General features: G+C 43.5%; 5 protein-coding genes across 10 annotated transcripts; 2 read left to right on the forward strand and 3 right to left on the reverse strand.

Annotated features, from left to right (window-relative positions):
• Nucleotides 1-20176: 20176 nt before the first annotated feature.
• LOC124011387 (CD40 ligand-like) lies at nucleotides 20177-23764 on the forward strand. Its single transcript, XM_046324708.1, has 5 exons — nucleotides 20177-20655; nucleotides 21379-21513; nucleotides 21634-21655; nucleotides 22575-22661; nucleotides 23060-23764. The coding sequence occupies exons 1-5, from the start codon at nucleotides 20473-20475 to the stop codon at nucleotides 23425-23427; spliced, it is 795 nt and encodes a 264-aa protein (XP_046180664.1). The 5' UTR covers nucleotides 20177-20472; the 3' UTR covers nucleotides 23428-23764.
• Nucleotides 23765-24982: 1218 nt separating this feature from the next.
• On the reverse strand, nucleotides 24983-59744 carry LOC124010533 (rho guanine nucleotide exchange factor 6-like). 2 transcript variants are annotated; one of them, XM_046323055.1, is made up of 22 exons: nucleotides 59455-59744; nucleotides 56060-56143; nucleotides 50557-50641; nucleotides 44669-44787; nucleotides 44190-44394; nucleotides 44003-44055; nucleotides 43762-43856; nucleotides 43470-43565; nucleotides 40283-40405; nucleotides 38463-38601; nucleotides 37990-38049; nucleotides 36840-36986; nucleotides 35629-35715; nucleotides 35452-35533; nucleotides 34568-34683; nucleotides 34137-34301; nucleotides 33178-33198; nucleotides 31264-31357; nucleotides 29381-29467; nucleotides 28834-28933; nucleotides 27722-27776; nucleotides 24983-27557 (listed from the first exon to the last, which is right to left on the reverse strand). In XM_046323055.1, exons 1-22 carry the CDS (start codon nucleotides 59617-59619, stop codon nucleotides 27435-27437), a joined length of 2301 nt encoding a protein of 766 aa, XP_046179011.1. In that variant the 5' UTR covers nucleotides 59620-59744; the 3' UTR covers nucleotides 24983-27434. The 2 variants fall into 2 exon arrangements, with proteins under 2 accessions (XP_046179011.1, XP_046179012.1); XM_046323056.1 differs by lacking the exon at nucleotides 33178-33198.
• Nucleotides 59745-60176: 432 nt separating this feature from the next.
• LOC124010435 (RNA-binding motif protein, X chromosome-like) lies at nucleotides 60177-70660 on the reverse strand. 4 transcript variants are annotated; one of them, XM_046322855.1, is made up of 10 exons: nucleotides 70365-70660; nucleotides 64257-64382; nucleotides 63843-63949; nucleotides 63597-63750; nucleotides 63262-63402; nucleotides 63038-63152; nucleotides 62795-62911; nucleotides 62625-62716; nucleotides 60394-62085; nucleotides 60177-60306 (listed from the first exon to the last, which is right to left on the reverse strand). In XM_046322855.1, exons 2-9 carry the CDS (start codon nucleotides 64363-64365, stop codon nucleotides 61769-61771), a joined length of 1152 nt encoding a protein of 383 aa, XP_046178811.1. In that variant the 5' UTR covers nucleotides 64366-64382; nucleotides 70365-70660; the 3' UTR covers nucleotides 60177-60306; nucleotides 60394-61768. The 4 variants fall into 4 exon arrangements, with proteins under 4 accessions (XP_046178811.1, XP_046178812.1, XP_046178813.1 ...); XM_046322856.1 differs by lacking the exon at nucleotides 70365-70660 and adding an exon at nucleotides 65096-65189 and having other exon boundaries at nucleotides 63262-63375; XM_046322857.1 differs by lacking the exon at nucleotides 70365-70660 and adding an exon at nucleotides 65096-65189 and having other exon boundaries at nucleotides 60394-60481.
• On the forward strand, nucleotides 69522-87658 carry LOC124010434 (transmembrane 9 superfamily member 2-like). Of its 2 annotated transcripts, XM_046322851.1 has the most exons (18): nucleotides 69522-69809; nucleotides 71795-71862; nucleotides 72923-73016; nucleotides 73252-73379; nucleotides 73649-73778; nucleotides 74066-74193; nucleotides 74564-74669; nucleotides 74800-74879; nucleotides 75598-75703; nucleotides 76107-76154; nucleotides 76548-76680; nucleotides 77508-77627; nucleotides 77871-77928; nucleotides 78042-78201; nucleotides 78413-78564; nucleotides 78746-78857; nucleotides 79061-79232; nucleotides 87059-87658. In XM_046322851.1, the coding sequence occupies exons 1-18, from the start codon at nucleotides 69675-69677 to the stop codon at nucleotides 87124-87126; spliced, it is 1998 nt and encodes a 665-aa protein (XP_046178807.1). In that variant the 5' UTR covers nucleotides 69522-69674; the 3' UTR covers nucleotides 87127-87658. The 2 variants fall into 2 exon arrangements, with proteins under 2 accessions (XP_046178807.1, XP_046178808.1); XM_046322852.1 differs by lacking the exon at nucleotides 76107-76154.
• Nucleotides 87659-92637: 4979 nt separating this feature from the next.
• On the reverse strand, nucleotides 92638-94062 carry LOC124010662 (probable G-protein coupled receptor 101). The gene has a single exon (XM_046323328.1). It carries the CDS (start codon nucleotides 93973-93975, stop codon nucleotides 92638-92640), a length of 1338 nt encoding a protein of 445 aa, XP_046179284.1. The 5' UTR covers nucleotides 93976-94062.
• Between the last annotated feature and the right edge of the window lie 50117 nt (nucleotides 94063-144179).

Here is a 144179-nt window from a genome sequence, read left to right on the forward strand (position 1 = left end):
GGTCTTTCCACGGCACACGGTCTCTTCTACTGTTGCTCTCCTCTGCCGTCACCTGGAATCCAGTGACCCGTTGTGTAGTCCTGAACAGAACTAGAGCTCACTCTGCTTCCACTTGCTCTGGAAGAAATCATTATTTGAAGATAGGCTAGCCAGCTGTGCTGAGAGTAGCATACTACAGTGATTTGAGAAGAGTAGTAGAATGGTCCCACTTAAATTAGCTTTTCTACATACTTTACTTAGGACCGCTAATCAGCTGTACTAGTGATTGTCCAGGAGATGAGTTTATCGCTTCTACCTCGTGTTGATAGTCAGAGTTCAAACCACTTTGGACGTGAGCTGCAGCTACATGCCTCTCTGGTCTAAATGTCAATTTATTTACAAATCTTTTTATACACTCTGGTCCAAAGCGACGGTTCTGTCAGGCTATTTACTGTGCAACGTTTATAGAAAGCAAATTCTCTGGCTCCAAAAATATTTTAACAAATACTTTCATAATTGTTCATATTTCATGCACAATGTAGAGGGAGATTTTGTACATGTAGTGTTTATACTTTAAGTTACAGTATTTCCTTTATAACATTTTTAATGGCATCACAAAATAACCCATATGACATTCTTTAGATCACCTCTGACCATTCCCCACGTTCTATGTTAGAAATATTGTCCCAGTATTGGCTTTAGAACATGTTAGAGTTTCTGCGGGAAACTGTTGGTGGAGACAAAGGAACATTCCTGTGTGAATTTGGAGAGGGATGTTCTCTTTTTCCTTGATTTACAACAGGGTGTGAAATGTCAACATCTATTCATTGCAAATTTGACCTGACCCATTTGGATCCTCACAAGACAGTCATGGCAGATCCCAATATCTATGGCCACAGATGACATTAAAGAAAATATGATGGGAGGCAGAGTGATTGAGGCCAAAGGTTTCATCAGTAGGAAAGCAGGTCAAAGAAGTGAAAGCTTATCAGTGATGCTGAGGTAGGAGAAAGCCTTGCTGGGCAAAGTACAGATTGCAACTAAGGAATTCTATGTTAGAATTTGTCCCATATCCACTGAAATGTTTTAAATGTCAAAGCATGGGACGTACTGTAGTTGCTCAGTGTAAAGAAAAGATGTGGGAACATGATTATGGTGAATGTAGAAGCGATGTGAAGGTTAAGTGCTGTACATGTGGGGGAGAACACAGTGCAGCATTTGGTGGATGCCAGGTACAGAGAGAGGCTAGAGAAGCTCAGAGATATAGGATCAGTCATGATGTGTCATATGAAGAGGCAGTGAAACAGATTGCTAGAACTACAGTGGGGACTGATGGAGATTACATGGATGTACCTGTAGTAAGTGGACCTACTGTCAGGGCTGATGGAGATTACATGGAGGTACCTGTAGTAAGTGGACCTACTGTCAGGGCTGATGGAGATTACATGGAGGTACCTGTAGTAAGTGGACCTACTGTCAGGGCTGATGCTTCTCATGTTGTGCTCATCAATGTGTAGCATCAAAGGACACTTTAATAATGAATAAAGTTGACTTCATAACTTTTATTGGTAAGGTTATCAATATCAAAATGCCAGGTTGAAGGTTATTGTGGAGACGGCAAAAGACATATTGGGGGTAACAGATGTTATTGTTGAAATGGTTGTTGACATGCTGAACAATCCTAAGGGTGGAGTGTTTCAGCATGATATAGAGAAAGTTTAATTGGGAGGGGGTTTTGGGGGAGGGTGTGGTAGAAGTTAGGGATTTATTTGGTTTAGAATTTTATTTTCATGGTAGTACAGAATCATGACTTTATCTTACTTTAAAGTATGTGGCGTCGTGTACATAAACGATTGTTTGCGGACCGCCATAATATTTTTGCTCTACAGCCAATTCTGTCGAATCAAAATAATTTGCAAAAAACAATCGGATTTCAACAAACGATATGGAAATACATTTAAAGGAAAGGGGGGGTACAAAAATGGTTAAAAAGAAGTGTTCTTGCTACTTCATATTCAAAGTGCTCTGAACAAATGAAACAAATACTATAGCTCAAGGGGCATACCACCAGAGAGAAGGGGAAGCCCTGGTCTGTTACTGATCACCATACTAAATATAAATGTGTATTTCCCTTATGCCTATAATGTAGAATTTAGTGCTATGGCAGTTGTGTATTGATGAACTTTGTCTAGACAGCTTGCCAGTCACGTTAATATGCTGCTGTGTTAGTTGCTATATTGTTGCAATGTATGTCATTGTTCATATTTTAGATGCAAGGAAACTAAACTGATGCCAAAACATTTTTGTAGTAAAAAAAACAAAACTGTCATGCCTTGGTCATAGTATTTTGTGTTTTCATTATATATTTGGTCAGGCCAGGGTGTGACATGGGTTTATTTTGTTGTATTTCGTATTGGGGTTTTTGTAGTTATTGGGATTGCGGCTGAGTAGGGGTATAGCATAGGTTTGGCTGCCTGAGGCGGTTCTCAATCAGAGTCAGGTGATTCTCGTTGTCTCTGATTGGGAACCATATTTAGGTGGCCGGGGTTTCACTATGTATTTCGTGGGTGATTGTTCCTGTCTCTGTGTATTTCACCAGATAGGCTGTATATAGGTTTCACGTTCCGTTTGTTGTTTTTGTATATATACAGTTATTTCATGTATCGTTGTTTTTTCATTAAAGATCATGAGTAACTACCACGCCGCATTTTGGTCCGACTCTCTTTCGACAAACGAACGCCGTTACAGAATCACCCACCACACCCGGACCGAGCGGCGTGGTAACAGGCAGCGACAGCAGGAGCAGCGAAAGGAGGATGAATTGTTCGGAGAAGGACCCTGGGATCAGCCGGGAGAATATCGTCGCCCCAAAGAAGAACTGGAGGCGGTGAGAGCTGAGAGACGCTGGTATGAGGAGAAACAACAGCGGCAGCAGGAGCTACAATATCGGGACTACACTACTTGGGAGGAAATAGACAGGTGGGCGGTCGACCCAGGGAGAGTACCGGAGCCCGCCTGGGATTCGCTGGAGCAGTGCGAAGAGGGTTATAGGAGAATGGAGTTGGAAAGACAATCACGACGGCGCAGAAGACAGCCCGTGAGTCAGCCCCAAAACTTTATTGGGGGGGAGTTCAGAGGGAGAGTGGCAGAGTCAGGAGATAGACCTGAGCCAACTCTCCTTGTTAATCGTGAGGAGCCAAGGAGGAGACAAGAACCAGAGCCGGTGTTAGAGGTGAGCGAAGCAGAGACTGTGAAGGAGTTAATGGGGAAAGTGGAGTGGAGAGTAATGAGGGAGTTGCTAGCTTGGTGCTTTAGGTACAAGATTTGTCCGAAGGAGCGTGTCGGGGATTTGATGGCACTTGGGTCAGCGCTCCATACTCGTCCTGAGGTGCGTGTTAGTCGGCTGGTGAAAAATGTGCCATCCTCACGCACTAGGCCTCCTGTGTACCTACCTAGCCTTGCACGTCCTGTGCCAGTCCTGCTCTCAGGCTCTCCAGTACACCTTCACGGTCCAGTCCATCCTGTGCCACCTTCACACACCAGTCCTCCCATGGCAGCTCCTCGCACCAGGCTTCTTGTGCGTGTCCTCGATCCAGTACCACCAGTTCCAGCACCACGCACCAGGCCTTCAGTGCGCCTCGCCTGTTCAGCACAGTCAGAGCCTTCCTTCCCTCCTGCGCTGTCGGAGTCTCCCGCCTGTTCAGCGCTTCCAGAGCCTTCCTCCTCTACAGCGCTGCCGGAGCCTCCTGCCTGTTCAGAGCAGCCTGAACTGCCAGACTGCATGGAGCAGCCAGAGCTGTCAGTCTGCATGGAGCAGCCTGAGCTGTCAGTCTGCATGGAGCAGCCAGAGCTGTCAGTCTGCATGGAGCAGCCAGAGCTGGCAGTCTGCATGGAGCAGCCAGAGCTGCCAGACTGCATGGAGCAGCCAGAGCTGTCAGTCTGCATGGAGCAGCCAGAGCTGTCAGTCTGCATGGAGCAGCCAGAGGTGTCAGTCTGCATGGAGCAGCCTGAGCTGTTAGTCTGCATGGAGCAGCCAGAGCTGTCAGTCTGCATGGAGCAGCCAGAGCTGCCAGACTGCATGGAGCAGCCAGAGCTGTCAGCCTGCATGGAGCAGCCAGAGCTGTCAGTCTGCATGGAGCAGCCTGAGCTGTCAGTCTGCATGGAGCAGCCAGAGCAGCTAGATCCGCCAGTCAGCCATGATCTTCCAGATTTGCCAGTCAACCAGAATCTTCCAGATCCGCCAGCCAGCCAGGATCTACCGGAGCCAACTACCTGCCTGAGCTTCATCTCAGTACTGGGCTTCCTCTCAGTACTGGGCTTCTCCTCAGTACTGGGCTTCTCCTCAGTCCCGGGCTTCCCCTCAGTCACGAGCTGCCCCTCAGTCACGAGCTGCCCCTCAGTTCAGTGGGGTTCTGGGTGAGGACTATTAGGCCATGGTCGGCGGCGAGGGTGGATTATCCCAGGACGCGAAGGGGAGGAACTATGACATTAATGGAGTGGGGTCCACGTCCCAAGCCGGAGCCGCCACCATGGACAGACGCCCACCCGGACCGTCCCTATGGTTTTGAGGTGCGTCCGGGAGTCCGCACCATAGGGGGGGGGGGGTTCTGTCACGCCTTGGTCATAGTATTTTGTGTTTTCGTTATATATTTGGTCAGGCCAGGGTGTGACATGGGTTTATTTTGTTGTATTTCGTATTGGGGTTTTTGTAGTTATTGGGATTGCGGCTGAGTAGGGGTGTAGCATAGGTTTGGCTGCCTGAGGCGGTTCTCAATCAGAGTCAGGTGATTCTCGTTGTCTCTGATTGGGAACCATATTTAGGTAGCCGGGGTTTCACTGTGTATTTCGTGGGTGATTGTTCCTGTCTCTGTGTATTTCACCAGATAGGCTGTATATAGGGTTTCACGTTCCGTTTGTTGTTTTTGTATATATACAGTTATTTCATGTATCGTTGTTTTTTCATTAAAGAACATGAGTAACTACTATGCCGCATTTTGGTCCGACTCTCTTTCGACAAACGAACCCCGTTACAAAAACAAACTGTTGCCAAGGCTGCATTTAATAATGGAACACTTCAAACTGTGTCATTTCTCTGTTCAGCAATATGCATTATGAAAATGAAAGTTTCAGGGTTTTTTTTCCCCCTCGTTTGTCTTAAGTTCTCTTTTACTGCTAGTGCAGAGTGTTAACCCAAGACATTTAGTGGTAGTCTACGTCCGAAATGGCATCCTATTGTCTTTATAGTGCACTACCTTTGAACATGGCTCTTGTAATGCACTATAATGCGGCTAGGGTGCCATTTCGGAAGTGACTACCACTCCAAATGAGTCTGATGAAATGCTATGGAAACTGCTTGACTCAATAGGATTAAATTAGAATCTTTCCATTTCCTGAGAAATCCTGATTTGACCATAATCTTCTCTTGAGTTCCCTTGAGTTCCACCTTGTGATTCCTCTACAGTGTGTGTGTGTACCTCTGCTCACACGTTGCATGCGTCAATCAGTGGTCGCTTGCCACTTCATCGACTGTGCCTTCGGGCACCAGATTTACAGGGCTGTGCAATTCTGATCCAGGAGGGCTGAAGCACTTCTGTTTTTTTCTTTCTACCTTGTGGTTAATTGCACTCACCTGGTGTCCCAGGTCTGAGTAGAAGGAGAGAATGAAAACAATAAGTATTTTGGCTCTCTAGGACTGCCCTGCAACATGTGGTTAGCTGATATGAAAAATACTTATGCAGGCTTGTAAGATCTAGCATCAAGTTATTGATCACCGCCTTTCATCACCTGCATAGTGGGAGCCTCTCTTGTCCCCTAATCGTTAGGGTGTTTGTTTGGTTTTGATGCAAATGTGACGAGACTGATGCGGGAACCAACTTTGCCGAGATTCATACAGTGGCTACACATTTCTGTGATATTTGAGGCTGATTTTACCATGTTCACACAGGATTTCAGTTGGTGGGTGTGTGTGATGAAGGATTTTTTACATCAAAGAATCTTCTAAACAATGGCAACACTGCCATGTTACTCTGAGCCTTGTTGGATAAACAGATTAGTGTCTGACGTTTGGCTGTTGCAGAGGCACCTCTTTGACTTTCGTTTACAGTCGGTTAGTGTAGCCTTACCACTCAAATGCGCTCACATACAGAAACTTCTCCTTTGCATCCAGGGGTAAAAATTAGGGGAGAACTAGTTAGAAAGTGCTTTTAACTTTGGTTCCATGGGGGAGGTCAGATCCTGACCCAGTTGTTAGCATCCAACTTGTATTGGCTATTAGAGAAGGAAATTCGGATTTGAGGGTGCTTCAAGTACCTTTTATGGTGCCTAGAGTGCAAGCAAAGTCATTTTCTCTAGTGCAACTGGGCTAAACAAATGGCTGATTTAACTCCAGGATTTAACCCCCCCCCCCAATTGAATTTCATTTGAATTAGCACAAATGGCAAAAAATAAACTCAAAGGCTGGTGTTAAAATACTCATTCAATTTTAAAAGCAGATGAATGATATTAGTTCCGCATAGACGGAGCGTACAAGATTCATACAGTAAAAGGGAAGTGTGTAAGTGAAAGAATGGCGATACGAGCGAGTATTTGTATCATTAAATGTTTTTTGTTAGAAAGCTTCACAACTGCAGTCCCAACCTCTTGGTGTTAGGGGGCAGTATTTTCATTTTTGGATAAAAAACGTTCCCATTTTAAACGGGATATTTTGTCAGGAAAAGATGCTAGAATGTGCATATAATTGACAGCTTTGGACAGAAAACACTCTAACGTTTCCAAAACTGTAAAGATATTGTCTGTGAGTATAACAGAACTGATGTTGCAGGCGAAAGCCTGAGAAAAATCCAATCTGGAAGTGCCCCAGGTTTTGAAAGCGCTGCGTTCCAATGACTCCCTATTCAGCTGTGAATGTACCATCAACGAGCTTACGCTTTCTACGTATTCCCCAAGGTGTCTACAGCATTGTGACGTAGTTTTACACATTTCTGTTGAAGAATAGCCGTAGGCGGCCACATTGCGTAAGTGGTCACATGGTGGCTCTGAGAGAGATTCTCGCAAAATACAGAGGTAGCCATTACTCCAATCGGTCCTAGTAAAAAACTAATTGTCCCGACGGATATATTATCGAATAGATATTAGAAAACACCTTGCGGATGGATTCTAAACAACATTTGCTATGTTTCTGTTGATATTATGGAGCTAATTTGGAATATTTTTCGGTGTTGTGGTGACCGCAATTTCCGGGCGATTTCTCAGCCAAACGTGAAGAACAAACAGAGCTATTTCACCTACAAAAATAATATTTTGGGAAAAAATGAACTTTGGCTGTCTACCTGGGAGTCTCGTGAGTGAAAACATCCGAAGTTCATCAAAGGTAAACAATTTAATTTGATTGCTTTTCTGATTTCCGTGACAAGGTTGCCTGCTGCTAGCAAGGCATAATGCCATGCTAGGCTATGGTAAACTTACACAAATGCTTGTCTAGCGTTGGCTGTAAAGCATATTTTGAAAATCCGAGATGACAGGGTGATTAACAAAAGGCTAAGCGGTGTTCCAATATATTTCACTTGTGATTTTCATGAATAGGAACATTTTCTAGGAAGATTTATGTCTGTTGCGTTAGGCTAATTAGTGTCAGATGATGACAACGGTCCCGTTCACGGGATGGGGTGTCACTACAGGTTAAAGCGGCAATAACTAACTTTTTGGGAGCGACCTGACCAAATGCGCCTAGAAATGTGAGTTATAGATCTGTCACTCATTGAAAACAAGTCTAAGAAGCGGGAGATCTGTTCTGTGTGCTATTTCTATGCTTCCTGTTCTCAAATTTTGTTTTTGCATCTTTTATTTTCGGTTTTGTACACCAGCTGAAAATACTCTTTGTTATGGAAAATATATTAAACAGCGGTTTAGATGGTGCAATGATACTCTACACTATTTGCTTGTTTTGTCACAACCTGAAATTAGGGAAATTGTTAACATTTTAGCAACCAGGAAATGGCAGAGTGATTTCTGCATAGTGCACCTTCAAGCTAAAAGGTTACATCAACCCTGGGGTCTGTTTTGAGGCAAGCCACAGGGGATTACTTTTTGCCCACAAACCACCTGGGAAATTTTGCATGCGAATGTGGAACACTGTTCCACTTTCAGTAAAACCATACATATATTAACATGCCTTCAAGCTAGCAGTCTTTCCATTCTTGCTCGTCCTGTGGTCCAACTCAAATGCTTCACTATGAGAGGAGGCTGGGGGTGGCTCTTGCAGCAATTTACAGAATTCTGATGAAAACCAACCATCCCCGCTGTTGATTTGTGGGATAACATTGGCCTCTCAAGCGTTGGTGTGGTTGACAATGACTAATTCTTTCTGTAACCAGTGTGAGTTTTTGGGCACCTATACTTGAAAGAGGGGCGGATTTCCAAAAATGTCTTCCCACTGGGTACAAGCTGGTTGAATCAACATTGTTTCAATGTAGTTTGTCAACGTATTGTTACGTGAGAAATACATTGGATTAGAAAAAAATCATTTTGAAGGAGCAATTTCAACCACAGGATTGTGTCATGGTAACTGAATTTCAACAGACAAACCTTGTTTAAAATAACTTATATGACCAAAAGTACGTGGACACCTGCTCGACAAACATCTCATTCCAAAATCATGGGTATTAATATGGAGTTGGGCTATTAGGCCTGTTCCCCATGGGGTTGAGGTCAGGGCTCTGTGCAGGCCAGTCAAGTTCTTCCACATTGATCTCGACAAACCATTTCTGTATGGACCTCGCTTTGTGCATGGGGGCACTGTCATGCTGAGACCGGAAAAGGCTTTCCCCAAAGTTGGATGCACAGAATAGTCTAGAATGTCGTTGTATGCTGTAGGGTTAAGATTTCCCTTCACTGGAACTCCCGAGTGGCACAGGGGTCAAAGGAGACGTCACTATAGACCAGGGTTCATTCCCAGGCTCTGTCACAGCCAGCCGTGACCAGGAAACCCATGAGGTGGCTCACAATTGGCCCAGCGTCATCCGGGTTAGGGGAGGGTTTGGCCAGCTGGGATTTCCTTGTCCAATTGCGCTGTAGCTGCTCCTTGTGGCGGGACGGAGCCTGCAAGCTGACTTAGGTCACCAGTTGAACTTTATTTCCTCTGACACATTGGGGCGGCACATTGGTGTGTCAAGAAGCAGTGCGGCTTGGCAGGGTCATGTTTCAGAGGCTCTTGACCTCTCATGGCTCTTGACCTCTCATGGCTCTTGACCTTCGCCTCTCCGTAGGGGAGTTGCAGTGATGGGGCAAGATAACTAAATGGTTCTTTATTGCTTTTGCCCAAACCATGAAAAACAGCTCCAGACCATTATTCCTCCTTACAGTTGGCACTATGCATTGGGGCAGCTAGCATTCTCCTGGCATCCACCAAACCCAGATTTGTCTGGACTACCAGATGGTGAAGCAGGAGTCATAATTCCAGAGAACGCATTTCCACTGCTCCAGAGTCCAATGGCGGCAAGCTTTACACCACTCCAGCAGAGACTTGGCATAGCACATTGTGATCTTAGGCTTGGTCATGGAAACCCATTTCATGAAGCTCTAGTTATTGTGACGTTTAGAACTCGGTAGTGAGTGTTGCAATCAAGGACTGGTGATACATTTTTTACAATAAAAAATAAAAATTAACTTAAAAAAAATAATAAACGTGCTTCAGCACGGGCCAGCACTGTGTCGTTATTTCTCCTCGCAGTTTCCACTTCACAATAACAGCACTTACAGTTGACCTGGACAGCTCTAGAAGGGCATAAATTTGACGAACTGACTTGTTGTAAAGGTGGCATCCTATGACGGTGCCACGTTGAAATATACTGAGCTCTTCAGTAAGGCCATTCTATTGCCAATGTTTGTCTATGGCGATTTGCATGACTGTGCTCAATTTTCTACACTGGTCATTAACGGTTGTGGCTGAAGTAGCCGAATCCACTCATTTGAAGGGGTGTTCACATACTTTTGTACATGTAGTGTATATTGAATTTGTACTTTACAACAAAAAAAACATCAGATCTAGATCCACGATCAGAAAAAAAAACATTAGGCTGTGCGGCACCTCCTACTGGAAAATATATCTACAGCAACCCTTTAGACTCCCAGCCAAGGTTTTAACCAAACCCTGCTTAGCTATGTTATTTGTCACTGACTTACCAATGTGCTATCATGAGAACGATTGAGAGAAACTAAATACTATGAAGCATTTGTCAAGTCATCAACAGCTATTGTTTCAATTCAACTAAGAATAGACAATACAATAGGCCCTGGGCTTCAAGCTCTGGTTGATTTCAAATGGAATGATATTTAGTTATATTCAATTGTGTTTGGTTGTCAACGCAACCAAATATCAATATTTAAAGGCAACGCATCTTCTGCTGGGTTAATTCAATCTGTGCCACTGAATTAGTCTGGCTTTAATTCCAGTTTGTCTACTAATTTATCATTGATATGTTGGATTCGCATCTCCATCTCAACATTCTAAGTAAAACAAAATAGGACTAAATCAAATAACTTTATATAAAGTGCGTTTACATTTATATTTGATCCTGTTCTTTAATTTACATTTTTGGTTGAGATGGAGACATGCATTCAACATTCATTCCAGTTGGTCTACAAATGAATCATTTAAGCCTAAATCAGTCACCCAGATGGAGCTATCCAATGGCTGTAATAATCTGCACAGCCGGTTGAATGGCATTGATCACTTCCACCATTCTATTCTATCTCAACTGTAAGGCAGGTCATTTGTTTCTGTCATTAGATTAAACACAATGGCAACACACTCTGTCTTATAAATAGACAACTCTGACATTGAATTCCCATTTACTATGCTGTGCTTTTAAATAGTTGATAGCGCAGTGATAAACATTTGGCTGACAACTAATCCAAAAATCGGACAATTTTCCATTGGAATTTGGTTGAGCTTTAAGAGGCTGCTGCCTATGTACATATACTTGAAATCACTGGCGGACACTTTAATAAATGGAACAGTAGTCACTGTAATGTTAACATATCTTACATTACTCATCTCAACTCTATATACCGTATTCTACTGTATCTTGGTCTATACTCCTCTGACATTTCTTGTCCATATATTTATATTCTTAATTACATTCCTTTACTTGGATTTGTGTGTATTGGGTGAGTGTTGTGAAATTGTTAGATATTACTGCACTGTCGCAGCTGGAAACACAAGCGTTTCGCTACACCCGCAGTAACATCTGTGTGACCAATCAAATTTGAGGTGGGTGAAAGCATAGTGATAACACACTGGAAATTCAATTAACTATTGGCTGTCTTTTGGAGTGGGTGAATATAGGATGTAATCTCATTGATCAACGTCTCAACCACAGGAGGCTGCTGATGGGAGGAAGGCTCATAATGCATTGACTGGAATGGTATCAAACATATGAAAACCACGTGTTTGTGTTCAATACCATTACATTTATGCCATTACTATGAGCACATCTTCCCCAATGAAGATGCCACCACCCGCCTATGGTCACAGCCAAGTACTATCATGTGGTGTGCCCAGTGGGTTACTAACCTCTTAAATGTAACTAGATATAATCTAAGATGATATCTAGGTAATCCCCAACAGTAATTATGAGTGGACCATAAACAATAACTAGTAATGCTGCATACGGTTCATCTCATCTTTTTGGTAAAAATGATTTAAATAAGTATTCAGACTATTTGCTATGAGATTCAATTGAGCTCAGGTGCATCCTGATTCCATTGATCATCCTTGATGTTTCTACAACTTAATTGGAGTCCACCTGTGGTACATTTTATTGATTGGACATGATTTGGAAAGGCACATACACCTGTCTATATACGGTCCCACAGTTGACAGTGCATGTCAGAGCAAAATCCAAGCCATGAGGTTGAAGGAATTGTCCATAGAGCTCCGAGACAGGATTGTGTCGAGGCACAGATCTGGGGAAGGGTACCAAAAAATGTCAGCAACTTTGAAGGTCCCCAAGAATAGTGGCCTCCATCGTTCTTAAATGGAAGACGTTTGGAACCACCAAGACTCTTCTTTAGAGCTGGCCGTCTGGCCAAACTGAGCAATCGGGGGGAGAAGGGCCTTGGTACGGGAGGTGGTCACTCTGACAGAGCTCCAGAGTTCCTCTGCAGAGATGGTTGTCCTTCTGGAAGATTCTACCATCTCTGCAGCACTTCACCAATCGGGCCTTTACAGTAGAGTGGCCAGACGGAAGCCATTCCCCAGTAAAAGGCAAATGACAGCCCACTTGGAGTTTGCAAAAAGGCAACTAAAGAATCTCAGACCATGAGAAACAAGATTCTCTGGTCTGATGAAACCAAGATTGAAGACTTTGGCCGGAATGCCAAGCATCACGTCTGGAGGAAACCAGGCACCATGGTGGTAGCAGCATCATGCCGTGGGGATGTTTTTCAGTGGCAGGGACTGGGAGACTAGTCAGGATTGAGGTTAAGATGAACAGAGCAAAGTACAGAGAGATCCTTGACGAAAACCTGCTCCAGAACGCTCAGGACCTCAGACTGCGGGAAAAGGTACCTTCCAACAGGAGAACGACCCTAAGCACACAGCCAAGACAATGCAGTGGCTTCAGGACAAGTCTCTGAATGTCCTTGAGAAGCCCAGCCAGAGCCCAGACTTGAACCTGTCAGACTTGACCATCTCTAAAGAGACCTGAAAATAGCTGTGCAGTGACACTCCCCATCCAACCTGATATAGCTTGAGAGGATCTACAGAGAAGAATGGAAGAAACTCCCCAAATACAGGTGTGTCAAGTTTGTAGCGTCATACCCAAGACGACTCAAGGCTGTAATCGCTTCCAAAGGTGCTAAAACAAAGTACTGAGTACTGAATACTTATGTAAATGTGATATTTCCTTTTATTTTTTTTTGTATAAAAAACAGTTTTTGCTTTGTCATTACGGGGTACTGTGTGTAGATTGATGAGGGGGAAAAAACATTTGAATCAATTTTAGATACAAGGCTGTAACATGGTCAAATGTGGAAAATGTCAATGGTCTGAATACTTTCTGAATGCACTGTATTTAGTCTTAGAGAAAATGTGCATATTTTCTAAAGATCTTTCTTGATCTTAACATCAGCCTCCATCACTGTGGACATCTCACAGAAGTCTAGCTTGGCTTCCTGAACTTGTTAGGAACCTGCCTTTCATCTAATATTAATCTTGTCCATCTATGACAAAGTGAACGTTGTTTCTGTTTTAAAATCTATGAATTATTTTTGGCTATAAATTGAACGCAATGTGCTACAGCGACGAAAACACTTTCCTGTTGAGTTACGATGTAAGGAGTCCAAGCATATGCATTGTTAGCAGATGTGACATAGGGCTCAGACAGGAGTTGATGGACAGTCCGAAGACCAAACAAAATGGTCGGTGAGACATCCCAGCTACAAGTGGTGTCAGATTTCAGAGACATACTCCTGACTGTGAGAATCAGGGCTGCCGCTCAATGCAAGCCGTTTCAATCTTCGGTGTCCACAGATCTATTTATAAACAAATGGCGTACAGTACCAGAGCCATGCAGGTCCCCTAAACAGTGGACTTATCAGTGGTTTTAAAACTAATTTGATGACACAGCTAAAATGTGTATTTTATTCGATGCCGGAGAAGATGGCTGACGTTTTACGTGCTCCTAACCATTTGTGCGTTTTTGTTTATATTTTTGCGTTTACTTATTTTGTACATAATGTTGCTGCTACCGTCTCTAATGACTGAAAATAACTTTTGGACATCAGAACAGTGATTACTCACCATGAATTGGCAGAAGCTTTTTTTTATATACTTTAACGAGCCTGATGTGAAGGACATACTGCTTTCCCGGGAACAGGCCCAAATCCCTGTCATTTACGTGAAGAGACGGCGGAGAAAAAGAGGACGGAGGTCAGGCTGCATTCTGAGAATTCGTTGGTGATCGAACAACCCCCCCTGCCTTCAGTTCTACTAGCTAAAGTGCAATCATTGGAAAATTTAAATCGACGACCTACGAGGAAGATCAAACTACTAACGGGACATTTAAAAACTGTAATATCTTATGCTTCAGAGTAGTGGCAGAAGGACGACATTATCAATATACGGCTGGTTATACGCTGTATCGGCGGGATAGAACAGTGGTGTCTGGTAAGACAAGGGGGGCGGACTATGCATATTTGTAAACAACAGCTGGTGCACAATATCTAAGGAAGTCTTGAGGTTTTGCTCGCCTGAGGTATCTCATGATAAGCTGTAGACCACACTATCTACCAAGAGAGATTATCTGTATTTTTCGTAACTGTCTACATACCACCACAGATCGATGCTGGCACTAAGACTACACTCAATGACCTGTATTCCCGCCATAAGAAAACAGGAAAACTCATTGAGAGGTGGCACTCCTAGTGGACTATAATACAGGGAAACTTTAATCAGTTTGACCGAATTTCTATCGGCATGTTAAGTGTGCAACCAGAGGAAAAAAAACAACTCTGTACCACCTATACTCCACACACAGAGACGCGTACATCGGATTCTTCTGATGACATTGAGGAGTACACCACATCAGTCATTGGCTTCATTACTAAGTGCATCGATGACGTCGTCCCCACAGTGACCATACGTACATCCCCCAACCAGAAGCCATGGATTACAGGCAACATCCACACTGAGCTAAAGGCTCGAACTTCCGCTTTCAAGGAGCGGGACTCTAATCTGGAAGCCTATAAGAAATCCCGCTATGACCTCAGATGAACCATCAAACAGGCAAAGTGTCAATACAGGAATAAGATCGAATCGTACTACACCGGCACCGATGCTCGTCGTATGTGGCAGGGCTTGCAAACCATTACAGACTACAAAGGGAAGCACGGCCGAGAGCTGCTTAGTGACACAAGCCTACCAGATGAGCTAAACCACTTCTATGCTCGCTTTGAGACAAAACACTGAAACATATAAGAGCACCAGCTGTTCTGGATGACTGTGTGATCACGCTCTCCGTAGCCGATGTGTGAGTAAGACCTTTTAAACAGGTCAACATACACAAGGCCGCAGGGCCAGACGGATTACTAGGACGTGTACTGCGAGCATGCGCTGACCAACTGGCAAATGCCTTCTCTGACATTTTCAACCTCTCCCTGTCTGAGGTCTGTAATACTAATATGTTTTAAGCAGACTACCATAGTCCCTGTGCCCAAGAACACTAACCTGCCTAAATGACTACCGACTCGTAGAACTCACGTCTGTAGCCATGAAGTGCTTTAAATTGATCACATTACCATTATCCCAGAAACCCTAGACCCACTCTGATTCGCATACTGCCCTAACAGATCCACAGATGAGGCAATCTCTATTGCACTCCACACTACCCTTTCCCACCTGGACAAAAGGAACACCTGTGTGAGAATGCTATTCATTGATTACAACTCAGCGTTCAACACCATAGTGCCTTCAAAGCTCATCACTAAGCTAAGGACCCTGGGACTTAACACCTCCCTCTGCATCTGGGACTTCCTAACGGGCCGCCCCCAGGTGGTAATGGTAGGTACAAACACATCCACCATGCTGATCCTCAACACAGGGGCCCCTCAGTGGTGCGTGCTCAGTCCCCACCTGTACTCCCAGTTCACTCATGACCTCACGGCCAGGCACGACTCCAACACCATTATTAAGTTTTCCGGTGACACAAGTGGTAGGCCTGATCACCGACAAAGACATAACAGCCTTTAGGGAGGAGGTCAGAGACCTGGCCGTGTGGTGCCAGGACAACAACCTCTCCTTCAACGTAATCAAGACAAAGGAGATGATTGTGTACTACAGGAAAAGGAGGACCGAGCACGCACCCATTCTCATCGACGGGGCTGTAGTGGAGCAGGTTGAGAGCGTCAAGTTCCTTGGTGTCCACATCACCAACAAACTCACATGGTCCAAGCACACCAAGACAGTCGTGAAGACTGAAAAGATTTGGCATGGGTCCTCAGATCCTTAAAAGGTTCTACAACTGCACCATCAAGAGCATCCTGACTGGTTGCATCACTACCTGGTATGGCAACTGCTCGGCCTCCGACCGCAAGGCACTACAGAGGGTAGTGCGTACGGCCCAGTACATCACTGGGACCAAGCTTCCTGCCATCCAGGACCTCTATACCAGGCAGTATCAGAGGAAGGCCCTAAAAAACTGTCAGGCTCCAGCCACCCTAGTCAAAGACTGGTTCTCTATGCGACCGCAAAGTGGTACCGGAGCACCAAGTCTAGGTCCTTGAGGCTTCTAAACAGCTTCTACCCCCAAGCCATAAGACTCCTGAACATCTAATCAAATAACTACACAGACAATTTGCATTGCCCCCCCCCCCTCTTTTACACTGCTGCTACTCGATCTATGCATAGTCACTTTAATAACTCTACCTACATGTACATATTACCTTGACTAACCAGTGCCCCCGCACATTGACTCTGTACCGGTACCCCCTGTATATTGCCTCGCTATTGTTATTTTTCTGCTGCTCTTTAACTACTTGTTACTTTTATTTCTTATTCATATTTTTTAAACTGCATTGTTGGTTAGGGGCTTGTAAGTAAGCATTTCAATTTGATGTATATCCATTGCTTTGCTCTATTCTTTTGGATCAACTCATTCAGTGGAAGTATAGAAAGTAAATGACACATTTGTGAATCATATCCTGTGTGAGACGGTCAGAAAGGTTAGCCACCAGTTTTCACTTCCACTTTCTTTGCAGGGTGTAGTGTGTGATAAACAACCCAGCTAACAATTCTAGGGGGAGAGAACGTTTTAGTAATGTTCTCCTGATGTTTGTGTCCATTTTTCCCTTTAGTTATGGGAACATTCTATGTATGTTAGCAAAAAACCTCCTGAACTTATTTAGCATGTTTTGGCATTAAGACTTAAGTTATGGATCATGCGCATTTTCGCAGCTTTTTGTTAAAAATCGCGCAACATTTCAGTGTCCTGCTACTCATGCCAGGAATATAGTATATGCATATGATTAGTATGTGTGGATAGAAAACACTCTGACGTTTCTAAAACTGGTTAAATCACGGCTGTGACTATAACAGAACGTGCGTTTCATCGAAAGTGCAGGAAAATCTGATCACTGAAAACTGGAAAATATATCAATGTGCCACTTGAATGTATTGTTGAAAAGAAACCACATTAAATGGGGCCGAGTTTGCAATACCTACAGCTTCCACACGATGTCAACAGTCTTGTCATTTGTCTCGGATTTGTTTCTTGGTCAAACGGACACGAGGCAGCGCATTTCTTCCGGTCTCCGACCGGATGTTTTGGTTGAGAAATATTTGGACATGATATCAGGACGTGGAGCTATTGAATATACATCGCCCCGTGATCATTTTGATAGATTATTAACGTTTACTAATACCTAAAGTTGCATTACAAAAGTATTTCGAAGTGTTTTGTGAAAGTTTATCGTCGACTTTTTTAATTTAAAAAAATGACGTTGCGTTATCAAACTCAGTTTTTTCCTTGATTACACAGTCTTCATAGATCGATATCTAGACTATATATATTGAAAGATTTAATCGACAAAAAGACCCAATAGTGATGTTTATGGGACATCTAGGAGTGCCAAGAAAGAAGCTCATCAAAGATAATGAATGTTTTATATTTTATTTCTGCGTTTTGGGTAGCGCCGGCTACCGCAAAATCTGTCGTTTCAGGTGACGTTGCAGTATTTTGGGGGTGCATGCTATCAGATAATAGCTTCTCATGCTTTCGCCGAAAAGCATTTTACAAATCTGACTTGGTGGATAGATTCACAACGAGTGTAGCTTTAATTCATTACCTTGAATGTGTGTTTTAATGAAAGTTTGAGTTTTATCAAAAACTATAGGTTGCGCTCTGAAATTTCCTGCATGGGAACTATATTCTGCGTCATCCTTTCAAGGACAGTCTCGTTAAAAAGAAGCGTTCGCACTACTTCCTATTCAAAGTGCTCTGAACAAATTGTCAAACAGAACATATTATTATTATATTATATATTATATTATATTATTATATATTATATTATTATATTATTATTATATTATTATTATATTAACATGGTTACCATGTTTTCAGAATATACCATATTAATGTTCTAGACACGTGTCATGGGAACGTTGCAAGTACATGCCTGACCAATGACGTTTAAAGCAAACGTGGTGGCATAGCAGGAAGATCAGATCAACCAAGAAGTTGTGAGTCTTAGGTGAGGACTTGTGGAATAATAACTGTATAAATGAACAATGTAATCATGTGTCAAATATGTAAGTTGAAATACATTGTACACTGCTCAAAAAAATAAAGGGAACACTTAAACAACACAATGTAACTCCAAGCAAACTGTCCACTTAGGAAGCTGATTGTCAATCAATTTCACATGCTGTTGTGCAAATGGAATAGACAACAGGTGGAAATTATAGGCAATTAGCAAGACCCCCCCAATAAAGGAGTGGTTCTGCAGGTGATAACCACAGACCACTTCTCAATTCCTATGCTTCCTGGCTGATGTTTTGGTCACTTTTGAATGCTGGCGGTGCTTTCACTCTAGTGGTAGCATAAGACAGAGTCTACAAACCACACAAGTGGCTCAGGTAGTGCAGCTCATCCAAGATGGCACATCAATGCAAGCTGTGGCAAGACGGTTTGCTGTGTCTGTCAGCGTAGTGTCTTGAGCATGGAGGTGCTACCAGGAGACAGGCCAGTACATCAGGAGACGTGGAGGAGGCCATAGGAGAGCAACAACCTAGCAGCAGGGCCGCTAACTCCGCCTTTGTGCAGAGCCCTGCAAAATGACATCCAGCAGGCCACAAATGTGCATGTGTCTGCTCAAACGGTCAGAAACAGACTCCATGAGGGTGGTATGAGGGCCCGACGTCCACAGGTGGGGGTTGTGCTTACAGCCCAACACTGTGCAGGACGTTTGGCATTTGCCAGAGAACACCAAGATTGGCTCTTCACAGATGAAAGCAGGTTCACACTGAGCACATGTGAGAGTCTGGAGAGAACATTCTGCTGCCTGCAACATCCTCCAGCATGACCGGTTTGGTGATGGGTCAGTAATGGTGTGGGGTGGCATTTCTTTGGGGGGGCCGCACAGCCCTCCATGTGCTCGCCAGAGGTAGCCTGACTGCCATTAGGTACCGAGATGAGATCCTCAGACCCCTTGTGAGACCATATTCTGGTGCGGTTGGCCCTGGGTTCCTCCTAATGCAAGACAATGCTAGACCTCATGTGGCTGGAGTGTGTCAGCAGTTCCTGCAAGAGGAAGGCATTGATGCTATGGACTGGCCCGCCCGTTCCCCAGACCTGAATCCAATTGAGCACATCTGGGACATCATGTCTCGCTCCATCCACCAACGCCACGTTGCACCACAGACTGTCCAGGAGTTGGCGGATGCTTTAGTCCAGGTCTGGGAGGAGATCCCTCAGGAGACCATCCCCCACCTCATCAGGAGCAGGCGTTGTAGGGAGGTCATACAGGCACGTGGAGGCCACACACACTACGGAGCCTCATTTGGACTTGTTTTAAGGACATTCCATCAAAGTTGGATCAGCCTGTAGTGTGGTTTTCCACTTTTATTTTGAGTGTGACTCCAAATCCAGACCTCCATGGGTTGATACATTTGATTTCCATTGATCATTTTTGTGTGATTTTGTTGTCAGCACATTCAACTATGTAAAGAAAAAACTATTTAATAAGAATATTTCATTAATTCAGATCTAGGATGTGTTATTTTAGTGTTCCCTTTATTTTTTTGAGCAGTGTATATTAAAAGCACTGTTTATGTGGATGTCTCTAACCTTGACAACAGGCAAAGATCTGTGAATGAATCAGTGGTTCACCAATCAGGGCCTTGATGGGATCTGAAACTGTAAAAATATATATATTTGGCGACGTCCTTTCAACTGTAAACCTATGAAAACGTTTGATTCAATTGAAAAATCTAACATGCCCAACTCTAAACAGAAATATATAGATGCACCTCTAGGTGCTGTAACTCTGGTTGAATCTTTTTCTGTCAGATGGACAAATTTCAGCCACAAAGCCTTGGTCAGCAAATGCATTAATTGTGCAACATTCAAACTATTCTTTAGGTGATTTCCATGAGCATTTCTACTATGCTCTATCATATCACACACCAAACACTTCAAGAAAGGAACTTTTTGGAATCAGTCCCTGGGTAAACGTGGACTGGAGAAGCCAACAGGTAAAAATGGGATTGTTTAGAGAGGTTGATGCATTCAAATCAATCTCAGACACAATGTACACACACACACACACACACACACATAGACACGCACTCAGAGGCACACACCTAAAAGTTGAGAGCTTCCGGGAAGTAGCCTCAGAGGAACACACTTGCTAGTGACAGTCGACTAACAGTAGCTATTCAGAAGTGAATGGTGTGTGTAGGCAGCCAGACCTCCCCAGAGTAAATCTCTCTGCACCACCATGATCAACATGTACCAGACCAACCTGCCTCCACCACCGACCCCCCCCCGGCTAGGCTCTGTCAAGTCAGCACCAGGAACGGGCCACAACAAACCTCTCCTCGGGTTCCTCATTGGTATGATAGTGCTCCAAATGCTGCTACTACTGGGGGGATTCACCTACCTGTACCACAAGGAAAACAAGGTAAGAACTCACCTTTATTAGTTTCTTAGTGTCACGTTCAAAACTATCATAGATCATGGATACAAGTCTATTTCTGGTAACACTTTAATTGGATAAGTCCATCTGTGAATGCTCAACAGACTCTCAGTAGCATTTCAACTAACTGTCTACGAACACTAGTCCTTATCCTAACCTTTATTCTAAACCTAACCTTAGCCAGCAGTTGCTCATCAACAGATAGTTTGTTGAAAGTATGACCACCTGTAGAGCATCTCCAGACGAACTATCCGGACGAACCAAATAAAGTGTGACCCGTTTCATTATTTTATAGCTGAAATCTATCCTGAACGCTACTAGAGAGCGAGATATTGTTTGAATTTGACTGCCGTCGGCTATACGTGACAGAGTATAGTGTATTTTCAAAGAGCAATGTGGTTTACAGAGTAAGGGCGTCTTTTCAACATCTAAAGTATTTCAGTTTCAACCCAGGCCTACTATTCTTCAAGCACAGGAAACAACCTCCGTTATAAAACAATTAAAATGGGTTCATGAGAACATTTTCCATGATCAGAATAAACATTGAACAGAAACATTTAGCAACAGCACATACAAAACAAGTGCTTAGTCCTAACATGCTTCATGCGCTTGTCCTGATGTGAACTTGAAAGACACGTGTGGTCCTCCTTAATCAGTGCTGATATTAAATGTAGGGTTAACATTAATTCCTGCTTTGTTTGGGCTCAGTATGATGAGGACTTTGAGCACAAGTACCTGGATGACATGGTCGTCCTGAGGAGACTTGGGGAGTGCGAGAAAGACAGCCAGTCAGTGCTGGACTGTGAGAAGCTTGTGGAGAAATACAAAAACATAATGGAAAAGGTAGGCTATGGTTTCTGAGACTCAAATGAAGATAGAGGTTTTAAGGAGTACATTTGGAGACGAAGAAATATGCCGTATTAACAGATAATTAAGCAATGCTATGCTCTCTCTCCTATCAAGGTCTCACAAGTTGAAGGAAAAGGTATGTTAAAATATTCATTACATCAGTGAGCTCCAGAAGTATTGGGACAGTGACACATTTGTTGTGGTTTTGGCTCTGTGCTCCAGCACTTTGGATTACAGACTGTCATCTTTAATTTGAGGGTATTTTTTATCCATATCGGGTGAACCGTTTAGAGAGGACAGACCTTTTGTACATAGACCGCCCATTTTAGGGGACCAAGGCTATTGGGACAAATTCTCTTATGTGAATTAAAAAGTAGTACAATTTTAAGTATTTGGTCCCATATTCAGAGCACACAATGACTACATCAAGCTTGTGACTACACATTTGCAGGATGCATTTGCTGTTTGTTTGGGTTGTGTTTCAGATTACGCTGTGCCCAATCAAAATTCCTGGTAAATAATGTATTGTGTTACTTTTATTGAAAATAAGAATAGAATATGTTTCTAAACACTTCTGCATTAATGTGGATGCTACCATGATTACAGATAATCCTGAATTAATCGTGGATAATGATGAGGGAGAAAGTTAGACACATAATTATCATACACCCCCCCCCCAAAAAAAAACTATGCTAACCTTCACTGCCATTGTAATGGTGAGAGGTTAGCATGTCTTGGGGGTACCCTAACCCTAACCCTAGCAAATGCATTCAACAAATGTGTCACAAACTTGATGTACTGAATTCATTCATTTCTCAACCGTTCACCCGATATGTATGAACATACCCTCAAATTAAAGCTGTCCGTCTGCACTTTAACCTCATAGTGAATGTATCTCTTCAAATCCAAAGTGCTGGAGTAAAGAGCCAAAACAACATGTGTCACCGAGCTCTTTGTGTTTCTTTATTTCATCTGCTTTACTTGCCACTCTGTCAGCAGAGGACCTCCTATTCTGAGAGGGTGAAGACTGACTGACTGTCTGTTCTCCGTTTCAGCTATGAAACGCACTGGGGGTGTGCCCTCGTATGGAGCCATGGCACGCATGATAGTCAAGCAACCTGTCGTTGGTGCACTCCCTTCATGTAAGAGTTACTTATCACAAGCATTCTTGGTTTGTCTTTTTCCTATGAAATTGTAGCCTCAATTCAAGAAAAGAGTGTCAGTATGAGGTACTACATAGAGCCATGACTACATGGAACTCTTAACTAATGTAAGCAGTAAAATCTGATTCAAACAAAAAAAACTACACCTTATGGAACAGCGCCGACAGTGAAGACACACACACACACATCGATTTTGTACTGTAGATATGTTGTAGTAGTGGGTAATAATGTGTTGTGAAGTGTAACGTTTGAACTATAGGTACATTTCCTTAGTGTTGCTGGACCCCGGGAAGAGTAGCTGCTGCTGCTTTGGCAGAAGCTAATGGGGATCCATAATAAATGCAAATACTTAAAATATAAATTGTTTGGTTGAACAGCGAAGTATCTGGAGTGGAACATAGGCCACTCAGTGCTGAGGAACGTCCAGTACTTCAAGTCCAGCTGGTTGAAGGTTCTGCAGCCTGGAGACTACGACATTTACTCCCAGGTGGCCTTCTCCAAATGGCACCCCAAAACCCCTCTGGCGAGCCGGGTGAAGCTGAGGAAGGGGGAGACAGGAAAGGAGAAGAACCTGATGACAGCCTACTGCAGCCTGGGGGACCAGAACCGGACAGACGTGTGTACGGCCTTCCAGGGAGGCGTGTTCAGTCTGGAGCCTGAAGACCAGATCTCTGTGTGGGTGACGGACCCCAGCCTGGTCAACTATGAGGAGGGGACGACCACTTTTGGATTATTTAAGCTGTAGACAAGACATTACCTACAGTATGGAGAGGATGGACTGTATTACTTTGGATTATTACTGTATTGGAGTGATGGGTGGAATCAAGGCCCTGCGTGCTGTTGGTTTGGTACAGGACTGAGAACAGATCTGCTCCTGGACTACACCAAGTTGAACATATTTCTAAAAAGGCCTCGGTGAAAGGAATCCCTGGAACTTATTGCTGTTGATTGGATAACCTGCTCTCCCTGCCCCCACAATGTTAGATATTAATAGTAATTTCTAAGAATATGGCAATGACTGTGTATTTATTGTGACGGATGGTGTCTGTATAGTTAATAAATTATTATATTTTAATAAAAAATGTGCTTGATTATTTAAATGAAAAGTAACCATCTCTCTATGGAAGGTTTCCAATTGGTTTATCGCATACAGTATCGTCTCGGTGCTTGGAGCTGACGCAACCCATGAAACCTTTATTTCCACAAGCCCCCCCGCAATTTCGTGGGTTGCTAAGCATAATTATCAAACTAAAATGGTTTGTTGTTTGACTCATCACCACAAACAAATGTCATGTACTTAATACTTATGGTCCCCAACGCAACTTATGAAACCAAGTTGGAAAAAAAACAAGTGTCTCACATAAACCTTCTGCAGCAATGTTGCATCCCTTTACAACAAACGCTGCAGTAACCTCTAGAATTAGCACCAGAGCAAAAAGATCTGTGCAGCAAAACCAGACAGGTCTAATGAAAATCAGTGCGTTTCATGAGGATGCTGTGACAGCAATATGAGGTCTTCACACAGGGCACAGACTGTAAGCCATTTTGTATACCGTAGTAACATCTACTCCAGGGTTATTCAAATCTTACCCTAAGACACCGCTTCCCAAACTCGGTCCTGGGGACCTAAAGGGGTAAACCTTTTCCTTTTGTCTGTAGCATTACACAGACGATTAATTAAAGCTCGATGATGAGTTGATTATTTTAAATCAGATGTGTAGTGCTAACCAAAACGTGCTCCCCTTGGGGACCCCAGGACCCTGTTTGGGAAAAGCTGCCCCACGAGGTCCGGAGTAGTGCTGTCTTTCTGTTCTACCTGATAATTAATTGCACCATTTTGTTCCAGGTCTAAATCAGTCCTGATTTCGAGGGGAAGAATTAAAGAGCAGTGAAACTGGCTTCCAGGTTTCGATTGGGATTTAAGATACATATTCCATTGACTAAATCGGGTTTATAAAAACAGTACGAACGTATGGCAACAAACTCCACACAGCCCTGCCGTCATATAGACCATTCCACTGCAGGGGTAGAGGGAGTCGTTGAGCAGCATGGAAAGAACAAGTCTACAGAGCAGAGGTGCAGCGTACCCTGTCAGGAGATGAAGAGAGGAGAAGTGGCTTTCACAGGATGTCATCTTTACTCAGTCATTCCATCCTGTCATGGGTCTCTCTCAACATACGCTAGTCACTGTAGCATGTTCTATGTACCTGTGCAATAACCCAGAAGTGGAAAACAGGGTGGAACGCAGTTTACCAATGGACTTTTCCAGCATGAAAGAAAAACGGATGAATAACAGCGGATCAAGTTTGATTTTTATTAAAAGAATGGCCATACTGAAAACATGAAAGTGTGCCGCAACTAGAAGAAGAAACAAAATGCCTTTACAATAGAGTTAGAATTTGGCATCAAACCACTTTTTCAAATGATACACGTGGAGCGGTCTGCCGACACAAGTGGTCATGAGCAGGATGGTCAGTCTAAGTGCTCGCTTAGGCTATCAGACATCGAAATGTTTAAGACACTTTATGAGGAAAATAAAATGCATTGATAAAAATATTGATGTTAAAAATAATCTCAGCAATAAAACAAACAAATTATACTGAAGGACATTTGTACAGGTGACAAAACATGTGGAGCTGCCCTGACAGACCGTGGGACCTGAACACAACAGCTTGTAAGAGTATGCTGCTATACATCAGGACTACAGAGAACACAGTGGCCAGGAAACAGGGACAAGGCAATAGGCCCATTTTGGGTTAAGTGGGTGAATGAGTCATCATCACTGTACATTAACAGAGATATGTCTCTTTATACAATCTGGTCTACTGCCCAACTGACTGTCTCAGAGTGACACCCAAGTGAAAACAGTCCTACTGAAGTGGTCACATTGCATTCTCATGAAGTTCCTACGGTCACTCTGCAGTATGAGGTTGACATCAGGTGCTACAGTGCACGCACTGCACGTCATCCTGGGAGCAAGTGCTGTGATTCAACTGAATAATCTTTCCCCGAAGGCTTTGACATAAGCCATCAAAGCCCGGTTCCACATTGAATCGTCACACGACCCTTACCTGTCCCCATCTAAACAGTGCCATCAGTCCCATTCAAATGTGAAACATGACAGAAAACCTGTGCATGTAAATCCCTGCCACTTCCTCTGTACCTCATAACTTAATCCACTGTGATCAGGAGGCCCTTGATCCCACTACTCATACTTTACACTCTCCATCAACACAATCAAAGTGGGGACATATATCTCCATCTGCATTAAGTCACCAGAAAGAAGCATAAGAACAACAGACCAGAGACGAAATTTACAAACCGTCCAAGAAAAGGATCATCTTGGTTCCCTTTTAGACCATAATTAGTTAAGATAAAAATGGACCGGAGGGTCCTGATCCTAGAACAGCAGTCCAGCTCAGACGCTCTGTGAAAACGGGCGGAATGTAACCCTAACTCACATTGTGGGACACAGTTTACGAAGTACAAATAACATTGTTCCTGTGGTACCAAATTCTTAAAATCAAAATGGGTTGTGTTTTGTCTTCCCCAATGGACAATGCCAAATAAATAAAGATCACTTTAAAACATTTTTTCCTTAGGTGATCATTCTGTAGAGATGGTTTTTGCGGTGCGGGTTGGTTTAAGGCAGAAACCCAGAGACCGCCCCAAGTAGGTTCCCAGTACCATATAACCTACATACAATACACACATCTCTACCTACATAATGAAATGTTTTCATGGAAAATAAATAAGCAATATATATTCTTTAACTCCCGAATAAAGCAAAGCTATGTATTATTAGTACATGTATTTAATTGTTATATCGTTTCAGTAAGAAAGTATAGGCCACACAGTTGTCATCTTTACATGTCTATTTTATACGCAATACACCATATACGGGTGTTCTATTTGTTATATATCTATATCCCTGAAAGCTTTGGCCTATATATTGATCGTGACATCTAATGTGTGACAATATCTCAAAAATACTGTACATCCGCGCAGATTGTAAGAAACACAGTCAAGGACATTATTCATTAATGTTAATACCAGCTTGGATATGAGCGGTATTGAAATCCACTTACCATGAGCTAGAGGACTGTTTGATAGTCCACGGATAGGTCTCACCCATCTGAAATGAAAAGCTAAAGCTCTGAGGACTATGAAACAGCTTGGAGACGCAGAGTCTCACGTCTAGAACGTGCAATCTCAAAATGCCAATGATGTTCAATAAAGCTCGATGCAAGCCTCACTCTTTCCCGACAAGGCTGCAAGGGGTGTCCTCAACACCAAAATAAAGAAACAGTGCTGTAACAGACGTAGAGTGGGCCTGATGAGCCCTAGTTATTGTAGAGGGTGTCGCTCTCCTGCAGAAACAAGTACATGCAAGAGAACACCCCATTGAACCGAAAGATGGCTTCTCGTTCCCATTAGATGTTCTATTGAAAATGTAGACCCAATAGTCCACAGTGGCGATGCAGCTGGTGACAATAGAGCAGTAGTTATTTGTCCTTTGTCCAAAATGGCTCCATCAGAGTTGACCAGTGCCAGTAGACGGGAGGCAACCAATCAGAATTTTTGCTTCTGGTTATCCCCCCCCCCCCCAAGCATCAGACCAGAGAGTTGCTCTAACCATTGTCCAGATGCATGAATCCAACCCTTCTGTGTTGTAGGGATTGAAGGCAGTCACACACAGTCGTACACACACACACGGGCTAGGTAGGTAGTTGGGTAGGTATGTGGAGTTATTCAGTGTCCTCCATCCTCCCAAGCACAGTCGTTCTTCTGCTTGGCCAGCTTCCTGACCACTCTCTCCAGCTCCTTACGAGACTTCTGCTCCTCCTCCATACAGTGCTTCATCCACTTATTCTCCTGACAAGACCCATACACGTTAAATATTACACAGCACAGATGTGAGAACACACCTACAAGTATGAACCCACAATTACCGACTACACCAACACGACTTAGCAAAAATGACTTGTCAGCCTTTACCTTTCTCAGAGTGAACATTAGATGAACAATTCTTGTTTTACCTTCTTTAATTCATGGACCTCATCCTTTAAAGCATATACTGCATCAACCAGACTCCTGCCAGTGCAGAAACAAAAGGTTATCAGAAAGTGGGACAGCAGCATATCTTAATGTCACATTATGTTCTTTGACAAAGGCTTTGGAATTTGAGTGCTCCAGGCAGTCGAAGATAATTTCACAAATATTGACGAGGCAATTTCTTGCTTCTCAATGTTCAAGGCAAAACTACCACTTGCTAATACCTTAACGTTATTATGTAAAGAAATACATTTCTTAATTTTAACTGGATGAATAAATACCACAGATTTGAAAAAGCATCGTATTAGATGTGTTGAAACGACCACCTAAACAAAACTAACTGCAGACCCATGTACATACACAGTAGGGCTGAGCGATATGGCCAGGTGATATACATAATACTCTGAGTAAAAGAGAATGTTTTCAGACTTTCACCCTCCATACATTATTTCCTATGAAATGCCTATGTATGTTATGTTGTAAATGAGAACATGAATTATACCCCCATTTCAGTTTACTCGGACGTTTTTCTTGCGCTGTACCTGATGATTTATGAAAACTTGCTTGGCAGCTCGATGTCCTCATTGTGTTTAATACGTTGAACGTACACACCATTTAAAATATTTATGAAATGCACATTGTTATATTTGGTAGCACTTATTGGTTGTCTTGACTCCAACCCCATTCGATGCGTGGAACGGATGTGGGTGGAGCTATGTCTACATAATGGTGCTAAGGCAGTGTGTCCGATACTTAAGCTTATTAAAGAGCGGTGACACCATCAAGAGCGGTGTGCGGGTTTCTTATTTTATTCAACTATTACCAGGCACCTGCAACAAAAACAGCTCAGATGTGCAAGTGCCTTTTGGGCAATCTGGCCAAAATATCATATTTTTCACATTTTTGATGGTATTTTATGTTTTTAATAATAAAAAAGTTATAAAATATACTTTCAGTAGTTCATGATCTTAGGAGGCAACAAATAAGTGATTTCAAATGAGTCTTTCTCCGTTCTGATAGTATACCGCCCCGCCCTAACGCACAGTGTTGTAATGGTTTAATAAACATCTATTCTCCTGAGTGATGGCCATCTTACTTTTCCTCTATGCTTGTCTGACCGTTGTTCTTCATCTCCTCCACCATGATCTTCTCTTCCTCAGGCAGCAGGACCTGAGGGACACACACTTTCCTCACTGCTGCAGAAAGACACAATAACACACATGTAAGTCTGAGTCATTACCATGCCTATCTATGGGCCATTAAAAGGTGTGACACACACACACACCTTGGACCTGTTGAAATAAATGATTTGTCTGTATAAATCAAATCAAATGTATTTCTATAGCCCTTCGTACATCATCTGATATCACAAAGTGCTGTACAGAAACCCACCCTAAAACCCCAAACAGCAAGCAATGCAGGTATAGAAGCACGGTGGCTAGGAAAAACTCCCTAGAAAGGCCAAAACCTAGGAAGAAACCTAAAGCGGAACCAAGCTATGAGGGGTGGCCAGTCCTTATGAGGGGTGGCCAGTGTGTGTATAACATACACACACTTACATTTATGACAGGTTGAAAATAATCCCTCACACACAGATGCATACAAGTGCGCGTGTCCACAGACAGACACTCTCTTCGGCTCACCTGTGCTGGCCTGATGCTGGCTGGCCCCTGTGCAGTAGGCCTCGATCACTTTCAGAATCTGGGCATCCTCCTCCAGAGCAGCTGTACCTGTCAATCAAAGGCACACAAGGGAGACATGAGCCTTCTGAACAAGAAAGAAAGAAAGAAAGAAAGAAAGACACAGACACAGACAGACAGACAGACAGACACAGACAGACAGACAGACAGACAGACAGACAGACAGACAGACAGACAGACAGACAGACAGACAGACAGACAGACAGACAGACAGACAGACAGACAGACAGACAGACAGACAGACAGACAGACAGACAGACAGACAGAACTGATTTAGCTGCTTCATCCAATACATGGTAATTACGTATGTTTAAAAGACGCTGTTCTGTGTTTGAATGGTAAGGGCTACAACAGAACAGTGTGGGTGTATACCATCATTAAAAAGCTGGTTGGCCAGCTCAGCCAACTTGACATCACGTTTAATGAGGAAACAGCAAGCATTTTTAAACAGTCTGTTTGAGTTGAATTTCTTTCCTAAGTGTTTTTATTTTATTTACACTTTGGCCACAAATATGAGTATAGGATGAGTCAACAACATTATTTAGGTATGACTTAACGGACTGTGAACTTTTAAAAGTAAGATTTTACATGGTCTCTCCTATCATTGCTATGCAGACGACACACAATTAATCTTATCCTTTCCCCCTTCTGATGACCAGGTGGCGAATCGCATCTCTGCATGTCTGGCAGACATATCAGTGTGGATGACGGATCACCACCTCAAGCTGAACCTCGGCAAGATGGAGCTGCTCTTCCTCCCGGGGAAGGACTGCCCGTTCCATGATCTCGCCATCACGGTTGACAACTGTGTCCTCCTCCCAGAGCGCTAAGAACCTTGGCGTGATCCTGGACAACACCCTGTCGTTCTCAACTAACATCAAGGCGGTGGCCCGTTCCTGTAGGTTCATGCTCTACAACATCAGCAGAGTACGACCCTGCCTCACACAGGAAGCGGCGCAGGTCCTAATCCAGGCACTTGTCATCTCCCGTCTGGATTACTGCAACTCGCTGTTGGCTGGGCTCCCTGCCTGTGCCATTAAACCCCTACAACTCATCCAGAACGCCGCAGCCCGTCTGGTGTTCAACCTTCCCAAGTTCTCTCACGTCACCCCGCTCCTCCGCTCTCTCCACTGGCTTCCAGTTGAAGCTCGCATCCGCTACTAGACCATGGTGCTTGCCTACGGAGCTGTGAGGGGAACGGCACCTCAGTACCTCCAGGCTCTGATCAGGCCCTACACCCAAACAAGGGCACTGTGTTCATCCACCTCTGGCCTTCAGCCTCCCTACCACTGAGGAAGTACAGTTCCCGCTCAGCCCAGTCAAAACTGTTCGCTGCTCTGGCCCCCCAATGGTGGAACAAACTCCCTCACGACGCCAGGATAGCGGAGTCAATCACCACCTTCCGGAGACACCTGAAACCCCATACCTAGGATAGGATAAAGTAATCCTTCTCACCCCCCCCCCCTAAAAGATTTAGATGCACTATTGTAAAGTGGCTGCTCCACTGGATGTCATAAGGTGAACGCACCAATTTGTAAGTCGCTCTGGATAAGAGCGTCTGCTAAATGACTTAAATGTAATGTAATGTACTGGACAGTTACTAGGAGCTGGATGTCTCAACTAGCGATGAGGTACCATAAATCACGTGAGACATGTGTTTTGAGTAACGTGCAGTGAATTACACTGGAGTGTCGATTCACAGTGAGAGAAATGAGTTCATTGGTTAGGCAGCGACTGTATTTTGCCACGCAGAGTGTGAATCGGTGCTTTCCCTGGTGGCAACACATTTATGGTTTCATTTCCTAGCGTGGAATGATCAAACCTACTTTTCCGTAAGAGGAACTCCTCGTCGGAATGTTTCCTTTCTGCTCTGCGTTTTGGGAAGAAATTCTTAATGGGCCCAGAGCTCTTACTGGAGTCCTGTAGGAGTGACAGAGAACTGTTAGGAGGGTATGATACACAGAGTCATAGCCAACACAGTGACAGAGAACTGTTAGGAGGGTATGGTACACAGAGTCATAGCCAACACAGTGACAGAGAACTGTTAGGAGGGTATGGTACACAGAGTCATAGCCAACACAGTGACAGAGAACTGTTAGGAGGGTATGGTACACAGAGTCATAGCCAACACAGTGACAGAGAACTGTTAGGAGGGTATGGTACACAGAGTCATAGCCAACACAGTGACAGAGAACTGTTAGGAGGGTATGGTACACAGAGTCATAGCCAACACAGTGACAGAGAACTGTTAGGAGGGTATGGTACACAGACAGCCAACACAGTGACAGAGAACTGTTAGGAGGGTATGGTACACAGAGTCATAGCCAACACAGTGACAGAGAACTGTTAGGAGGGTATGGTACACAGAGTCATAGCCAACACAGTGACAGAGAACTGTTAGGAGGGTATGGTACACAGAGTCATAGCCAACACAGTGACAGAGAACTGTTAGGAGGGTATGGTACACAGAGTCATAGCCAACACAGTGACAGAGAACTGTTAGGAGGGTATGGTACACAGAGTCATAGCCAACACAGTGACAGAGAACTGTTAGGAGGGTATGGTACACAGAGTCATAGCCAACACAGTGACAGAGAACTGTTAGGAGGGTATGGTACACAGAGGCATAGCCAACACAGTGACAGAGAACTGTTAGGAGGGTATGGTACACAGAGGCATAGCCAACACAGTGACAGAGAACTGTTAGGAGGGTATGGTACACAGAGTCATAGCCAACACAGTGACAGAGAACAGTTAGGAGGGTATGGTACACAGAGTCATAGCCAACACAGTGACAGAGAACTGTTAGGAGGGTATGGTACACAGAGTCATAGCCAACACAGTGACACACCTTCAAGCCAGGGGAAAAACATCACAGTAAATGCAAGCCTACAGTAACACACACACACACACATTGCCTCCATAGACGAAAACATACACTGTGACAAAGTCTTAGAAGTTCCACAAGCATGGGACAGCAGTAACCAAAGAAACCTGGGTCATGTTCATTAGGGCACGCAACAGGAAAATAAAATTACAATTTAAGTAGCCACTCCTCATTTCAGTCATGTTTCTTCCATTTGGTGCCTAATGAACACAACCCTGGTATTATTTTTAACAGTTTACTTTTAGAAACAAAAATGTTCCCCTCCGAGTCATTAATTAACACATTTAGTTTTTAGCACAGCCATGTCACACACTTGGTGCTAACTGTGTGGCCTATGTCATCACGTCTGCTATAATGAATCCCCTTTACCATTAATGAACCATTGTAAAACCCTCTTATGTAACCCCTCCCATTTTCTAACCTGTAAACTGCCATTCTTTCTTATTTGATCATATACTGGCCAAAGGTGCAACAAGAAGCAGCTTCGTTGAAAATAAAGCACACACACACACACATTTATGCACAATTTGTCCATCTCAATAAAGCTCCCTAACAGACCTATTAAAAAGTGGGATGATTGATTCTTTATAAAAAGTGTGTGTGGGGGGGGGTGAGTGTTTCTGCATCAAATTCTACTTGCATCCGTTACCTAGAAATAGCTTTGTGTTACCTAGAAAACAGAACGTCTGCCAGAGGCTCTTGGTGAGTATGGGGATAAAAGACAGACAAGGCAGCAGAGAACACAGGAAACCAACAGCTTACTGCAGAGGAAGAGGCAAACAGAGCATTGACATGCCACTTCAGCACATGGACGCACACATCCACAGAGGGAGAGTGATAGATCTAGCCTCACCTTCAAGATAGAAGACATCCTCTACAGCAGCCAGTATGGAGAGAGAGAGACAGAGAGAGAGAGGGATAGAGAGATATAGAGATGCATGAGAAGAAAAAAAAGTGGGAGAAATTAGAAGAGGGTGAACGGTGAAAATGTCAGTACCCCCCCCGTCATCCTGCAGTATGAAGCAAACAGAGTGATGATTCCGCAGAGAAAAAGAGAGGGGAAGGTGAGATGCAGCTAATAGCTGCTTTAACCCTGAGGGCATAGAGCATAGTGGATAATGCTGCACTCTGGCTTTAGAATATCGTGAAATCTCACCACAAATGACCTATTTTCAACCTACGTCATTGTCTTTTTGTCAACGTTTTCATGGATCTCAGGAATCTGCAAAACGATAACCATTTTTAAGAGGATTATTCTGGCAAAATAAATGGTCAGTGACCGAGCTCGACCTCACCGCACACTTCCCGACCCTGTGGAGTAGCAGCTGGTGCAGCCCACCACCAGGTCAACCTGACAGCCAGACAAGCGCCATTCAAAAGACAAGTCTGTACTGGAATTAATGTAGTTACTTATCACCAACACAACCCCCTCACCTTGTCTATACACTGTTTTTATATAGAATCTGGGACCCCCGTTTGCCTACTCATCTGGTAAGAGCTCTGCCCACACAAACAGCTATATCTGACAGGGTTTTTCCATGGACCCGTTAAACTCATGTTAACGTAAAATACTTAAAGCAGTGCTCTTTACCCCAGGCTCCGAATAAACTTAGAGTGTGCAGGCTTTTGTCCTATCCCAGCACTATATCCTGATTCAAGTAATCAGCTATTCATCAAGAACCTGAATAACTCCAGACTCTAGAGGGTTAATGCTGGGCTGGAACAAAACCCTGCTCACACTGCAGCTCTCGGGGTATCAAGACTGAAGAACAAAGAGATAGATGGATATTCTGTAGGTCTGGGTTGGCCTACCTCCTTGTAGCCCAGTGCAGCGGAGGGCTTGAGGGGTGGGGCGGGGCGCAGGCAGCTCAGAGACCAGGGCTTGGTGGTCTTGGGGGGCTCCAGGGGTCCACGGTTGGCCTGGCTGGGGGTGCTGAAGCTGGGCAGGTGAGTGGGGGTGCCCACCATACTGACCGGCTTTCAGTCAGAGAGATGATGGATGTGTGAGGTTCAATGCAAGTTGAATGCAAGTGCCAGCCATGTGTGAAGTACAGTGGATGTTGAAATGGTTCAGCGCAATGAGAGTTCTGGATACATGAAGTGGTGTCGATGTTCTCATACTATGATACTAAGTCTAGAGGGAAATACAGCACAGCCATCTTCTTTAGCGAACATTCTCTACGCAACGCCACTTTCTGCATCTTTTCAGAAAGAAATCATGAACAGTGTGCCCATGTCTTTACCTTGGTAATGGTGCCCACGGGGCTGGCTCCTTCGCTGTAGGCATGGAGATGGTCCAGCCACTCCTGCAGCTCCTGGGGGTTACTGCAGAACACTGTGATGCGATCCATTGTGCTTCCTGCAACACACACACACACTTCAGTGGGTTGCACTTTGCAGGGAAGTTTCAGGCTGGGTTACCTAGAGTTAGGGGTGGGTAAAACTGTTTGCAAGGCGTTTCGTAACGCCCACATATAGGGCACCTGGCATGAATCATACCCGTCCACCATGACAGCTGGCGAGTCGCGACTGGATGAAAAACTGGATTATGGTGTCATGGTTTTTAAAAATAAACTGTTAGCCAATCCTGTGTCCTGTGGCAAGTAAACAAGACAACTAGGAGGAGTGGTTCTCCCTGCAGCCCTGGCATGTTAATGATGGCATTGCATTAACGCTATGACGGATAATTTCACGTAACTCATTGATGTAGCATCGTTTCCCTCGGTGAACGTTATGAGTCACTGCATCATTAAAACCGAGACGAATCAAGGTTTTTACACCGTTCGGTGTATTGGAATGAGAATGACATAATATCATAGGAAGCTGCTCTATCAGAGGGATGTTAAGTAAGACATCCTCCATTCATTCGCTAAAAATGAGGCGCAACTGCATTACTGACCTTCGACCCACTGACGTGTAGAGCGTAACGGACCGGTGTGTTAAGATATAGGCCTTTCACAGGAAACCCAATCGTTGGCACTGATTGCAAACTCACTAGAACTAATCTACTTGATGGAACTGCAGACCACACCAAAGCGCATGAAAATGTATGGACCCATTACTGTAAGTCGCTCTGGATAAGAGCGTCTGCTAAATGACTCAAGGCTCCCTCGCTAACCTACGGTACCTGTGATCTCAAAGGTGTAGTGGCCGTTCTCCGTGTCCTCCGTCTGCCTGGAGACTGTGGAGCCTGTCAGCGGCAGCCTTCCCTGGGGGGTTGGGGGGGACACAGAGAGAGAAGAGGGGGGGGGGGGTTGACACACTTCCCCAGATTGAGTGCAATAGTTAGGACGCATTAGTTTACCTGGTATATGAAGCCGCTCATGCGCGGACTAGCAGACAGTAGGACCAGCACACTGGGAAACATCATGAGGTAGCGCTCCTCCTTCTCCTATGGGGAACACACAAGCAGCACCACAGAGTCAATCACAAAATGACACCCACGGACACAGGTGAGGGCGCTAGCCCTTAAGCATTTTGGTGCACCTTTTATCCCTGCTGTAAACTATGTACATGAAGAATACTTTTGATTTGAGTTCAAAAGTGAAGAAAACAGGGAATAGGTTTGAAAGATGTTAGATTGGCGTCAGGTGGTGCTTCAATCAGACCAAAACACAGCCAGATATTTATTCCTCTCAGCTTTCAGATCCTCATAGTCGACCCCTACACAGAAACCACACTACGTGGAGGGGGACTGGCTTTCCACTCTATATATGGCCAGTGTGGGGTTTCTGATTCATAATGAAATAGGCATAACGTATGAGAGGGGGTGGCAATCAGCATATAGGACTCATCTATAGGACTACAGAGGGCAGTGCGAACAGCCCAGTACATCACTGGGGCCGAGCTCATTGCCATCCAGGACCTCTATACCAGGCGGTGGCAGAGAAAGGCCCTAAAAATTGTCAAAGAATCCAGCCACCTCAGTCATAGACTGTTCTCTGCTACTGCACGGCAAGCGGTACCGGAGCGCAAAGGCCCCCCCCCCTCCCTCCACATCACTGCCACTCTCTGTTGTCATCTATGCATAGTCACTTTAATTAACTCTACCTATATGTACATACTACCTCAACTAACCGGTTGCATTCGGCGCATGTGACTAATACAATTTGATCTCCAGAATGTGTTAGACGGAAACAATCTTATCTGTGCCAAATAATGTGCCAATGGCACGTTCAGTCATTTGGAAATGCTATTCACAGGAGCTAAAACAATACAATTCGGGGGAAACAGGTCCTTGTATCAACTCTAAACCTATGAGGGAACAAACAGGCAGCTGTTTGGAAATTGTATTTCCTGGCAGAGAATGTAAATGGTCTACCTTCCTTTTCTCGTTATTCGCCTAACCACCGTTCATACTGCTCAAAACATTGTTATTTTGAACTTTGACCTTCTCGGAGGTGGCCTGTAGCACTCTCTCTAGGTAGTTGCCCTTACACACAGATCTAGGATAGGCTTCCCTTCCCCAGATCCTAACACGTCATATTGGGGGACACCTGTATCCGTTGCTCTCACCTCATTGGTCCCGTTCTGCATGTGGACCAGGGACATGTAGGCCACGTGACCCAGAGACTTCATGCTGTCTCCCTCCCAGCCTCTCACTGGCTCCGACAGGATCTGTAGTTCCAGGTTCTTACGTTTCCGCAGGTCCTGACACTGGGCCTGAAAGGGGAGGTGTCCATTAATCAAATCAAATTTATTTCTATAGCCCTTCGTACATCAGCTGATATCTCAAAGTGCTCTACAGAAACCCAGCCTAAAACCCCAAACAGCAAGCAATGCAGGTGTAGAAGCATTACTGTATAGTTCATATGAGAATTTGAAAACACTGTTAATGTGTGCTGGATAGATTAACCATAAGATAGAAGCTGTTTTAAGCCTGGTTTAGTAAGCATTTCCACACTATAATGTAAAAATGTCCAGGATATGGCAATGCTGCAACAGGTTTAAAGGAACTGTGCATCGTGCAAAAGGTGAGTTACAGAGAACAGTTTACCGGGACCAGAAGGGGGATTCCCCATCTTTCAAAGACAAAATGACAAATCAACACCAACCAGGTTCACGTAAATAGGGCTGGTGGACCCAAAATCTGCTCAAATACACACCTCACACGTCAAGAGACGACTACAGTGTGTGTGAGTCAACGCTTCCCCGCAAACTCTCAGCCACACTGTGGAAACTTCCTCTCAAACTACTGCTCCAACAGAAAACGGTGTATCATGCTGCTATTTCAGTCCACAACCCACCAGAGGAAAACGTTTTTCACTGAGGACATATTACACAGGAAGCAAGATGGGTGTTTTTCTTTTCATTAAAACAACCGAGATGGGCGTATCATCTTGAGAATTTCTCTCGTGGAAGAGTGTCTTTTATGTGATGCTCCATCTCAGTTTGGAAACATACGACCTACACAGGATACTCGTATCCGTAACACAAGCAGCATCTCCAATCTTCTGAGAAGGACAGCCTTCGGTAGTTTCAAATAGCTCAGTGTGCTTTCATCAAGACAGACAGTGATGATTCTTGGTAGTGTGTTAGGTAATATAGACTAGATGATGCTACTGTAGACTAGTGAGTTGAAACAGTACTCAGTGTACACGGCTAATCTCTATGGACCATGTCTACCTAAACATTGCATGAGGAACCACAGGGGTTCTGTACCTACCACCAAGCTTTTAAAAGCCACCGTAACCTTCAAGATGTCACTGTAGTCCGGGTGGGCCTCCTGCAAGATAGTCAACAAATTATAAACATTTAAATCATTTATATCTTACACAATACCTAATTAAAAATGTATAAATCAATCTACATTAAGACGTTTGGGAGGGATACCAATACATGATATTGGGGAGTGACATCTGGAACAGCGGAGGGGAGTTAAATCTCAGTTGCATATGGATCCATAGATGGGCTTATAGAGAGTTATGTTGGCTCCAGATGAGGCCTAATGTTTATTTTTTATTTGATTTTACCTTTATTTAACTAGGCAACTAGTTCATTCTTATTTTCACTGACGGCCTAGGAACAGTGGTTAACTGCCTGTTCAGGGGCAGAACGACAGATTTGTACCTTGTCGGCTCGGGGATTTGAACTTGCAACCTTTCGGTTACTAGTCCAACACTCTAACCACTAGGCTACCTCCATATGTCTCTCCAGCTCCTGCAGCAGGATGGGATACTTGTCCAGCCTCATGAAGGGTTTACTCAGGCTGGTGGTCAGGGTCAGGATGCCTGGCGGACTGGCCCCCTGGCTCTCCATGAACGTACCCAGCTCCTCACTACAACACACACACACACACACACACACACACACACACACACACACACACACACACACACACACACACACACACACACACACACACACACACACACACACACACACACACACACACACACACACACACACACACACACACACACACAGTTTTACTGCTGGGTGACCTTGTAAAGAGAGAGAAAATATTCTACCATGGGGAAAATATAATCTAGATTTGTTGAATGTGTTTGGTAGTGAAAGAAAAAAGCTGAAAAGGATCCCACAGTATGAAAGATGCTAATTAGTTCAGTGTGAAATCAAAAGTGCCTCACCTGCCTGGAAGATAACCACAACTATAGATATCCTGTGTGCAGCTTCCTGTGTGTATTCGTGTGTGTCATGACAGTGTTCTCTCGTCTCTGCAGTGCATGTTTTCACATTAACAATTGCGCAGAAAGAGACCGGGAGGGGGGGAAGAGAAACACCAGTTCCACAATAGTGTACATGATTAATTGCGTAACTAACACAATAATTACACAACCACTTGATTCATTGCTCTGTTTGCTCGTTACAACTACATTGTGTGTGATGGACAGCGCTGTGAGTAACTGTTCACAGAACCTCAGGGCCTGACTGGTTGTAGTGAGGGGATGTGAATGAGGAGGCTACAAACTAAAAAAAGGTCACTCACAACGGACAAGAAAGACACAGTTGAGAGCATCCTGACTGATTGTAGTGAGGGGATGTGAATGAGGAGGCTACAAACTAAAAAAGGTCACTCACAACGGACAAGAAAGACACAGTTGAGAGCATCCTGACTGGTTGTAGTGAGGGGATGTGAATGAGGAGGCTACAAACTAAAAAAGGTCACTCACAACGGACAAGAAAGACACACAGTTGAGAGCATCCTGACTGGTTGCATCACTGCTTGGTATGGGAACTGCTCAGCCTCCGACCGCAAGGCACTACAGGGGGTAGTGCAAACGGCCCAGTACATCACTGGGGCCGAGCTCATTGCCATCCAGGACCTTTATACCAGGCGATGTCAGAGGAAGGCCATAAAAATTGTCAAAGACTCCAGCCACCCTAGTCAAGACTGTTCGCTCTCCTACCACCGGCAAGCGGTACCGGAGTGCCAAGTCTGGGTCCAAGAGGCTTCTAATCAGCTTCTACCCCCAAGCCATAAGACTCCTGAACATCTAGTCAAATGGCTACCCAGGCTATTTGCATTACCCCCCCCTCCCCACACCACTGCCACTCTCTGTTGTCATCTATGCATAGTCACTTTAATGAACTATTATTGTATTGTTATTTGATTTATTTCTTACTGCTGCTCTTTTATTACTTGTTACTTTTATCTCTTATTCTTATCCATACTTTTTGAAACTGCACTGTTGGTTAGGGGCTTGTAAGTAAGCATTTCACTGTAAGGTGACATCTACCCCTGTTGTATTCAACGTATGTGACTAATACAATTTGATTTGAGACACCGCTCTGTTGCACCTCTACATTTCCAGAGAAAGTATGACACCTAGTGGGTCAAAGAGAAACTGCAACTCTTCTCCAATAGCCTATGGTTATCCACAAAGACATTCCATTTTACTTGCATTACTAAACTGATGGACATGTTAATTTACAGTGAAATGTCAATCAAATGCAGATGCATGTCATGCAGAACTGAGATGCCAGTAAGGACTGACCTGTGGTCAGTGAGTACGCAGACAGCCGAGGGGTGACTGGAACAGTATGACCGGTACAGCCTCCTGATCTGACCAATCAGGTTGAGGTAGCAGGCAGCCAATCGCTGCTGGCTCTCTGGAACTCTGCAACACACACAGAAAGAAGTGGGTGTGTTAGTTACTAGGGCAACAGTTGGGTTGTTCCTGTATGTTAAGTTCAGATTCCATTCTACATATGGTCCAATAGAGGGAGCATAGTAACCTGAGGCCTCCCCATCTAGAGCTTCAGGTAACTGCCAAAATAAACAAAACACCACCAAGTGTCTTAATAGGGCGTTGTGCCACCATGAGCCGCCAAAACAGCTTCAACGCACCATGGCATAGATTATTGGCATAGTGTCTGGAACTCTATTGGAAGGATGCGATATCATTCTTTGTTGATGGTGGTGATCAAATGCAGTCTCATGCGCCACTCCAGAATATCCCATAACTGTTCAATTGGGTTGAGATCTGGTGACTGAGATGGCCATGGCATATGGTTTACGTCGTCCTCAAACCATTCAGTGAACACTCGTGCCCTGTCCATGTGGGCATTGTCATCCTATTGGGGCATTGTAGCCAAAATAATGGTCTGCCCAGCATTTTTAGACATGACCCTAAGCATGATGGGATATTAATTGCTTAATTAACTCAGGAACCACACCTGTGTGGAAGCACTTGCTTTCAATATACTTTCTATTCCTCATTTACTCAAGTGTTTCCATTATTTTGTCAGTTACGAGTACATCACAACAAAAACAATTATCCCCAGAATATCTGATAGAAACAGCAGAGTAGGCAGAAAGTGTAGTGACACAGATTAGACATTGGGTTAGGGTAATGTGATTGGACCAATTCAGCCTCAACGAGCAGTGCCCCCCCACTGTGTCCTCATTACACTCTCATACAGTTCCTTCTGAAAGTATTCAGACCCCTTGACTTTTTCCACATTTTGTTACCATACAGCCTCATTCTAAAATGGATAAAAATCCTCAGCAATCTACACACAATACCCCGTAATGACAAAGCGAAAACAGGTTTCTCAAACTTTTTGCAAATGTATTAAACTGGAACAGGAACACACTACTGTTCAAAAGTTTGGGGTCACTTAGAAATGTCCTTGTTTTGGAAAGAAATGCACATTTTTTGTTCATTCAAATTACATCTAATTGATCAGAAATACAGTGTAGACATTGTTAATGTTGTAAATGACTATTGCAGCTGGAAACGACAGATTTTTTTATGGAATATCTACATAGGCGTACAGAGGCCCATGATCAGCAACCATCACTCCTGTGTTCCAATGGCACGTTGTGTTAGCTAAACCAAGTTTATAATTTAGAAAGGCCAATTTATCATTAGAAAACCCATTTGCAATTATGTTAGCACAGCTGAAATCTGTTGTCCTGATTATAGAAGCAATAAAACTGGCCTTCTTTAGACTAGTTGAGTATTGGGTTCGATTACAGGCTCAAAATGGCCAGAAACAAAGACCTTTCTTCTGAAACCCGTCAGTCTATTCTTGTTCTGAGAAATAAAGACTATTCCATGCGATAAATTTCCAAGGAACTTCAGATCTCATACAACGCTGTGTACTACTCCCTTCACAGAACAGCGCAAACTGTCTCTAACCAGAATAGAGAGAGAATTTCTAAGTGACCCCAAACTTTTGAACAGTACACATACACATATTTCCTTTATTACCCTCCAACCCTACCACTCTCCCAATTGGAGAAAACTAGTGAACAACAAGGCTTAGGCCTGTATTTCCAGCTTATACATACTATATACATTTACAATATATACTATATACATTTTATGGTGCATCCTGTTTCCATTGATCATCCTTGAGATGTTTCTACAACTTCATTGGCACACCTGTGGAAAATTGATTGGACATTCTTTTGAAAGGCACACACCTGTCTATGTAAGATCCCACAGTTGACAGTGCATGTCAGAGCAAAAACCAAGCCATGAAGTTGAAAGAATTATCTGTAGATCTCTGAGAAAGGATTGTGTCGAGGCGCAGATCTGGGGAAGGGTACCAAAAATATGTCTGCAGCATTTAAGGTCCTCAAGAACACAGTGGCATCCATCATTCTTAAATGTAAGAAGTTTGGAACCACCAAGACTCTTCCTAGAGCTGGCCCCCGGCCAAACTGAACAATAGAGGGAGAAGGGCCTTGTTCAGGGAGGTGACCAATAACCGGCTGGTCACTCTGACAGAGCTCCAGAGTTCCTCTGTGGAGATGGGAGAAACTTCCTGAAGGACAAGCATCTCTGTAGCACTCCACTAATCTGGCCTTTATGTTAGAGTGACCAGACGGAAGCCACTCCTCAGTAAAAGGCAAATGACAGCCCACTTGGAGTTTGCCAAAAGGCACCTAAAGAATCACAGACCATGAGAAACAAGATGGTCTCATGAAAATAAGATGGAATTCTTTGGCCTGAATGCCAAGTGTCTAGTCTGGAGGAAACCTGGCACCATCCCTACAGTGAAGCATGGTAGTGGAAGCATCATACGGTGGGGATGTTTTTCAGTGGCAGGGAATGGGAGACTAGCCAGGATTGAGGCAAAGATGAAAGAAGCAAAGTACAAAGAGATCCTTGATGAAAACCTGCTCCAGAGCGCTCATAACCTCAGACTGGGGCGTAGGTTCACCTTCCAACAGGACAAAAACCCTAAGCACACAGCCAAGACAATGCAGGAGTGGCTTCAGGACAAGTCTCTGAATGTCCTTGAGTGGCCCAGCCAGAGCCCGGACTTGAACCCGATCGAACATCTCTGGAGAGAGCTGAAAATAGCTGAGCAACGAAGTTCCCCATCCAACCTGACAGAGCTTGAGAGGATCTGCAGAGAAGAGTGGAAGAAACTCCCCAAATACAGGCGTGCCCAGCTTGTAGCGTCATGCCCAAGAATACTAAAGGCTGTAATCGCTGCCAAAGGTGCTTCAACAAAGTACTGAGGAAAGGGTCTGAATACTTTTGTAAAATGTGATATTTCCTTTTTTTATACATTTGAAAAAATGTATAAAACCAGTTTTTGCTTTGTCATTATGGGGTATTGGGTGTAGATTGATGAGGTGAAAAAAACAATTTAATCCATTTTAGAAAAAGGTTGTAACGTAACAAAATGTCTGAATACTTTCTGAATGCACTGTACACTTACTTGGTGCACTCGTCCAGAGCAAGAACCAGTCCCTGCTGGAAGGTGAGGATCTCCTCCAGGTTACCACTGAGACTGCCATTGTCTGTAATGCTCAGCCTGGACACCACACAGTAGAGAACATTGAATTACAATGAGTAGAACAGATATACCTATTAAAAACAACAGCATGTTGCATGGGTCATTCGGAGAGATTCGCAATGCCACAAGGCTCTTCAGTAACTGGTATTTCAAAATGTATCTAAACAGTTTGCATCTGAATGAATTGACACCCATCCTTGTTCGCTGAGCTTACTTGTTGCTGGCCTTTAGGGGTCGCAGGTAACAGCTCAACATTGTCTGCAGCTCCTTGACAAACTCCCTCTCATGCTCCAGGATGTCCTGCACCACCTGAGAAAGATCATTTAAATAACCCACATCCTATTAGAGACAGAAACGCTGACACAGCCTAAACTGTTCCGCTAAGCAAAGCTGTAGTGGCCCAGTGCATATAGAGCTGTAGAAAAGGGAGATTCAATGGGAGAGGGCCCACTCACCACAGTGTAGTAGTTCTTGGTCAGTTGCGATGCTTTAGGAGACACAGGTTTATCTGCAAGTAAGGTAGTCGGGGGCAAAGTTACAGAGCAGCAAACAGCACACAGAATGAGTGTTGTGCTAAGCATCATAATCTAGTCTGGTGTTAGTACAGCATGCTACCACAGACTCTTTCCCAGCCCTACTCACCACAGGGCTTGACCTCGCGGACATAGTTGCTGGGGAACCAGCCCGTCTTGCCGTTGAGCGAGCCCTCCCACCAGCCGCCCTCCTCCTGGCGCGACACACTGATCAGGTCTCCCTTGTTGAAGGACAGCTCATCCTCGTTGTTCTGCTTGAACTGGAAGCGCGCCTTCACCAGCACCAGCCCGCCTCCGCCGTTCTCCGACATCTCCTGGTAGAATAGTTGTCAGTTAACGACTCGTATATACAATTTAACCAATCAGGAAAGTTTGATTTACTAATGCATTTCTGTAATATGTGAGCCAAGTGCACAAGCCGTTCAGGACAGGCGTACAGGAGTGTGAATATATTTGTAATTACTGGTTAACAGCACATGCTACAAAAAATGCTCCAATTAGGTCTGTTTCACTGTCAGGGTCATCCTTTTACAAACACGGCACACAAACGACTAACGTGACGGAGTGTGTGTGAGCGTGCGACCTTACTGCTGGTTTGGATTGTCTGGGCAGGGACTTGGACCTGGAAGAGGTGTGTGTGTGTGAGGTGGTGGACTGGCTAGCAGCAGGTGTGCCGGACTGGGGACATGACCTCTCAGTGCCACAGTCTGTGGAAGAGAAAACACACACACACACCTTAAATAGTTCATTATGATCCACCATGTAGCAATGTGACTGCAGGACTCTGAGGTTATATAAATGTTTGTGAGTCTGTCCTTGAATACGACAACTTACATAATTATTTTAATCAAATACAAAATCACTTTTATTTCTACAATTACACTACTCATAACAGATGAGATGACAGATATACTTGTCTTGCACACGCACACGCACACACACACACTTCAGTCGTCAGTTGAAATGGATTTCAAACTGTTGAAGCATTGGGCTGTGCAGTGCTAGCAGCTTGTTGATGACAATGTGTTTCAGTGCAGGCAGTTAGCTCTGCGGAGTCCCCAACGGACAGTGGGCACACAGATGTCTGCAGTGCCTAGCTGACAGAATCACCTCACATCACCTCAACTAGCACACACTGATCCCAGACCAGGCATCTAAAACAGACAAGCTGAGAAACCTTGATGTGTATTATCATTGACCGACATCAATGACGTAATGGCTCATTATACCTTAAATGTGCTTAAGTAAACCGATGGCGTGGATGGTAGTTTGAGTTGGACAATAACACTGGCAGGTAAACAAAATCATCTTCAAAGAGCCGACTAATAAACTCTTCTCAGTATTCTCTGACAGGAGTAGTCTTGTGAGGCACCGTGATGCATTAGCTTCTAGCTCCAGCAGTACCAACAGAGCTGGGCATGTCTCTGCCACAACCTCTTCCAATGCCAGCTGCAAAACCTAAGTCAACAACTACACTAAACAGAAATAGAAAAACGCAACACGTAAAGTGTTCGTTTCATGTTTCATGAGGTAATGTTTTACATCCCAGAAATGTTCCATACATACCAAAAGTTTATTTCTCTCAAACACTGAGGAGTATTTCTGTCTATAATAAAAGCCCTTTTGTGGGGGGAAAACTCATTCCGATTGGCTTGGCCTGGCTCCCAGTGGGTGGATCTATGCCCAGTCATGTGAAATCCATATATTAGGCCCTAATGAATGTATTTCAATGGACTGATTTGCTTATATGAACTGTAACAAAGTCAAATCTGAAATCGTTGCGTGATGCATTTATATTTTTGATCATGTGGACCCATAGCCATCCATTACAACTGAGCCAACACACTACTAGATCAATACCTGGACCGATGTCGGGAGGTGACAGCGAATACTTTCTAAATGAACCAACACATGAATTTACATGAAACATTTGCAACCTTGTCGGCTGGTACCGAGTCTACATCCACTATCCAAGGAGAGAAAGTGTCCCGGAGTAAAACCTTCATTTAACCTCCTTTCAATATAGGAGCAGATCATCACAAAGCTATTTATACATGTTTTGATAGAGAACCAACCATCTGGAAGGCAAGACTCGCTACATATCCTATTAGTCACACAGACCATTATAAAGAGAATTGATCAAGTGAGATTGGCAGAGGTATCGCTACAGTCTGTAAATGACTGGAGGAAAAAGCACCAGGATCATGTTTTTATTCAACCTTTTAGACCCGAGAATAGAGATATAAATAAAGACATTTTCCAAGGTAGATCTGGCCATGTAGGCTACAGGAAAGCCCTGTCCAGATATGGAATGACCGGTGTGCTTTGGTGGCTCAGAGTTCTCCTTTAATAATTGGAGGGCACTCCATACATATATCCATACTGGTTCAGCCAACTATTTCTAGGGCACCGCCAAGAGTCAGTGCCAACCTGGACATCACCCTCATTCCCCATCCCTTTACAACTGCAGATAGGGGGGAGGAGAAGAAAAACTAAAAGAGTACAAACGGCAGGCCAGTATAGAAGGAATGCTTGTGTTTCTCTTAGCCGTGAGGGGGTGAGTATTCCACATCCCTTTACACATGCAGTGAGATGCCCCAACAAGCCCTGTACTGTCAGCAGCTCCCTCCTCGTGGCCTGGCCACCAATACCTCTCACAGCTGCACTGTCAGAACGTGCACACAATCACACAGAAACACAGGGAGAGAGACACAGTACTGAGGCCTGTTAGAGGATCATGATAAGCAGAAACACGGAGAGAGACGCCTCTTCTTGAACCCATTAAAGAGAGTGTGACTAACCCAGCCCAACTCAACAGCACTAGGCATTTTGAAGACTATTCCATTTCAAGCTGAGAGAGCGAGAGACTCTGGTCCAATCGTCATTCTCCGGCCTTTAGCATCGATGCTCTCAGATGAGGATTGGCGCTAAGACAACTTCAAACAGATAACGGCACTATTGGATATAGTCAAGTGATGGCTTTTAGAATTAGCAGCAAAAGCTTGGCGCTAGCAGAAAGTCAAAACAGTGTATGGATTGGGGTGACTGTGTCAGCTTGCTGTTTGTCACCCGGATGTCTTATAGCCTAGCTGCACTGTTGCTTTGACATGAAATACCACTTCATCATATTGACAATGAGCTCTCTGCCATGTCAATTCCCTTCCTTACAACTGTCTTATTCAGGCTGAGCCAGGTGCCTTCTAATGCAATGTTACAGGAAAGAGCAAGGCATGTTCAGTAGGACATGAGAGCCATGGTAGTCATCAGAGTAAATATGGTACTCTGCAGGAGGCACTCAGAAACAGACACAGCCATGCCAGCTGTCTGTGAACAGGGCACCTTTTAAGATTCACCAGGCCTACTGGGACCAATCCAGCAAAAAATGACACATGCATATTCATTTTATTACACACACACACACACAGTATATTTTAAACTGTGGTCAATGCGAGTCTCAGCACTACACAGTTCACACACTAGCACAGGGGTGTCAAAGTCAAATGGACGGAGGGCCAAATAAAAAATTTAGCTACAAGCCGAGGGCCGGACTGTTCGAATGTTCATTGAAAATTTTTTAAATGACGCATATAGTCTAGTGAACCTAATTGAACCTACTGAAAACCTAACAAATATATTCCAATATGATCAGATAAATAAAGCAATATTTTCTTATGGCTCTGTCAGTAATCTTTAATTTTCAACAGACACAAAAGACAAATTTCCTTTATATAAAAATCCCCATAACATGAACATTAAATGAAAGAAACCGGTATTCAAGGCACCATCAGTAGCCTATATTTTCTATTTTAGCAAAAGTGGGCTAAATTTACTTCAAAGAAAAAAACAATAATAGCAATTTTCTATCATCCACTCAACTGAAATATTTTTTAAATATAATTGGATTGAAATACAATAAAATAAAGTGCAAAAATCTATTAATCAAAAACAACACTTTGTTTAAGGAGAAGTAACATGCAGTGAAAACAAATATTAAACTTTAACTTTTAAACTTGAACTGAGTAAAAACTCTAAATATGTGATTGCACAGTAATGTTCACTTGTTTGAGGTTGAGGGTGATACTTGGTGGTGTCCCATCTTTTCCACAAGTTCATCAATGTTCGGGGTAAGGCTCTGAGCTGAGGAAATCCTCAGAATTGAGTGGAGGTGTTCAGCAGTAAGTCGACTTCTGTGTGATGTTTTGTTCAAGTTCATCAAAGAAAACAGTTGTTCACACAGGTATGTGCTGCCAAACATAGACAACGTTTGAGCAGCCTGGATGCGCAGCTGGGGCATTGTGTCGGGGAGGAAACGGGCGAACTCCGCAGCACCCACTGCCGCATATTTTGCCCTCAGTGCATCATTGCATTGGAGGTCAATCAACTCCATTTGGAGGTTTGGTGGTGAGCTTTCCACGTCAACAGCAAATGGGTTACCGAGCAGTTCCAACCTGCTTTTTTGTGCTTCAAAGTCAGCAAATCGGCGTCGAAAGTCAGCGGCAAGCATACCTATTTTATCAGCCAACTGTGCGCTCGGGAACGCACTGGTAGAGAGCTTCTCTTTCATGGTCTGGCAGCTGGGAAAGTGGCTCAAATTTTCTTTCCGCATCTGCGTCTCCCACAGAGTCAGTTTGGTTTTAAATGCCTTCACTGTACTGTACATATCAGAGATGACACGATCCCGACCCTGCAGCTGCAAGTTCATTGCATTCAGATGACTCGTAATGTCACACAGAAAAGCCATTTCACACAGAAACATTTCGTCTCGGAGTTGTGTTGTGTCTTTCCCTTTGCTGTCCAAGAACAGACAAATCTCCTCACGAAGCTCGAAACATCTTTGAAGCACCTTTCCCTGGCTTAGCCATCGCACCTCTGTGTGATAAGGCAAATCACCATGCTCCGTTTCTAACTCCGTCAGAAATGCCTTGAACTGGCGGTGATTCAAACCTTTGGCTCTGATAAAGTTAACTGTGCGCGTGATGATGCTCATTACATGCTCCATTTTCAAGGCTTTACCGCACAACGCTTCCTGGTGTATGATACAATGATAAGCTGTCAGCTCACCTGTCGCGTTTTCCTCTTGCATCTTTTCCCGTATCTTCTCCACCAGTCCGCTCCTGTGTCCACACATCGCAGGTGCTCCGTCGGTTGTCAAACCTACGAGTTTTTCCCAAGGCAGCTCCATCTCATTTACACATCTTGACACCTCTTCATACAAATCATGCCCCGTAGTTGTGCCATGCATAGGACGTAAAGCCAAAAACTCCTCTGTCACGCTTAGGCTGGAGTCCACTCCGCGGATGAAAATTGACAACTGGGCAATGTCAGAAATGTCGGTGCTCTCATCCACAGCCAAGGAATATGCAATGAAATCTTTTCCCTTTTTCACAAGCTGCTCTTTTAGATTGATGGACAACTGGTCTACTCTCTCGGCAATGGTGTTTCTGCTCAGACTCACATTTAAAAAGAGTTGCCTTTTTTCTGGGCAAACTTCGTCACAAACTTTAATCATGCAGTTTTTGATGAAATCCCCTCCGTAAATGGCCGGGCTGATTTAGCGATCTCTTCTGCCAAAATAAAACTGGCCTTGACAGCAGCCTGGCCTTGTGATTTGGCTTTTTTGAACAGAGCCTGTCGAGATTTGAGGCCTCGTTTTAATTCCTCTGCCTTTTGTAGCCTTTGTTCCATGTCCATATTCTTGTTTTTGTCCGCGTGTTTCGTTTCATAATGTCGTCTCAGATTATACTCTTTCAGTACCGCCACACTTTCTCCACACAGAAGACACACAGGTTTTCCAGCTACCTCCGTGAACAAATACTCCGACTCCCACCTTGTTTGAAACCCCCGGTTCTCAGTGTCCACCTTCCGTTTTGCCATTTTTGATGGGTATCTGAAAGTTAATTTTACTGTGATGCTGACAACTGCTGTGCCAATAAATATTGAAATGAAGCAGCCTACTGCTCGGTGCGTCACCGTTGCATTGTGGGAAATGTAGTATTGGTGCGTGTAAAAGATCTGCGGGCTGCCGGCTTGCTGCGGTCTGCGGGCCGGTTCTAATAATAAATCAAGATCATCCCAGGGGCCGTAAAAAACCTTCTCGCGGGCCGGATGTGGCCCGCGGGCCTTGACTCTGACATATGTGCACTAGCACATAGCTGTAAAATGATTCAGTTTTCTACTAGAGCTTACAGCGTTTGAGAGCAGACAGGTTAGTCATGCAAACGTAGCATACACATCAATGATTACAATATTGCATGATAATAAAGGCAGGTGAGTACATTTTATTTGGGCCTTTAACCTTAAGCTCATTATGGTCTTATTCAGTGGGGTACATTGTTTACAACCTTAAAAATAGAAATAGAGAGATAATGTGTGGAGTAGGAATGTCTGTTTTACCCAGTGCATTTCTATCCGACTGTTTCGTAGCTGTGCATCCTCCTGAATAAGGCCCGGCAAATAAATACAGTCATTAGACTTACCTTGGGTGGCGAAGTTGACTCCCAGCAGAGTGGTCAGCACTTTGTTAAAGTTCTCGCCAGAGTACAGGCACTCTGGTTCAAATCCCTGGCAGGACAGGAGACCGACACAAAGAAGACACTTTCAATTCAAAAACAAAATACCTGGCTGCTCATATGACAGACTAAAATCAGCAGGGGAAAAGAAGTACGTATAAAATCATTAGCAACAAAGGTGTAGAAGATACAGCTTGGCTGATTATCACACAGAGAGAATCCTGACCGCAGCCCAGCAACAACACATAATGGGATGTGACTTACACACAAGAAGACGGAGAGAAAAACAGACATGTTGAATGTGACCCATATTTTTCGTGGCCTAGTGGTTTTGGTAACAAAACAGACGGTTCTCTCCTCATTTGCAGGGTCCCTGAGTGGCGCAGCTGTCTAAGGCACTGCACCTCAGGGCAAAATGCGTCACTACATACCCTGGTTCGATTCCAGGCTGTATCACAACCGGCTGTGATTGGGAGTCCCATTGGGCGGCACACAATTGGCCCAGCGTCGTCCGGGTTAGGGTTTGACCGGGGTAGGGTTTGACCGGGGTAGGGTTTGACCGGGGTAGGGTTTGACCGGGCTAGGGTTTGACCAGGGTAGGGTTTGACCGGGTTAGGGTTTGACCAGGGTAGGGTTTGACCGGGGTAGGGTTTGACCGGGGTAGGGTTTGACCGGGGTAGGGTTTGACCGGGGTAGGGTTTGACCGGGGTAGGGTTTGACCGGGGAAGGCAGTCATTGTAAATAAGAGTTTCTTCTTAACTGACTTGCCTAGTTAAAGAAAGGTTCAATAAAAAACTAATTTGTCCTTCGATGCACGCCGAGCACTCGCTCGCTCTGTCTGTTTCCCAGGCCTCACAGACAGCCGGTTATCCACTTTCCTCTAGCGGCTATGGTTTCACACTTCAAATGAAGAGGGTAGCAGAGCACGAGGCATCTGTTCACTATCTAGCCCGTCAGAGCCAACACGACTGACTGACTCATTCATAGTCTTTTCAAAGCTGAAGTGTGGCCTATCTGGTAACCATGTCAAGACGACAGACTGAGGTAGCGTGTGATATTGACATGTATCAATCGGTTGTCGTTGTCAAAAATGAACAAACATCTACAGAGAAACGAAGCAAGGATACAGACATTAAAACAGTGACATAAAAGTTGAACAATCTGAAGCTAACATATGACACAGGAATCAAACGTGTTTGTTGCTGTCAAAAAGCCTTGAGCAGGGCCAGGGTAGTATGTGACTCGCAGGCGTTACAACGGTATGTCTAGAAAAATAACAATACCACAGGCTCAGGATCTAGAAATTCAACTATACTGTAGTCGACCATAACTCGTCAAGTTAGCCGTCACTCAAGCCGTGGCTGCTGCTTCCCATTTCTGCATCTCAGAACAGAAGTGAAAGTTGTGTGAATGTGGTCTTTGTCCAGTCACATGACAGCCCCATGACTGTGGTTATGAAAAATGGAGTGAGAGAGGGTGACTGGCCAGAGTATGAACTGCAATGGTCTGGAAAAAGTCAAGATGACACATTGTACAGGGGCTTTCCAAATCCTTACGGTCGTGAGCTCCTGAACTGCCCCCAAGCCTGTAATTATGGAGAAGTGCGATCACTGCAAGAAAGCAGAAGGGACATCCCAAACCACAACAGACCAGCCTGCATTTCTCCCCCGAACCACTTGACTTGCAGTAAAGAGCCTGGCTGATTAAATGACTTTTTCCCCCTTTTTTTCAAACCAACTAATGTGATTCAAAAGCAGAAACGACTGTTTCCAAGGGTTGGGGAGGAAAAGGCATGACTGAGGATCCAATGGGGCAGTCACTGTAATGCATAGGGAGGAAAAGGCATGACTGAGGATCCAATGGGGCAGTCACTGTAATGCATAGGGAGGGAAAGGCATGACTGAGGATCCAATGGGGCAGTCACTGTAATGCATAGGGAGGGAAAGGCATGACTGAGGATCCAATGGGGCAGTCACTGTAATGCATAGGGAGGGAAAGGCATGACTGAGGATCCAATGGGGCAGTCACTGTAATGCATAGGGAGGGAAAGGCATGACTGAGGATCCAATGGGGCAGTCACTGTAATGCATAGGGAGGGAAAGGCATGACTGAGGATCCAATGGGGCAGTCACTGTAATGCATAGGGAGGGAAAGGCATGACTGAGGATCCAATGGGGCAGTCACTGTAATGCATAGGGAGGGAAAGGCATGACTGAGGATCCAATGGGGCAGTCACTGTAATGCATAGGGAGGGAAAGGCATGACTGAGGATCCAATGGGGCAGTCACTGTAATGCATAGGGAGGGAAAGGCATGACTGAGGATCCAATGGGGCAGTCACTGTAATGCATAGGGAGGGAAAGGCATGACTGAGGATCCAATGGGGCAGTCACTGTAATGCATAGGGAGGGAAAGGCATGACTGAGGATCCAATGGGGCAGTCACTGTAATGCATAGGGAGGGAAAGGCATGACTGAGGATCCAATGGGGCAGTCACTGTAATGCATAGGGAGGGAAAGGCATGACTGAGGATCCAATGGGGCAGTCACTGTAATGCATAGGGAGGGAAAGGCATGACTGAGGATCCAATGGGGCAGTCACTGTAATGCATAGGGAGGGAAAGGCATGACTGAGGATCCAATGGGGCAGTCACTGTAATGCATAGGGAGGGAAAGGCATGACTGAGGATCCAATGGGGCAGTCACTGTAATGCATAGGGAGGGAAAGGCATGACTGAGGATCCAATGGGGCAGTCACTGTAATGCATAGGGAGGGAAAGGCATGACTGAGGATCCAATGGGGCAGTCACTGTAATGCATAGGGAGGGAAAGGACTTCCAACACCCTCTTATTATGTGCATCATCACTCGTAGTGCTGGAAATACAGTTGAAGTCGGAAGTTTACACACACTTAGGTGTGAGTCATTATAATTTGTTTTTCAACCACTCCACACATTTCTTGTTTACAAACTATAGGTTTGGCAAGTCGTTTCGGACAACTACTTTGTGCATGACACAAGTCAGTTTTCCAACAATTGTTTACAGACAGATTATTTCACTTACAATTCACTGTATCACAATTCCAGTGGGTCAGATGTTTACATACACTAAGTTGACTGTGCCTTTAAACAGCTTGGAAAATTCCAGAAAATTATGCCATGGCTTTAGAAGCTTCTGATAGGCTAATTGACATCATTTGAGTCAATTGGAGGTGTACCTATGGATGTATTTCAAGGCCTACCTTCAAAGTCAGTGACTCTTTGCTTGTCATCATGGGAAAATCAAAAGAAATCAGCCAAGACCTCAGAAAATATATTGTAGACCTCCACAAGTCTGGTTCATCCTTGAGAGCAATTTCCAAATGCCAGAAGGTACCACGTACATCTGTACAAACAATAGTACATCATGGGACCACGCAGCTGTCATAATGCTCAAGAAAGAGACACGTTCTGTCTCCTAGAGATGAACGTACTTTGGTGCAAAAAAGTGCAAAACAATCCCAGAACAGCAGCAAAGATGCTGGAGGAAACCGGTACAAAAGTATCTATATCCACAGTAAAAACGAGTCCTATATCGACATATCCTGAAAGGCCACTCAGCAAGGAGGAAGCCAAAACCGCCATAAAAAAGCCAGAGTACGTTTTGCAACTGCACAGGAGGACAACGATCGTACTTTTTAGAGAAATGTCCTCTGGTCTGATGAAACAAAAATAGAACTGTTTGGCCATAATGACCATCGTTATGTTTGGAGGAAAAAGGGGGAGGCTTGCAAGCCAAAGAACACCATCCCAACCGTGAAGCACGGGGGTGGCAGCATCATGTTGTGGGGGTGCTTTGCTGCAGGAGGGACTAGTGCACTTCACAAAATAGATGACATCATGAGGGTGGAAAATTATGTGGATATATTGAAGCAACATCTCATGACATCAGTTAAAGCTTGGTCGCAAATAGGTCTCTCAAATGGACAATGAGCCCAAGCATACTTCCAAAGTTGTGGCAAAATGGCTTAAGGACAACAAAGTCAAGGTATTGGAGTGGCCATCACAAAGCCCTGAACTCAATCCTATAGAAAATGTGTGGGCAGAACTGAAAAAGCGTGTGCGAGCAAGGAGGCTAACAAATCTGACTCAGTTACACCAGCTCTGTCAGGAAGAATGGTCCAAAATTCACCCAACATTGTGGGAAGCTTGTGGAAGGCTACCTGAAACATTTGACCCAAGTTAAAACAATGTAAAGGCAATGCTACCAAATACTAATTGAGCGTATGTAAACTTCTAACCCACTGGGAATGTGAAGAAAGAAATAAAAGCTGAAAGAAATCATTCTCTCAACTATTATTCTGATATTTCACATTCTTAAAATAAAATGGTGATCCTAACTGACTGAAGACAGGGCATTTTTACTAGGATTAAATGTCAGGAATTGTGAAACTGAGTTTAAATGTATTTGGCTAAGGTGTATGTAACCTCCCGACTTCAACTGTAAATACAGTATTTCTGTTTTAATTGTTTTTTATAAATTAGATTTAAAAAATGTAAAAACCTGAATTTGCTTTGTCATTATGGGGTATTGTGTGTAGATTGATAATAAAAAAATAAAAATGATTTTAGAGGCTATAACGTAACAAAATGTGGAAAAAGTCAAGGGGTCTGAATACTTTCTGAATGCACTGTAAATATCAATGTCACATGGATGAAGGGGGGTCATTTTCACTTGTAGAAAAGGTAGGGAGTAGATTTCCTATTGCTGTTTAACCAAGCAATGTGATGCATGCTGCTCAATGTACACTGCTCAAGCAGTAGTAGATAGTGGAGCCAGCCTTATGCCGTGTTTAAGTGCTAGTCAGAACTAGGAAACTCAGAAATGTCCGTCTTGCTTACGGTTTGTACTTAACATGCGCCACGTTCAACCAGTCATAAATTTTAGAGTTTACTAGTTCCGACTAGCACTTGAACACGGCATTATTTAAGACAAACAGTCTTAGTTGAGACCCATCAACAAACCCATCTGTCTGTGTGTTCTGTCGGAGTGACTAACAGCATGCTTGCTTAAAAGGGCAACCCACTCCACATGGCAATCAAGAGACATGTCACAAAAATACTGCCTGCAGTGGAAAACAAATCTATGCTGAAGTCACAGCAAAACAATTGTAGGAAAGTTAAGCTTTTGTTGACAGAAACCTGAGTTGACTCTATTGCCACAATTATGCAGTATTATTTTCCAATCACCACTTCGAATTGCTCAGCTGACAGTTATGTGCATCATGGAGAGACCAGTCCTCAAATAAGCAAACCATTATGGCAATATATTATTGTTGGTTGTCTGTAAATGTTTACTAAAGCTAGAAACAATAATTCAGCAAGGAACTCAAATCAAAATGTCCAACAACAACAAACACATGATCATAAAACAAAACATGTCAATATAGAAGAGGTGAAACCACTACCAACCAAGCTCTTTGAAATCACTTACCTCTACTTTTAAGGATGTGCATCCTCTCAGAAACTCCTTGATATTGGCGATGCATTCGGCTTCGTTCCTCGGTTCCTGACAGTACTAAAACAGACATAAAATAAATGTATAAAAACATAGCCTATTTTGGAGATAAATATATATTTAATTATTTTTTTGGTTTACTATTACAGGCGTTGACGCAAATGACAACTCAAGGTGGGGGAAATAAACAAAGTCACAATCCACTGTATCCTTTCAAATGTTGATATTTTACAGTTTAACAAAGTAATGGTGGACTCTTCCTACGTCTCTCTTTCAGGAATATTGTGTCGATTTCTTGATAACTGGAAACTCGGAAATCTTTAAATCCAACTTCCGTGCGTTCTAGACAACTGGGAACTCTGAAAAAACGAGCTCTGATCGGGGAAAAATGGTTTGGAACGGTCAACTTCAATTTCAATGTCAGGGGCTTCATTGGCAGGGGAAACATGTGTTTACGTTGCCAAAGCAAGTGAAATAGATAATAAACAAACTGGAAATAAACAATAGAAAAATAACAGTTAAACATTTACAAAAGATGGAATTCCAAGACGGAAATTCAGGCATCTTCCTAGAGTTCTGACTTTTCGACCGTAGCGAATAAGCAATTCATTTTTTTATTGACCAACTTCGACACTCATTGACCTCCATACAAAAACTCCTCACTTGATAAGCGAAGAAGAAAAAAAACACCTGCTGGAGAAGACAGATTTTGGGCCCATTATACCTGTCGCTTCGCCTCTTCCCCTCGATTATTCCTCAAATGAGGGGAATTCGATTAATTTGGGCCGTCCCTAGTTACCACAGACACAAAGTCATAAACCCCGCCTATTTCTACAATTGATTTTCTTAAAATGTGATTTTAAACCTAACCTTAACCACACAGATAACCTTATGCCCAACCATGACATTAAATAAAGACCAAAAAGCATATTTATGGTTTTGATTGTTTTTTTTCTTTTCGATATCAACCATTTTTACTTTGTGGCTGTGGTAAATAGTGGAAACCATCAATCAAATCAAATGTCTGTATAAAGCCCCTTTTTTTTTACATCAACAGATGTCACAAAGTGCTATACAGAATCCCAGCCTAAAACCCCAATCAGCAAGCAATGCATATGTAGGAGCACAGTGGCTAAGAAAAACTCCCTTGAAGGACATGAACCTAAGAAGAAACATAAAAGCCCTGAGTCTGAACTCCGCCCTGTGCAACTGGGTCCTTGACTTCCTGACAGGCCACCCCCAGGTGGTGAAGGTAGGAAACAACACCTCCACTTCACTGATCCTCAACACTGGGATCCCACAAGGGTGTGTGCTCAGCCCACTCCTGTACTCCCTGTTCACCCATGACTGTGTGGCCATGCACATCTCCGACTCAATCATCAAGTTTGCAGACAAAACAACAGGTCTGATTACCAACAAATGACGAGATAGCCTACAGCGAGGCGGTGAGGGCCCTGTGAGTGTGGTGCCAGCAAAATTACCTCTCACCCAAAGTCAACAAAACAAAGGAGCTGATTGTGGATTTCAGAAAACAGCAGAGGGAGCACCCCCCTATCCATATCATCGGGACCACAGTGGAGAAGTGGAAGGCTTCATGTTCCTCAGCGTACACACCACTGACAAACTGAAATGGTCCACGCACACAGCAATAGTGCCTCTTCAACCTCAGGAGGCTGAAGAAATTTGGCTTGGCACCTAAAACCCTCAAACTTTTACAGATGCACAATTGAGAGCATCCTGTCGGATTGTATGGTATTACAACTGCCCACAACGGCAGTGCTCTCCAGAGGGTGGTGCGGTCTGCCCAACGCATTACCGGGGGCAAACTACCTCCCCTCCAGGACACATACAGCACCCGATGTCACAGGAAGGCCAAAAGAAATAATCAAGGACAGTACAGGTGCATCGAAGCTGGTAAACAAGACACTGAAAAACAGCTTCTATCTCAAGGCCATCAGACCATTAAATAGCCACCGCTAGCACATTAGAAGCTGCTGCCCTATATACATAGACTTGAAATCACTGGCCACTTCAATGATGGAACACTAGTCACTTTAATAATGTTTACATATTTTGCATTACTCATTACTCATCATATGTATATACAGTATTCTATTCAATTGTCTTAGTCTATGCAACCCTGACATTGCTCGTCCAAATATGTAAATATTCTTAATTCCATTCCTTTAGATTTGTGTGTATTGTTGTGAAATTGGTGCATATTACTTGTTAGATATTACTGCACTGTTGGGACTAGAAACACAAGCATTTCGCTACACCCCGCATTAACATCTGCGAAACACGTGTACGTGACCAATACAATTTGATTTGAGAGAGGAACCAGGTTCTGAGGGGTGGCCAGTCCACTTCTGTCTGTGCCGGGAGATTATAAAAGTACATTACCAATCTGGTCCGGGCAGGGGTGTTCTTTCACTGGCGAGAGCTAGGTGTCCGGGTCAAATCCACGGCGAAGTCGGCACCAAAAAGTGATCTAATTAAGCTCGCGGTGTAATGAGTAAGATTCTTTTTTCATCTAAAAGTGATTGCTTTTATGTTATGTTTCTGGACCATTCACCACGCTGCCTTATTGACAATAGGACCGAGCGGCGCAGATTGATTTGGTTTGATTGCAGTTCGATTTGAGAAAGGCGCTCCTCCTCCACCGTTTTTCCCTGTTCACGTCACGGGCCATAGACCGGTGCCCCCTCGGCTCAGCATAATCGAAAATGCAGTGCAAAACATTTTTTTCTAGTCAGTGACAATCATCAGATTTGAATTGGATAGCCTACAATCAAGTTACACGAATGCCTTCCGCCTAATGTAGCCTGTTAAATTAACCAAGTAGGCTGTGTTCCTTGTTCTACATGTGATTCAGCTGATCTGTACAAAATACATTCCTGTTTGGTTTCCGAAGTGTAAAAAGAATATACCTGCTAAAAATGCACAGGTTTTGCGTAGTATAATGTGCATTAACCTGAATAGAAGCATCTTTGGTTACATAATTATATGCGTTTTGGAACATGTTTCGTCATTTTCAGAATGCGGAAACACTTTTCACTTGACAGGAAGTCAGCAATGCATGCAAACCCATAGGAGTTCAGCACTCTTACATTATTGATACATTTCTCATCTTAAATTAGCATATTAATGTATTCGACGCTGGTTTAATTAGACTATTGAAGTTACATTACTTCAGCAGGGATTGGTAATTTATTCAAACAACCCCTCCCTTGCGATTCAAGCAATCCCTCCACTGACGTCGCCAGTGTTTTCTCACGGTTCAAGTTGTTGACTTTGTAAATCTTATTTTTCTCCGTTATCACCGTTAGAATGTTGCACGGATAACATTGCAGTAACAATGTTCTGCTTACCTTTGGAACAGTGCCGGGCACGAGCCGCTCCATGAGTTTGCACAAGACGACCCCATCTTTCAGAGATGTTTTCAGAAATTCTTCTGGGTCAGCTATGTTTTTCTTGGGTGAATTAAGCACCCCTAATGATATCAGCCACGTTACGGTCTGCTCCTCTGGGTTCATGGTTCCAATTAACCCTCCTTATTATGCATCCCCACCGAAGGCGCCAAATTACACAACTCCGTATCAAAATGTTACCCACATCCGTGTAACACTTCTGCTTGTTAAAAACGCCGTTTGTACTAGTACTGGGTTCCCCTACTGGTTAATAACAAGCACTGTAGCAATACCTATATTGATGGTGGTTTCAATCCTATGCAATAACCTTTCGCCCTTCCACACCTGAGACACTGTAGGTGAATTCTGAGCTATGGTTGAATGCTTTGTGCCTCCAATTCCACTGACATAACATCAGGAAAGAGATAAATCATGTTATCTGAAGGGACACATTCCATATGCAACAGAAAGCTGTAGAAAGTAGCGACCACAATTGTGCCTCAGCAAACAGAACGAAATCTGCATTACATTCTAGTCTAACATCTTCATCGACTCCCAAAACTCCAGGAATTAAGTTATTTTGCTTTTGGGCACCATATAAAAATCAACCACTTAGTGGCTAACCATTGTCATTTGCAGACAGTCCTGAACAGCAAACAAATCTAAATGACACCAAACAATTCCAAGTTTTAAAAAAAACAACGTTTTATTGGCAAAAATAGACATGAAGAATTGAAGGCCTATTTCTCAGCCAGAGTTCTGTCCATAGATCTGCCACCACGCCTGGTTCCATCACATGATCAGCACTGGTACCTGGAACAGGGAAGCAAATAGTCTACTAAGTCTGAAAACGTTACATGTAGCTATTAAACTCTTGATTACTGAAGGTGGTGGTCATACACGTTCGGTTCTCTATGCAGTGGTCCAACATCCACTTGAATCCAACAGGACGGCTTTAATCAGCAATAGTTCCAAAAGATTGCTCATCCTGAAACAAGAAAATATAAATTAACATCCCGCCATTTCTTTTGGATTACATAAAATTGATAACCCAATCTTTCTGCATCCCCTTCAAATAACGCAATGGTCCGATTTGATTCTCGCTCCCATTCACTTTCCAGCTTGGTTGTTAGGTCATGGCTGCTCTTCCGAGTGGTCTCCATTTGAGAATTGGCATGCTTGAGACAAGCTTGATCTTTGACTATGGCACAGAAAAATAAAATGAAATCCACTGTACACAAAAAAAGATTCCTTATTATGAACATTGCCCCTCAGTAAAAAAAAATTGCCAAACATTTTTTGGGATGAGTTGAAAAAAAACAAGTGCCCAGCAAAGGTGATCTCCTTTTGTGATTCTGCGCATTGTTGACAAGTTAGATGTTGACCCGTAACGTAGGTTTAGTGGCTAATTCATTGTTTATCAAGTAAAATACAATTTCTTAAAATGTATGTAATCAAAATTTTGTAGATAAAAGACTACAAAAAAAAGCTACCTCAATTGAACTAAATGGATTCGTTTCATTCCCTGGGGCATCCAGTCTCTTGAACACTATACCTTTTGAGCAGACTGCAATTCACGGTAATGAGAAATTAAGTTAACAGACGAGAAACAAAAAGTTTTGCTTTGCTTACCAGCTGTTGACACTATCAGTCGGGTTGAAAAGACTCTGGCGTTTGGTTGTTGGTCTTTGGTAAGGTCGTTGCAAGCCAGCATTGTTTGGCTTTATGGCGATGACTCCATTTCCACTGAGGGAAAACTACACTGATTGACATTTGCGTTGTCCTCCGACAACCCAGTTGGACAATGCAAAGTACAGGACTGCTAAGTGTCATCTACAAGCGTCACAGTTGAAAGCTCTGCATCTCAAATGATCTCTACTTGTTGATGTGCGCTGGGCAATCGGTGTACATTTATGTAATAGTTTGTCACTTTCAGAACATCCATTAGTGTTGCGTAAAGAACTTTGGTTAAAAACTTTATTAGTATACGAAAGCCATATCCATGGGCATAGCAGGACTTAACAGCACTAAATGTACAAAAACTAAACACGCATCACTTGGCAATGATATCATTACATGGGCTGGGGAAATAAAAGTATTTTAACACTTAAAACAAAAAGAAATTGACAAGCCTGAAGATAAACATCTCAAAACCTATGCTTGTCCATGGAATTTGACATCCTAGTTTTTTTGCCCTCTCCAACTTTCCACCCACTTATACAAGTAGTGAATGAACACGCATTACGTAGCGGTCGCTTTGATGTCCAAGTCCATCTCAGTATCTGCTGCGGGCAATTCCTCTATCGACTCTGGTGCCTCCGCGGCCACCACGGGGTGCTCCACGACTTGAGCCACTGTACGCGTCACGAGGAGGGTAGCCTCTCTCGATAGGGGGCGCTGGCCCCCGCTCCTGCCTGCCCATTCGCTCACCACGGCTAGGGGGGTATGGGTCACTTCGACTGCTGGGGTAACTTTCACGACCGCCATAGCCATCCCGGGAACTGCTGCCATAGTCGTCATAGCGACTGCTTCCGCCACTGCCATTGTAGGATGGTTGGGGGGCCCTTGAGGGTGGGGCGCTGCGTGAGTTACCTGCAGGGTCAATGGGTCAGGTAATTGGCAATTTTCACTTCACACACTTTGCTGAATTATGAGCCAATGTTTTCTGTGAGTATTTCTTAAAAGACTATCAATTGCAACTATACGTTTAAATCTCCAATATGCTAGGGATCTGATCAAAACTTAACATTTAGGTGCTTTCAGCGATTATTTATCCAAGCTTGGGGGATCATAAATTAGGCAATGAAAGCCCTTTGAGCATGCCATGGTTTTGTTGAGGAGCTGCTTTTTCCTTTTAGAATTCCAGTTGTTAGAATCTCACATTGGTCACAGTTTTTCAGTGAGGTCTTGATGGTTTTGTGAGGGTCGTTTCACCCTACAAAAACAGATTTGAGCACGACTCCTTGAGGGAGTATTTTGTGACACTGTAGAATGAACATTGAATGGTTAAGAGGCTTTTTGGATGTTTCCCTTGCGGTGCATGTAAGGTCTCCAGCTCCCAGGGGGACATTGAGCAGGTTGTGGGAGACTGGAGCAACTTTTGTCCATTATACTTAAGTGGTCAATCTTACCGTAACCACCGTAGGGCTCTCGATATGCGGCTGCACTAGGGCGCTCCATATAGCTTTTGGGTTCCCGGCCTCCACCATAGCCATCACGCTCACTAGTGAAAGGAATGGTGTAACGTTACTTATGTCAACGGAACTCTCAACCAATCTTTAGAGTCACAAGTCAAACATACCTGTAGCCCCTGGACATTGACCCATAGTCATCACGGGAACTGGATTGGGGATAATCCCTTGGTGGTGGTGCATAGTCCCTTGTATCCCTGGAACTCGTATAGTCCCGGCTAGAATAGCTGTCAAAATGGGAAAACATGCCACTTGTATAAATAAGCAATTTTACAAATGTTATAAGTAACATTAAGAACATGTAACCAACCGCAAACAGAGTAGTAAGATATTTGTTGAATGGGCAAACCCACCTGTCCTTTGTGCTGTAATAGTCATCCCTTGGTGATGGGTAATCATCCCTTCTGGACATCGACTCTCTGCGGGGAGGGGGTGGGCCATAGGGGTCCCTGTCCCTGGACATGGGAGCTAAAGAAAACAAGATCTGGCAGTAATTATCAGGAGAACAGAAGTCTGTGGCACTACGTGGTTAGTCATTCCTTACAGCAATAAGTTCAAGAGAGGTATTCACACTTACTTCTACCCATAGGAGAAGGAGCGTGTCTCTTGGGTGGGGGGCCTCCATTACGAATCGGAGGTCCTCTCTTCAGTGGTGGGGGGCCTCTGGATGAAATCCCTTTGAAAAAGGGTTCTACAATTCCTATGTTATCATAGTAGTCTTTTGGCAGACAAGAAATGCAAATATTAATGGCAAACTCAGCACTCACGAAACAATGTGAAAAAGTAATTTCAAAAGACAAATGCCAGTTTCATAGCCTACATACATATCCCAATGTAAGTTTAAAAAAATATATATATATTATTCATAAATGCCCAATACAACAACTCCGGTGAGTACTTCCGCAAAGTTACCTCTGGATGGTGGACCCCTCATTCCACTTGGTGCTCCTCTAGATCCTCGAAGGCCTCTAGGGGGACCACGGCTGCGTGGATGCATGGGTGGTGGGCCGCGTCCAAAAGTAGGTTTCGTAGCTTGTTCAACCTTGATTGGCTTTCCATCAAGCGACTTTTAAAAAGAGATTGAAGTGAACATTAGGAATGTACACAAGCTAGACACTAGGGTCATTTAAGTAGATTTAAAAAAATGCACAACTTTACCTTCCCATTCATTTCACGTGCAGCATCCTTTGCATCTGCAGGACTCTCAAAGGTCACAAAAGCAAAACCTCTTGATTTGTTTGTTTCCCGATCTTTCATCAACAGAACTAGAAAGAAAAAAAATAGATATTTAATGCAGACAAGATGACTAGGTTACAAAATATTAATCTGAACTGATGCTCAGAATTGAGGTATTGGTGTTTTTCCCCAGCTCATTGCTTATCAAAACCATTATGTTATTCACTTAATTGCTCATAATTGAGATCCAAGCAGTTCCAATTTGCATAAGTTCTGTCCTCATACAATAGCAACAGTAATGTCTTTATTGGGACATAACTATTGCAATGTAACAGCAATCCATTTAGGTGTATTCTTCATAACCAAGATAAAATAAACATGTTTAAAAATATGTACCTTCCACTATTCTGCCATATTTGCTGAAATACTTCTCAAGGGCCTTTTCGTCAGTTTCAGTGTCCAGGCCTCCGATGAATAGCTTCCCTGGTCGGTCTGCCTCTGCCATATTTGCGTGGGTTTAATCTAATAGGAGAAAATAGTTTTAAGCCACCAGATCGACTGTTTGTGCAACAAATGAGCATGCTTGGACTAAGGCATGTTGGGGAAAACAATTTGTCCTCCCTCCAGACCTCGGTTTCGAAACATGCCGTTAACTAGCTAACGTTAGCTTAATATTTGATTCGGGTCTACGTGGTGTCTAGCAAGTTAGTGTGTTGTGTACTTAGTGTGTTGTTCTACTTAATTACGATTAGAAAGTTAATGTACACTGTTATTGTATATTTGTTAAGCTTTAACATGCAGGACAAAATGGCGTCGAAAGTGGAATGAATGGCTAGCTAACATTTCCAAACCAAACGTATCTCTGCCAATTCCCATCCAGCCAGGACATCAATTATACTAGCTCGAGTTACCTGGCAAGTAAAGCGGATTTACAAACTAGTTCGTTTAAATCAGAATTACCACGTGGGAACATGTCAGTCCAAGTGTATTATTAGTAACTTAACAATAAACGTGCATTTAACAATAAATAACAACCGGACAAAACTGTGGGTTCATTCAACAAAACTCAAAATGGCGACTAGTTCATTTGAAGCTGGCTAGCTGTTATTCGGATGTTAAAAAATAGGTGCATGCATAAATGTATGGGGTTTTTATCTGATTTTAACGTGAGTTGGTCGTTTACTATCTGCAAAACATTGTGCACAAAATACATTTGAACGGTGCTTGACACCTACCTCTACGATTTTCTCAACGCGCTGGCGCCTCAAGAAAACTGCGAAACGATGGATGTAAATTTATAACGATCACGTGCTATCACGCATCCGGAAGTAGCTTGCAATTTATGCATATTATATCTGAAAAACCAGCACAGCAAAGAGTAAAACCACTGCCTCTTTATGTGAATGTCTGATATAATTTTTAATATTATATTTTCTTCCATTTTTTGTTTTCTTCTAATGGGCATACAAATATAGAACAAATATGACAGCATTGAACAGTAATAATGTTATAGGTAGGTTGCTTGCAACATTTCAACTAACACGACTTTAGAGAAGACCAAGAGCACAGATGGCACAAGGAGGGTTAGTTGTAAATATATTTGCCAAGAGTCTGGAAGACTAACCAATCAAACGTATCGTCCGCCCCACTTCTTAATGACAACCAAACGAACGACGGGTTGGATGTGTGCTAGTAGATAAGGCAGTGGCTTTGGTTGGACAGTTGGAAAGCTTGCTGATGAAAGTGGTTTGAGGTTGGCCCTTCTGTGGTGATAGGGGATGTTCCTCCATGGTTACTGTCAGATCCCATTGTTGGTCTAACCATGGTTAGATTTCTAATGAATTTATTTGCTAATTATGGTGGAAAATAAGTATTTGGTCACCTACAAACAAGCAAGATTTCTGGCTCTCACAGACCTGTAACTTCTTCTTGAAGAGGCTCCTCTGCCCTCCACTTGTTACCTGTATTAATGGCACCTGTTTGAACTTGTTATCAGTATATAAGACACCTGTCCACAACCTCAAACAGTCACACTCCAAACTCCACAATGGCCAAGACCAAAGAGCTGTCAAAGGACACCAGAAACAAAATTGTAGACCTGCACCAGGTTGGGAAGACTGAATCTGCAATAGGTAAGCAGCTTGGTTTGAAGAAATCAACTGTGGGAGCAATTATTAGGAAATGGAAGACATACAAGACCACTGATAATCTCCCTCTATCTGGAGCTCCACGCAAGATCTCACCCCGTGGGGTCAAAATGATCACAAGAACGGTGAGCCACACGGGGGGACCTAGTGAATGACCTGCAGAGAGCTGGGACCAAAGTAACAAAGCCAATCAGTAACACACTATGCCGCCAGGGACCCAAATCCTGCTGTGCCAGACGTGTCCCCCTGCTTAAGCCAGTACATGTCCAGGCCCGTCTGAAGTTTGCTAGAGAGCATTTGGATTATCCAGAAGAAGATTGGGAGAATGTCATATGGTCAGATGAAACCAAAATATAGCTTTTTGGTAAAAACTCAACTCGTCGTGTTTGGAGGACAAAGAATGCTGAGTTGCATCCAAAGAACACCATACCTACTGTGAAGCAATGGGGTGGAAACATCATGCTTTGGGGCTGTTTTTCTGCAAAGGGACCAGGACGACTGATCCGTGTAAAGGAAAGAATGAATGGGGCCATGTATCGTGAGATTGAGTGAAAACCTATCAGCAAGGGCATTGAAGATGAAACGTGGCTGGGTCTTTCAGCATGACAATCCCAAACACACCGCCCGGGCAACGAAGAAGTGGCTTCGTAAGAAGCATTTCAAGGTCCTGGAGTGGCCTAGCCAGTCTCCAGATCTCAACCGCATAGAAAATCTTGGGAGGGAGTTGAAAGTCCGTGTTGCCCAGCAACAGCCCCAAAACATCACTGCTCTGGAGGAGATCTGCATGGAGGAATGGGCCAAAATACCAGCAACAGTGTATGAAAACCTTGTGAAGACTTACAGAAAACGTTTGACCTCTGTCATTGCCAACAAAGGGTATATAAAAGTATTGAGATAAGTATTTGGTCAATAACAAAAGTTTATTTTCCACCATAATTTGCAAATAAATTCATTAAAAATCCTACAATGTGATTTTCTGTATTTTTCTTCTCATTTGGTCTGTCATTGTTGAAGTGTACCTATGATGAAAATTACAGGCCTCATCTTTTTAAGTGGGAGAGCTTGCACAATTTGTGGCTGACTAAATATTTTTTTGCCCCACTGTACATGTAGGTAAAGTTAGTGACTATCAGGCCTTCACATTTGAAATACTTCAAAGAAACCACTACTAAAGGACACCAATAAGAAGAGAATTGCTTGGGCCAAAAAACACGAGCAATGGACATTAGACCGGTGGAAATCTGTCCTTTGGTCTGATGAGTCCAAGTTTAAGATGTTTGGTTCCAACCACTGTCTTTGAGAAGCAGAGTAGGTGAACGGATGATTTCCGCATGTGTGGTTCCCACCTTGAAGCATGAAGGAGGAGGTGTGATGCTGCTTTGCTGATGACACTGATTAATTTCGAATTCAAGGCACACTTAACCAGCATGGCTACCACAGCATCCTGCAGCGATACACCATCCCATCTGGTTTGCGCTTAGTGGGACTATATTTGTTTTTCAACAGGACAATGACCCAAAACACACCTCCAGGCAGTGGAAGGACTATTTGACCAAGGAGAGTGATAGAGTGCTGCATCAGATGACCTGGCCTCCACAATCACTCAACCTCAATCAACCCAGTTGAGATGGTTTGGGATGAGTTGGACCGCAGGGTGAAGGAAAAATAGCCAACAAGTGCTCTGCATATGTGTGAACTCCTTACTCATGACTGTTGGAAAAACATTCCTCATAAAGCTGGTTGAGAGAATGCCGAAAGTGTGTAAAGCTGTCATCAAGACAAGGGTTGGCTACTTTGAAGAATCTCAAATATATTAGGATTTGTTTAAACCTGTTTGGGTCACTTCAACAACAAAAGGGTTATTTCATATTTTTGATGGACTGTCATTTCTCTTTGCTAATTTCAGCTGTTCTTGCCAAAATATGGAAATGGTCTTTTACCAAATAGGGCAATCTTCTGTATACCACCCCTACCTTGTCACAACACAACTGATTGGCTCAAACGCATTAAGGAAAGATATTCCACAAATGAACATTTAAAGCATACCTTTGTTAAAGAGATTTGAAACAAGATATAATTGATATTGGGTAAATGTAAGATGTCAGAGCTATTTTTATAGATGTGTGTGTAACTGATGTGAAATGACTAGCTAGTTAGCGGTGGTGCGCGCTAAGAGCATTTCAATCGGTGACGTCACTCACTCTGAGGGGGGGCCGTGGCTTTTGTGGCCCGATGGCTGTTTCTCTTTTGGTCCATTCAACAACAGAGCGATACGATCCTTGTTTCAGCAGGATGTTGTATCTATACCTTATGTCATGCCTTATTGGAATGGATTTATTGATAATATCTGTTGGGAAAAATTTTGGATGTTGCCACACACATACCTACTTGTTAACAAAATGAAGGAAGTTTCCTTTAAAATTATTCATAAATATTATCCTGCCAACCACTATATGAAGAAGTTTACGGAAAACATCAACTCAAATTGCTCCTTTTGTAATGACCACCCAGAAACAGTTGTGCATCTTTTTTGGCATTGTATGCATGTAAGAAAACTGTGGCAAGACATCAGTAGGTTTATAATTGAACACATTTATGAAGATTTTACACTATTGTGGAGAGATGTACTGTTTGGATTCTTTACACACAATAGAAATAAGCGCAATCATTTTGAAGTAATTAATTTCATTATTCTTTTGGCCAAATTTCATATACACAAATGTAAATTTACAAACAGAAAACCACATATTCGTAACCTACAAAAAGAAATTGAACTGTATTTTAAGACTGTTAAATGCTCTACTAACAAAAAAGCTGTTAGAATTGAAAGTATATGCATGTCCCTTAAGGTCCTTGTGTAATTGTTATGTGATATTGTACCCCCTAGCTCGATTGTCTATTGTTTGTAATCTATGTATGCTTGTGTTCCCTCATGTGCTTTATGTATTGATTTGATATTAATTTAAAAAATTAAAATTAAAACTTGGTGGCGCGATGGGTAATGATGCTTCCTGGGTGTCAGTTGTTGATGTGCGCAGAGGGTCCGGAGCGAGGAGAGGGATGGAAGTTAAACTGTTACATGTGGCAGAAGAGATGGGACTGAGCACAAGGGCCGGCATTTATATGCCCTCCAAGGAAAGGTTGGTGGACCAAGATTCAAAGGTCAGATTCGGAAGAGAGAGGTTGCTGGTTGCCAAGCAAGTGAATGGTTTGCATCTGGAGTGTATGGTTTGCATCTGGAGTGTATGGTCGATTGAAACGGTGGAGCATGTGTTGTTATATTGTTGTAAGTATGTTGAAGAGAGGGAAAGATTGAAGTGTGGGGTCATTGAGGTTGGAATGGGTTTGGAAGGCGATGGGGGAGGGTCTATTAGAACTTAGTAGGTAGCTTTTTTATTTTCTCAGAAGTACTGAGTTAGGTAGGAGAATTTAGAAATGTTGTAAACCGTAATCGACCACACTCCAGCACAGTAGGTGGCGGCATGCACATTTAACGTTGGTTTGCGGACAGCCATTACATCATAGAAGAAGTAGCGTTGGACGCTAGCTAATTATCTAAGCTCAACTGGCTGACAAGCTGGCTAGCTAACGTTATTTTTCCTCGCAGAAACAAAAACTGAACTAGCTACATACCAAGTGAATTGAAATTAGAAACAAAACCAGGACAATGAAGACGCGGATAGACACTGCATTTGTACTTGTGTTCACGTTACTTGCCTTTAGTACTTGTTCAGGATTCTACCTTCCGGGTTTAGCCCCAGTGAGTTTTTGTGAAGATGTAAAAGGAGGCGATGATTGTCAGGTAAATTTACACATTTGGTCTTTTTTTACGGACTGACATGGACATTTCGCTGTAAACTAACTAGTTTGTGCATCAAATTGACGGTTTGATGTTTTGTTTATTTCCTTTGACTGGCTAGCTAGTTACGGGGTTTGTCCCTAGCGTTATTTAGCTAGCTGCATGCTAGTCAGGTGACAGATACTGTTGCACTAGTTACCAAAGCTATTCACTAGCTAAACTACCAACCATTAACGTAACGTTAACAGTTGTTGCTAGTTTGCTAGCTGACTAGTCTTGATTTGAAGTGGTTTACATTATTAGTTAGTCTGCAACTTGTCCGTCACGGCTGGCTAGTAAGATAACTACAAAACATTTGCTCTTGAGAACCCAAGGCATTCTGCCTTATCTCAAGCAAGGTTCTCAGTTGTAAGCGCTGCTTACCGGTATGACCATGTTAACTACAATCCCGATACTGTTTTAACGTTTAGAAACGCCAATCACCACTTGCGATACCGTTTTCGAAACATATGGAACTTGTATTTTCTGAGAATCTTAAAATTAAATATATACACTTACTGTATGTAGCAGGTTTGAACAGATCAATGGCTTTCTACGTCCAGCCGACGAACGAACGTTACACTCCCTTCCCAGTTATTCTAAGGGAACAGGTGGACATGCTAGATGGCTAATTAACACAGACGGCCGACTCTCTGTCCTCCTTAAACAAGGACTGTAGCATGGAGGTATGACCATGTGGGAACCCTAATCCCCATAAAGGGTGTGTAGTAATTTAACCTTTAGTTTTCATAAAATTATTTCTGGCTGATATGAAAGATACGTTCATTTTGTTTCCAAAACCGTACAGCGAAATATGCGTGTTAAATGCCCAGTGCAGTCAGAAATGTGATATCACCGTGTTTATCTCCACACTGAGGTTGGACTAATATAGTGTGAGTAAGAGCTGTTCCTAACCTCTGGCAATAACAGCTAATTATCAGTTCCCCCCACCACTCAGACCACTCCCAGATAGTCCGAGCAAAATTCTTGCTTGAGAAATTGCTCTAACTAAGAAGCTATTTTTGACCATTTTGTTTAAAAACAATCACAGTAATGTACTTAAAGGTGCTACGCATGTTTTATTTATTTTTCCATTGCTATTTCTTAAAATGTCCATAATATATCTGGCGCTAATAGTGGTACGTTAGTGTTTCACAGTATTATTTAATCGCCAGTGTTGTGATCGGCCATGATATTCGCCAAAACCACTGTTCGAAGCTCGTGGACCAAAACCGAAACTAACTGTCGTTTTCGTCCACAGGTTTCAAACAACTGTAAAAATTATATTTGTTGTTATTGAAAATATATTTCACAGCAATTTAGATGGTACAATGATTCCCTACACCATTCAGTGCTGGTTGTATTATTAAACTGACTTCAAAACACAGGCCTCTGTGTGTTTATGACCTAAATTACATGCGCGTGTACAGTATATTCGTAGCATCTGTCATAATAGCAACCCATGTTAGTAGTTGCATATTAGATCTCCCCTCTTTCTACATTCCTAACGGATATTTTCTGTCACAATGGTGGTTTCCCGCTAATTGCATTATGGTCGGAACATTCGCGCGTAGCCTGCTGCCTTGTGCGTATTGCTGCGCTTATAATGTGATTAAATAATATAATAGTCTATCAACATGACGGATGCATGCATACTAACCGTAGTCTTGCAGGTGTTTGCAAGTTTTAGTGCACGTGTCAGGTGATCTAAATCGCAACTTCTGCACCGGCGCTCAAAAAAGTTGGGTAAATATTTTGTAAAAATGTTCGATAATTTTAAGGATCAACCCCATGGACAATCGTTGGAGTAAAATTATAATTTTATTCAACACTTCAGCTCCTAAGTTAATATTCCATGTTTGGGCAGTGCCTTGACTGTATACCTGTAAGTGGTATCGCACAGATTTATTAGGCAACATGCCTGTATGACCATCTCTCTCCTTCCTTAGACTCTCATCCAGCTGTTTGTGAATCGCTTGGACTCAGTGGAATCAGTTCTGCCCTATGAATATGACGTGTAAGTAGTAGCCAAGGTTATTATAGTTGTGTTTTTGTATTCGTTTTTATTTCTATTAGATCTTTGATTTTTATTTGAAATTCTGTTTGGTTTCAGACTTGATTGGCTAGTTGTTATTTAGTTCATTTGTATACAAATATTTCATTTTTATATTATTTATTTTGTTAGTGTTAGGGACCGAAAGCATGCATGTGAGGTCATTTCCAGTTCATAAGAGCATGTCAAATTTGGTGTCAATTGAAAGCGAAGAGTCTAAATAAAAAAATTAAATTAAGGCATACAGTGCATTTGGAAAGTAATCAGACCCCCTGAAGTTTTCAAAATATTGTTACGTTATAGGCTTATTCTAAAATGGATGAAATACAAATTTCCCCTCATCAATCTACACACAATACCCCATAATGACAAATGAAAATAGGTTTTTAAAAACAGAAATGCGTTATTTACATAAGTATTCAGACCCTTTGCTATGAGACTCGAAATTGAGCTCGAATAAGCACACGCCTATCTAGATAAGATCCCAGAGTTGACAGCAAAAACCAAGCCTTGTGGTCGAAGGAATTGTCCATAGAGCTCCGAGACAGGGTTGTGTTGAGGCATAGATCTTGGGAAGATTACCAAAAAGTGTCTGCAGCATTGAAGGTCCCCAAGAAGGTCCTCCATCATTCTTAAATGGAAGAAGTTTGGAACCACCAAGACTCTTCCAAGAGCTGGCCATCTGGCTAAACTGAGCAATCGGGGGAGAAGTGCCTTGGTCAGCGATGTCACTCTGATGTCACCCCCCCCCAAGGCTTCAAAACACCATTTGATTTTGCACACAGTTTAGAAGAAAAATCAACTAAAACTGAACATAATTTATGACTGTTTTTTTTTATTTTAGTTAGTTTTGGCTTGAGTATATTCATTATTTAAATTTTTACAAAATTTTCTCTAAATTATTAATTTAAGTTTTTATTTACTTTAACTTTGGCAGCAGCTCTGACTGGTACATACCTCTGTCTACCGTATCTTACTTTTGTTAGATCATTGCACATTCATAGTCAACAAATTCCTTTCACAGCTTTGACTTCTGCAAAGATGACAACGAGAGGAGACCGTCTGAGAACCTGGGCCAGGTGCTATTTGGTGAGAGAATTGAGACGTCGCCATACAAGGTAGGGCACCTCTGTCATCACAGGTTTCATTGATAGTCTGGCATGTACCACCAGGCTTTAATTACACTAAAGGTCTTCTGGGCCCAGCTTTTCAGGTATTGGATTCCATTGTTTTGTGTTGCTCAATCACTCCAGACAAGACCGGCTATTCAAGCTGCCCTGTTCTTCCTGTTATACCCATTTATGTGTTACTTTATGGCAGTGTCAAGAGTTTTTATTCTTCACTTTCCTTCAGTTCTCATTCAAAAAAGATGAGAAATGCAAGAAATTGTGCACCAAAACCTATGTGAAGGATAAAACCGAGGATAAGAACATGCTGGACTTCCTCAAGAGAGGAATGCAGTTGAACTACCAGCACCATTGGTGAGCTAATCATTCTCCTTCTCCTGAATAGGTTGAGATACTTGTACTTAATTCTACAGAAAATGGGTCTGCTTACCCCCAGGCATAGTAGGGCCCCTTAGCATGATACGAATCCTATACAAGAGGTTAACACTATGTTTGCACAGCATTTGGTTAGACGGAGGTGGATGAACGGGAGACAGATTTGTGTCAACCAAATCACTTGCAGGGCTTTTCCAGTTTGAGTATTTTTTTTAATTGGGTTTAACAAAATGTGTGTTTGTTTTCAGGATTGTTGACAACATGCCAGTCACCTGGTGCTATGATGTGGAAGACAGTCAGAAATACTGCAATCCTGGATTCCCCATCGGCTGCCTCGTCACCACCGAAGGGCGCGCTAAAGATGCCTGTGTCATCAATGTGAGCCATACTTTTACAATATCTCACACACAGGATGGTTGCCCAATATCTATCTGATAACACCAGAGATTGTAGCTATGCCAATTCTAGTTCAGGACAGGCTGTGTTGTGAAATGGTAATATTCAGTTGTAACAACATCATTAGATTGGACCATGAGTGGGGTGAGTGTGTCGTATTAGGGTGAGTCGTGCTGTTTTTATAATAGCTCTAATGATAACCTACTTTGAATATGATTGTGTTTAGTATGCAATATGGGGTAATTGACTGGAATCTTTTCTCTTTTCAGTCTGACTTCAACAAGAAGAACACATTTTACATCTTCAACCACGTGGACATCAAATTGACCTACCACAATGGGGAAGGGGAGGGGTGGAGAGGAGCTCGCCTGGTGGCTGCCACACTGGAGCCCAAGAGGTAAGAATTTCAGACGGCCAGATGGCGTGTAAATCAGGTGATGTATGAGCAGATCTATTCCATTTTCATTAGCCGCACTTGAACATACGGTCGCTGGTGCTTCCATAGGTGGCCATGAATATGCACTGTTCTATACTCGATGAACAACTGTCTGCCACGTACGGTTGTTTAATATTATTGTTGATTAGTGTAATTTCCACATTTCACCAGAGGAGTCCAAAACTCCTACTTTTTTTGCACTGCAGCATGCATCTGGTATAGACAAGCAGAGTTTCATATGAAGCACTGGAAAGCCCCCAACTTTCTAATACTTTTTGAAATGGTTTTGTGTTGTAGCTAGTGGTCTAATGTGTGTTTGTGTGATTGACAGTATCAACAATGCTGACAAACCGACATGTGAAGGCCCTCCCATGGAGGTTCCTGGAGAGTTTAGCAGTGATGTGAAAATCACCTACACCTACTCTGTCAGCTTCGAGGTACATTAGAACAGTTAACCACAAAGTATTTGTTTTACACATACAAGTACACCATGTGTTTGGTCAACAGCATAGTTCATAGAAGCATTAAAGTATTCTCTTTCTCAAATAATAATTTCTTCATTCACAGGAAAACAATGACATCAAGTGGGCCTCTAGATGGGACTACATTTTGGTCTCCATGCCTCACACCAACATCCAGTGGTTCAGGTACGCTAGGTCTCAGGTACGCTAGGTCTCAGGTACGCTAGGTCTCAGGTACGCTAGGTCTCAGGTACGCTAGGTCTCAGGTACGCTAGGTCTCAGGTACGCTAGGTCTCAGGTACGCTAGGTCTCAGGTACGCTAGGTCTCAGGTACGCTAGGTCTCAGGTACGCTAGGTCTCAGGTACGCTAGGTCTCAGGTACGCTAGGTCTCAGGTACGCTAGGTCTCAGGTACGCTAGGTCTCAGGTACGCTAGGTCTCAGGTACGCTAGGTCTCAGGTACGCTAGGTCTCGCAACACTCAGCCTTGATAAGGGACTTAACAGCATAGAAGTAGAGAAAATGTTTAACAGGCCTCTGAGAAGGCCCTTCCTTATATCCTAATCAGCAGACAACTGTTCTGTAAACACCAGCCTGAGAGACTTGTATGAAGTCAAAACCAAAAGGCAGTGACGTTTCCAGTCAATCACTATCAATAGATATGAGTTTAATCCATAACATACAGCATCTAGTCTAGTGACCAACCTGCACCTTAAATGTCACAAATGGAACACTGAAAATCATGTCTAATAAACCAAATATGCTCAACAGTATGTTGATCACTCTAAATGTAATAGGAACTTTAGTCATGTTAAATATTCCCATTCCAGTGCTGTTATACGGTAGATTAGAATGTGGTGCTCTTCTGCTGTCATGTTAATGGCGCATGGCTTTTGTTCCTTCCAGCATCATGAACTCTCTGGTCATCGTGCTCTTCCTGTCTGGCATGGTGGCTATGATAATGCTGAGGACCCTGCACAAGGACATCGCCAGGTACAACCAGGTGGACCAGGTAAAGAAACGCACAGAGCAGCTCTTTGAGACACTCACCATCTCACTTCTCTGACCGGCAAACTATACGATTGTATGAAACCAAGTTACATGCCGCAAAACAGAACTGGATTATTCATTTGTGTTCCATTGTACGCAAAGGAATCCTTCATGAGTGAATGGGGCGGAGGCAGGGGATTCATCTGCCAAAAGTCATTTATGTTCTGTATAATATATGCCATTTAGCAGACGCTTTTATCCAAAGCGACTTACAGTCATGTGTGCATACATTCTACGTATGGGTGGTCCCGGGGATCGAACCCACTACCCTGGCGTTACAAGCGCCATGCTCTACCAACTGAGCTACACAGGACCATGTTGCTGAACCACAAGCATGAAACTTTTGTAACATTTCATATTCACAGGAAGACTTGATAAAGGCTCCACCACCACAAGGAAAATCCATATTCTATGTAAGGTTATCGAAAGCCATTTGAGCACAAATTGGGGATTGTTGGTGTGATTTCTGGGAGGTACCTCTTGAAGTGTCATATAACTTGTAAACCTTTTAAAATGTGGTGTAGTGCAGGCCATCATTTACAACTGAACAATCCTTTGAATAAAAAATGTAAAAAATTATCTTAACCACCTCTGGGCTAAACAGTTCTTGTCTACACCATATTTTATAGCCATTGGCTAACATGGTTATGTGGTTTTTGCTACACTAGCAGGTGTTAGATGAGCTGGAAGATGGGCTAATGAGTCACTCTTGGTGATTGGCTTATCTGTAACGAAGCAATTTGAATATGCATAAATTTGACCATTCCATTGGTTCTGATTGGTTGTGGTGCACTCTAACCCAACAGGAGGATGCCCAGGAGGAGTCTGGGTGGAAGCAGGTGCACGGGGATGTGTTTAGGCCTCCCAGGAAGGGCATGCTGCTTTCTGTGTTCCTCGGCCAGGGAACCCAAATCTTCATCATGACTTTCATCACCCTCTGTAAGTAACTCTTCCCCAGATGCTTTAAAACCTCTTAAGGATCTGACCCTTTCTTTTAAAATTTTGCCTAAAATGACACCCAAATCTAACTGCCTGAAGCAAGAATATGCATATTCTTGATACCATTTAAAAGGAAACACTTTGAAGTTTGTGAAAATGTTAAATTAATGTCGGAGAATATAACACAAATATATATTTTTTTGTACCATTTTTTTAATTTAAGAGAAAGGCCATAATGTATTATTCCAGCCCAGGCTCAATTTAGAATGTGGCCACAAGATGGGAGCAGTGTATGTGGAAAGTTTTAGACTGATCCAATGAACCATTGCATATATGTTAAATGTTATATCAAGACTGTCCAAATGTGCCGAATTGGTTTATTAAAACATTTTCAAGTTCATAATTGTGCAGTCTCTGCAAGCAATAGTATGGTATTCTTTCACTGTAATAGTTGCTGTAAATTGGACAGTGCAGTAAGATTAACAAGAATTTAAGCTTTCTGCCCATATCAGATATTTTTATGTCCTGGGATTTTTTTTGTTACTTACAACCTCATGCTAATCACATTATCCTACGTTAGCTCAACCATCTTGTGGTGGGGACACCGATCCTGTGGAGGTTAATAAGCAACGTAAAATCACAATGCCTTACAGCATCTTCAGAAGATGGTTTATTCAACATGAACTCAAGTCTACATGACCTATAGGGATGAGTTTTTAATGGAGTAATAATAATTATCTTATTGACATTTTACTAGTGTAATAGTGGTAGTATTACTGTAGTGGTAGTATTCTCTAGTGATGGTGACATCGGTTTGACTCCTCTAGTCCTGGCCTGCCTGGGGTTCCTGTCTCCAGCTAACCGAGGGGCTCTGATGACCTGTTCTGTGGTGCTGTGGGTTCTGCTGGGCACCCCTGCAGGATACGTGTCAGCACGCCTCTACAAGAGTAAGCCCCATTTGACATACTCATCAATGAACCACCTGTGAATTAATGTAATAAGATTGAGTATGAGAAGGGAATGATATGAATGCCAAACAGATCATACTTTCAGGGCTACAGTGATCGGACAGTATGATATTCCCTCCAACCATTGTTGGATATGTATTTCTGCCTGAATAGTCTGTATTCTGTATGCCCAGTTTATAGCTTGTGGTTTGAACCCTTATTTCCCCATGTGTATTTCCCCAGCTTTCGGTGGTGAGAAATGGAAGACAAATGTCCTGTTGACAGCACTGTTGTGTCCAGGGTAGGTCAGCTGTTCGCTGTATGTACTGTAACATCCAAAGCTGCATTCATTTGAAATTCTCCTTAACAGGAAGATATGTACAGAGGCTTCACATCTGTCTCTTCCTTCCCCAGGATTGTGTTTGCAGACTTCTTCCTGATGAACTTGATCCTGTGGGTGGAAGGCTCGTCGGCTGCCATCCCCTTCGGCACGCTGGTGGCCATCTTAGCTCTGTGGTTTGGTATCTCCGTGCCCCTCACCTTCATCGGTGCTTACTTCGGCTTCAAGAGACCCGTGAGTCTCAAATCAGATCCCCTTGTCCATGGAATCTTATTCATTATGATTTAATTGGCAAAACTGGCCCTAGATCAGCACAACTACTTTGAGCTGGATTATGAATACGGGCCCTGATATTTTGTCCACCTTAAAAGTCAGCCCTTTCTAATATGGCTACAACTGTCCATTTCTTGATGAGTTGCCACCCATCTCTTGCTCCATTCTACAGGCCATTGAGCAGCCGGTGAGAACCAACCAGATCCCCAGACAAATCCCAGAACAGTCGTTCTTCACCAAGCCTGTCCCCGGCATCGTCATGGGGGGCATCCTGCCCTTCGGCTGCATCTTCATCCAGCTCTTCTTCATCCTCAATAGCATCTGGTAGGAAGCCATTTGTAATATATAAAACATCTGTAATGCTGTTGTGTGTCCTGTCACCTGTCCGACCGTCTGTCTGTTGCTGATCTTTCTGGTAGAAGCGACTCGCCTGCTGGGAGACTTGTTTGACTGACTTCATTGATTGATGTAATAGTTAGTTAAATGTTTTTGTCTTCTGTTCCAGGTCTCACCAGATGTACTACATGTTTGGTTTCCTCTTCCTGGTCTTCATCATCCTCCTCATTACCTGCTCTGAGGCTACCATCCTGCTATGCTACTTCCACTTGTGTGCGGAGGTGAGAGGAAACCATACTATTCAGTGCCTTCTTTCAGAATGGCCTACTGAAACGTGTAGGTGTACATTTACTGTAATGTGGACAATGGTGTACTAGGAAACACCATTAAACATTTACCAGGGTAACTGCTTCAACCATAATAGCCAACGTAATAACTCTTTCAAATCCAGAATGTCTGTAGCGTAACTTTGTGTTTCCTGTAGGACTACCACTGGTGGTGGCGTTCGTTCCTGACCAGCGGCTTCACGGCCGTCTACCTGTTCGTCTACGCCGTCCACTACTTCTTCTCCAAGCTGCAGATCGTAGGAGCCGCCAGCACCATCCTCTACTTCGGCTACACCTCCATCATGGTGCTCATATTCTTCCTCTTCACAGGTGAGTGGTCTGGGAACACTGCGTGAGCGAGGTTTATGAATGTGATAGTTAAACAGGCCGGTGTGTGTCTCAATGAACCATTAGCTTGTATTATTTGCAAAGACCTGTCCTATTGTTTGTTCATGGACTGTGGTTAAGAGGCGTTAACCCGCCCGTCCTTCAACACATACCGCTTGCAGTTTTATGAATGGCGGTGACAAATCTTCTGGAGTAGCGATCTGTCCCAGAGGGATTGTGTTGTAAAGACTATAAGCAGGAGGAGGAGGTGGGGATTGCAATGGAAATTGCTTAGTGTTTGAAGAAGCCAGGTTGATTAACATCAAAGGGGCTGCTCAGCCCGGCCCTGTACACACTTGCTAAGATCCAGGAACCCTATCCCGTTCCAGTGACGACATAGACCAAGGAATGCACTAGTATTGCGCAAGTATTGCTTGCTCAACCCCCCTTCCCCCGTGACAGGCGTCACACCTCTGGTTCCTCTAGTTTTACTGGTAGTACAGCTGTTCTTTGCTAAATGCACTTAGACTTTTACCGCAGACATTTCCTTCTTACGGCAACATTTTAAAGAAGTCTCCTTGGAGATGCTGGAGTGCATCCTTTAAACTGAGACCAGATAAAGACTCATCATTTTAAAAATTTTCTTGATCATAATGGTAAATGAACAGCTTGTAGTCTTAATGTGGTAATTTATACTGTAGAGGGATACAAACCAGTCTTCTAAATGGGTTGTATTTAGTGGCTTTCCCTCTTCCTGGTTCCTGTGCCAAGTTTGGCACTGAGCAGCTCATTCATATGCTGAGAGGAGGGAGAAAGGCCAGACAGACGGTGTTCCACACAGTGAACTCCTCCCACTCTACTTCATGGAAAAGAGCTGGTCGTAGGAGCTGTGGTGGAACAGCACTCAGCCATGCTCTCTGACCACCTCTCCATGTTCCTACTCTTATATATGTTCATCTATGGTATTCATCAAACCTGATAATTTTTTTGTAAAAAAGCTCAAAGATCAACAGACCCTCCCCTGGTCTCCTCAGTGGGACATTTGACTGGATTTGACCTATTATTAGCACTATTAAAACTGAGCACGCGTTTTAAACAAACGAATACTGGACGTATTTGTGAATTGCTGCTTGTAGTAGTTGATCAATGGTTAGCCCTCCTATAGGTGTTGGTTTTAGAGAGAGGGTAGCTTTCGTCTCCTAGAAAATAAACGTGAGGCAGCGCCCAATTTACAGGTTGCCATGGATTCTAATAGATGCACCAGCATCCTTGACTACGGCTGTTATGGCAACTTCCCTTCGCCGGCACTGAAAATATATAGCTGTCTACCAGGAGGAGAGCAATGTGGGCGATTACTGGGTATCCACACTCACAACAACAATACTGCTATGAACAGATCTGCCTCCCGCCCTCTGTCCTTACTGTGATGTGGAACGGGTAGAAATGGACACTGTTGACATGGTAACGACACTTCGACCCTGTCTGGCCTTTTCTTACACACACACGTGACCTAGGACACAATTTAAGGAAAGTCGATACAAAACTACTCCTGAAGTAATGAGTTTCTCTCTCCCGAAATATTATATAGACATATGAACTTATGGCGACCTCCTATCAGATGGATCCTAATAAATCAAGTTAAAGTCATAGGCATTTACCGTCTTAAGGGCCAGATGTAGCCTATATCACCGAAACAGTGTCAGCCTCCATCTTAAGACTGCGATAAGCAATTTTGGGATGGGCTGGCAGAAGATCCATCAATCTAAAATAAAGGGGCTTCATCGGAATAATTCTAATCTGCCCCATTTCAGATTTTTACCCAATCCTCGTCCTTCCCATTTCACCTCGTCTCAACTTTGTTCAGAACTTAATCCAGGAGTCTCTTGTATGGCTCTCATTGAGCCGTCAGATACGGGTGTTCAACGTTTAAAAAATATATATTTTTAATGAATTTTCTCCCAGGATTTTGCCCAATTAAATTGTTCTCTCCAGAGAGGAGCTCACTTCATTTCCACTCTGACAAACTGAATGGTTTGTATGTACAGGTAACAGCTAATATAAAGTGTCTTGATAGGGCGTTGAGACAGAACAGCTTCAATGCACCTTGGCATACACAATATATACAAAAGTATGTGGACACCCCTTCAAATTAGTGGATTCGGGCTAGTTCAACCACATCCGTAGCTGACAGGTATAAAATCGAGCAAACAGCCAGGCACTCTCCATAGACAAAGATTGGCGGTAGAATGGCCTTACTGTATTTCAACGTGGCACTGTCATAGGATGCCACCTTTCCAACAAGTCAGTTCGTTAGATATAGGCTCAGCCGCAAAGTGGAAGGCCACACAAGCTCACAGAACAGGGCTGAAGCGAGCAAAAACCGTCTGATTCATTTGCAACACTCACTACCCAGTTCCAATCTGCCTCTGGAAGCAACGTCAGCACAATAACTGTTTGTTGGGAGCTTCATGAAATGGGTTTCCATGGCTGAGCAGCCGTACACAAGCCTATGATCACCATACGCAATGCCAAGTGTCAGCTGGAGTGGTGTAAAGCTCGCCGCCGTTGGACTCTGGAGCGGTGGAAACACGTTCTCTGGGGTGATGAATCACGTTTCACCATCTGGCAGTCTTACAGACGAAGCTGGGTTTGGCGGATGCCAGGAGAACATTACCTGCCCCAATGCATAGTGACAACTGAAGCTTTGATGCCAGGCCATGGCATATGGCTTGCATCGTTTTCATGCTCCTCAAACCATTCAGTGAACACTCCCTGTGCCCTGTGGATGGGGTCATTGCCATCCTATGGAGGGGCATCGCCATGGTATCCAAAATAATGGTCTGCCCAGCATTTTTAGACATGACTCTAGGCATGATGGGATGCTAATTGCTTAATTAAGGAACCACACCTGTGTGGAAGCACCTGATTTGTATCGGTCATTTCTCAAGTGTTTCCATTGTTTTGGCAGCTACCTGTATGTGGCTGTAAAAGACATGTACAGTTCGTACATTACACCCATGTCATACAGTGTATTTACAGTCCTTCAGAAAGTATTCACCCCCTTTGACTTTTTCCACATCTTGCTCTTACAGCCTGAATAGTTTTTGTTTACTGGCCTACACACAGTACCCCATAATGTCAAAGTGGATTTTTCATATTTTTTGTTGCCATTTTTACAAATTAATAAAAAGCTGAAATGTCTTGAGTCAATAAGTATTCAACCCCTTTGCTATGGCAAGCCTAAATAAAAGTAAAACATTTGCTTAACTAGTCACCTAATAAGTTGCACTCTGTGTGCAATAGTGTTTAACATACTTTTTGAATGACTACCTCATCTCTGTAACTCACACATACAATTATCTATAAGGGAGGTTTTCCAATGCCTCACAAAGAAGGCCATCTATAGAGTACCACAGTATGAGTCATAATACCCATATAATCTAGCGGTCAAACAAGGAAATGGTTCCAATTGTTTTTCACCATTCATTTTTCCCATAGAGTATTTTAGAAACACTTAAATAAGGGCTGGGTTTCTTGTAGACTTACCCTGGCGTGATGTTTTGATAACTGTAAATGTCTCTAGGCCAATGTGACTTAAAGGATAATGGAGAAATGTGGCACAATCCAGGTGTGGAAAGCTTTTCAGAGACTTTATTATTATTTTTTAACTACGCAAGTCTGTTAAGAATAAATTCTTATTTACAATAACGGCCTACACCGGCCACGTCCAGAGACGCTGGGCCAATTGTGCGCCACCCTATGGGACTCTCAATCACGGCCGGTTGTGATTCAGCATGGATTCGAACCAGAGTGTCTGTAGTGACGACTCTAGCGCTGAGATGCAGTGCATTAGACCGCTGCACCACTCGGGAGCCAATTTACCCAGAAAAACTCATAGCTGTAATCGCTGGCAAAGGTGCTTCTATAAAGTATTGACTCAGGGGTATGAATACTTATGGAAATTAGATATTTCTGTATTTCATTTTCAATAAATGTCATTATGGGGTATTGTGTGTAGATGAGTAAGAAAATAATTATATACAGTTGTGGGCAAAAGTTTTGAGAATGACACATTAATTTCCAAAGTTTGCTGCTTCAGTCTTTAGATATTTTTGTCAGATGTTACTATGGAATACTGAAGTATAATTACAAGCATTTCAAAAGTGTTGAAGGCTTTTATTGACAATTACATGAGGTTTATGCAAAGAGTCAATATTTGCAGTGTTGACCCTTCTTTTTCAAGACCTCTGCAATCCGCCCTGGCATGCTGTCAATTAACTTCTGGGCCACATCCTGACTGATGGCAGCCCATTCTTACGTAATCAATGCTTGGAGTTTGTCAAAATTTGTGGGTTTTTGTTTGTCCACCCGCCTCTTGAGGATTGACACACAAGTTCTCAATGGGATTAAGGTCTTGGGTAGTTTCCTGGCCATGGACCCAAAATATCGATGTTTTTTTTCCCTGGGCCACTTAGTTATCACTTGACTTATGGCAAGTTGCTCTATCATGCTGGAAAAGGCATTGTTAGTCACCAAACTGTTCCTGGATGGTTGGGAGAAGATGCTCTTGGAGGATGTGCAACCCCACATATGAATGGTCTCAGGATGCTTTACTGTTGGCATGACACAGGACTGATGGTCGCACTCACCTTGTCTTCTCCGGACAAGCTTTTTTTCCGGATGCCCCAAACAATCGGAATGGGGATTCATCAGAGAAACAACTTTACCCCAGTCCTCAGCAGTCCAATCCCTGTAACTTTTGCAGAATATCAGTCTGTCCCTTATGTTTTTCCTGGAGAGAAGTGGCTTCTTTGCTACCCTTCTTGACACCAGGCCATCCTCCAAAAGTCTTCGCCTCACTGTGCATGCAGATGCACTCACACCTGCCTGCTGCCATTCCTGAGCAAGCTCTGTACTGGTGGTGCCCCGATCCCGCAGCTAAATCAACTTAGAGACGGTCCTGGCGCTTGTTGGACTTTCTTGGGCGCTCTGAAGCCTTCTTCACAACAATTGAACCGCTCTCCTTGAAGTTCTTGATGATCTGATAAATGGTTGATTTTGGTGCAATCTTACTGGCGGCAATATCCTTGACTGCCCTTTTTGTGCAAAGCAATAATGACGGTGTTTTCTTGCAGGTAACTATGGTTGACAGAGGAAGAACAATGATTCCAAGCACCACCCTCATTTTGAAGTCTGTTATTTGAACTCAATCAGCATGACCGAGTGATCTCCAGCCTTGTCCTCGTCAACACTCACACCTGTGATAACGAGAGAATCACTGACATGTCAGCTGGTCCTTTTGTGGCAGGGCTGAAACGCAGTGGAAATGTTTTTGGGGGATTAGGTTCATTTGCATGGCATAACATTCTGGAGTATATGCAAATTGCCATCATACAGAGGCAGCAGACTTTGAAAATGTATATTTGTGTCATTCTCAACTTTTGGCCACGACTTTATACAGTACCAGTCAAGTTTAGACACCTAGTCATTCAAGAGTTGTTGTTTTTAATTGGATTTTTTTTTTTTACTGTTTTCTACATAGTATAATAGTGTAGACATCATCACTATGAAATACCACATACGGAATCATGTAGTAACCAAAAAAGTATGAAACAAATCAAAATATTTTAGGTTCTTCAAAAGTAGCTGCCCTTTGCCTTGGTGACAGCTTTGCACACACTTGGTGTTCTCTCAACCAGCTTCACCTGGAATGCTTTTCCAACAGTCTTGAAGGAGTTCCCATATATGCTGAGCACTTATTGGCTGCTTTTCCTTCATTCTGCAGTCCAACTCATCCCAAACCATCTCAATTGAGTTAAGGTGGGGTGCTTTTTGGAGGCCAAGTCATCTGATGCATCACTCCATCGCTCTCCTTCTGGGTCAAATAGACCTTACACAGCCTGGACGTGTGTTGGGTCATTGTCCTTTTGAAAACCAAATGATAGTCCCACTAAGCGCAAACTAGATGGGATGGTGTATCGCTGCAGAATGCTGTGGTAGCCATGCTGGTTAAATGTGCCTTTTGAATTCTAAATAACTGACCGTGTCACCAGTAAAGCACCATCATACCTTCTACATGTTTCATGGTGGGAACCACACATGCGGAGATCAACCGTTCACCTATTCTGCGTCTCATAAAGACAATCTCAAATTTGGACTCCTCAGACCAAAGGACAGATTTCCACCGCTCTAACATTGCCCATGTTTCTTGGCCCAAGCAAGTCTTCTTCATATTGGAGTCCTTTAGTAGTGGTTTCTTTGCAGAAATTCGACCATGAAGGCCTGATTCACGCAGTCTCAACAGTTGCTGTTGAGATGTCTGTTACTTGAACTCTGTGAAGCATTTATTTGGGCTGCAATTTCTAAGACTGGTAACTAATGAACTTATCTTCTGCAGCAGAGGTAACTCTGGGTCTTCCTTTCCTGTGGTGGTCCTCATGAGAACCAGTTTCACCATAGCACTTGAAGGAACTTTCAAAGCTCTTGAAATTGTCTATTGACTGACTTTCATGTCTTAAAGTAATGATGGGCTGTCATTTTTCTTTGCTTATTTATATTCATGCCATAATATGGACTGAGCCCTATTTGGTAAAAGACCATCTTCTGTATACCAACCCTACCTTGTCACAACACAACTGATTGTCTCAAACGCATTAAGGAAAGAAATTCCACAAATTAACTTAACAAGGCACACCTGTTAATTGAAATGTGTGTTCCAGGTGACTACCTCATGAAGTTGATTGAGAGAATGCCAAGTGTGCGAAGCTGTCAAGGCAAAGGGTGGCTACTTTTAAAACAAATCAGAATCGATTTTAGATTCTTAACTCTTTTTTTGGTTTCTACATGATTCCATGTCTTATTTCATAGTTTTGATGTCTTCACTATTATTCTAAAAGGTTGAAAATAGTACAAATAAAAACCCTTGAATGAGTATATGTGTGTCCAAACTTTTGACTGTGTGTGTTATTTAATCCATGTTGAATTCAGGCTGTAATGCAACCAAATGTGATATAAGTCAAATGGTATGAATTAGAGGCTGACCGATTAATCGGAATGGCCGATTTAATTAGGGCCGATTTATTTATTTATTTATTTTTTTAAGGTTTTCATAACAATCGGAAATCGGTATTTTTGTGCGCCAATTTTTTTATTTGTTTAACACCTTTATTTAATCTTTATTTAACTAGGTAAGTCAGTTAGGAACACATCCTTTTTTCAATGACGGCCTAGGAACAGTGGGTTAACTGCCTCGGTCAGGGGAAGAAAGACAGATTTTCACCTTGTCAGCTCGGGTGATCCAATCTTGCAACCTTACTCACAGTTAACTAGTCCAACTCAATAACGACCTGCCTCTCTCTCGAGACTGACTGCCTGTTATGCAAATGCTGTAAGCCAAGGTAAGTTGCTAGCTAGCATTAAACTTATAAAAAACAATCGATCATAATCACTAGTTAACTACAGGGTTGATGATATTACTAGATATTATCTAGTGTGTCCTGTGTTGCATATAATCTGACTGAGCATACAAGTATGTAAGTATCTGACTGAACGGTGGTAGGCAGAAGCAGGCGCGTAAACATTCATTCAAACAGCACTTTCGGTGTTTTGCCTGCAGCTCTTTGTTGTGCATCAAGCATTGCGCTGTTTATGACTTCAAACCTATCAACTCCTGAGATTAGGCTGGTGTGACTGAAGTGAAATGGCTGGCTACTTAGCGTGCGCTAATAGCGTTTCAAACTTCACTTTATATTGAGTGTGTAATGTAGTGTTTTATTTTGTATACAGCAGTACTGTGTCTAAGAGTTTCCCCCATTTATCTTCCTCCTCAGGCACAATTGGATTCTTTGCCTGCTTCTGGTTTGTAAATAAAATCTACAGTGTGGTGAAGGTGGACTAACGGAATGAAGGCCGGACTCCCTGCTCTCCCAGTGCAGCGCTTTTACAGTGACCGCTTTGAGGAAAGGAAGCCCTTTGAATGACTTGAAAACTTGATATGTTGCGGTCGTAATTATTTTGGCTTTTACCATCTAAGATTAATTGACATTTGGATTTGACTTGCACCTTGATCATCTACGAGGTGAGTTCCAAAGATCTAAGTTAGCGGGTGACTGGTTAGGGGAGGGTGGTGAAGGATGTTCCAAAATGATGTTTTTCCCCATTTCTAATGTAAAAAAACACAAACAAAAGTACTTTATTTTGCTTTTATATTCTGAGAAACCTAAACTTATATTTTTATTTTTCACCAACTCTGCTGTATTCAGAAGATGTGTTGATACTTAAAGAATGTCACCTATGGGTCTGTCCTTTACACATTTTCTGTTTCTGTTTTGTTTTTATATTTGTTTGGTGAGGTGAGGGCGGGCTGTAGCATCCTAACCATTTAATGACCTGTACTATCGTTTGGAATCTGTATAAATATCTACAACTGACTCTGCCATGAAGAAATCTGTTTATTTTTATGGCTATATTTTGGTTGATATGAAAATAAGAATATGTAGTTAGAAACAAATCTTTATCGTAAATGAATTTGCTATAACAGTAGAAATGTAAGCCAAAGCTTATGACTCATGTTTTTGTATGGATTGTAATGTCTCACACAGCACAGGAGAATACAACTTGGTGGATGATAACGATACAGTATACCACATTTAGACATGTCTTATTCGGTAACTTTCACTAGATGCATAAAACCTCTATTCTCTCAGATGGAAATTTTTCCCACCTTTTTAAAGGGGCAAACCGGGATTGGTACATCCGTTTAATTTGGTTAAATCATATACAGCTGTTGATTTATTGACGAATATAACACGCCCAGATGTTTACCAAAATAAGTGGCGCTCTGACCGCTTTTGTTTTTCAATCCTTGGATTGCCCCTTTTTTAAAGGCAAAGCGTCAATCTCACTGCCACTCCATGGAAGGAGTTCTGATCAGCGTTGTTAAACTCTCGCGTTTATTCATTTTCATAAATTAACTGTACACAAGCATCCTCAGACCATGTTGAGAGGAAAAAAATATATAGAAATCTTCACAAATGTCTAGTTTTTAAAGAAGTACTGCATATAAACATTGTTATTTACTTTAGTGTCACTATTTTACATGTTCAACAGGAAACATATCACACAATAATTTACAATGGTGTTGGTGATGATTGCCTTCCTTTTTGATGTTTGATTGTCAACTAGCACTCAAGGTCAATTACCTTTAAGCAAAATGGCTGAAAATCGAGATTCTCAGCATTCAAGTCTATTTCACTCATCCTTAACACACTTCAGGCTCTCAACAACATGCATACAGATCACACTTACTGAAGGACTTCCTCTCAGAGCAGAGATAACCCACTGCTGAAACTACTATATTGACACCATGTTTGTTTGTTGGCCAACAATTCTGTGATGAGCTCTCAGATGAACTTGCTTTAAATTGAACAATTACACTTGAAGTACTATTCTTTTTTTAAACAAGTATTGGTTCCTTAAGTCCAGGGGCAGAGACTGCTCTTTCTACATGTATAGTCGGGTCCATAATTACTTGCACTCTTGATGAGGGGGGAAGACTGTATGAAATAAGTAATACAATAATGCATTAATACATATTGTATGCTAAAACAATTGGGAAATGATTTTATACTAATACAATTGATCGGATGATTAATTCAAAATGATTGGAACCCCTGTTTTCAATAAGCCAGCACCCTCCCCTTGCGAGGATAATGACATACTTTTTTCTCAAATGTTCTATGAGATTGAAGGAAACATTGGGAGGGATCTCAGACCATTCCTCCATATGGTATCTTTCCAGATCCTTGATATCCTTAGATCTGCTCTTATTGATTGTCCTATTCAATTCAAACCACAGGTTTTCAATGGGGTTCAAGTACAGATACTGTGATGGCCATTGCAAAATGTTGATTTTTTTTTTTTGTGGTCAGTTAACCATTTTATTTGCAGATTTTGATTGCTTGATTGGGGTTATTGTCTTGCTGGAAGATCCACTTGCAGCCAAGTGTCCTGGTACTTGGTCAAGTTCATGATGCCGTTAACCTTAAGGGCCCCAGGACTAGTGGAAGCCAAATAGCGCCATAACATCAAAGATCCACCACCATATTTTACCCAAGGTATGAGCTACTTTTCTGCATATACTTCTGTTTTTCAACATCAAACCCACCACTGGTGTGGGTAGCCAGAGCTCTATTTTCATGTCATCTGGGCAAAGCGCCTATTCCAATCCAAGTGCCAATGTCGTTTATCAAACTCCAGGTGGCCTTTTATCAAGGGTGCCAATAATTATTATTGGGTCTGACTACATTCATCCCATGCCTTTGAGGAATACCGAATCGGTATGTGCCCATTTGTATTTACAGAGCATTCGGAAAGGATTCAGACCCTTTGACCTTTTCCACATTTTGTTACATTACAGCCTTATTCTAAAATTGATTTTTTTTAATTCATCAATCTACACACAATACCCCACAATGAGAAAGTAAAAACAGGTTTTTAGAATTTATTGCAAATGTATAAACATAAACTAATCACATTTACATATGTATTCAGACCCTTTACTCAGTACTTTGTTGAAGTACCTTTGTCAGCTATTACAGCCTCAAGTCTTCTTGGGTATGACGCTACAAGCGTGGCACACCTGTATTTGGGGAGTTTCTCCCATTTTTCTCTGCAGATCCTCTAAAGCTCTGTCAGGTTGGATGGGGAGTGTCGCTGCACAGCTATTTTCAGCTCTCTCCGGAGATGTTAGATTGGGTTCAAGTCCGAGCTCTGGCTGGGCCACTCAAGGACATTCAGAGACTTGTCCTGAAGCTACTCCTGCGCTGTCTTGGCTGTGTGCTTAGGGTCATTGTCCTGTTGGAAGGTGAACCTTCGCCCCAGTCTAAGGTCCTGCGCGCTGGAGCAGGTTTTCATCAAGGATCTCTCTGTACTTTGATCTGTTTATCTTTACCTTGATCCTGACTAGTCTCCCGGTCCATGCTGCTGAAAAACACCCAAACAGCATGATGCTGTCACCACCGTGCTTCACCGTAGGGATGGTGGCAGGTTTCCTGCAGACGTGGCTCTTGGCATTCAGGCAAAATAGTTCAATTTTGGTTTCATCAGGCCAGAGAATCTTGTTTCTCTTGGTCTGAGAGTCTTTAGGTGCCTTTTGGCTAACTCCAAGTGGGCTGTCATGTGCCTTCTACGGAGGAGTGGCTGGCAACTCTACCATAAAGGCCTGATTGGTGGAGTGCCGCAGAGATAGTTGTCCGTCTGGGACTTTCTCCCATCTCCACAGGAACTCTGGAGCTCTTTTAGAGTGACCATCGGGTTCTTGGTCACCTCCCTGGCCAAGGCCCTTCTCCCGTTTGCTCAGTTTGGCTGGGCGGCCAACTCTAGGAAGACTCTTGGTGGTTCCAAACTTCTTCCATTTAAGAATGATAGAGGCCACTGTTCTTCAATGCTGCAGACATTTTTTGGTACTCTTCCTCAGATCTGTGCCTCGACACAATTCTGTCTCGGAGCTCTACGGACAGTTCCTTCAACCTATTGGCTCAATTTATGCTCTGACATGCACTGTCAACTGTGGGACCTTCTATAGACAGATGCGTCCCTTTCTAAATCATGTCCAATCAATTGAATTTATCACAGGTGGACTCCAAACATGTTGTAGAAACATCTCAAGTATGATCAATGGAAACAGGATGCACCATAGCTCAATTTCGAGTCTCATAGCAAAGGGTCGGAATAGTTATGTAAATAATAACCTGTTTTTTGCTTTGTCATTTTTGGGTTATTGTGTGTAGATTGATGAGGGAAAAAAATATTGAATCCATTTCAGAATAAGGCTGTAAGGAAACAAAATGTGGAAGGTCAAGGGGTCTCAATACTTCCCCAATGCACTGTATGTACATTTACTATATTGAAAGTTTGAGACCATCAGTATTTTCAGAGGTCTCAACATGAATCTAGCTATAGTACTGGGTTTACAGTTCTCTGTAACCTGTTTCAAATCGACTAATAGTCTGACCTCATTTCCCTACTATGCTCATATAATAATATATGCCATTTAGCAGACGCTTTTATCTAAAGCGACTTACAGTCACGTGTGCATACATTCTACGTATGGGTGGTCCTGGGGATCGAACCCACTACCCTGGCGTTACAAGCGCCATGCTCTACCAACTGAGCTACAGAAGGACAAAGATAAAGTATCACCAATACTTACATGGTATCTACGCTTTACAGAAGCGGCTAAGTGAGCGGATGTGGTCAGTGGAGCCCTACCAAGAAGCATTTCCATGTTCAGGTAACGGACGTTTGTGCGAGCTCCTCAGCCTCCTTTGAAACTTCGAGATGAGAGGGCCAAACTGGCTAAGGCAAACATGAACAGTGTAGCCTTCAGAAGGCTTGGTAGAGCCACATCCACTTGGTAGTGGAGGGGAACAGTCAATGAGACACTGCACAGCTCTCTGACGAGGTGCTTTGAGAGGGAGCCAGACGGTTCAGCCTGCTCAATAGGCTTTACGGACAGGCATGGACACTCCACCGTCCCCATAACACCCTGAATTAATTGGCTGCACTGGCAGGCTGCATAGACTGGCTGAATCACGGGGCACAGATAAATGGGGGATATTGGCTAGATGAGATGCTGTTTGGGAAAGGCCGCATGATTCTGGTGCTGAAGTAGTGATCTAGACTAATGAATCAGTGGACTTGTTGAGCCCACTCAACCATCTCTTGACATCAGGTGTTCTACACCATGGGCAGGGTGAGTGGTAATGGTTAATACACTCTAATCATGCTCTCCACATAAGATAAGCAGAAGCTGTCACCAAGGGGAAATTGTGTTCTGTAGCAGCATTTGCAACATTCAAATCAAATACATTTGTGGCATGTTATTTTCAAGTTGATATGATAGGTGATCTATTTCGTGGCACTTTGACAGAGATTCCCTCTAGAAACACTCCCCCTTCCCTTTATATTTCTCAATGGCTAATGTTATATAAAAGCATACTTTTGAATGCACAAAATGATCAATAAATACACTTTGGTGACCTTGTCTAGTGCTCTCGTAGACATAACAGTAGATGTGCATTTTTCAATTCCGCGTCAACCATGACCTAACAATAGGAGAACCAACAATGGCTTTTCAAGGAATATACTGCAACTCAGGTTGCAATTATTTTCCTGGAACCATGTCTATGGCAAATAAGCATTACTAGGTCAATCTAGCCAGCAAAAATACAACAACCCTGAATCACAACAAACAGACAATGTCAGAATGGATAATCCTGTAGACTAGAAGGCAGATCTGCTCAAGTTGAACCATGCTGAATAACCATGATGTCTTCATTGGAGGTGAAAACAGCCACATGAAAGACAAGTCAACCCCATCTCCCAGGCTGTTTCTCTGTAGACTGTTCTACTTGGTAGTGGTGTGGACAGTCAGCTCTCTCTCAGAGCTCAGGCTGGTGGTCTCTTTGCGGGTGTCCCTGGACCTCCTATCCATGGTGGGGGAGGAGGAGGTAGCCTCTGTGGTGGTGCCCTCCTCCCAGGTGCGGAGGGGGCAGACACGCGTGGGCATGTTGGGGAGCGTGGAGCGTCCGTCGGTCACGGTGAAGCAGCTGTCCTGGGCGGAGTTGTGGCAGGGACGGCCCTGCCTGCAGAGTGGACCACACAGCAGGGCCAGGAACTCCTTCCTCACGCTGCGGTGCATGTAGCCGTAGATGTAGGGGTGGAGGCAGCACTGCAAGAAGAAGAGCACCAGGGCTAGGGAGGCTAGCCATGGAGGCACAGCAGCACTGGAGCGAATGGAGACCGTGTTGAGAACACTGTAAGGTCCCATGCTCAGGATGTACGAGGCCATGATGACGAACACCACCCGGGCTGCCTTGCAGTGGTAGTGGAAACGTCTGTGCCTGCCCCGGATGGGGTACCCCCCGGCTGAGAAGGAGTCCAGGGGTGGGGGTGCCTGTTGGGGTGGGCGCTGGGGGCTGCCGGGGCAGGGGGCCTGGGGATTCGGAGGCCGGTTGGGCTGGGACTTAGACTGGGTCTGGATGGGGTGCACAAGGGCGTTCTGCCTCCTAGCTGCCCTGAACACCATCCAGTAACAGCCCAGCATGATGAGCACCGGCAGCCAGAAGGAGCAGGTGGCAACCAGTACTGAGTAGGATAGGCTGGAGGACCACACCACAGAACACATGTTATGCTTGCGGTCAAAGTCTATGGCCCCCCAGCCATAGAGGGGCGGCGTGCTCTGGAGCAGACTCAACACCCAGGTGCAGGCAATGAGGTTGGTGCCGAGATGAGGGGTCATGCGGGTGGGGTAGGACAGCGGGTGGATGATGGCCAGATAACGGTCCACCGACACCACGATGATGGTGTTCACCCCGGCGAAGGCAAACAGGTGCATGAGCACTATCAGGGCCTGGCAGAAGCGGGCATCCAGGGGCCACACACCAGGCACGGTGGCAGCGATGGCGAAGGGCATGACCAGCACAGTCTGGAGCAGGTCTGCCAGGAGGAGGTTGAGCACGAAGCGGTTGGCCACGTGGACGAGCTGAGGCTTCCTCTGGAACACTAACAACACCACCACGTTACCAAACAGAGACACACACACGATGGCTGAGATCAGCACCATCTTCACCACGCTGTTGGCCACCGACGGCCAGTCTGTGGGGCCAGGAGGACCAGAGGAACCAGGGTCCCAGGGCACGGTGCTGAAGTTACTGCTCACACCAGGCGCCTCAGAGGTGGACATGCTGAAGTTGGCAGGGTGGGGGAGACAACATGCGTGACTGTAGCTCTCACAGCCTTCACCGTTTCCACCCGATGTCTCACAGGTCCCCTTTTCTGTCAGTCCGTTTTCTTCTTGAAAGGAGAGGATGAGAGAAGACAAAAGCACAAGCTTGAACGGAGGTTTGTCTGCTTTCAAACAGCATGTACTCTCTAATTCTAGAGGACTACATTGTTGAGGCTGATTTAATTTCACTATGAATTCATTCATTTACATTTTTTTTAAATATTTTTTTACTACGACTTATTAATAAACAACAGTATAAAATAATATAATTTCCCAATTTTTTGGAGCATACAATATAGCTAATTATTTAAATCATTTATTTTATACATTCCTTATTGCTCATCTTTATCAAGTGTTTCAATAATTTCAGACCCCACTGTAGCTGCAAAACCATTGCATACATGGTATACCCATGGCAATGTATTTTTGTAACAGCTGCATTAGACCAGTAAAGAGAGTACGAGTGTCTGTACATGTCATTATCTATCAACAGAAACCTGTGCAAATTTGAACCCCAATCGCCAAACACATTCTGACAAAATTGACGACAGTATTATTCCTTGATACCCGACTTGCATTGCAAATAAACATGCAGTATTTTACATAGGCGACTTGAAATTGAGAAGGAAAGGGATTCAAACAACTCCTTCCAAAATGCCAGTTCATCCTTGCTCACTGATGCTCCCAATCAATGATTTTTGTACAATCTAGTCTTCACTGTTGCCAAAACAGCAACAAATGTATCAGTGAGAATACATGTTTTACCTTGAAATGGCCATCTTTCCTTTGTTTGGGGGCGGGTTCGGTTGAGATGCTGAAGGCTGCAGTGTTTTGGTCGGTGATGATGTTCTGTTCTCCTCAGCACCAGAGCCCTGGTTCCCACTTTGATACCGTTCGATTGTCATCGCTTCGTCGCGCTGTATCGTCAATGGCAGCAGCCCCCCACCCCCCACCCCCACGGCTCAAGCGGCATACGCTTCTTGTCATCACTCAACGGGGAATAATATTTGGACAAGAATAATCTCCACTGCCCTTTACCGTTTATTTTCATGACAAATCAAGCATTCCTTATGTAACGGACTATGAAATACTGGTTTGTCATAAAACGGACGACACCTGCACTGTGAGAGCTGCTCATCTGCAATCAGCAACATTTATTTGAGAGCACCGACATTCATAATGCAATCCTGATTTAGATCAAAGTATCAAACAGTGTTTTTCCCCGGTGTTGTAGTTCAGTGTTTCATTGAGCGTTATACTCGAAATGTAAATTTCCTGTGACCAAATATTACGAAAGTAATTTAATTAAACGAAAATAACTTTCTGGAATAAAGGGCTACTAAACCTGCACCCATCTGGAATATCCACAGGTGCATCTTGCATAGATCATCAGCTTCAATATTGCAGATAGATTTTACGTTCTATCACACTAATTGTTTGCATAATTTCTAATCTCGCACTTTTTTGTATTTTTTAAATTTCCCAACCCTACCACCCCTCCCCTGATTGGAGCAACCTAACGGGAAACAACACTTCTTCTTCTGCTAAGTACCCTCAGATGTCCATCTTTCCCGGTACCATTGAACTATTTCCTTCTGTAATACATCCTTCTATTTGACAGTGATGTCTTACGAGGGCCGTGAACCTCTTTTTTTTTTACCTCTCTACAGAGATTGCCCTTAAAATAAATGCTTTACCTAACAGTGTAATCACATTTCTCATTGATTGATGGTGGTTTTTCAGATCTTCGAACAGTACTGTTTGTAGGTCCAACAGAACACAGACATTATAGCATAAGAACGACTCCTGCACCCGACTCCATAAACGTGCCACGGATGGACATCACCAAAAGAGATGTATTGATTCTGTTTCCTCGTGGCAGAGTCTGCACAAGGCTGACTGATCAAAGAACTGATTGATGCTTCAATTGTTGTTTTGCATTTGAGTTCATAAACCTTGCATATATGTTGAATTAGTTGAATCATTGTCAAATATAATAGTCAAATTCTAAAGGTATGTACAGGGCATTCGGGAAAGTATTCAGACCCCTTCCTTTTTCCCACATTTTGTTACATTACAGCCGTCTTCTAAAATGGACTACATTAAATTGATGAGGAATTAATCTACACACAATACCCCATAATGACAAAGCAAAAACAAGTTTTAGAAATGTTTTGGTGGTGACGAAAAACCCGATGGTCACTCTGACAGACTTTCAGAGTCTAGACTAATGAATCAGTGGTCATGTTGAGCCCACTCAACCATCTCTTGACATCAGGTGTTCTACACCATGGGCAGGGTGAGTGGTAATGGTTAATACACTCTAATCATGCTCTCCACATAAGATAAGCAGAAGCTGTCACCAAGGGGAAATTGTGTTCTGTAGCAGCATTTGCAACATTCAAATCAAATACATTTGTGGCATGTTATTTTCAAGTTGATATGATAGGTGATCTATTTCGTGGCACTTTGACAGAGATTCCCTCTAGAAACACTCCCCCTTCCCTTTATATTTCTCAATGGCTAATGTTATATAAAAGCATACTTTTGAATGCACAAAATGATCAATAAATACACTTTGGTGACCTTGTCTAGTGCTCTCGTAGACATAACAGTAGATGTGCATTTTTCAATTCCGCGTCAACCATGACCTAACAATAGGAGAACCAACAATGGCTTTTCAAGGAATATACTGCAACTCAGGTTGCAATTATTTTCCTGGAACCATGTCTATGGCAAATAAGCATTACTAGGTCAATCTAGCCATCAAAAAGTTCCATCTCCTTCTCCACAACCGTCTCTGCAGCACTCCACCAATCAGGCCAGACAGAAGCTCTTCTCAGTAAAAAGCAAACAGGTTTGCGCTTAGTGTGAATATAATTTGTTTTTATTACAGGACAATGACCCAACACACATTTCTGGCTGTGTGTTTAGGGCCTTTGTCCTGGAGAGACCTGAAAATAGCTGTGCAGTGACGCTCCCCATCCAACCTGACAGAGCTTGACAGGATCTGCAGAGAAGAATGGGAGGAACTCCCAACTGCAGGTGTGCCATGCTTGTAGCCTGATACCCAAGAAGAATCAAGGCTGTAATCGCTGTCAAAGGTGCTAAGTACTGAGTACTTAGAAATGTCAAAAAATCAGATTTTGCTTTGTCATTTTGGGGTATTGTGTATAGATTAATGATGGGGTTTGGGACAATTTAATCCATTTTAGAATAAGGCTGTAATGTAACAAAATGTGGAAAAAGTCAAGGGGTCTGAATACTTTCCGAATGCACTGTAGCTACACAACAGTATGTGGAGTTGCATGTGTACTATTCCAGTTCGTTGTATTGAATCTCCAATAATCTCAATGGTCTAAATGTTTGAATTATCCAATCAGTTGGTTTAATTAAGTGGGAATCTTAAGGTATTGGATGTAAACAACATAGCATGTCAGGAGATGGCGTAACAACAGGCTAGGAGGGGGCAGGACACAACCTAGTGACCGCTCTTCATCTATGTTGTATAAGGCCAATAGGTTTACCTGATCTGTCCAGGTTATAGGGTCTGGATGTGTTTCTTGGTCAGGTCATGTGATCAGGAAATACAGTACCAATCAAAAGTTTGGACACCTACTCATTCAAGGGTTTTTCTTTATTTTTACTATTTTCTACATTTTCGAATAATAGTGAATACATAAAAACTATGAAATGACATATATGTAATCATGTAGTAACCAAAGAAGGGTTAAGAAAATCTAAATATATTTTAGATTCTTCAAAGTAGCCACCTTTGCCAGCTTTGCACACTCTTGGCATTCTCTTAACCAGCTTCACCTGGAATGCTTTTCCAACAGTCTTGAAGGAGTTCCCACATATGCTGAGCACTTGTTAGCTGCTTTTCCTTCACTCTGCGGTTCAACTCATCCCAAACCAACCCAATTGTGTGATTGTGGAGGCCAGGTCGTGGTCCTTCTGTAGCTCAGTTGGTAGAGCATGGCGCTTGTAACGCCAGGGTAGTGGGTTCGATTCCCGGGACCACCCATACGTAGAATGTATGCACACATGACTGTAAGTCGCTTTGGATAAAAGCGTCTGCTAAATGGCATATATTATTATTATTATAGGTCATCTGATGCAGCACTCCATCACTCTCCTTCTTGGTCAAATAGCTCTTACACAGCCTGGAGGTGTCTTTTGGATCATTGTCCTGTTGAAAACCAAAATGATAGTCCCCCTAAGCACAAACCAGATGGGATGGTGTATTTCTGCAGAATGCTGTAGTAGCCATGCTGGTTAAGTGTGCCTTGAATTCTAAATAAATCACAGACAGTGTCACCAGCAAAGCACCCCCACACAACCACACCACCTCCTCCATGATTCACGGTGGGAACCACACATGCGGAGATCATCCATTCACCTACTCTGCGTCTCACAAAGACACGGTCTGGTCTAATGTCCATTGCTCATGTTTCCATTGCTCATGCTCATGTTTCGATGGCCCAAGCAAGTCTCTTCTTATTATTGGTGTCCTTTTAGTAGTGTTTTCTTGCAGCAATTCGACCATGAAGGCCTGATTCACGCAGTCTCCTCTGAACAGTTGATGTAGAGATGTCTGTTACTTGAACTCTGTGAAGCATTTATTTGGGCTGCAATAGCTGATGCTGGTACCTCTAATGAACTTATCCTCTGCAGCAGAGGTAACTCTGGATCTTCCTTTCCTGTGGCGTTCCTCGTGAGAGCCAGTTTCATCATAGCGCTTGATGGTTTCTGCGACTGCACTTAAAGAAACTTTGAAACTTAATGAAACTTCATGTCTTAAAGTAATGATGGACTGTCGTTTCGCTTTTTTGAGCTGTTCTTGCCATAATATGGACTTAGCCCTATTTGGTAAAATACCATCTTCTGTATTACCACCTCTACCTTGTCACAACACAATTGATTGGCTCAAACCCTATAAGAAGGAAATAAATTCTACAAATGAACTTTTGACAAGGCACACCTGTTAATTGAAATTCATTCTCATAAAGCTGGTTGAGAGAAAGCGCAAGAGTGGAGCAAAGCTGTCATCAAGGCAAAGGGTGGCTACTTTGAAGAATCTCAAATGTAAAATACATCTGGATTTCTTTAACATGTTTCGGTTACTACATGATTCCATGTGTTATTTCATAGTTTTGGCGTCTCCACTATTATTCTACAATGTAGAAAATAGTAAAGGTAAAGAAAATCCCTTGAAATGAATGGGTGTGTCCAAACTTTAGACTGGTACTTTATGGAATAATTCATAAATTGACCAATTGACTTGCAGAAACAGAAATATGTTGGATGTTGACTTGAAACAATCCTAGGTTGAATGTGTTAATTATATTATCATCTGAAAGTCTTCACAGTTGATAGCATGGAGAAACAAAAGCTGCTCAGATCCTCTGCCCAATCCAATTAAAGGGTAGCCTCCTCAGCAACATCCTACTCCACATCTGTAACGAACGAGCTCTCTCTAAGGTGTCCAGAAGTCCTTTGAAGTGCTGAGTAAGCACTTCCTGTAAGATTTGACTGCATATTACATGCTGGTGGCCATAGGAAGAAGTTTATCTTCTTCCTCCTCATGGCCCCTGGTTCCAAGGGAGCCCTGTGGGCCCTCCAGCCTGCAGTGGCCTTTGGGATTACACCCTGGTCCTGTGGCTGTCAGAGACACCCTCAGGAGCCAGACACACTGGGTAGGAAGGGCCCCCTTCTCCCTGGAGCCCCCCAACCCCTACTCAGTTGTGGGGCCCCTAAGATTATTTCTAACTCACACACAGGCTGTTAACTAGTGCTCATTATAACCTTTGGCAGTGAGGAAGCGGTTCAAAGGAGAAAGTCACAGTGTTGCAAAATAACCTTGAAGAGGGAACCACAGCGAGAAGAGCGAGAGGAGATGAATCATATATTTATTCCCCAACATGCATGCGGTTGATCTGAAGAACTAATGTTCCCATTGATCAGCCATCAAATCAAATCAAGATGTCATGTGAATCGGTCTGATGAGGTCGAGCTGTATTAGGGAGACGGACTGCATTGTGGGTTGGGCACTCATGATACTTCAGACCAGGCTCAGCTGCTCCTGCATTTGGTGGTGTAAAGAACAAATAGGTGAGTGAATAAAACATGTATCCACCTCTCCTGTACTTGTGGAGTGGATCAAGGACTCTGTTTGGTCACAGAGCCCCTCCCCCTATCAGATGAAGACTGAGTCCTCAAAGGTTCTGTGTAGTAATGACTTGTCAAACATTAAAACCATGTGAGTGGGTAGTATGAGAGGAAATCTCTTATTACAGTTGGAAAGAAGGAACAGGTTTTGAGGGCACCATTCAATTAGTGATACTACTGGTTTTGAACCGTCATAACAGAGTGAGTTTATACCGCCATCTAGTGCTGAGATTGATACATTTAATCAGTTTTTGGAATTTATTAGGATCCCAATTAGCCGCTGCAAAAGCATCAGCTACTCTTCCTGGGGTCCACATGAAACATGACATAACACCTAGTACGGAACATTGTTAGTCAAGGACTGAACTACATACATTTAAAACGTCACACATAGCCTACATATCAGTACATACACACCATATCTAGGTCTAATTCAGAATAAAGCCTAAGTAGGTATGGTGTATGGCCAATATACCATGGCTAAGGACTATTGATAAGCACGATGCAACGCGGAGTGCCTGGACACAGCCCTTAGCCGTGGCAATATACCACAAACCCCAGAGGTGTCTTATTGCTATTATAAACTGGTTTACCAATGTAATTAGAGCAGTAAAAATGCGTTTTGTCATACCTGTGGTATACGGTCTGATGTACCACAGCTGTCAGTCAATCAGCATTCAGGCCTCGAACCACCCAGTTTATAATACATAATACACTGCAAATTCCAATGCAAGATATATAAAATGGCTGTGTCTCTTCACAGTCCCCTTTGTGCAGTAAGGTGTTCTTTAATCAGTTTTTAAAAAATCTGGTTTCATTGCAAGCTTGTGTTACCTGGTGTCCACAAAGAGTTCCATTTAGTCATGGCTCTAATTAATACATGTGTTTTCCAGCCTCTGTTCTGGACCTGGGGACTGTGAAGAGACCTCTGGTTGCAAGTCTTGTGTTGTACCGATGAGTGTCCAAACTGTGTGCCAGCTGGTTTAACAGACAGTTCGGTACCTTCAACACATCAATACCTCGTGTTGGGGGGCCTCACTGATTCACAGTTATAGTAATTGTTTCACCATACATCACTACATTCATCTTAATTAAGTGGATTAATGCAAATAATTACCAAAATTTAAAGATTTCATATAACCATGAATATTAGCTTAGCACTAAAAGATGTAATAATAGTGAAGTGTGGAACAATGTTACACAACACCTCAGCCCACACATCATTCTGCTTCTAAACTATTGATATGCAAATCATCATGATTAGCATTCCCTTCATGTTGCCAATCCACATGCTTAATACATCAAACTACATGACCGTACTCAATAATTGGGTCAAATCTACCGCTACGCTGCCTCATCATAAATGTATTAGGCATATTAAGAATGATATCTACTATACATATAGCTTAGAGAGCTCTTTAATGTACATGCATATAACATATATGCAAAGTTACATCTTACATTGACAATTCATTAGGACAACTAGAAATATAATATTTAATTTAATCACGAAAAGCAATTTATACTCACTGCTCTTGTAACTGAGCCAAACAGCAAATGAAAAAGTATGGTACGAAAAAGTTAAAACCAAGTCCCCTCCCATCCATTTTAAGGTAGGTAAAGTCCCCTCCCATACATTTTAAGGTAGGTAAAGTCACCCCTCCCATACATTTTAAGGTAGGTAAAGACCCCTCCCATACATTTTAAGGTAGGTAAAGTCCCCTCTCATCCAATTTAAGGTAGATACAGTCCCTTCCCATCCATTTTAAGGTAGGTAAAGTCCCCTCCCATACATTTTAAGTAGATACAGTCCCTCCCCATCCATTTTAAGGTAGGTAAAGTCCCCTCCCATACATTTTAAGGTCCCATCCATTTTAAGGTAGGTAAAGTCCCTCCCATCCATTTTAACGTAGGTAAAGTCCCCTCCCATACATTCTAAGGTAGGGAAAGTCCCCTCCCATACATTTTAATAATATAATAATAATATAATAATAATATAAGGTAGGAAATGTCCCTTCCCATCCATTTTAAGGTAGATACAGTCCCTTCCCATCCATTTTAAGGTAGGTAAAGTCCCTCCCATACATTTTAAGGTAGATACAGTCCCTTCCCATCCATTTTAAGGTAGGTAAAGTCCCCTCCCATACATTTTAAGGTAGGTAAAGTCCCCTCCCATACATTTTAAGGTAGGTAAAGTCCCCTCCCATACATTTTAAGGTAGGTAAAGTCCCCTCCCATCCATTTTAAGGTAGGTAAAGTCCCCTCCCATCCATTTTAAGGTAGGTAAAGACACCTCCCATCCATTTTAAGGTAGGTAAAGACCCCTCCCATCCATTTTAAGGTAGGTAAAGTCCCCTCCCATCCATTTTAAGGTAGGTAAAGTCCCCTCCCCAGGTAAACATACATTTTAAGGTAGGTAAAGTCCCCTACCATCCATTTTAGTTCCTCCCATACATTTTAAGGTAGGTAAAGTCCCCTCCCATACATTTTAAGGTAGGTAAAGTCCCCTCCCATCCATTTTAGTTCAGGTAGGTAAAGTCACCTCCCATCCATTTTAAGGTAGGTAAAGACCCCTCCCATCCATTTTAAGGTAGGTAAAGATCCCTCCCATCCATTTTAAGGTAGGTAAAGTCCCCTCCCATCCATTTTAAGGTAGGTAAAGTCCCCTCCCATACATTTTAAGGTAAATACAGTCCCTTCCCATCCATTTTAAGCTAGGTAAAGTCCCCTCCCATCCATTTTAAGGTAGGTAAAGTCCCCTCCCATACATTTTAGTTCAGGTAGGTAAAGTCACCTCCCATCCATTTTAAGGTAGGTAAAGTCCCCTCCCATACATTTTAAGGTAGGTAAAGTCCCCTCCCATCCATTTTAAGGTAGGTAAAGTCCCCTCCCATCCATTTTAAGGTAGGGAAAGTCCCCTCCCATACATTTTAAGGTAGGTAATGTCCCTTCCCATACATTTTAAGGTAGGTAAAGTCCCTTCCCATCCATTTTTTAAAGACCCCTCCCAGGTAGGTAAAGTCCCCTCCCCCATTTTAAGGTAGGTAGAGTCCCCTCCCATCCATTTTAAGGTAGGTAAAGTCCTCCCATCCATTTTAAGGTAGATACAGTCCCTTCCCATCCATTTTAAGGTAGGTAAAGTCCCCTCCCATACATTTTAAGGTAGGTAAAGTCCCCTCCCATACATTTTAAGGTAGGTAAAGTCCCCTCCCATCCATTTTAAGGTAGGTAAAGTCCCTCCCATCCATTTTAAGGTAGGTAAAGTCCCCTCCCATCCATTTTAAGGTAGGTAAAGTCCCCTCCCATACATTTTAAGGTAGGTAAAGTCCCCTCCCATCCATTTTAAGGTAGGTAAAGTCCCCTCCCATCCATTTTTAAGGTAAAAGTCCCCTCCCATACATTTTAAGGTAGGTAAGTCCCTTCCCATCCATTTTAAGGTAGATAAAGTCCCCTCCCATCCATTTTAAGGTAGGTAAAGTCCCCTCCCATACATTTTAAGGTAGATACAGTCCCTTCCCATCCATTTTAAGGTAGGTAAAGTCCCTTCCCATCCATTTTAAGGTAGGTAAAGTCCCCTCCCATCCATTTTAAGGTAGGTAAAGTCCCCTCCCATCCATTTTAAGGTAGGTAAAGTCCCCTCCCATCCATTTTAAGGTAGGTAAAGTCCCCTCCCATACATTTTAAGGTAGGTAAAGTCCCCTCCCATCCATTTTAAGGTAGGTAAAGTCCCCCATCCATTTTAGTTTAGGTAGGTAAAGTCCCCTCCCATCCATTTTAAGGTAGGTAAAGTCCCCTCCCATCCATTTTAAGGTAGGTAAAGTCCCCTCCCATCCATTTTATTTCAGGTAGGTAAAGTCACCTCCCATCCATTTTAAGGTAGGTAAAGTCCCTCCCATACATTTTAAGGTAGGTAAAGTCCCCTCCCATACATTTTAAGGTAGGTAAAGTCCCTCCCATACATTTTAAGGTAGGTAAAGTCCCCTCCCATACATTTTAAGGTAGGTAAAGTCCCCTCCCATCCATTTTAAGGTAGGTAAAGTCCCCTCCCATCCATTTTAAGGTAGGTAAAGTCCCCTCCCATCCATTTTAAGGTAGGTAAAGACCCCTCCCATCCATTTTAAGGTAGGTAAAGTCCCCTCCCATCCATTTTAAGGTAGGTAAAGTCCCCTCCCATCCATTTTAAGGTAGGTAAAGTCCCCTCCCATACATTTTAAGGTAGGCAATGTCCCTTCCCATCCATTTTAAGGTAGATACAGTCCCTTCCCATCCATTTTTTAAAGTCCCCTCCCATACATTTTAAGGTAGATAAAGTCCCTTCCCATCCATTTTAAGGTAGGTAAAGTCCCCTCCCATCCATTTTAAGGTAGGTAAAGTCCCCTCCCACACATTTTAAGGTAGGTAATGTCCCTTCCCATCCATTTTAAGGTAGATACAGTCCCTTCCCATCCATTTTAAGGTAGGTAAAGTCCCCTCCCATACATTTTAAGGTAGGTAAAGTCCCCTCCCATCCATTTTAAGGTAGGCAAAGACCCCTCCCATCCATTTTAAGGTAGGTAAAGTCCCCTCCCATCCATTTTAAGGTAGGTAAAGTCCCCTCCCATACATTTTAAGGTAGGTAAAGTCCCCTCCCATCCATTTTAGTTCAGGTAGGTAAAGTCACCTCCCATACATTTTAAGGTAGGTAAAGTCCCCTCCCATCCATTTTAAGGTATGCTCCCCAGTCAATCAAAAAACAACTGTCACTTTTTCTGTGCGCAAGGTAAAGTCCCTCCCATCCATTTGAAGGTAGGTAAAGTCCCCTCCCATACATTTTAAGGTAGGTAAAGTCCCCTCCCATACATTTTAAGGTAGGTAAAGTCCCCTCCCATACATTTTAAGGTAGATACAGTCCCTTCCCATCCATTTTAAAGGTAGGTAAAGTCCCCTCCCATACATTTTAAGGTAGGTAAAGTCCCCTCCCATCCATTTTTTAAAGTCCCCTCCCATCCATTTTAAGGTAGGTAAAGTCCCTTCCCATCCATTTTAAGGTAGGTCAAAGTCCCCTCCCATACATTTTAAGGTAGGTAAAGTCCCCTCCCATCCATTTGTTTTAGGTATCATTGTAAAAGAGATTCCCATCCATTTTAGTTTGAACAAAAAGGTAGGTAAAGTCCCCTCCCATCCATTTTAAGGTAGGTAAAGTCCTCCCATCCATTTTAAGGTAGGTAAAGTCTCCCATCCATTTTATTTCAGGTAAAACTTTTTAAAGTCACCTCCCATCCATTTTATGTGTGGAGGTTAAATATTTTAGGAATAGGTGAAGTCCCCTCCCATACATTTTAAGGTAGGTAGGAAAGTCCCCTCCCATACATTTTAAGGTAGGTAAAGTCCCTCCCATACATTTTAAGGTAGGTAAAGTCCCCTCCCATCCATTTTAAGGTAGGTAAAGTCCCCTCCCATCCATTTTAAGGTAGGTAAAGTCCCTCCCATCCATTTTAAGGTAGGTAAAGTCCCCTCCCATACATTTTAAGGTAGGTAGAGTCCCCTCCCATCCATTTTAAGGTAGGTAAAGTCCCCTCCCATCCATTTTAAGGTTGGTAAAAGTCCCCTCCCATCCATTTTAAGGTAGGTAAAAGTCCCCTCCCATACATTTTAAGGTAGGCAATGTCCCTTCCCATCCATTTTAAGGTAGATACAGTCCCTTCCCATCCATTTTAAGGTAGGTAAAGTCCCCTCCCATACATTTTAAGGTAGATACAGTCCCTTCCCATCCATTTTAAGGTAGGTAAAGACCCCTCCCATCCATTTTAAGGTAGGTAAAGTCCCCTCCCATCCATTTTAAGGTAGGTAAAGTCCCCTCCCATACATTTTAAGGTAGGGAAAGTCCCCTCCCATACATTTTAAGGTAGGTAATGTCCCTTCCCATACATTTTAAGGGAGGTAAAGTCCCTTCCCATCCATTTTAAGGTAGGCAAAGACCCCTCCCATCCATTTTAAGGTAGGTAAAGACCCCTCCCATCCATTTTAAGGTAGGTAGAGTCCCCTCCCATACATTTTAAGGTAGGTAAAGTCCCCTCCCATCCATTTTAGTTCAGGTAGGTAAAGTCACCTCCCATACATTTTAAGGTAGGTAAAGTCCCCTCCCATCCATTTTAAGGTAGGTAAAGTCCCCTCCCATCCATTTGAAGGTAGGTAAAGTCCCCTCCCATACATTTTAAGGTAGGTAAAGTCCCCTCCCATACATTTTAAGGTAGGTAAAGTCCCCTCCCATCCATTTTAAGGTAGGTAAAGTCCCCTGCCATACATTTTAAGGTAGGTAGAGTCCCCTCCCATACATTTTAAGGTAGGTAAAGTCCCCTCCCATCCATTTTAGTTCAGGTAGGTAAAGTCACCTCCCATACATTTTAAGGTAGGTAAAGTCCCCTCCCATCCATTTTAAGGTAGGTAAAGTCCCCTCCCATCCATTTTAAGGTAGGTAAAGTCCCCTCCCATACATTTTAACCTTTTAGGGATAGGGCTGTCTACTGCCCCCGCTGGAGTAATTGCGTGCCCATGGTAAACATAATTATTTTTTGTCAAAAGTTGCTAATATATGCAAATAAACAATATTATTGAATAGAAAACACTCTAAAGCTTTTAAAACCGTTTAAATTGTGTCTCTGTGTCAAGCAGAACTCTCAAAATATGCATTCTCCCAAACTATCTCTTCTCATCTGAAAACTTGGGCCACCTTTGACGTCATCACAAACACCCTCCCCAAACAGTTACAGCTCCCAGAACAGTCTCCACGTGTTCAGCGTGATCTCAGCTTTCAATGGGGCTTGTCATTGTGAGAATCGCCAGCTCGCGAGAGTTTGAGCACGCGGTATGCTCCCAGTCAATCAAAAACAGCTGTCACTTTTCTGTGCGCAGTGGTCAAGTCCTCTCTTTCTTCCAAGATCGATTGAACGGTGCCTGTGTTTCTGTTTGTTTTCAAAATTGCTGTACACCTTTATAACATGTTAAAGCTTGATTATGAAGTTAGTTTGACAAGTTAACTAGACATATAATATATAATTTCAACGTTTTGGTGCGCAACTACTTCAATTTTGCGTAAATTTCGACCGAAATGTGGGTATTTTGAGAACCGAAAGACGTAGACTTGAAAACTAAACGCTGGTTTGGTAAGTATAATCCCTTCCAGGTCGTTTGATGGAAGAACAACAAAGGTAAGGGAATATTTAATGTATTAATTTTGGGTTTCTGTCGACTCCAAGATAAAGGAGTCATTATGCTACTGTGGGAGCGCCGACTCCATATTATAGTCTAGTGAACGCAAAATGTAACGTTAAAATTAAATGTAACAATGCAATTGCATTTAGAAGAAGTGTATCTTGCTATACATATGTAAAACATGCATATTTAGTCAAAGTTTATGATGTGTATTCCTTGTTAGCTGACGTTATCTGCCGGGGCTATCGTCATTTCTCAGGACATTTGGGTAGCATTTTTTGAACGATGCATCATTGTAAACAGAGATTTATGGATATATATAGCATATTATTGAAAAAAATGAATGTACTGTGTAACATGTTATATTACTGTCATCTGATTAAGATTTCAAAAGGTTAGTGAAATGATTTTTCTTTTAATCCTGCGTTTGTTGATTGCATATTTTTTCCTACTTGGCTATGCTAATGAGCTATGTCTGCGGTGGTGGTTTGACGTAAATATGTGCTATGTTTTCGCCGTAAAACTTTTTAGAAATCTGACTTGCTGGCTAGATAAACAACTTGTTTATCTTTCATTTGAGCTATTTTACTTGTTAATGTGTGGAGGTTAAATATTTTTAGGAATATTTCTTGCGTTCCCTGCGCCACATTCCAGCTGGGGGGGTGGGGGCGCGTTCCCAAATGGGAACTGGTGTCTCTAACAGGTTTTAAGGTAGGTAAAGTCCCCTCCCATACATTTTAAGGTAGGTAAAGTCCCCTTCCCATACATTTTAAGGTAGGTAAAGTCCCCTCCCATACATTTTAAGGTAGGTAAAGTCCCCTCCCATACATTTTAAGGTAGGTAGAGTCCCCTCCCATCCATTTTAAGGTAGGTAAAGTCCCCTCCCATCCATTTTAAGGTAGGTAAAGTTCCCTCCCATACACTTTAAGGTAGGTAATGTCCCCTCCCATCCATTTTAAGGTAGGTAAAGTCCCCTCCCATACATTTTAAGGTAGGTAAAGTCCCCTCCCATACATTTTAAGGTAGATACAGTCCCTTCTCATCCATTTTAAGGTAGGTAAAGTCCCCTCCCATACATTTTAAGGTAGATACAGTCCCTTCCCATCCATTTTAAGGTAGGGAAAGTCCCCTCCCATACAATGTAAGGTAGGTAATGTCCCCTCCCATCCATTTTAAGGTAGTTAAAGTCCCCTCCCATCCATTTTAAGGTAGGTAAAGTCCCCTCCCATCCATTTTAGTTCAGGTAGGTAAAGTCCCTCCCATCCATTTTAAGGTAGGTAAAGTCACCTCCCATCCATTTTAAGGTAGGTAAAGACCCCTCCCATCCATTTTAAGGTAGGTAAAGACCCCTCCCATCCATTTTAAGGTAGGTAAAGTCCCCTCCCATCCATTTTAAGGTAGGTAAAGTCCCCTCCCATCCATTTTAGTTCAGGTAGGTAAAGTCCCCTCCCATACATTTTAAGGTAGGTAAAGTCCCCTCCCATCCATTTTAAGGTAGGTAAAGTCCCCTCCCATCCATTTTAAGGTAGGTAAAGTCCCCTCCCATCCATTTTAAGGTAGGTAAAGTCCCCTCCCATACATTTTAAGGTAGGTAAAGACCCCTCCCATCCATTTTAAGGTAGGTAAAGTCCCCTCCCATCCATTTTAAGGTAGGTAAAGTCCCCTCCCATACATTTTAAGGTAGGGAAAGTCCCCTCCCATACATTTTAAGGTAGGTAAAGTCCCCTCCCATCCATTTTAAGGTAGGTAAAGTCCCCTCCCATCCATTTTAAGGTAGGTAAAGTCCCCTCCCACACATTTTAAAGTAGGTAATGTCCCTTCCCATCCATTTTAAGGTAGATACAGTCCCTTCCCATCCATTTTAAGGTAGGTAAAGTCCCCTCCCATACATTTTAAGGTAGATACAGTCCCTTCCCATCCATTTTAAGGTAGGTAAAGTCCCCTCCCATACATTTTAAGGTAGGTAAAGTCCCCTCCCATCCATTTTAAGGTAGGTAAAGACCCCTCCCATCCATTTTAAGGTAGGTAAAGTCCCCTCCCATCCATTTTAAGGTAGGTAAAGTCCCCTCCCATACATTTTAAGGTAGGTAAAGTCCCCTCCCATCCATTGTAGTTTAGGTAGGTAAAGTCCCCTCCCATCCATTTTAGTTTAGGTAGGTAAAGTCCCCTCCCATCCATTTTAAGGTAGGTAAAGTCCCCTCCCATCCATTTTAAGGTAGGTAAAGTCCCCTCCCATCCATTTTATTTCAGGTAGTTAAAGTCACCTCCCATCCATTTTAAGGTAGGTGAAGTCCCCTCCCATACATTTTAAGGTAGGTAAAGTCCCCTCCCATACATTTTAAGGTAGGTAAAGTCTCCTCCCATACATTTTAAGGTAGGTAAAGTCCCCTCACATACATTTTAAAGTAGGTAAAGTCCCCTCCCATCCATTTTAGTTCAGGTAGGTAAAGTCCCCTCCCATCCATTTTAGTTCAGGTAGGTAAAGTCCCCTCCCATACATTTTAAGGTAGGTAAAGACCCCTCCCATCCATTTTAAGGTAGGTAAAGTCCCCTCCCATCCATTTTAAGGTAGGTAAAAGTCCCCTCCCATCCATTTTAAGGTAGGTAAAAGTCCCCTCCCATACATTTTAAGGTAGGCAATGTCCCTTCCCATCCATTTTAAGGTAGATACAGTCCCTTCCCATCCATTTTAAGGTAGGTAAAGTCCCCTCCCATACATTTTAAGGTAGATACAGTCCCTTCCCATCCATTTTAAGGTAGGTAAAGACCCCTCCCATCCATTTTAAGGTAGGTAAAGTCCCCTCCCATCCATTTTAAGGTAGGTAAAGTCCCCTCCCATACATTTTAAGGTAGGGAAAGTCCCCTCCCATACATTTTAAGGTAGGTAATGTCCCTTCCCATACATTTTAAGGGAGGTAAAGTCCCTTCCCATCCATTTTAAGGTAGGCAAAGACCCCTCCCATCCATTTTAAGGTAGGTAAAGACCCCTCCCATCCATTTGAAGGTAGGTAGAGTCCCCTCCCATACATTTTAAGGTAGGTAAAGTCCCCTCCCATACATTTTAAGGTAGGTAAAGTCCCCTCCCATACATTTTAAGGTAGGTAAAGTCCCCTCCCATCCATTTTAAGGTAGGTAAAGTCCCCTGCCATACATTTTAAGGTAGGTAGAGTCCCCTCCCATACATTTTAAGGTAGGTAGAGTCCCCTCCCATACATTTTAAGGTAGGTAAAGTCCCCTCCCATCCATTTTAGTTCAGGTAGGTAAAGTCACCTCCCATACATTTTAAGGTAGGTAAAGTCCCCTCCCATCCATTTTAAGGTAGGTAAAGTCCCCTCCCATCCATTTTAAGGTAGGTAAAGTCCCCTCCCATCCATTTTAAGGTAGGTAAAGTCCCCTCCCATACATTTTAGTTCAGGTAGGTAAAGTCACCTCCCATACATTTTAAGGTAGGTAAAGTCCCCTCCCATCCATTTTAAGGTAGGTAAAGTCCCCTCCCATCCATTTTAAGGTAGGTAAAGTCCCCTCCCATCCATTTTAAGGTAGGTAAAGTCCCCTCCCATCCATTTTAAGGTAGGTAAAGTCCCCTCCCATACATTTTAAGGTAGGTAATGTCCCTTCCCATCCATTTTAAGGTAGATACAGTCCCTTCCCATCCATTTTAAGGTAGGTAAAGTCCCCTCCCATACATTTTAAGGTAGATACAGTCCCTTCCCATCCATTTTAAGGTAGGTAAAGTCCCCTCCCATACATTTTAAGGTAGGTAAAGTCCCCTCCCATACATTTTAAGGTAAATACAGTCCCTTCCCATCCATTTTAAGCAAGGTAAAGTCCTCCAATTCAATTTTAAGGTAGGTAAAGTCCCCTCCCATACATTTTAAGGTAGATACAGTCCCTTCTCATCCATTTTAAGGTAGGTAAAGTCCCCTCCCATACATTTTAAGGTAGATACAGTCCCTTCCCATCCATTTTAAGGTAGGGAAAGTCCCCTCCCATACAATGTAAGGTAGGTAATGTCCCTTCCCATCCATTTTTAGGTAGGTAAAGACCCCTCCCATCCATTTTAAGGTAGGTAAAGTCCCCTCCCATCCATTTTAAGGTAGGTAAAGTCCCTTCCCATCCATTTTAGTTCAGGTAGGTAAAGTCACCTCCCATCCATTTTAAGGTAGGTAAAGTCCCCTCCCATACATTCTAAGGTAGGTAAAGACCCCTCCCATCCATTTTAAGGTAGGTAAAGTCCCCTCCTATCCATTTTAAGGTAGGTAAAGTCCCCTCCCATCCATTTTAAGGTAGGTAAAGTCCCCTCCCATCCATTTTAGTTCAGGTAGGTAAAGTCCCCTCCCATACATTTTAAGGTAGGTAAAGTCCCCTCCCATCCATTTTAAGGTAGGTAAAGTCCCCTCCCATCCATTTTAAGGTAGGTAAAGTCCCCTCCCATCCATTTTAGTTCAGGTAGGTAAAGTCCCCTCCCATACATTTTAAGGTAGGTAAAGACCCCTCCCATCCATTTTAAGGTAGGTAAAGTCCCCTCCCATCCATTTTATGGTAGGGAAAGTCCCCTCCCATACATTTTAAGGTAGGGAAAGTCCCCTCCCATACATTTTAAGGTAGGTAATGTCCCTTCCCATACATTTTAAGGGAGGTAAAGTCCCCTCCCATACATTTTAAGGTAGGTAAAGTCCGCTGCCATACATTTTAAGGTAGGTAGAGTCCCCTCCCATACATTTTAAGGTAGGTAGAGTCCCCTCCCATACATTTTAAGGTAGGTAAAGTCCCCTCCCATCCATTTTAGTTCAGGTAGGTAAAGTCACCTCCCATACATTTTAAGGTAGGTAAAGTCCCCTCCCATCCATTTTAAGGTAGGTAAAGTCCCCTCCCATCCATTTTAAGGTAGGTAAAGTCCCCTCCCATCCATTTTAAGGTAGGTAAAGTCCCCTCCCATACATTTTAGTTCAGGTAGGTAAAGTCACCTCCCATACATTTTAAGGTAGGTAAAGTCCCCTCCCATCCATTTTAAGGTAGGTAAAGTCCCCTCCCATCCATTTTAAGGTAGGTAAAGTCCCCTCCCATCCATTTTAAGGTAGGTAAAGTCCCCTCCCATCCATTTTAAGGTAGGTAAAGTCCTCCCATACATTTTAAGGTAGGTAATGTCCCTTCCCATCCATTTTTAGATACAGTCCCTTCCCATCCATTTTAAGGTAGGTAAAGTCCCCTCCCATACATTTTAAGGTAGATACAGTCCCTTCCCATACATTTTAAGGTAGGTAAAGTCCCCTCCCATCCATTTTAAGGTAGGTAAAGTCCCCTCCCATACATTTTAAGGTAGGGAAAGTCCCCTCCCATACATTTTAAGGTAGGTAATGTCCCTTCCCATACATTTTAAGGGAGGTAAAGTCCCTTCCCATCCATTTTAAGGTAGGCAAAGACCCCTCCCATCCATTTTAAGGTAGGTAAAGACCCCTCCCATCCATTTTAAGGTAGGTAGAGTCCCCTCTCATACATTTTAAGGTAGGTAAAGTCCCCTCCCATCCATTTTAAGGTAGGTAAAGTCCCCTCCCATACATTTTAGTTCAGGTAGGTAAAGTCACCTCCCATACATTTTAAGGTAGGTAAAGTCCCCTCCCATCCATTTTAAGGTAGGTAAAGTCCCCTCCCATCCATTTTAAGGTAGGTAAAGTCCCCTCCCATCCATTTTAAGGTAGGTAAAGTCCCCTCCCATCCATTTTAAGGTAGGTAAAGTCCCCTCCCATACATTTTAAGGTAGGTAATGTCCCTTCCCATCCATTTTAAGGTAGATACAGTCCCTTCCCATCCATTTTAAGGTAGGTAAAGTCCCCTCCCATACATTTTAAGGTAGATACAGTCCCTTCCCATCCATTTTAAGGTAGGTAAAGTCCCTCCCATCCATTTTAAGGTAGGTAAAGTCCCCTCCCATACATTTTAAGGTAGGGAAAGTCCCCTCCCATACATTTTAAGGTAGGTAATGTCCCTTCCCATACATTTTAAGGGAGGTAAAGTCCCTTCCCATCCATTTTAAGGTAGGCAAAGACCCCTCCCATCCATTTTAAGGTAGGTAAAGACCCCTCCCATCCATTTTAAGGTAGGTAGAGTCCCCTCTCATACATTTTAAGGTAGGTAAAGTCCCCTCCCATACATTTTAAGGTAGGTAAAGTCCCCTCCCATCCATTTTAAGGTAGGTAAAGTCCCCTGCCATACATTTTAAGGTAGGTAGAGTCCCCTCCCATACATTTTAAGGTAGGTAGAGTCCCCTCCCATACATTTTAAGGTAGGTAAAGTCCCCTCCCATCCATTTTAGTTCAGGTAGGTAAAGTCACCTCCCATACATTTTAAGGTAGGTAAAGTCCCCTCCCATCCATTTTAAGGTAGGTAAAGTCCCCTCCCATCCATTTTAAGGTAGGTAAAGTCCCCTCCCATCCATTTTAAGGTAGGTAAAGTCCCCTCCCATACATTTTAGTTCAGGTAGGTAAAGTCACCTCCCATACATTTTAAGGTAGGTAAAGTCCCCTCCCATCCATTTTAAGGTAGGTAAAGTCCCCTCCCATCCATTTTAAGGTAGGTAAAGTCCCCTCCCATCCATTTTAAGGTAGGTAAAGTCCCCTCCCATCCATTTTAAGGTAAGTAAAGTCCCCTCCCATACATTTTAAGGTAGGTAATGTCCCTTCCCATCCATTTTAAGGTATATACAGTCCCTTCCCATCCATTTTAAGGTAGGTAAAGTCCCCTCCCATACATTTTAAGGTAGATACAGTCCCTTCCCATCCATTTTAAGGTAGGTAAAGTCCCCTCCCATACATTTTAAGGTAGGTAAAGTCCCCTCCCATACATTTTAAGGTAAATACAGTCCCTTCCCATCCATTTTAAGCAAGGTAAAGTCCCCTCCAATTCAATTTTAAGGTAGGTAAAGTCCCCTCCCATACATTTTAAGGTAGATACAGTCCCTTCTCATCCATTTTAAGGTAGGTAAAGTCCCCTCCCATACATTTTAAGGTAGATATAGTCCCTTCCCATCCATTTTAAGGTAGGGAAAGTCCCCTCCCATACAATGTAAGGTAGGTAATGTCCCTTCCCATCCATTTTTAGGTAGGTAAAGACCCCTCCCATCCATTTTAAGGTAGGTAAAGTCCCCTCCCATCCATTTTAAGGTAGGTAAAGTCCCTTCCCATCCATTTTAGTTCAGGTAGGTAAAGTCACCTCCCATCCATTTTAAGGTAGGGAAAGTCCCCTCCCATACAATGTAAGGTAGGTAATGTCCCTTCCCATCCATTTTTAGGTAGGTAAAGACCCCTCCCATCCATTTTAAGGTAGGTAAAGTCCCCTCCCATCCATTTTAAGGTAGGTAAAGTCCCTTCCCATCCATTTTAGTTCAGGTAGGTAAAGTCACCTCCCATCCATTTTAAGGTAGGTAAAGTCCCCTCCCATACATTTTAAGGTAGGTAAAGACCCCTCCCATCCATTTTAAGGTAGGTAAAGTCCCCTCCTATCCATTTTAAGGTAGGTAAAGTCCCCTCCCATCCATTTTAAGGTAGGTAAAGTCCCCTCCCATCCATTTTAGTTCAGGTAGGTAAAGTCCCCTCCCATACATTTTAAGGTAGGTAAAGTCCCCTCCCATCCATTTTAAGGTAGGTAAAGTCCCCTCCCATCCATTTTAAGGTAGGTATAGTCCCCTCCCATACATTTTAAGGTAGGGAAAGTCCCCTCCCATACATTTTAAGGTAGGTAAAGTCCCTCCCATCCATTTTAAGGTAGGTAAAGTCCCCTCCCATACATTTTAAGGTAGATACAGTCCCTTCCCATCCATTTTAAGGTAGGTAAAGTCCCCTCCCATACATTTTAAGGTAGGTAAAGTCCCCTCCCATCCATTTTAAGGTAGGTAAAGTCCCCTCCCATCCATTTTAAGGTAGGTAAAGTCCCCTCCCATACATTTTAAGGTAGGTAAAGTCCCCTCCCATCCATTTTAGTTTAGGTAGGTAAAGTCCCCTCCCATCCATTTTAGTTTAGGTAGGTAAAGTCACCTCCCATACATTTTAAGGTAGGTAAAGTCCCCTCCCATACATTTTAAGGTAGGTAAAGTCCCCTCCCATCCATTTTAAGGTAGGTAAAGTCCCCTCCCATCCATTTTAGTTCAGGTAGTTAAAGTCACCTCCCATCCATTTTAAGGTAGGTGAAGTCCCCTCCCATACATTTTAAGGTAGGTAAAGTCCCCTCCCATCCATTTTAAGGTAGGTAAAGTCCCCTCCCATCCATTTTAAGGTAGGTAAAGTCCCCTCCCATCCATTTTAAGGTAGGTAAAGTCCCCTCCCATCCATTTTAAGGTAGGTAAAGTCCCCTCCCATCCATTTTAAGGTAGGTAAAGTCCCCTCCCATCCATTTTAAGGTAGGTAATGTCCCTTCCCATCCATTTTAAGGTAGATACAGTCCCTTCCCATCCATTTTAAGGTAGGTAAAGTCCCCCCATACATTTTAAGGTAGATACAGTCCCTTCCCATCCATTTTAAGGTAGGTAAAGTCCCCTCCCATACATTTTAAGGTAGGTAAAGTCCCCTCCCATACATTTTAAGGTAGGTAAAGTCCCCTCCCATACATTTTAAGGTAGGTAAAGTCCCCTCCCATACATTTTAAGGTAGGTAAAGTCCCCTCCCATCCATTTTAGTTCAGGTAGGTAAAGTCCCCTCCCATCCATTTTAGTTCAGGTAGGTAAAGTCCCCTCCCATACATTTTAAGGTAGGTAAAGACCCCTCCCATCCATTTTAAGGTAGGTAAAGTCCCCTCCCATCCATTTTAAGGTAGGTAAAAGTCCCCTCCCATACATTTTAAGGTAGGCAATGTCCCTTCCCATCCATTTTAAGGTAGATACAGTCCCTTCCCATCCATTTTAAGGTAGGTAAAGTCCCCTCCCATACATTTTAAGGTAGGTAAAGTCCCCTCCCATACATTTTAAGGTAGGTAAAGTCCCCTCCCATCCATTTTAAGGTAGGTAAAGTCCCCTGCCATACATTTTAAGGTAGGTAGAGTCCCCTCCCATACATTTTAAGGTAGGTAGAGTCCCCTCCCATACATTTTAAGGTAGGTAAAGTCCCCTCCCATCCATTTTAAGGTAGGTAAAGTCCCCTCCCATCCATTTTAAGGTAGGTAAAGTCCCCTCCCATACATTTTAGTTCAGGTAGGTAAAGTCACCTCCCATACATTTTAAGGTAGGTAAAGTCCCTTCCCATCCATTTTAGTTCAGGTAGGTAAAGTCACCTCCCATACATTTTAAGGTAGGTAAAGTCCCCTCCCATCCATTTTAAGGTAGGTAAAGTCCCCTCCTATCCATTTTAAGGTAGGTAAAGTCCCCTCCCATCCATTTTAGTTCAGGTAGGTAAAGTCCCCTCCCATACATTTTAAGGTAGGTAAAGTCCCCTCCCATCCATTTTAAGGTAGGTAAAGTCCCCTCCCATACATTTTAAGGTAGGGAAAGTCCCCTCCCATACATTTTAAGGTAGGTAAAGTCCCTCCCATCCATTTTAAGGTAGGTAAAGTCCCTCCCATACATTTTAAAGGTAGATACAGTCCCTTCCCATCCATTTTAAGGTAGGTAAAGTCCCCTCCCATACATTTTAAGGTAGGTAAAGACCCTCCCATCCATTTTAAGGTAGGTAAAGTCCCCTCCCATCCATTTTAAGGTAGGTAAAGTCCCCTCCCATACATTTTAAGGTAGGTAAAGTCCCCTCCCATCCATTTTAAGGTAGGTAAAGTCCCCTCCCATACATTTTAAGGTAGGTAAAGTCCCCTCCCATACATTTTAAGGTAGGTAAAGTCCCCTCCCATACATTTTAAGGTAGGTAAAGTCCCCTCCCATCCATTTTAGTTCAGGTAGGTAAAGTCCCCTCCCATACATTTTAAGGTAGGTAAAGTCCCCTCCCATCCATTTTAAGGTAGGTAAAGTCCCCTCCCATACATTTTAAGGTAGGGAAAGTCCCCTCCCATACATTTTAAGGTAGGTAAAGTCCCTCCCATCCATTTTAAGGTAGGTAAAGTCCCCTCCCATACATTTTAAGGTAGATACAGTCCCTTCCCATCCATTTTAAGGTAGGTAAAGTCCCCTCCCATACATTTTAAGGTAGGTAAAGACCCCTCCCATCCATTTTAAGGTAGGTAAAGTCCCCTCCCATCCATTTTAAGGTAGGTAAAGTCCCCTCCCATACAATTTAAGGTAGGTAAAGTCCCCTCCCATCCATTTTAGTTTAGGTAGGTAAAGTCCCCTCCCATCCATTTTAGTTTAGGTAGGTAAAGTCACCTCCCAAACATTTTAAGGTAGGTAAAGTCCCCTCCCATCCATTTTAAGGTAGGTAAAGTCCCCTCCCATACATTTTAAGGTAGGTAATGTCCCTTCCCATCCATTTTAAGGTAGATACAGTCCCTTCCCATCCATTTTAAGGTAGGTAAAGTCCCCTCCCATACATTTTAAGGTAGATACAGTCCCTTCCCATCCATTTTAAGGTAGGTAAAGTCCCCTCCCATACATTTTAAGGTAGGTAAAGTCCCCTCCCATACATTTTAAGGTAAATACAGTCCCTTCCCATCCATTTTAAGCAAGGTAAAGTCCCCTCCAATTCAATTTTAAGGTAGGTAAAGTCCCCTCCCATACATTTTAAGGTAGATACAGTCCCTTCTCATCCATTTTAAGGTAGGTAAAGTCCCCTCCCATACATTTTAAGGTAGATACAGTCCCTTCCCATCCATTTTAAGGTAGGGAAAGTCCCCTCCCATACAATGTAAGGTAGGTAATGTCCCTTCCCATCCATTTTTAGGTAGGTAAAGACCCCTCCCATCCATTTTAAGGTAGGTAAAGTCCCCTCCCATCCATTTTAAGGTAGGTAAAGTCCCTTCCCATCCATTTTAGTTCAGGTAGGTAAAGTCACCTCCCATCCATTTTAAGGTAGGTAAAGTCCCCTCCCATACATTTTAAGGTAGGTAAAGACCCCTCCCATCCATTTTAAGGTAGGTAAAGTCCCCTCCTATCCATTTTAAGGTAGGTAAAGTCCCCTCCCATCCATTTTAAGGTAGGTAAAGTCCCCTCCCATCCATTTTTAGTTCAGGTAGGTAAAGTCCCCTCCCATACATTTTAAGGTAGGTAAAGACGCCTCCCATCCATTTTAAGGTAGGTAAAGTCCCCTCCCATCCATTTTAAGGTAGGGAAAGTCCCCTCCCATACATTTTAAGGTAGGTAAAGTCCCTCCCATCCAATTTAAGGTAGGTAAAGTCCCCTCCCATACATTTTAAGGTAGATACAGTCCCTTCCCATCCATTTTAAGGTAGGTAAAGTCCCCTCCCATACATTTTAAGGTAGGTAAAGACCCCTCCCATCCATTTTAAGGTAGGTAAAGTCCCCTCTCCCATCCATTTTAAGGTAGGTAAAGTCCTCCCATACATTTTAAGGTAGGTAAAGTCCCCTCCCATCCATTTTAGTTTAGGTAGGTAAAGTCCCTTCCCATCCATTTTAGTTCAGGTAGGTAAAGTCACCTCCCATCCATTTTAAGGTAGGTAAAGTCCCCTCCCATACATTTTAAGGTAGATACAGTCTCTTCCCATCCATTTTAAGGTAGGTAAAGTCCCCTCCCATACATTTTAAGGTAGGTAAAGTCCCCTCCCATACATTTTAAGATAGGTAAAGTCCCCTCCCATACATTTTAAGGTAGGTAAAGTCCCCTCCCATACATTTTAAGGTAGGTAAAGTCCCCTCCCATCCATTTTACTTCAGGTAGGTAAAGTCCCCTCCCATCCATTTTAGTTCAGGTAGGTAAAGTCACCTCCCATACATTTTAAGGTAGGTAAAGTCCCCTCCCATACATTTTAGTTCAGGTAGGTAAAGTCACCTCCCATACATTTTAAGGTAGGTAAAGTCCCCTCCCATCCATTTTAAGGTAGGTAAAGTCCCCTCCCATCCATTTTAAGGTAGGTAAAGTCCCCTCCCATCCATTTTAAGGTAGGTAAAGTCCCCTCCCATCCATTTTAAGGTAGGTAAAGTCCCCTCCCATACATTTTAAGGTAGGTAATGTCCCTTCCCATCCATTTTAAGGTAGATACAGTCCCTTCCCATCCATTTTAAGGTAGGTAAAGTCCCCTCCCATACATTTTAAGGTAGATACAGTCCCTTCCCATCCATTTTAAGGTAGGTAAAGTCCTCCCATACATTTTAAGGTAGGTAAAGTCCCTCCCATACATTTTAAGGTAAATACAGTCCCTTCCCATCCATTTTAAGCAAGGTAAAGTCCTCCAATTCAATTTTAAGGTAGGTAAAGTCCCCTCCCATACATTTTAAGGTAGATACAGTCCCTTCTCATCCATTTTAAGGTAGGTAAAGTCCCCTCCCATACATTTTAAGGTAGATACAGTCCCTTCCCATCCATTTTAAGGTAGGGAAAGTCCCCTCCCATACAATGTAAGGTAGGTAATGTCCCTTCCCATCCATTTTTAGGTAGGTAAAGACCCCTCCCATCCATTTTAAGGTAGGTAAAGTCCCCTCCCATCCATTTTAAGGTAGGTAAAGTCCCTTCCCATCCATTTTAGTTCAGGTAGGTAAAGTCACCTCCCATCCATTTTAAGGTAGGTAAAGTCCCCTCCCATACATTTTAAGGTAGGTAAAGACCCCTCCCATCCATTTTAAGGTAGGTAAAGTCCCCTCCTATCCATTTTAAGGTAGGTAAAGTCCCCTATCCATTTTAAGGTAGGTAAAGTCCCCTCCCATCCATTTTAGTTCAGGTAGGTAAAGTCCTCCCATACATTTTAAGGTAGGTAAAGACGTCCCCTCCCATCCATTTTAAGGTAGGTAAAGTCCCTCATCCATTTTAAGGTAGGGAAAGTCCTCCCATACATTTTAAGGTAGGTAAAGTCCCTCCCATCCAATTTAAGGTAGGTAAAGTCCCCTCCCATACATTTTAAGGTAGATACAGTCCCTTCCCATCCATTTTAAGGTAGGTAAAGTCCCCTCCCATCCATTTTAAGGTAGGTAAAGTCCCCTCCCATCCATTTTAAGGTAGGTAAAGTCCCCTCCCATACATTTTAAGGTAGGTAAAGTCCCCTCCCATCCATTTTAGTTTAGGTAGGTAAAGTCCCTTCCCATCCATTTTAGTTCAGGTAGGTAAAGTCACCTCCCATCCATTTTAAGGTAGGTAAAGTCCCCTCCCATACATTTTAAGGTAGGTAAAGACCCCTCCCATCCATTTTAAGGTAGGTAAAGTCCCTCCCATCCATTTTAAGGTAGGTAAAGTCCCCTCCCATCCATTTTAAGGTAGGTAAAGTCCCTCCCATACATTTTAAGGTAGATACAGTCCCTTCCCATCCATTTTAAGGTAGGTAAAGTCCCTCCCATACATTTTAAGGTAGATACAGTCCCTTCCCATCCATTTTAAGGTAGGGAAAGTCCCCTCCCATACAATGTAAGGTAGGTAATGTCCCTTCCCATCCATTTTTAGGTAGGTAAAGACCCCTCCCATCCATTTTAAGGTAGGTAAAGTCCCCTCCCATCCATTTTAAGGTAGGTAAAGTCCCTTCCCATCCATTTTAGTTCAGGTAGGTAAAGTCACCTCCCATCCATTTTAAGGTAGGTAAAGTCCCCTCCCATACATTTTAAGGTAGGTAAAGACCCCTCCCATCCATTTTAAGGTAGGTAAAGTCCCCTCCTATCCATTTTAAGGTAGGTAAAGTCCCCTCCCATCCATTTTAAGGTAGGTAAAGTCCCCTCCCATCCATTTTAGTTCAGGTAGGTAAAGTCCCCTCCCATACATTTTAAGGTAGGTAAAGACGCCTCCCATCCATTTTAAGGTAGGTAAAGTCCCCTCCCATCCATTTTAAGGTAGGGAAAGTCCCCTCCCATACATTTTAAGGTAGGTAAAGTCCCTCCCATCCAATTTAAGGTAGGTAAAGTCCCCTCCCATACATTTTAAGGTAGATACAGTCCCTTCCCATCCATTTTAAGGTAGGTAAAGTCCCCTCCCATACATTTTAAGGTAGGTAAAGACCCCTCCCATCCATTTTAAGGTAGGTAAAGTCCCCTCCCATCCATTTTAAGGTAGGTAAAGTCCCCTCCCATACATTTTAAGGTAGGTAAAGTCCCCTCCCATCCATTTTAGTTTAGGTAGGTAAAGTCCCTTCCCATCCATTTTAGTTCAGGTAGGTAAAGTCACCTCCCATCCATTTTAAGGTAGGTAAAGTCCCCTCCCATACATTTTAAGGTAGATACAGTCTCTTCCCATCCATTTTAAGGTAGGTAAAGTCCCCTCCCATACATTTTAAGGTAGGTAAAGTCCCCTCCCATACATTTTAAGATAGGTAAAGTCCCCTCCCATACATTTTAAGGTAGGTAAAGTCCCCTCCCATACATTTTAAGGTAGGTAAAGTCCCCTCCCATACATTTTAAGGTAGGTAAAGTCCCCTCCCATCCATTTTAGTTCAGGTAGGTAAAGTCACCTCCCATACATTTTAAGGTAGGTAAAGTCCCCTCCCATACATTTTAGTTCAGGTAGGTAAAGTCACCTCCCATACATTTTAAGGTAGGTAAAGTCCCCTCCCATCCATTTTAAGGTAGGTAAAGTCCCCTCCCATCCATTTTAAGGTAGGTAAAGTCCCCTCCCATCCATTTTAAGGTAGGTAAAGTCCCCTCCCATCCATTTTAAGGTAGGTAAAGTCCCCTCCCATACATTTTAAGGTAGGTAATGTCCCTTCCCATCCATTTTAAGGTAGATACAGTCCCTTCCCATCCATTTTAAGGTAGGTAAAGTCCCCTCCCATACATTTTAAGGTAGATACAGTCCCTTCCCATCCATTTTAAGGTAGGTAAAGTCCCCTCCCATACATTTTAAGGTAGGTAAAGTCCCCTCCCATACATTTTAAGGTAAATACAGTCCCTTCCCATCCATTTTAAGCAAGGTAAAGTCCCCTCCAATTCAATTTTAAGGTAGGTAAAGTCCCCTCCCATACATTTTAAGGTAGATACAGTCCCTTCTCATCCATTTTAAGGTAGGTAAAGTCCCCTCCCATACATTTTAAGGTAGATACAGTCCCTTCCCATCCATTTTAAGGTAGGGAAAGTCCCCTCCCATCCATTTTAAGGTAGGTAAAGTCCCTTCCCATCCATTTTTTTAGACCCCTCCCATCCATTTTAAGGTAGGTAAAGTCCCCTCCCATCCAAAGTCCCTTCCCATCCATTTTAGTTCAGGTAGGTAAAGTCACCTCCCATCCATTTTAAGGTAGGTAAAGTCCCCTCCCATACATTTTAAGGTAGGTAAAGACCCCTCCCATCCATTTTAAGGTAGGTAAAGTCCCCTCCTATCCATTTTAAGGTAGGTAAAGTCCCCTCCCATCCATTTTAAGGTAGGTAAAGTCCCCTCCCATCCATTTTAGTTCAGGTAGGTAAAGTCCCCTCCCATACATTTTAAGGTAGGTAAAGACCCCTCCCATCCATTTTAAGGTAGGTAAAGTCCCCTCCCATCCATTTTAAGGTAGGGAAAGTCCCCTCCCATACATTTTAAGGTAGGTAAAGTCCCTCCCATCCAATTTAAGGTAGGTAAAGTCCCCTCCCATACATTTTAAGGTAGATACAGTCCCTTCCCATCCATTTTAAGGTAGGTAAAGTCCCCTCCTGTCATGCAGGTGAAAGAGCACCCAAAAGCGACTTGGCGAAAACAGAGTCTTTAATCCAGTAAAGTAAATACAATCAAAAAACACAACTTTCACTCGAAATGACGAGGACAAACTGGAGACTCGATCTTGAACAGCAGGTGAACAGCAGGTTGCCTCGGGAAGGCACTTGAACCAGACAGACTCAGACACCTGCTCACCACGCAGCATCTGAGGAAAACACGACACGACAGGGCGATACACAAACACAGCACGGTGAATTCTAGACAAGGAACCGACAGGGCAGAAACGAATAACAAGGAGAGAAATAGGGACTCTAATCAGGGAAAAGGATCGGGAACAGGTGTGGGAAGGCTAAATGATGATTAGGGGAATAGGAACAGCTGGGAGCAGGAACGGAACGATAGAGAGAAGAGAGAGCGAGAGAGTGAGAGAGGGAGGGGAGAGAGAGGGATAGAAAGAGGGAAAGAACCTAATAAGACCAGCAGAGGGAAACGAATAGAATGGGGAGCACAGGGACAAGACATGATAATAAATGACAAAACATGACAGTACCCCCCACTCACCGAGCGCCTCCTGGCGCACTCGAGGAGGAATCCTGGCGGCAACGGAGGAAATCATCGATGAGTGAACGGTCCAGCACGTCCCGAGACGGAACCCAACTCCTCTCCTCAGGACCGTAACCCTCCCAATCCACTAAGTATTGGTGACCCCGTCCCCGAGAACGCATGTCCATGATCTTATGTACCTTGTAAATAGGTGCGCTCTCGACAAGGACGGGAGGGGGGAGGAAGACGAACGGGGTGCGAAGAAAGGGCTTAACACAGGAGACATGGAAGACAGGATGGACGCGACGAAGATGTCGCGGAAGAAGCAGTCGCACAGCGACAGGATTGACGACCTGGGAGACACGGAACGGACCAATGAACCGCGGAGTCAACTTACGAGAAGCTGTCGTAAGAGGAAGGTTGCGAGTGGAAAGCCACACTCTCTGGCCGCAACAATACCTTGGACTCTTAATCCTGCGTTTATTGGCGGCTCTCACAGTCTGTGCCCTGTAACGGCAAAGTGCAGACCTCACCCTCCTCCAGGTGCGCTCACAACGTTGGACAAACGCTTGAGCGGAGGGAACGCTGGACTCGGCAAGCTGGGATGAGAACAGAGGAGGCTGGTAACCCAGACTACTCTGAAACGGAGATAACCCGGTAGCAGACGAAGGAAGCGAATTGTGAGCGTATTCTGCCCAGGGGAGCTGTTCTGCCCAAGACGCAGGGTTTCTGAAAGAAAGGCTGCGTAGTATGCGACCAATCGTCTGATTGGCCCTCTCTGCTTGACCGTTAGACTGGGGATGAAACCCGGAAGAGAGACTGACGGACGCACCAATCAAACGACAGAACTCCCTCCAAAACTGTGACGTGAATTGCGGGCCTCTGTCTGAAACGGCGTCTAACGGGAGGCCATGAATTCTGAATACATTCTCGATAATGATTTGTGCCGTCTCCTTAGCGGAAGGAAGTTTAGCGAGGGGAATGAAATGTGCCGCCTTAGAGAACCTATCGACAACCGTAAGAATCACAGTCTTCCCCGCAGACAAAGGCAGACCGGTAATGAAGTCTAGGGCGATGTGAGACCATGGTCGAGAAGGAATGGGGAGCGGTCTGAGACGACCGGCAGGAGGAGAGTTACCCGACTTAGTCTGCGCGCAGTCCGAACAAGCAGCCACGAAACGGCGCGTGTCACGCTCCTGAGTCGGCCACCAAAAGCGCTGGCGAATAGACGCAAGAGTGCCTCGAACACCGGGATGACCAGCTAACTTGGCAGAGTGAGCCCACTGAAGAACAGCCAGACGAGTGGAAACAGGAACGAAAAGGAGGTTACTAGGACAAGCGCGCGGCGACGCAGTGTGCGTGAGTGCTTGCTTAACCTGTCTTTCAATTCCCCAGACTGTTAACCCGACAACACGCCCATAAGGAAGAATCCCCTCGGGATCAGTAGAAGCCACAGAAGAACTAAACAGACGGGATAAGGCATCAGGCTTGGTGTTCTTGCTACCCGGACGGTAAGAAATCACAAACTCGAAACGAGCGAAAAACAACGCCCAACGAGCTTGACGGGCGTTAAGTCGTTTGGCAGAACGGATGTACTCAAGGTTCTTATGGTCTGTCCAAACGACAAAAGGAACGGTCGCCCCCTCCAACCACTGTCGCCATTCGCCTAGGGCTAAGCGGATGGCGAGCAGTTCACGGTTACCCACATCATAGTTGCGCTCAGATGGCGACAGGCGATGAGAAAAATAAGCGCAAGGATGAACCTTATCGTCAGACTGGAAGCGCTGGGATAGAATGGCTCCCACGCCTACCTCTGAAGCGCCAACCTCGACAATGAATTGTCTAGTGACGTCAGGAGTAACGAGGATAGGAGCGGACGTAAAACGTTCTTTTAGAAGATCAAAAGCTCCCTGGGCGGAACCGGACCACTTAAAACACGTCTTGACAGAAGTAAGAGCTGTGAGAGGGGCAGCAACTTGACCGAAATTACGAATGAAACGCTGATAGAAATTAGCGAAACCTAAAAAGCGCTGCAACTCGACACGTGACCTTGGAACGGGCCAATCACTGACAGCTTGGACCTTAGCGGAATCCATCTGAATGCCTTCAGCGGAAATAACGGAACCGAGAAAAGTAACGGAGGAGACATGAAAAGAGCACTTCTCAGCCTTTACGTAGAGACAATTCTCTAAAAGGCGCTGTAGAACACGTCGAACGTGCTGAACATGAATCTCGAGTGACGGAGAAAAATCAGGATATCGTCAAGATAGACAAAAACAAAGATGTTCAGCATGTCTCTCAGAACATCATTAACTAATGCCTGAAAAACAGCTGGCGCATTGGCGAGACCGAACGGCAGAACCCGGTACTCAAAATGCCCTAACGGAGTGTTAAACGCCGTTTTCCACTCATCCCCCTCTCTGATGCGCACGAGATGGTAAGCGTTACGAAGGTCCAACTTAGTAAAGCACCTGGCTCCCTGCAGAATCTCGAAGGCTGATGACATAAGGGGAAGCGGATAACGATTCTTAACCGTTATGTCATTCAGCCCTCGATAATCCACGCAGGGGCGCAGAGTACCGTCCTTCTTCTTAACAAAAAGAACCCCGCCCCGGCCGGAGAGGAAGAAGGCACTATGGTACCGGCGTCAAGAGACACAGACAAATAATCCTCGAGAGCCTTACGTTCGGGAGCCGACAGAGAGTATAGTCTACCCCGAGGAGGAGTGGTCCCCGGAAGGAGATCAATACTACAATCATACGACCGGTGAGGAGGAAGGGAGTTGGCTCGGGACCGACTGAAGACCGTGCGCAGATCATGATATTCCTCCGGCACTCCTGTCAAATCGCCAGGTTCCTCCTGAGAAGTAGGGACAGAAGAAACGGGAGGGATGGCAGACATTAAACACTTCACATGACAAGAAACGTTCCAGGATAGGATAGAATTACTAGACCAATTAATAGAGGGATTATGACATACTAGCCAGGGATGACCCAAAACAACAGGTGTAAACGGTGAACGGAAAATCAAAAAGAAATAGTCTCACTGTGGTTACCAGATACTGTGAGGGTTAAAGGTAGTGTCTCAAATCTGATACTGGGAAGATGACTACCATCTAAGGCGAACATGGGCGTAGGCTTCTCTAACTCTCTGAAAGGAATGTCATGTTTCCGAACCCATGCTTCGTCCATGAAACAACCCTCAGCCCCAGAGTCTATCAAGGCACTACATGTAGCACCCGAACCGGTCCAGCGTAGATGGACCGACAAAGTAGTACAGGATTTTGATGGAGAGACTTGAGTAGTTGCGCTCACCTGTAGCCCTCCGCTTACAGATGAGCTCTGGCTTTTACTGGACATGAATTAACAAAATGTCCAGCAACTCCGCAATAGAGGCACAGGCGGTTGGTGATCCTCCGTTCCCTCTCCTTAGTCGAGATGCGAATCCCTCCCAGCTGCATGGGCTCAGTCTCTGAGCCAGAGGAGGGAGATGGTTGCGATGCGGAGCAGGGAAACACCGTTGATGCGAGCTCTCTTCCACGAGCCCGGTGACGAAGATCTACCCGTCGTTCTATGCGGATGGCGAGAGCAATCAAAGAGTCCACATCTGAAGGAACCTCCCGGGAGAGAATCTCATCCTTAACCACTGCGTGGAGTCCCTCCAGAAAACGAGCGAGCAGCGCCGGCTCGTTCCACTCACTAGAGGCAGCAAGAGTGCGAAACTCAATAGAATAATCCGTTATGGACCGTTCACCTTGGCATAAGGAAGCCAGGGCCCTAGAAGCCTCCCTACCAAAAACTGAACGGTCAAAAACCCGAATCATCTCCTCTTTAAAGTTCTGGAACTTGTTAGAGCAATCAGCCCTTGCCTCCCAGATAGCTGTGCCCCATTCTCGAGCCCGGCCAGTAAGGAGTGAAATGACGTAAGCAACCCGAGCTCTCTCTCTAGAGTATGTGTTGGGTTGGAGAGAGAACACAATCTCACACTGCGTGAGAAAGGAGCGGCACTCAGTGGGCTGCCCGGAGTAGCAAGGTGGGTTATTAACCCTAGGTTCTGGAGGCTCGGCAGGCCAGGAAGTAACAGGTGGCACGAGACGTAGACTCTGGAACTGTCCAGAGAGGTCGGAAACCTGAGCGGCCAGGTTCTCCACGGCATGGCGAGCAGCAGACAATTCCTGCTCGTGTCTGCCGAGCATGGCTCCTTGGATCTCGACGGCAGTGTAACGAGCGTCTGAAGTCGCTGGGTCCATTCCTTGGTCGGTTCCTTCTGTCATGCAGGTGAAAGAGGACCCAAAAGCGACTTGGCGAAAACAGAGTCTTTAATCCAGTAAAGTAAATACAATCAAAAAACACAACTTTCACTCGAAATGACGAGGACAAACTGGAGACTCGATCTTGAACAGCAGGTGAACAGCAGGTTGCCTCGGGAAGGCACTTGAACCAGACAGACTCAGACACCTGCTCACCACGCAGCATCTGAGGAAAACACGACACGACAGGGCGATACACAAACACAGCACGGTGAATTCTAGACAAGGAACCGACAGGGCAGAAACGAATAACAAGGAGGGAAATAGGGACTCTAATCAGGGAAAAGGATCGGGAACAGGTGTGGGAAGGCTAAATGATGATTAGGGGAATAGGAACAGCTGGGAGCAGGAACGGAACGATAGAGAGAAGAGAGAGCGAGAGAGTGAGAGAGGGAGGGGGAGAGAGAGGGATAGAAAGAGGGAAAGAACCTAATAAGACCAGCAGAGGGAAACGAATAGAATGGGGAGCACAGGGACAAGACATGATAATAAATGACAAAACATGACACCTCCCATACATTTTAAGGTAGGTAAAGACCCCTCCCATCCATTTTAAGGTAGGTAAAGTCCCCTCCCATCCATTTTAAGGTAGGTAAAGTCCCCTCCCATACATTTTAAGGTAGGTAAAGTCCCCTCCCATCCATTTTAGTTTAGGTAGGTAAAGTCCCCTCCCATCCATTTTAGTTTAGGTAGGTAAAGTCACCTCCCATACATTTAAGGTAGGTAAAGTCCCCTCCCATCCATTTTAAGGTAGGTAAAGTCCCCTCCCATCCATTTTAGTTCAGGTAGTTAAAGTCACCTCCCATCCATTTTAAGGTAGGTAAAGTCCCCTCCCATCCATTTTAAGGTAGGTAAAGTCCCCTCCCATCCATTTTAAGGTAGGTAAAGTCCCCTCCCATCCATTTTAAGGTAGGTAAAGTCCCCTCCCATCCATTTTAAGGTAGGTAATGTCCCTTCCCATCCATTTTAAGGTAGATACAGTCCCTTCCCATCCATTTTAAGGTAGGTAAAGTCCCCTCCCATACATTTTAAGGTAGATACAGTCCCTTCCCATCCATTTTAAGGTAGGTAAAGTCCCCTCCCATACATTTTAAGGTAGGTAAAGTCCCCTCCCATACATTTTAAGGTAGGTAAAGTCCCCTCCCATACATTTTAAGGTAGGTAAAGTCCCCTCCCATACATTTTAAGGTAGGTAAAGTCCCCTCCCATCCATTTTAGTTCAGGTAGGTAAAGTCCCCTCCCATCCATTTTAGTTCAGGTAGGTAAAGTCCCCTCCCATACATTTTAAGGTAGGTAAAGACCCCTCCCATCCATTTTAAGGTAGGTAAAGTCCCCTCCCATCCATTTTAAGGTAGGTAAAAGTCCCCTCCCATACATTTTAAGGTAGGCAATGTCCCTTCCCATCCATTTTAATGTAGATACAGTCCCTTCCCATCCATTTTAAGGTAGGTAAAGTCCCCTCCCATACATTTTAAGGTAGATACAGTCCCTTCCCATCCATTTTAAGGTAGGTAAAGTCCCCTCCCATACATTTTAAGGTAGGGAAAGTCCCCTCCCATACATTTAAAGGTAGGTAAAGTCCCTTCCCATCCATTTTAAGGTAGGTAAAGACCCCTCCCATCCATTTTAAGGTAGGTAAAGACCCCTCCCATCCATTTTAAGGTAGGTAGAGTCCCCTCCCATACATTTTAAGGTAGGTAAAGTCCCCTCCCATACATTTTAAGGTAGGTAAAGTCCCCTCCCATACATTTTAAGGTAGGTAAAGTCCCCTCCCATCCATTTTAAGGTAGGTAGAGTCCCCTCCCATACATTTTAAGGTAGGTAGAGTCCCCTCCCATACATTTTAAGGTAGGTAAAGTCCCCTGCCATACATTTTAAGGTAGGTAGAGTCCCCTCCCATCCATTTTAGTTCAGGTAGGTAAAGTCACCTCCCATACATTTTAAGGTAGGTAAAGTCCCCTCCCATACATTTTAAGGTAGGTAGAGTCCCCCCCATACATTTTAAGGTAGGTAAAGTCCCCTCCCATCCATTTTAAGGTAGGTAAAGTCCCCTCCCATACATTTTAAGGTAGGTAGAGTCCCCTCCCATCCATTTTAAGGTAGGTAAAGTCCCCTCCCATCCATTTTAAGGTAGGTAAAGTCCCCTCCCATCCATTTTAAGGTAGGTAAAGTCCCCTCCCATCCATTTTAAGGTAGGTAAAGTCCCCTCCCATCCATTTTAAGGTAGGTAAAGTCCCCATCCATTTTAAGGTAGGTAAAGTCCTCCCATCCATTTTAAGGTAGGTAAAGTCCCCTCCCATCCATTTTAAGGTAGGTAAAGTCCCCTCCCATACATTGTAAGGTAGGTAAAGTCCCCTCCCATACATTTTAAGGTAGGTGGAGTCCCCTCTCATACATTTTAAGGTAGGTAAAGTCCCCTCCCATACATTTTAAGGTAGGTAAAGTCCCCTCCCATCCATTTTAAGGTAGGTAAAGTCCCCTCCCATCCATTGTAAGGTAGGTACACACACACACACACACACACACACACACACACACACACACACACACACACACACACACACACACACACACACACACACACACACACACACACACACACACACACACACACACACACACAGTAATAGGAATTTCCAGGTGAACTAAAAGGAGAGCAGTCATTGGTAAAGTCAAACAAACATACATACAGTTTATTGCAAATCTAACTGGTCCTTTCTGAGCACTCCTTTATATCCTAATCAGACAGTACCAACTGTTCAGTAATCACCAGCCTCTTGGAGACAGGCCCTTTATATCCTAATCATACAGCACCAACTGTTCAGTAAACACCAGCCTCTTGGAGACAGGCCCTATATATCCTAATCAGACAGCACCAACTGTTCAGTAATCACCATCCTCTTGGAGACAGGCCCTTTATATCCTAATCAGACAGCACTAACTGTTCAGTAATCACCAGTCTCTTGGAGACAGGCCCTTTATATCCTAATCAGACAGCACCAACTGTTCAGTAATCACCAGCCTCTTGGAGACAGGCCCTTTATATCCTAATCAGACAGCACCAACTGTTCAGTAAACACCAGCCTCTTGGAGACAGGCCCTTATATATCCTAATCAGACAGCACCAACTGTTCAGTAATCACCAGCCTCTTGGAGACAGGCCCTTTATATCTAATCAGACAGCACCAACTGTTCAGTAATCACCAGCCTCTTGGAGACAGGCCCTTTATATCCTAATCAGACAGCACCAACTGTTCAGTAATCACCAGCCTCTTGGAGACAGGCCCCTTATATCCTAAGCATACAGTACCAACTGTTCAGTAAACACCAGCCTCTTGGAGACAGGCCCCCTATATCCTAATCAGACAGTACCAACTGTTCAGTAATCACCAGCCTCTTGGAGACAGGCCCTTTATATCCTAATCATACAGCACCAACTGTTCAGTAAACTCCAGGCTCTTGGAGACAGGCCCTTTATATCCTAATCATACAGTACCAACTGTTCAGTAATCACCATCCTCTTGGAGACAGGCCCTTTATATCCTAATCAGACAGCACCAACTGTTCAGTAATCACCAGCCTCTTGGAGACAGGCCCTTTATATCCTAATCAGACAGCACCAACTGTTCAGTAATCACCAGCCTCTTGGAGACAGGCCCTTTATATCCTAATCAGACAGCACCAACTGTTCAGTAATCACCAGCCTCTTGGAGACAGGCCCTTTATATCCTAATCATACAGCACCAACTGTTCAGTAAACACCAGCCTCTTGGAGACAGGCCCTTTATATCCTAATCAGACAGTACCAACTGTTCAGTAATCACCAGCCTCTTGGAGACAGGCCCTTTATATCCTAATCATACAGCACCAACTGTTCAGTAATCACCAGCCTCTTGGAGTAGGCCCTTTATATCCTAATCTACAGTACCAACTGTTCAGTAATCACCATCCTCTTGGAGACAGGCCCTTTATATCCTAATCAGACAGCACCAACTGTTCAGTAATCACCAGGCTCTTGAAGACAGGCCCTTTATATCCTAATCAGACAGCACCAACTGTTCAGTAAACACCAGCCTCTTGGAGACAGGCCCTTTATATCCTAATCAGACAGTACCAACTGTTCAGTAATCACCATCCTCTTAACAGGCCCTTTATATCCTAATCATACAGCACCAACTGTTCAGTAATCACCAGCCTCTTGGAGACAGGCCCTTTATATCCTAATCATACAGCACCAACTGTTCAGTAATCACCAGGCTCTTGGAGACAGGCCCTTTATATCCTAATCATACATACCAACTGTTCAGTAATCACCAGCCTCTTGGAGACAGCCCTTTATATCCTAACTGTACCAACTGTTCAGTAATCACCAGGCTCTTGGAGACAGGCCCTTTATATCCTAATCAGACAGCACCAACTGTTCAGTAAACACCAGGCTCTTGGAGACAGGCCCTTTATATCCTAATCAGACAGCACCAACTGTTCAGTAATCACCAGCCTCTTGGAGACAGGCCCTTTATATCCTAATCATACAGTACCAACTGTTCAGTAATCACCATCCTCTTGGAGACAGGCCCTTTATATCCTAATCATACAGTACCAACTGTTCAGTAATCACTAGGCTCTTGGAGACAGGCCCTTTATATCCTAATCATACAGCACCAACTGTTCAGTAAACACCAGGCTCTTGGAGACAGGCCCTTTATATCCTAATCAGACAGCACCAACTGTTCAGTAATCACCAGCCTCTTGGAGACAGGCCCTTTATATCCTAATCATACAGTACCAACTGTTCAGTAAACACCAGCCTCTTGGAGACAGGCCCTCTATATCCTAATCAGACAGTACCAACTGTTCAGTAATCACCAGCCTCTTGGAGACAGGCCCTTTATATCCTAATCATACAGCACCAACTGTTCAGTAAACACCAGGCTCTTGGAGACAGGCCCTTTATATCCTAATCAGACAGCACCAACTGTTCAGTAATCACCAGCCTCTTGGAGACAGGCCCTATATATCCTAATCATACAGTACCAACTGTTCAGTAATCACCAGCCTCTTGGAGACAGGCCCTTTATATCCTAATCAGACAGTACCAACTGTTCAGTAATCACCATCCTCTTGGAGACAGGCCCTTTATATCCTAATCAGACAGCACCAACTGTTCAGTAATCACCAGGCTCTTGGAGACAGGCCCTTTATATCCTAATCAGACAGCACCAACTGTTCAGTAATCACCAGCTCTCTTGGAGACAGGCCCTTTATATCCTAATCAGACAGTACCAACTGTTCAGTAATCACCATCCTCTTGAAGACAGGCCCTTTATATCCTAATCATACAGTACCAACTGTTCAGTAATCACCATCCTCTTGGAGACAGGCCCTTTATATCCTAATCAGACAGCACCAACTGTTCAGTAATCACCAGTCTCTTGGAGACAGGCCCTTTATATCCTAATCAGACAGTACCAACTGTTCAGTAATCACCAGCCTCTTGGAGACAGGCCCTTTATATCCTAATCATACAGTACCAACTGTTCAGTAATCACCAGGCTCTTGGAGACAGGCCCTTTATATCCTAATCAGACAGCACCAACTGTTCAGTAATCACCAGCCTCTTGGAGACAGGCCCTTTATATCCTAATCATACAGCACCAACTGTTCAGTAATCACCAGCCTCTTGGAGACAGGCCCTTTATATCCTAATCATACAGTACCAACTGTTCAGTAATCACCATCCTCTTGGAGACAGGCCCTTTATATCCTAATCATACAGTACCAACTGTTCAGTAATCACCATCCTCTTGGAGACAGGCCCTTTATATCCTAATCATACAGCACCAACTGTTCAGTAATCACCAGGCTCTTGGAGACAGGCCCTTTATATCCTAATCAGACAGCACCAACTGTTCAGTAATCACCAGGCTCTTGGAGACAGGCCCTTTATATCCTAATCAGACAGCACCAACTGTTCAGTAATCACCAGCCTGTTCAGTAATCACCATCCTCTTGAAGACAGCCCTTTATATCCTAATCATACAGTACCAACTGTTCAGTAATATCTTGGAGACTATATCCTAATCATACAGTACCAACTGTTCAGTAACTGCCTCTTGGAGACAGGCCCTTTATATCCTAATCATACAGTACCAACTGTTCAGTAATCACTAGGCTCTTGGAGACAGGCCCTTTATATCCTAATCATACAGCACCAACTGTTCAGTAAACACCAGGCTCTTGGAGACAGGCCCTTTATATCCTAATCAGACAGCACCAACTGTTCAGTAATCACCAGCCTCTTGGAGACAGGCCCTATATATCCTAATCATACAGTACCAACTGTTCAGTAAACACCAGCCTCTTGGAGACAGGCCCTATATATCCTAATCAGACAGCACCAACTGTTCAGTAATCACCAGCCTCTTGGAGACAGGCCCTTTATATCCTAATCAGACAGCACCAACTGTTCAGTAATCACCAGGCTCTTGGGGCCCTTTATATCCTAAAATCTGTTCAGACAGGCCCTTTATATCCTAATCATACAGCACCAACTGTTCAGTAAACACCAGCCTCTTGGAGACAGTCCCTATATATCCTAATCAGACAGCACCAACTGTTCAGTAATCACCATCCTCTTGGAGACAGGCCCTTTATATCCTAATCAGACAGCACCAACTGTTCAGTAATCACCAGTCTCTTGGAGACAGGCCCTTTATATCCTAATCATACAGCACCAACTGTTCAGTAATCACCAGCCTCTTGGAGACAGGCCCTTTATATCCTAATCAGACAGCACCAACTGTTCAGTAATCACCAGGCTCTTGAAGACAGGCCCTTTATATCCTAATCAGACAGCACCAACTGTTCAGTAAACACCAGCCTCTTGGAGACAGGCCCTATATATCCTAATCAGACAGTACCAACTGTTCAGTAATCACCATCCTCTTGAAGACAGGCCCTTTATATCCTAATCATACAGTACCAACTGTTCAGTAATCACCATCCTCTTGGAGACAGGCCCTTTATATCCTAATCAGACAGCACCAACTGTTCAGTAATCACCAGTCTCTTGGAGACAGGCCCTTTATATCCTAATCAGACAGTACCAACTGTTCAGTAATCACCAGCCTCTTGGAGACAGGCCCTTTATATCCTAATCATACAGTACCAACTGTTCAGTAATCACCAGGCTCTTGGAGACAGGCCCTTTATATCCTAATCAGACAGCACCAACTGTTCAGTAAACACCAGTCTCTTGGAGACAGGCCCTTTATATCCTAATCATACAGCACCAACTGTTCAGTAATCACAAGCCTCTTGGAGACAGGCCCTTTATATCCTAATCATACAGTACCAACTGTTCAGTAATCACCATCCTCTTGGAGACAGGCCCTTTATATCCTAATCATACAGTACCAACTGTTCAGTAATCACTAGGCTCTTGGAGACAGGCCCTTTATATCCTAATCATACAGCACCAACTGTTCAGTAAACACCAGGCTCTTGGAGACAGGCCCTTTATATCCTAATCAGACAGCACCAACTGTTCAGTAATCACCAGCCTCTTGGAGACAGGCCCTTTATATCCTAATCATACAGTACCAACTGTTCAGTAATCACCATCCTCTTGGAGACAGGCCCTTTATATCCTAATCATACAGTACCAACTGTTCAGTAATCACTAGGCTCTTGGAGACAGGCCCTTTATATCCTAATCATACAGCACCAACTGTTCAGTAAACACCAGGCTCTTGGAGACAGGCCCTTTATATCCTAATCAGACAGCACCAACTGTTCAGTAATCACCAGCCTCTTGGAGACAGGCCCTATATATCCTAATCATACAGTACCAACTGTTCAGTAAACACCAGCCTCTTGGAGACAGGCCCTATATATCCTAATCAGACAGCACCAACTGTTCAGTAATCACCAGCCTCTTGGAGACAGGCCCTTTATATCCTAATCAGACAGCACCAACTGTTCAGTAATCACCAGGCTCTTGGGGACAGGCCCTTTATATCCTAATCATACAGCACCAACTGTTCAGTAAACACCAGCCTCTTGGAGACAGTCCCTATATATCCTAATCAGACAGCACCAACTGTTCAGTAATCACCATCCTCTTGGAGACAGGCCCTTTATATCCTAATCAGACAGCACCAACTGTTCAGTAATCACCAGTCTCTTGGAGACAGGCCCTTTATATCCTAATCAGACAGCACCAACTGTTCAGTAATCACCAGCCTCTTGGAGACAGGCCCTTTATATCCTAAGCATACAGTACCAACTGTTCAGTAAACACCAGCCTCTTGGAGACAGGCCCTTTATATCCTAATCAGACAGCACCAACTGTTCAGTAATCACCAGCCTCTTCGAGACAGGCCCTATATATTCTAATCAGACAGCACCAACTGTTCAGTAATCACCAGCCTCTTGGAGACAGGCCCTTTATATCCTAATCAGACAGCACCAACTGTTCAGTAATCACCAGCCTCTTGGAGACAGGCTCTTTATATCCTAATCAGACAGCACCAACTGTTCAGTAATCACCAGCCTCTTGGAGACAGGCCCTTTATATCCTAATCATACAGCACCAACTGTTCAGTAATCACCAGCCTCTTGGAGACAGGCCCTTTATATCCTAATCAGACAGTACCAACTGTTCAGTAAACACCAGCCTCTTGGAGACAGGCCCTATATATTCTAATCAGACAGCACCAACTGTTCAGTAATCACCAGACTCTTGGAGACAGGCCCTTTATATCCTAATCAGACAGCACCAACTGTTCAGTAATCACCAGCCTCTTGGAGACAGGCCCTTTATATCCTAATCATACAGCACCAACTGTTCAGTAAACACCAGCCTCTTGGAGACAGGCCCCATATATCCTAATCAGACATTGTCAACTGTTCTGTAAACACCAGCCTCTTGGAGACAGGCCCTTTATATCCTAATCAGTACCAACTGTTCAGTAATCACCAGCCTCTTGGAGACAGGCCCTATATATCCTAATCAGACAGTACCAACTGTTCAGTAATCACCAGCCTCTTGGAGACAGGCCCTATATATCCTAATCAGACAGTGCCAACTGTTCAGTAATCACCAGCCTCTTGGAGACAGGCCCTATATATCCTAATCAGACATTGTGGTCCTTCTGCCCTTCCTTCCGCTTGTAACGCCAGGGTAGTGGGTTCGATTCCCGGGACCACCCATACGTAGAATGTATGCACACATGACTGTAAGTCGCTTTGGATAAAAGCGTCTGCTAAATGGCATATATTATATATTATTGTCAACTGTTCTGTAAACACCAGCCTCTTGGAGACAGGCCCTATATATCCTAATCAGTACCAACTGTTCTGTAAACACCAGCCTCTTGGAGACAGGCCCTATATATCCTAATCAGTACCAACTGTTCAGTAAACACCAGCCTCTTGGAGACAGGTCCTATATATTCTAATCAGACAGCACCAACTGTTCAGTAATCACTAGCCTCTTGGAGACAGGCCCTTTATATCCTAATCAGACAGCACCAACTGTTCAGTAATCACCAGCCTCTTGGAGACAGGCCCTTTATATCCTAATCAGACAGCACCAACTGTTCAGTAATCACCAGCCTCTTGGAGACAGGCCCTTTATATCCTAATCAGACAGCACCAACTGTTCAGTAATCACCAGCCTCTTCGAGACAGGCCCTATATATTCTAATCAGACAGCACCAACTGTTCAGTAATCACCAGCCTCTTGGAGACAGGCCCTTTATATCCTAATCAGACAGCACCAACTGTTCAGTAATCACCAGCCTCTTGGAGACAGGCCCTTTATATCCTAATCAGACAGCACCAACTGTTCAGTAATCACCAGCCTCTTGGAGACAGGCCCTTTATATCCTAATCATACAGCACCAACTGTTCAGTAATCACCAGCCTCTTGGAGACAGGCCCTTTATATCCTAATCAGACAGCACCAACTGTTCAGTAATCACCAGCCTCTTGGAGACAGGCCCTTTATATCCTAATCAGACAGCACCAACTGTTCAGTAATCACCAGCCTCTTGGAGACAGGCCCTTTATATCCTAATCATACAGCACCAACTGTTCAGTAATCACCAGCCTCTTGGAGACAGGCCCTTTATATCCTAATCAGACAGCACCAACTGTTCAGTAATCACCAGCCTCTTGGAGACAGGCCCTTTATATCCTAATCATACAGCACCAACTGTTCAGTAATCACCAGCCTCTTGGAGACAGGCCCTTTATATCCTAATCAGACAGTACCAACTGTTCAGTAAACACCAGCCTCTTGGAGACAGGCCCTATATATTCTAATCAGACAGCACCAACTGTTCAGTAATCACCAGCCTCTTGGAGACAGGCCCTTTATATCCTAATCAGACAGCACCAACTGTTCAGTAATCACCAGCCTCTTGGAGACAGGCCCTTTATATCCTAATCATACAGCACCAACTGTTCAGTAAACACCAGCCTCTTGGAGACAGGCCCCATATATCCTAATCAGACATTGTCAACTGTTCTGTAAACACCAGCCTCTTGGAGACAGGCCCTCTATATCCTAATCAGTACCAACTGTTCAGTAATCACCAGCCTCTTGGAGACAGGCCCTATATATCCTAATCAGACAGTACCAACTGTTCAGTAATCACCAGCCTCTTGGAGACAGGCCCTATATATCCTAATCAGACAGTGCCAACTGTTCAGTAATCACCAGCCTCTTGGAGACAGGCCCTATATATCCTAATCAGACATTGTGGTCCTTCTGTCCTTCCTTCCGCTTGTAACGCCAGGGTAGTGGGTTCGATTCCCGGGACCACCCATACGTAGAATGTATGCACACATGACTGTAAGTCGCTTTGGATAAAAGCGTCTGCTAAATGGCATATATTATATATTATTGTCAACTGTTCTGTAAACACCAGCCTCTTGGAGACAGGCCCTATATATCCTAATCAGTACCAACTGTTCTGTAAACACCAGCCTCTTGGAGACAGGCCCTATATATCCTAATCAGTACCAACTGTTCTGTAAACACCAGCCTCTTGGAGACAGGCCCTATATATCCTAATCAGTACCAACTGTTCTGTAAAATCAAAAAGCAGTGACGTTGTCAGCGTCTACAGAATCACACAGTTTCACAGGATGTCATCCATCCAATGTTTATAAAAAACTTTTTTTAACCTTTATTTATCTAGGTAGGCCAGTTGAGAAGTTCTCGTGTACTGTCACGGCCGTTAAAAGAACTGGACCAAGGTGCAGTGTGGTGAGCGTACATTTGATCCTTTATTTGAAATGACGCCGACAAAACAATAAACAATAGAAAAAGTGAAGCTTAAGGCTACGTGCCATCAAACAAAATTAACTTCCCACAAACACAGGTGGGGAAAAAGGGTACCTAAGTATGGTTCCCAATCAGATACAACGATAGACAGCTGTCCCTGAATGAGAACCATACCCGGCCAAAACATAGAAATAGAAACACAAAACATAGAATGCCCACCCCAACACACTCCCTGACCAAACCAAATTAGAGACATGAAAAGGATCTCTAAGGTCAGGGCGTGATATTTACAACTGCAACCTGGCCAAGATAAAGCAAAGCAGTACGACAAAAACAACACAGAGTTACACATGGAATAAGCAAACGTACAGTCAATAACACAATAGAAAAATCTGTACAGTTTGTGCAAATGTAGTAAGATTAGGGAGGTAAGGCAATAAATATGTCATTGTGGTGAAATAATTACAATTTAGCATTAACACTGGAGTGATAGATGTGCAAGTAGAGATACTGGGGTGCAAAGAGCAAAAAATAAATAACAATATCGGGATGAGGTAGTTGGGTGTGCTATTTACAGATGGGCTGTGTACAGGTATAGTTATCAGTAAGCTGTTTTGACAGCCGATGCTTAAAGTTAGTGAGCGAGATAGAGGTCTCCAGCTTCAGTGATTTTTGCAATTCGTTCCAGTCATTGGCATTAGAGAACTGGAAGGAAAGGTGGCCAAATGTAGGTGTTGGCTTTTGGGATGACCAGTGAAATATACCTGCTGGAGCGCGTACTACTGGTGGGTGTTGCTATGGTGACCAGTGAGCTGAGATAAGGCTGGGATTTACCTAGCAAACACTTCTAGATGACCTGGAGCCAGGGGGTTTGGTGACGAGTATGTAGCGATCAATACAATATAACAGTGAAGAATCAGTGTATGCGTGTACATCCAGTCTGGCGTCAATCACTATTAACAGATATTGTGTAGGAACCATTTGGCTTGCTTATGTGTCATTTAATGTTGTGTAGGTTGTCTGTCCAGGGATGTTTTAACTTATTTTGTTCACTAGAGGGCACTATATGTTGGGTCAAGGGTCATTGGTCACATGTATATAAGTCGTGCAGGTGACCAAGGTCTTTTTTCATTTGGAAAAAGTCCATCCTCCACCCTCTCTACTCTGTCCTGTTTCCTCCGTGACCTGGAAACCGTGATTGGGTAGATAGCCACCTTTCATCGAGGACAGTCATGCTGATCCCACCTGAGTCCTTCACGGAAGACTTTTGAAATACGCCACACCCCCTTTGAATCAGCTTTTTTTGTTGTTGGAAGAGAACCATGCACACGCATAAAAAAATTCATCTATAAAATGTCTTGCACAACAAACTTCATTTATTTTTTATCACTTTACATGTTATTTTGGGATTCACCACTGTAAAGTAATTTGCCTGATGACGCGCGAGGGGAGGAGAGTCTCATTTCAGACAAGTGCATTTTCGTCCACATACTCTCTCCTCGCCGCCTCTACTCAATTACCTTTGTTTTCAAAAGGAGGCGAGCGAGGACGGAGAAGAGAGGACACAGGAGTTGAGCATATCTTATTGAGAAAAGGCCCAGGAAGGGTTAGCACGGGAAAAGATGGTCTATTATATTGACAAGATGGTCGACTGACCGCTCTAACGATGGAAATACATGTCCCAAAGGCGAAAGGCAGAAGAGAAAAGGCGAGTTCAGGTGGGAACATTCTAGCTCGCCAATTATCTTTTGTATACAATTGTAAAAACCTAAGCATTATGAAACTTCTGTTAATAAGCCTCAACTATCAAAATAGCAGTTCACTTTTATCTTGACCAAATTCAACACTCTCATTGCCCCCATACAAAGACCCCTCACTTGGTCTGCTTAACATTATGAGTGTTAAACGGGCCAAGTCTGCTTAATCTGCGCAAACAGATTTTGGGCGGAGTTGACCATCTTGCTTTGCCTCATCCTCTCTGGCACAGGTTAAATATTTTTTGTTTATTTTGTGTTCAAAGCGACTAAGATTCTTGTTTGTATTGAAAAGCGCTATATAAAATGCATCTATTATTACGTGAGAGGAGAGGGCATACGGTTCTTACTGTCCCACAGGAACATGCTTATAGATTATCCACCGGCACCTTTTATATGGTCATATTTTGTATTGGAACTACAGTTGAAGTTGGAAGTTAACATACACCTTAGCCAAATGCATTTAAACTCAGTTTTTCACAATAACTCACATTTAATCCTAGTAAAAATTCCCTGTTTTAGGTCAGTTAGGATCACCACTTTATTTTAAGAATGTGAAATGTCAGAATAATAGTAGAGAGAATGATTTATTTCAGCTTTTATTTATTTCATCACATTCCCAGTGGGTCAGAAGTTTACATACACTAAATTAGTATTTGGTAGCATTGCCTTTAAATTGTTTAACTTGGGTCAAATGTTTCGGGTAGCCTTCCACAAGCTTCCCACAATTGTCAGGGTTTACCAGAATTGGACCCAGAAGCAGACCAGGACAAGGTGAGTATAAAGATGGTGAGTATTTATTAGTCAATGAGAACGTGGAGGTAGATAGTTCCGGGTGGAGGAGCGGGCTGCGGAGGTGGGTTGATGGGAGTGGTTAGGCAGATCCAATGGATAATAACACACTGGCGACGAGCAGACAGGGATGGGGTATGGGTTCCGGGTGAATGGCTGTAGACAAAACAAACGGCGGTAAGTTAAAGGCAAGTAAGACGTACAAAACAATAAAACAAAACAAACTCTATAAACTGGAGGCTGGTTCGTGGGCACAACATACTGTTCATGGCTAACGATCCGGCAGGGAATGGATGTCAGGTCAGAGCTTTTGAAGGGGAGAGGTGATGATCAGGACAGGTGTGCAGATTACTGATGGGATACAGGTGCGGGTGAACATCGATCTCCCAACAAGCTAATTCGCCCGGCAACCAGACAGGGTGCGTTCCAGGACACCGGAAACACACCCCAGGACAGAAACACAGGCAAACACAGACTCGGGAAGCGGGATTCGTGGCAACAATAAGTTGGGTGAATTTTGGACCATTCCCCCTGACAGAGCTGGTGTAACTGAGTCAGGCTTGTAGGCCTCCTTGCTCGCACACACTTTTTTCAGTTCTGCCCACACATTTTCTATAGGATTGAGGTCAGGGCTTTGTGATGGCCACTCCAATACCTTTAATTTTTTGTCCTTAAGCCATTTTGCCACAACTTTGGAAGTATGCTTGGGGTCATTGTCCATTTGGAAGACCCATTTGCGACCAAGCTTTAACTTCCTGACTGATGTCTTGAGATGTTGCTTCTATATTTCCATATAATTTTCTTCCCTTATGATGCCATCTATTTTATGAAGTGCACCATCCCCTTCTGCAGCAAAGCCACCCCACAACATGATGCTGCCAACCCCGTGCTTCATGGTTGGGATGGTGTTCTTCGGCTTGCGAGCATCCCCCTTTTTCCTCCAAACATAACGATGGTCATTATGGCCAAACAGTTCTATTTTTGTTTCATCAGACCAGAGGACATTTCTCCAAAAAGTATTATCTTTGTCCCCATGTGCAGTTGCAAACCGTAGTCTGGCTTTTTAATGGCGATTTTGGAGCAGTGGCTTCTTCCTTTCTGAGCGGCCTTTCAGGTTATGTTGATTATAGGACTCGTATTACTGTGGATATAGATACTTTTGTACCTGTTTCCTCCAGCATCTTCACATGGTGTTGTTCTGGGATTGATTTGCACTTTTCACACCAAAGTACGTTCATCTCTAGGAGACAGAACGCATCTCCTTCCTGAGCGGTATGACGGCTGCGTGGTCCCATGGTGTTTATACTTGCGTACTATTGTTTGTACAGATGAACGTGGTACCTTCAGGCGTTTGGAAATTGCCCCCAAGGATGAACCAGACTTGTGGAGGTCTACAATATATTTTCTGAAGTCTTGGCTGATTTCTTTAGATTTTCCCTGTGATGTCAAGCAGAGTCACTGACTTTGAAGGTGGGCCTTGATATACATCCACAGGTACACATCCAATTGACTCAAATTATGTTTATTAACTTATCAGAAGCTTCTAAAGCCATGATATTATTTTCTGTATTTTTCCAAGCTGTTTAAAAGCACAGTCAACTTAGTGCATGTAAACTTCTGACCCACTGGAATTGTGATACAGTGAATTATAAGTGAAATAATCTGTCTGTAAACAATTGTTGGTAAAATGACTTGTGTAATGCACAAAGTAGATGTCCTAACCGACTTGCCAAAACTATAGTTTGTAAACAAGAAATTTGTGGAATGGTTGAAAAGCAAGTTTTAATGACTCCAACCTAAGTGTATGTAAACTTCTGACTTCGACTGTACGTATCTTTTCATACGCAACAAATGGGATCATCACCCAAAGACAGATCTACGTTTGGAAAGCTGATTATTGTGGACACGTCATGAACTGCTCTCAACCTGGGCCAGTGGCGTCTCATATGAAAATAATCCATCAACTCACACCTTAGCTGCGTTTACACCGGCAGCCCAATTTTGATCTTTGTTTCACTAATTGGTATATTGACCAATCAGATCAGTGCTGAAAAAGATCAGATGTGATTGGTGTTTATTACAGAAACTCCAAATATGCTCAAATTGATGTTGATCACTCTAAACTAAATATGAACTTCAGTCATCTTAAATGACCCCATTACACACACACACACACACACACACACACACACACACACACACACACACACACACACACACACACACACACACACACACACACACACACACACACACACACACACACACACACACACACACACACACACACACACACACATATATATAACAGTGCTTGTGAGGGGCTGTGGCTAAAGAGAGCTGTATCAGTAAGCAAATAGATAATCAGGAGATTCACAGAGCGACCGTCACACCACTGCCCCTGAAAAGGACCCATTCACTTCTTCTGGTCACCACAATGGCGTTTGTCTTCAGAGCCCAAACAG

The sequence above is a fragment of the Oncorhynchus gorbuscha genome, linkage group LG23 (genome assembly GCF_021184085.1).
Source record: "Oncorhynchus gorbuscha isolate QuinsamMale2020 ecotype Even-year linkage group LG23, OgorEven_v1.0, whole genome shotgun sequence".
NCBI classification, from domain to species: Eukaryota; Metazoa; Chordata; class Actinopteri; order Salmoniformes; family Salmonidae; genus Oncorhynchus; species Oncorhynchus gorbuscha.

Coding starts and splice junctions, on each gene's coding strand:
- LOC124010434 (XM_046322851.1), top strand. CDS start 69,675: ATGAAGACGCGGATAGACACTGCATTTGTACTTGTGTTCACGTTACTT. Junction 73,017..73,251: donor TTGAGACGTCGCCATACAAG/GTAGGGCACCTC, acceptor ACTTTCCTTCAG/TTCTCATTCAAAAAAGATGA. Junction 78,565..78,745: donor TTCATCCTCAATAGCATCTG/GTAGGAAGCCAT, acceptor CTTCTGTTCCAG/GTCTCACCAGATGTACTACA.
- LOC124010435 (XM_046322855.1), bottom strand. CDS start 64,365: ATGGCAGAGGCAGACCGACCAGGGAAGCTATTCATCGGAGGCCTGGAC. Junction 63,751..63,842: donor CACGTGAAATGAATGGGAAG/GTAAAGTTGTGC, acceptor TCTTTTTAAAAG/TCGCTTGATGGAAAGCCAAT. Junction 62,912..63,037: donor TATTACAGCACAAAGGACAG/GTGGGTTTGCCC, acceptor CCATTTTGACAG/CTATTCTAGCCGGGACTATA.
- LOC124010662 (XM_046323328.1), bottom strand. CDS start 93,975: ATGTCCACCTCTGAGGCGCCTGGTGTGAGCAGTAACTTCAGCACCGTG.
- LOC124010533 (XM_046323055.1), bottom strand. CDS start 59,619: ATGAACCCAGAGGAGCAGACCGTAACGTGGCTGATATCATTAGGGGTG. Junction 50,642..56,059: donor GCACATCCTTAAAAGTAGAG/GTAAGTGATTTC, acceptor CTGTCCTGCCAG/GGATTTGAACCAGAGTGCCT. Junction 43,857..44,002: donor CCAAGAACTACTACACTGTG/GTGAGTGGGCCC, acceptor GATCTTTCTCAG/GTGGTGCAGGACATCCTGGA.
- LOC124011387 (XM_046324708.1), top strand. CDS start 20,473: ATGATCAACATGTACCAGACCAACCTGCCTCCACCACCGACCCCCCCC. Junction 21,656..22,574: donor CTCACAAGTTGAAGGAAAAG/GTATGTTAAAAT, acceptor TCTCCGTTTCAG/CTATGAAACGCACTGGGGGT. Junction 22,662..23,059: donor CGTTGGTGCACTCCCTTCAT/GTAAGAGTTACT, acceptor TTGGTTGAACAG/CGAAGTATCTGGAGTGGAAC.